This window comes from Phalacrocorax aristotelis, chromosome 4, assembly GCF_949628215.1.
Source record: "Phalacrocorax aristotelis chromosome 4, bGulAri2.1, whole genome shotgun sequence".
Taxonomy (NCBI): domain Eukaryota; kingdom Metazoa; phylum Chordata; class Aves; order Suliformes; family Phalacrocoracidae; genus Phalacrocorax; species Phalacrocorax aristotelis.
In genome coordinates, this window is record NC_134279.1 from 63,556,282 (window position 1) to 63,700,460 (window position 144,179).

Genomic DNA, 144,179 nt, shown 5'->3' on the forward strand with positions numbered 1-144,179 from the left:
CCCAGCCTGTGTTTTGCATCAGGTCAGACCATTAGAATAATTATAAATAATTATAATAGCTTCTTTTGATACAGAAAGGTCTCTCAAAGCTCAAAATCATTCCGTTAGAATGCTACTTTATGACAGAGAAAATGTTCTAAAACTTAAAGATTTTGTTGAAGTGAGTCGCATACGGATACGGAAAGCAGGATCAGCATCTCAAGGGTAAAGGACACCTTAGAAAGCCAGGCATAGGCTGCAAAATTTGGGCTGAGTTGTTTTGTTGCTGATTTTTCTTCTATAGAAAGTAATTTTCAAAGAAAAGAGAAGTTGTTTTTGAGAAGTTTTGGAAGCTTAGGCTACTCTGCATCTTTTAGTTGTCTATGAAGAAGAGCAAAAAAGCAACTTAAGGTCAGCAGTCCTTTCCAAAAAGCATCCATTATTTTTCTTGTGCATTACCACTACTAAATCCAGACTTGTCTTGGCTGCCATTTCAGCTGCTGGGGATATTATAATAAATTTAAATTGTGAGCAAATATGTTCAGGAAATACTGGAGCAATTATCAATAAATTCAGAACTAAAACAACAAAAAAAATCTATGTTTAATGAAATGGGCAATATTTGTCATTTAATAGAGGGGTTGATTAGTAACACCCATCAATTTAATCATAGAAAACATAAAAAATAAAGATGAATTAGGCAGATAAGAGAAAATTGGAGTTTCAGAGACATTGGTATCTAATGTTCAAACTTGGAAAAATGGAAACAAATTTTAACTTTTATTTCTTCAGTATGATTTTCTCCCGTGTTGAGATTCATGAGTGGAAGAATAAAACAGATTATTGGATTCATTTCCTACCAGTATGTTATACCTTTGAAACTGGAATTGAGTCCTCCTGGACTGGATGTTTTCTTCAGCTGAGACAGTTACACTGATTGCCAGCTTAAATCGTTTTAACTCAGATTAACTCAATTTAAATCAGATTAACTCAGATTTAACTAAAAAATCTGTAAAAGAAATATAATTACTCTGCCAAAGAAAGGATAATTCAGAAATCAGATCTTCAGGTGTATCTTTCCAATCTACTCTCCTACATACCCATCCGGTTTATGGCACTATAGAGCAAGGCTGTCTTGACTGGAAAAGAAATCTGGGCCTTCCAGTCTGTATATATCAGCTTTAAGGGATCTGAACCTGTTATTAGGAACCTGTTATTACTCTGCCTATTTAACTAGGAGAGATTTTAAATGTGAAATTTGTTTTCCATTGACTTATAGCAGGGATTAATTTATAATATTAATTTACATTTTTGGCCATAAACAAGCTGTATACTGGAAGTTAAAAGCCCATGACTTCATGGAAACACCAGAGAGGATGATGTTTATGTATTCAAAAAGCAGATCTCAGAAGAAAGAGTTTCTTTTAAACAACCAAGATTGTTGTGTTTTATACTAATGCGTAACTAATGTGCCACAGTTTATCAGTTCATCAAGTTTGTATTCAAGTCATATACAAGTCCTTGCACTGAGAAAATGCGTAGGCTTCTGCTTATACTAAGCAACAATTCTAATATCATACTTTCATAAGGTTTGATCCAAGAACGTTGAAATTAGTGAGTCTTTGTATTGACTTACTGGGTTTGGATTAGGCACGTACAGTGCTTTTGTATGAAGTTAGCACTTTACCAAATGAGATAATGTACCAGCTCTTGTTTTTCTGAGCATACCCAGACTTCAGTCTGCTCCAAAAAATGTCAAGATAAGAATAATTTTCATGTAAGGCATGGAAAATCTTCTCTATGTTTTTCTCTTCTCTGCCCTTTTATTCAGCTACTTTTACCATTTTATGTTTTTGGTTGGGAGACAGATTTATCACTCTCATCACTCACTGGTTGTGATTTACTGGCCATGGCAATACAGACTCCCTCCGAGAAATATTGCAGAGATGTGAGCAGAAGCAATCTTGCAAGGGGTTAATGCTGTAATCTTTTTCTAGCCTGTTTATAATCCCAACAGTAGGCCAGTAACAGAAGAGGGAGGATCTGAAAAAGTACCAGAGGGGATGCATGTGTGTGTGTGGATGTGCATGCATACGTGTGAGTGTGTATGTGCACACATACGTTGCTTTTCTGAACTGCCTTATGTGCCACTAGAATAAATCTTTTTCAGCCTGAACAGGACTCCGTGTGCCGGGTGTTCCTGACGGAGAGTTAGGAGAGCTTCCTTGCACAACTGCCTCTCTCGTATTTCTCCTGAAGATTTCATACAGAAATGTATTTTTTTACTGAAGGAATGGACAGATAGTTACAAACCCACCCTTTTCTTCATCGAAGCTAATCTGTGGATACTGAAGAATGGAAATAGTTGATGCCAGCTTCCTTGGGAACAGCACCAATATTACTGCTTTCCTGTGCGATATCATCTTGGAAAATGACACCTTTTTCTGCGTGGAAGATCCACCTTATCCTTCTAAAGGTATGTATAGGAAAATAGATTTTTTTTCAGGCAGTTTTAGTTCTAGCTGGAAGTAGAGACACTATGGAAAGAAACAGCTGCACAAGGCTTTTTCTGTGAGGGAGTGCAAAATCAACTGCTTGCTAATAGGTTAGGATGAGAAACAGGCAGGAAAGAATTTAGTATGTGCTGGTTTTCCAAGTTAAAATTTCAACTAGAACAACATTTGGATACAATGGAAAACTAAAACAGTAACACTATTGGGCACAAAATGTAAACAGCTCTGCTAAGGACTTGGAGAAACATGATTTTCACTCTTGGAGCAATTCAATAACAACGGTGTTACCTGATCTGATACTGTGCATGAAAGTGATTAAATATGAAATTACAGCACTCTGAGGCTGAAAAAAATCATCCATGTAGTAAAATATTTTTGATTGCTGTATCATTTCTTACTTCTGCATAAAGGAGGAACTCCCATGGTGAGTGAGTGATGCACACTAAGTAGTGTGAACAGAACTTTGTGCTTTTAAGAAGTCGCATTTGCCTCTTCAAATATTATATTTAATGTTACGTGATTCGTGTAGAGCAGAATAAGTTTAAGAATTTCAGAAGTTCCACTGATTTTGCATTGGTGTAAAGATATAAACCTTAGCAATACTGAATGCAGAAAGGCTTTTGGTTTTTATGAAAGGACGAAACATATAATACTAGTTTGTGAGCTGTATACTGCATAACTGCTTTTTCCTTGTGTCAATTTTCAGATTTGCATCAGATAATTCGGATTCTGCTGTATTGTTTGATATTTGTGCTCAGTGTTTTGGGGAACATTCTGGTAATTACAGTACTGATAAGAAACAAGCGGATGAGAACGGTCACCAACACGTTTCTGCTGTCACTAGCAGTCAGCGACCTGATGCTCTGCCTTTTCTGCATGCCATTCACCCTCATTCCCAACCTGCTGAAAGATTTTATTTTTGGTAGTGCTGTTTGCAAAACTGCCACTTATTTCATGGGTAAGTCTTGGAAGTTTATACTTATGTTGAAGACTGACTAATGAGATAGGTGAGAAGGTCATTAAAGACCAGTAAAAGGGTTATTGTTTCCATCTGCCCTTGAGCAGTTACCAAAATCACAAAGTAACAACTTTGTAGTGCAAGTCTCCGTGGTTGTGGTCTCCTCAGGCTGATCCAGCAAAACACAGAGGCATCCACTTAATTTTAACAACATACAGAAGTGTGTTGCTGGATCAGGTTAAGCGAGAAGCGTGGTGCATGATCAAGCTTTAATGAGGAACCCGGCACATGGGCTTGCTTGCCTGTAACTGGCAGAGTTGTTAGCAGCGTTCAGATCACCCGGCAGAAATGACAGGCTTGTACTGTCCTCACTAAGGGCAGCCTTTGCCCACAGATTTTTGGTAGCAGTGATACATGAAAAAAGAAAAAAGGCCAAAGTAGGTGTCATTTGTGGAGCTGGAAGTTAGAACAAGCACTTTCTGGGAACAGACCAGGTGTGGTCAGAGCTCACCAGAAGACCACAAAATACAGATGCAGGGTTTAGAGGCTGATGTTAAGAAGCATTACTTTTATATGCCTTGCCATATCCCCTTTGGTTGTGGAGCCAGGAGTTTCCAAATGCCTGTATTATGTTTGTGTAAGTGATTTTGTCTCACTTCCAACACTTCCTGTGCATTTGCTTGTTTCTTACTAAACAAAAAAAAAAAAAAAAAAAAAAGAAAAAAGAGAAAAGAAAAAAGGAGACCATTATGTAAAGTTTTTGCTACCTCGTTAATTACAGAAACCTTAGGTCCCCTTTCAACCTGTGCCCTTGAGGACTTTGTTGTAATGTGAAAGTACACACCTAAAGTGTGCGAATGGGAAATCAACACCTTTTTGTAGATAAAACCAATAAAACTAAAGGCCACGTTTAAACAATTCTAATGAATTGTTGCCATAAATATCATAAAACGTTACTGAAGCATTGTCATCTTTCTCTTATTTCAAGCTGTGTAAATTACTTTACAAAAAGAAATCCAGTGAAATATTTTGAACATGAAGTTTTTCATTACACAGTTGTTTTATTTTAAGAGTCAAAATATGGATATTTCTCACTAGTGGTTCAGGTTAACAGAGGCTTCAACTGACAAACAGGCACTGACATCCATTGCATCACCTATGCTCAAGTTTTAATTTGAGGATGAAGGGAGACTTATTTTAAATCACAGATCATTCGTGTAAATCAAACTGTAAAGGTATTGGCATTTTATATTTTGACCCACATTAGAACATTTACAAAGACTATTAAATGAAAGCTCACTCACTGAAAGAAAAATTAGTGACAAAATTAAGAAGAAATAATTACAATCTCTCAGTGATAAACTGGGGCACCTCAGTGACAGAAATGCACATTGCGTTATATTTTATAATATGTGAACAGAAGACATTAAGGGCACTTGAAGGACAAAGATTCTGCTTCATGACTTCATTTCTCTTGCTTTGTAACTCCATTAGTATCAGATTTAAAAAGTGATAATATTTAATATCTTGAATGAGAAAATCTCTTGAATGAGAAAATCAGAATAACAGTCAAGCAATGTAAGGGGGACTATGAACTGCTGTGTTAACAGAGTAATTAGCAGCATAATGCCACTGATTTCAAATGCTTGTTTGAATTTCAGTGCAATTAGTGGAGTGGATAAACCACAGTAGCAGTGAGAATAGTTAGGAGGAAAAGTGTCTTCTTCCCATTATCAGAATTTCATGGTTTGACAGAATGAATCTTTTGTCTTGGACTTCTGGAGTTAGAGAAGCGCAGAGCAGGAACATCAGCCTGGAGACCCAGACCCATTGCCCACGCATTCATCCCTGACTTAATCAGTATGATATTTGTAAATATTTTAGCTTACAAATAGTTTGCTATAGTTTTAATTTTCTATAAGCATACAGAAAGTTAGCAAGACTATTTGAAAGCAACATGAACCTTTGAAACAAGAGAATAACCTTTTCCTTTATTTTATATATCCAGGTGTCTCTGTAAGTGTATCTACATTCAACCTGGTTGCCATATCTTTGGAGAGATACAGTGCCATTTGCAAACCTCTGCAGTCCAGGGTCTGGCAGACAAAATCTCATGCCTTGAAAGTGATTGCTGCTACCTGGTGTGTTTCCTTTACTATCATGTCACCATACCCAATTTACAGCAAACTGGTACCTTTTACCAAGTATAACAACACCACAGCAAATATGTGTCGGCTCCTTTGGCCAAGTGATGTCATTCAGCAGTCTTGGTAAGACATAACTGACTGTTAGCAAATGCATAATTATCTGGTGGAAAACAGGATTTCATGGTAGCATTAAGCCTACTGAAAATCAAGTATTAACCTTCAGCAAACATTTACACTTCTATCATGCTTATTTAAGAAGTAAAAACAAACAGAAAATAATATTTTTGAGCTGCTTATGTTTTGACACTTGTATGACTTTTGCCTTGTCATAGGAATGATACCCAACACGGCAATGATTCCCACACTATGGTCTGCTAAGCCCCTACTGTTGCTGTAAAGAAAGCATTTGTCACTCTTCACACAGGAATACTGCTTTCTCTAATTTATATGTAAACTTAAATATTTTCAGAGAAGTCCTTGATTAATCTTTGAGAAATGCAGACATGTACAAGCGCCCCTCTGCGTGCTGTCTTGCCTGTTCACGTTTGTCTGAATGTCCTCTGGGTAGAATATGAGAATGTGGAGAGGTTGCAAATGCTCTTCTTGAGAACTGAAACCTTCTAGTCACTTATAGAGAACAGAGAGATGAGGGGAGAGACAGTGCTCCAAGTCCTACATGTCCTACACTTCCAGGCAGAGTAAGTAAATAGTAGCACTGTCAAGAAGCAATTAGACAATGTGTCCTTGCACGATGACTAAACACTGAGAAGATGTAAGATTTTTTTGGATACTGAAGGCCAGTTGGAACTGGGAACAAGATTATAGTATGCACCACTTCAGCATGGTGTATCCACAACCATGGTAAATTTGAATTAATGCTTTCAGTAGTCTCAGGTATTTGGCAATATGAGTACGTATGAGGAAGGGGGGTGCAGGGTGAAATTCTCTTCTCCATGGCATCATTGCAGATTCCCAGGTACTTTCGTGAGTTTGCACCAAAGTCCCAGGGAACAAAAGAGATGTAGGCTTATGAATGCATTTAGACAGAATTATTTCCCCAACTCGTAATCACATCAGAGAAGCTGCCTAGGAGAGTAACGGATGTGCAATCAAGTAAAAGCTGCTTCCTCTAGCAAAGGGGTTGCCGGCCCTGGGATCCATCCCCGGGGGCTCTGCATGGCCCCATGAAAGCCCAGGTGGTGGCTGCTCTGTCCCTGTCCACATGTGCCACGACCCTTAGCAAGTCAGATCTCACTGAAGTAGTGACTGCCAGTACCAGGGGCTCCTTTGAGAACCAGCAGCTGCTCATTTGGCTTCTGCAAGGCAATTTTTACATCAGTCAAAGCTACAGGGCGCCTGACGCTCATCTGGGTACAGCAAGGAGCCCCACACATGGACAGAGAGACCTTCTGCTCCCTTTAACCACTATGGGAGTGCCCATCTCCTCTGGGCCTGCGGAGGTTGGGTGACAGATGTTTTGCAGCCACGATGGCTTTGTTCCTGCTGTACTTTTCTGAGGGAAGAAGGAGGAGAAGATGTGGGAAGCTTCTAATTTCCAGGGCTGTCAAAATGATGCTTTGTATTAGCATGAAAAAATTACAGAAAAATCTTGAAATCTTGACACACACATGTTCTGTGTCAGTGTGTGTGTCCCCCCTCCCCGCATCCCCTTGCTTTCTCACCTGGAAAAAAGGAGGTTTTTTGGTTTTGTGCTGTTCCCTGATATCAGTTTGTCTTTTGATTATTTAGGTACACTCTCCTGCTACTCATACTCTTTCTTATACCTGGGATTATAATGATGGTTGCATATGGCCTAATTTCTTTGGAACTCTACAGAGGAATAAAATTTGATGCCAGCCAGAGAAAATCTTCACGAGGTAACAAAACATTTAGGTTTGGGGGTTTTCTTTAAGTTAGAGTTGAACATACAAGCAGTCATCTTAAGGCTACTAAAAGCAGAATTTTCTATTTGCAAAAATTATCATTATGATCTTTATGGTCAGTTATGGCCATGAACCTGCCAGATGCATTTGTTGATTGAAGCTATTCCCTTATTCACTAGTAAATAATTCCTCACCTATGGCTTGTTTGCAAAGACTCTTGGCAGGATACATTAAATTTCTAATTTGCTTATTATAGAAATATCAAGATTTTTTTTTTCTGGCCGTGGATGAGAACAATTTCTCTCAATAAGCACCACAATAAAAATTGTCAAATTAAGATAGAAGCATATAATTTTGAAAACTATCTTCAGTGAATACTTAAGCAAACAGTGTTCTTACATCTTTTGCATGAATCTGTATAGAGTTAAGATACGAGAATATTGGGACATAGGGGCTGCAGAGCAGCTGATACACAACTGACTCAGAAGTGGGCCAGTGCTTTCTTTGCAGCAGTTGTTCATCCATGAATTATATTATTTTTTTAGACTTAGACTCCATTCTTTACTCTTCATTCTTTTGAATCACTGTTCAGAGAGATTTTGCCGACTATTTAAGCACTAATTTATATGTACAGAAAGAAAAGTAAGTACCTGCAGTGCCAAATACGAGGATGGAGATGGATGCTACCTCAACAAAACCAAAAGAAAAAGGAAAATGCCATTGCAACAGCTCTCTGCTACTAGCCATAGCAAAATAGACAGGGTGAGAAGCAGCAGCTCTTCTGCCAACTTAATGGCCAAGAAACTCGTCATCCGCATGTTGATGGTGATAGTGATTTTGTTTTTCCTCTGCTGGACTCCCATCTTCAGTGTCAATGCCTGGCGTGCATTTGACACCACTTCGGCAGACCAGCGTCTCTCAGGAGCTCCTATCTCCTTTATCCACTTGTTGTCCTACACTTCTGCCTGCGTGAATCCTATCATATACTGTTTTATGAACAAGCGTTTCCGCATGGGTTTTCTAGCCACTTTCACCTGCTGTGCAAAGCAAAAGCCCCCTGCAATACGGGGAGAGGTTGGTGATGAAGAGGAGGGGAGGACAACAGGGGCTTCACTCTCCAAATGTTCTTACATGCACATGAATGCATCTGCACCCCCCTGAGCTGTGCCAGAAGCGGCAATGAGTGGCCTACAGAAATTGAAGTATCTACCATCTGGTCTCAGAAAGTGACTGTGGCATCAGCTGAACATGATTTAGTTCTGAGGTAATGAAACACTTCAGCTGACAGTAAATTCAGTGAGAATTTTATGGGAAATGGATGCTATCACTGTCTGAGCTTTATATCACTTTCCCTTCAAAAGTACAAAGGATGAAGCGGGCTCTTTGAAGATACGGGACTTTATAAAAAGCCTTAGAAGATGTTCTATTTGTCATAAATTCTCCTGTAAATGTTGGTGTCCTTTACATCAACGCTTCCGCTCAGTTTTCGGCTGCAGTTCTGAGTATCTCTTAAAATTTCCAAGACGCTAATAGATTCTCCTCAAACCTGAATACATGTATTGCAGTCTTCACTTCAATATCTATGCCTCATAACCAAGATCTTTCAGTTACATTTGTAGTATTTTTTCACATTATTTTAGCTGAGATCATTTTGGTGTCACAGTCAATTAAAAGAAGAATTTTGTGGTGGGAAGAATGGGCTTGTCCATGTGAAAATAATGCTTTTAAGTAAAATATATAATCTTTTTTTTTAAATAAAATGAAAATAAATATCGGTGACTTTGTGGATGGAATGTATTCTTCACTTAGGCAATAACCTAAATTAGCATAATTGAATGTATTTTTGGTTTAAATAAAGCCCATAGAACAAGCACAAAGAAGTGGCTTTCTTCTGTGCAGCTGCAAGCAACCACACGTGCAAGTGGCAGGGTCTTAGATGAGGCCCAAAGGCTCACATAGAAATTGTCACACTGGGAAGCACAGGGATAAACACTTAGGATAAAGGCAAAGAGGTGATTTTACAAAAGGCGCAGGACTGAAGACGTATGATGATGCCCATGGTAGTCATTCATTTCACAAATATATTCACAGTCACTCCTGACGTGGAACTGCCTACATGGAAATAGAAGCCATTGGATGTAGAAAGGCAGAAACAGCCGTCACAGCGAGCAAAGGCTGAAAGACTTTGTCAGAAAGCAGTTTTTCTAAACTTTGGAGCAACTGTTTTCTCCAGCTACACATATTTGTAAACAGACTTAACAGAGAAAAGTGATGTAATGTGCGTGAGTGATGTAATTATTGGTGTTTTACTGAGCAAGGGCTCCAGTCTCTTTCCTCTGCAGTGCAACGGTGAGTGTGGGTGCTCAGGTCATCCCCGTTGCTCTGTGGAGCTCAGCAGAAGTTGTTATATAATTTATTTTGCTTTGTGAAAATATCCTGTTGGAGATGCTTCTATCTTCTAGCTGAATCAATATAATTTAAAAAACTTGTTAGTAGACAGAGATTAAATTTAAACACAGTGTGGAATGTGGATGTGGATATTAAATATAACTCATCTCAAGGTTTTTAATCAGGAAATCTGATCTCTTTACAGAATGATTTTAAATTGGAAATACAGTTTCAGTTCCAGGCATCCAGATGCATGTTCTGCACTCAGTTATTGCCTGAAACAGTTTACCCATACAACTTAGCACACAACTTTGGCTATTATTTTTTTGCATCCAGCTTGTCCACAGACAGGAAATTAAAAAAAAATTCTAAACACATGCACAACCCATAGAAACAATGTTTTGCCTGCCACATTAATAAAGGAGCGCTGTTTCTAGAACGGTGCTGAGACTACCGACATCGATCTGACCTTTTGCAAATATCCACTGAATTAAATTATGGGCTTTAATTCATAACAATGAAGTGAAAATTTTACTTCACTTAAGGGTGCAGAATGAGACCCTCTACAAACCTGTCCTGTGTGTTGAAACTGGAGGAATGAATTCAGCTGGTTTTGGAATTATGTGGAACACTGGGAGCAGAAAAAATATTTGTGAAGGATTTTATACCATTTGTAAGTCTGGCTTTATTATAGGACATAGTTTAAAAATTGGTGTTTAAGTTAAAAAAAAACAACACATTTGAATAATATACTGGGTGGGAATATTGCTGACTATGCACTGTATAGCAAGACAGGCAACTTCACAGGTCTGTATGCACTTTAAAAGGCAAATTCCTTTTTGTAAGTGTAGATTCTTCTGTACCTTCAGAGCCCATGTAGCAGTACATGCACTGTTCGCCTGCTCCCGCTGATTTAGTCCAAGGACAGTGGTTTCAGATAAAAGGCAAAAGCTGTTTTCAACAATGCCTTAATCAGATCACAGCCCCCTGTGGCCTCCAGTACCTGTGGCTGAAAGGAACAGAGTCTCTGATTGATTCCCCACTTGTAACTATCAGGATTTGGAGGTGATGAAGTGAGGGAGGCAGGAGAAGAAGATCCTGATGTGGTGGCAGTTGGACAACAATCAGGGAAGGGTTAGAAATGTGCCAGAACGGACATACTTCCTTTTGTCCAAGGCTTGCCTGGCATGTGTCACTCTTCCCCTCCACTGTCCCCTACGCACCTGTTCTCTTTTTAAACCGATACACTAACTCTGTGACCAAGCTCCCAAAGTTATAAGCCTTAAGCCAAATGCCAGCAAGGAGTAGGAATTAAGTTTTTAAAATGCAGTATTACAATCCAGTCATTTTGCCACCTTCTGCCCTGGTCTCCTAGCACAGGAAATGTCAGCCTTTCTGCAACCTGCATGCATCTTAATGGCATTTTCCCTGATCTGTGAGTTGCAGAAGTCATTCCTGGCTCCAAATGTTGCCTTTCCATGGCTACAGAGTCATGAAATCCTCCCAGCACCTTTAATTCAGATACTGCTGTTAGTGGAAACATGGTGGAAAAAACATATCAAAATGAAAGAGCTCATGAAGCGTCCTTATTTTGATATTAGTTTATATGGTTTTGGGGGGAGAAATCCTGTCCTAAAAGTCTGCTTCTACAATGGGCAATACCTAAAGGCAAACTGTTTCCTAGATGTAGCTGACAAATGGCAAACCAATAAATTTCAAGTGTATAATGGCCATAAATCTCTGAAGTCTTTCTCTTCTTCCCCTTTCTCCCCTGACTCCCAGGGCTTTTTTCTCCCTTTGTCTTTCTCTTACATCTATCAGCTGCATGCCACCATCTTTTTTCCTTTTGCACCCTTCCAAGTCTCTAGCTTACTGTCCGCCCACCATTTGCTAGGTTTTTTTTCAAAAGGTTTATTTTCCTTCCCAGATTTACTTTTTCAGAAAGCACTCTCATCTTCATTTCCCTCTATCATCTCCAGTTGACAGACGCCTGAAGCACATTATTCTGAGCAACACATCCTGCCCACACCACAGCGGTTCTGCAGTCGCCTCTGACAACCCTACATCTGAGTTCTCACATTGTGTCGCTTGAACACCAGCTGCTGGCATGCTCAAACAAGCAGCACATACTAGTTCGTAAACCAAAACCATAGCACTAAATAACATCCAAGTGCTCCTTTGCTACTTCTGTCATTGTTACTTGCAACCTCTATTATTAGGGTGTGCTTTAAGACATGCCTAAAATACTGCTGAATGCAGCATCCGGTGGGGGATCAAATTAAGGATATATTTCACCATTGCCAAGGCAAAATACGGGTGCTTTGAATGCAAAGTGGCATGTGGATTTGGAACTGCAGCCACTACATGTTTACACCCATTACACGAGTCGTGACCTCTTTTCTGATGCCGCCAAGCCCTTCATGGCAAGGGGAGGTGGTGGTCCAGGGTCCCGCCTGCTCCTCCATCCCTGCCTCCAAGCCCAGGGATGGTGCAACACACGTTCATGCATTGTGGCTTGTCATGATGCTTTTCTGGCTTGGATTAGATTATTTCGGGATCGACCAATACTGAAATAATACAATACAGAAATACTGCAGCCAAAGCACAGCAAATAAATGCACACTCACACAGTTTCTAACAGCAGCTAGCAGGTTTTCCCTTAAAAACAGGTTCTTGCTTAGACCACACACACAACTGTACTAGGGCAGAAGTCTGATCTGAAGATAGCTGCCTTTCATGGGACCTCACAGATAGAGGCTGCCAGGAAAACCTGGATGAACAACAGTGTAGCACAGGGTATAATGCTGCCAGTGTTTCTGAATCAAAGCTGATCAGATATACTCACACTATGCAGAGACCAGAATGTGGTAGGCATTTACTGACTGCAGTCAAACCATCTTGTAATCTTACACTTGCAATGGTGAATGCAGTTTTTTCAACTTTTTTTCCTCATGAAGATTAATCTTCGAAATACCCATTTAGGTGCTGAGAGGATTTTAATAGCTATTCATCTCCTTTATTTTCTCAGATACCGTGCTAGTTCTGGCTGGGGTAGAGTTAACTTTCTTCACAGTAGCTAGTGTGTGGCTATGGTTTGGATTTGTGCTGGAAACAGCCTGGATAACCCAGGGATGCATTAGTTACTGCTGAGCAGGGCTTACACAGGGTCAAGGCCTTTTCTGCCTCTCACCCCACGCCACCAGCGAGTGGGCTGGGGGTGCACAAGGAGCTGGGAGGGGGCACAGCTGGGACAGCTGACCCCAACTGACCCAAGGGATATCCCACACCATATGACATCACACTCAGCATGTAAAGCTGGGGGAAGAAGAAGGAAGGGGGACATTCGGAGTGATGGCGTTTGTTCTTCCCAAGTAACTGTTATTGTGTGATGGAGCCCTGCTTTCCTGGCGATGGCTGAGCACCTGCCTGCCCGTGGGAAGCCATGAATTATTTCCTTGCTTTATTTTGCTTGTGTGAACAGCTTTTGCTTAATTTATTAAGCTGTCTTTACATCAACCCACAATTTTTCTCACTTTTACCCTTCCAATTCTCTCTCCCATCCCACCAGGAGGGAGTGAGTGAGTGGCTGTGTGGGGCTTCATTGCCAGCTGGGGTTAAACCACGACAGATACTCATTTTTCCATAGCTGATGCTTTTTTATCCAAATCAAGGTATACAAAGTAAGAGCATCTTCAGATTCAAGGACTGTACTTGCTTCCTTTTCCATTTCTCAGGACTTTTGTCTCTTTTTTTCTCAGTCTAAATTGAATGGGTATTGAACTAAACTTAGGGTTCCTAGTGGCAAAAGGTGCCTATTCTCAAAGGGGAAAGTGAAGAAAGATGAAACTTAATGTCTTTGAGTAAGGATTGTATGAAAGGAGAGGCTGTAATCTTTTTATGACAGTATCAGAGACAGGGTAGTAGAGAGTATAAAAAGTTGGGAATTTTGGGTTGGGTTTTTTTTTTTTTAACACAGTGTTTTGCTCTTCCATTTAAAATATGACACAGATCACACTTCACTCAGGCGTGCATGTAGGTCAGCAGTTTGTTCACCCTCTGAGCATAGTTTTCCTATGCATTTTTTCTATATGCATTATTCATTTCTGTTAAACAGCTCCAGCTTTTTATGCACAATCAATCCCTGGCTCTTCTCTCATCAGTTACATCCACATGATAGTACTGCCTTAAAGACGCCAGAATTTCTGTCTAAGTGCTTTATAAAAAGACCACTTTCTAGCATTACTTTTTTATTTTTTCCTCCTGCAACTCCTGTTAGGCTGCCTTGGGTACCTACCAAAGATAAAAAAATGCAAAGGAAATGTTTGTGAATTGTAAAGCTCCTGCTTTGCTTACCTAATGGCAAATCATCCCTGCTAGGAGTTATTTGTCTGCATCTCTACAGGTAGTTATGGTGTGAAGAGTTTTCTTCAGCTTCCGCTCCCAGTTGTGTCCAAAAAGCACTAATTTTGAGCCAGTGAGATATCAGTTGTCCACTGCAATGTATGATGAGAAGAAAACATTAGCATCAGCAGGTAGCAAACATCAAGTAGGAATAATCCCCTATGGGGTAAACACCATTTAATTGATTCCCTGCTATTTTGTCAGTTATTAAAAATTTTTTTAAAAATCTCTTGATAGGATGAAGAAATTTAACTTAAATACCAAGTTTGGTTTAAAACAGTGGACAAACCACTGCATAGCTCCTGTGAATGTCACACAAATACCAGTGTTACAAAACAAGCATGAAGAGTCGTCACATGTACAGAACCTAAATCCATTGGAAAGATGAGGGGCTGTTCACGTGCTTGGCTTGATGTCAGAGCCAATCTTCTTTTTTTGTTATTAAATGGACAGTGGCTCAGGGCCTTGTTCTGAGAATATTTAGCAACTGGTAAGAGGCCTCATTCACGACCAAGTGAAGAATGACACACAGAGGTGAAACCACAGGGGCAACCACAATAAACAGATAACACCACCCAAGAGAGAACTGGCCAGCCAGCTGGGAACGCTGCATTGACTCTTACACACTGCTATGGCCCTTCTAACACCCGAGAGCTTCAGGCTCTGAACTGGCTCAAAACTCAGTCCACATCCCTGTGGTGGCACCTGGCAGCGTTGCTGTGACCGGCTTGCTATTATTGTAATGGAATATAAGCATAGCAACGTCATCCAAGACACTGTCTGCTTTTTCTGGTGGCTTCCCAAAAGACGGTCCTGCCACAGTCCACATGAAAGTAGGTAAAATAACACTACAGTTATGGTACTGAAACAAATTCATTGTATCAGCTGCTGCTTCTGCTGAAAACCCAACCTCACTCCCTTCTAGCTTCCCAGGGTGCTATGACTAATTTAAGGCACCTCTGGTCATATGATGGGGAAGGACAGAGGTCATCGCAGGATGAGGCGGCTGCCGTGTCTTGAAGACAAAGAGCTTTTTATTTGCAGTCCAGATGTGGTCAGTGTTCAACTGAGTTACAAGAAAATCAGTAGTGACTAATGCAAATTTATAGCAGTAAGACAGGTTCTCCCAGTGAGTTTTTAACAAGAAAGTTCTGCTAATATCAAAGTCCTCGCTTCACTGGGATTGCAGGTCTAGAAAACATATCTCAGTACCCTTGTGTTTATTAAATAGGAAAGCTGTTTAAATAGCATCAACTGGCTGAAGCAAAACAATAGAGTCCAGGAGGACTGTCAGGCATAGCGGTGTGTTCCCGGGTATTTTTCAAGTATTTATTTCATTTTGTGTTTATTTCCTTCCTTTTTTCAAGCAGTGAAAAGTAAAAGCTGGTGGAAATTCAAAGAACGTTTATTGAAAGGCAGGGTCTTCCACACGACATTAAATGTTTAACAACACCTAATGTGACTCCTTTGCTGCACTAATTTGTCAAATATTTATTAAAACTGGGATAGACTTTCTTTGCTATACACTGAAGCCAAGACTGACAAGCCTCCAATTACTGAGCCTGCATAGAGAGGGAGAGGGAGAGAGAGAGCAAGCTGCAGGTGCACAGCTTTGCCTTATATTGCTTTTGTAAGATTTGTAAGAGATTCATGAGACTGGTAGAAGAGCAAATATTTAGGAAAACTGTGACTGAAGACAAAGCTGAATCCAATGCACTTGCAGCTGGAAACATGGTTCTGCAGAGCCAAACAGGAGGAGGAGTGGAGGGGAAAGTGAATGGGAAACATTTCGGCCTTGTAGAGTGGGGGAAAAATTATAATAAGGAAGAAAGGACAATGTGATCTGATCTGTAGAGAGGGAAAATCATTGCATACACTTTTTGGTTTGATTGTCAAGACCTTCTTGAGAGCAAGAGAAAAGGCAGATGTGCCCTGTATGTGAAGGAGGCATGTTAGAGGCAGAAAAATGTTTCCCTAGGCAGCAAGAAAAAAATCAAACTTCATTTTGGATATCAAAGCACTCATTTTAGGCAAGGCTGAAAGTAGAGATTTGAAAAGAAAACAACTATTCTGGAATTTATTTCTTTTCTACAGGCTTTGCAGAGGGTTTTGCTGCTGAAGGAATTCTGACAGCAGGACAGAGCAGGCAAGCGGAGCTGGGCATCTCTGCAGCGTGCCCCAAGCAGGGAAGCCAGACGGAGAAGTGCTCTCAGGGCCACAGAGAACTTGCTGCATACAAAGGACTGCTACCAAGCAGACCATGCTGTATTACGCCTGTACGAGTCAGGCATCTCTCACGTGAGGAGTTTAAACTACACTGTCACAATAGCGTTATGTTCTAGTCCAGCTGATGGGTTAAGAGAATACTAAGAGATTATTCCTCTGTTCCCAAAGCCTAATACCCCAGGACACTGCGCATCCATGGGACCTACTGAGACCTGCACCTCCATGTCTTGTCCACCCGCCAACACAGACCTCATCTCTGCTACCACTAGCATGGTAGGAGACAGCCTATAGGGACCCTAAATCCCACCAGTCAGAGCTAGAAGTGACAAAGGTTTCAGAAAAGATAAAAACAACTTGCAATCAGGTAAGTAGAAAAACAAGTACCTAAATAAGCAAGGGATTATTTTAAAAAGAAACCAAAAACCCCTCACAGCCAACCCCTTCTTTCCCCCCAAACTGTGGTGCTCGCATTTAATAGCTACCAGTAATTGAAACGGATGACTCTTCACCAGCATCCTGCATATGAAGAGTGGTACTCTCTGCGAGGATGAAACAGGCATGGCCTCTCCTGCCCTGCCTCCAGCTCACTTTTGCTAAAGCTCTTTTTCACTGCAGAGCTCGTGTGTCCTCATTCTGACGACTGACAGCAGCAGTCTGCTACGCATCTTGGTGCTACCAGTTGGCTTCGCTAGATAATCATTTCCAAATCTCCGTGTCTGCTTAGACTACAATGTCTTGTACATTCAATTATTCTAACTCTACCAAGAGCAACGTTTCTAAATTAATGTAAACTTACAAAACCGCAATTTTATAACTGATTCACTTTGCATCTGCGCTTCCTCCAAATTTAGTTTGAATAATGTTTTCTAATCTACTACTGCATAAAACAACATAAAACTGAAGAACTTTGATATTATTTCCATACGCCTGTGGGCTCAAATGTAGCCATCTGTGCAACTTCAGGCTCTGCTTCTGAGCCAAGAATTGTTATTTACTTACATTTGTCCTTGGTCCTCTCTGGAGGAACGTATTTGTGCAAGTGCTTTTGAGTACTTTGCTGTGTCTGTGAGACTCGCTCCACCTGTGTGATCAGTTATCACAGATAGCAGTCGGGAAGGCTTTTGAAGACGGGACACTTGGAAACACCTGCTTTTTAGTTACATGATCAACTAACATTTACATCCACTTTTTTTTTTTTAATGCTGCAAAATTTCATATCTGGCTCTAGTTCCCTTTACTTTGTTTCACAGCTTTATTATAAACCTCTTTCACCTCCTATGAGTGATCTCTAATTCTAGTAATTCCCTTTTTCCATGTGGAATATGTCAGATCTAATGCTCTCACACACAGGTCACCAACAAAACTGTTGTTTTGTATCCAGAAAATTAAAGCAACCTTTGATTGCTCCCCGGTGCACTTTGGTTGGCTTTATCAAACTCTAAGGTTAATTTTATTAATATTTCAGGATTTCACTGTCCTCTCTGACAAGTTACCTTTCAAAAATATTGGACCATCTTGCACATTTTAGTTTCTTGCATTTGGGCCCTTCAGCTCTAAGGCGTGAAATGAGATGCGATGACTGATTTACCTCTTATGGAGCGGCCTACCAATGGCACTGAAAACAAGGGGAGACAAAGATATATTTTCTAGATTTCACTCTATTGCAATACATTTTAAGGACTCACAGAACATATATACATATAGTTAAGGGAGGGGGGAGGTTTGGGCAGCAAGGTGAGAGTGGATTAAAACTTTTGGCAGCTGGTGAAGTAGGAGCAGCATTTTCAGGCCACTGAATGAGTATGTAGATTGTGTCTACATTGAAATAAGAGGAAATTAGTTTAAGAAGTGGACATTTAAATGTCTTTTGGCCTGGGTGAGTAGATGACATAATTTACACCTGCAACAGAAGTCTTCAGAACAGTATAAATATTGCAGGAAATGGTCTAAATAGAGGTGCAGAATAGCTGAGGTGCTGATGATGACTTGGAAACCCTGTATACTAGCTAGTATACTAGCTAGTTCTGCTTCAGACCCAGCCGGGGGTCAGTCCCATCTAATCCTGTTTGTTCCCAAGCAGCAGCTGCTGCAAACAACTTTGGGCTTACATTTACAGATTCTGTTGTTATCAGTGGGAGTTTGTGAGATAAGGATGTCAGAATAAAGCACAACTTCCCTTTTTTCTGGGTATCCCAGAGGAGACTCTGTACTTATTTTCAAGTGTTTGTTCCCACTGGTCTTAAATGCATCAGCTCAGAATCCTACTCAGGTGTGTTTAGTGGGACTTTTAATTCTGACCCCAAACACTCATTTATAGAGGGTGGTGTGCGGCTGGGGCTTGGGAGGCCACTGAAGCTGGGACTCCATCAGGCCAGTTGAAGTGCAGGCTTCTTTCACTATTTTTTTTTTTAAGGTTATTTAGAGCAGATAGAAGAGTTCTAGTGTTGTAGTAAGGTGCCAGAGGGCTTGTATCATTTACAAGAAAACCATTCTTATTTCACTTTCCTAACGAATTGAAATTTTAGCTCTGCCTCTAAGCTGAGATTCCTGCATCTCTCCACTCAAAAGCTCAGCTGATTACCAGGCTGACTTATTTAGATGGCTTAGCAAGTAGAAACCCAGCGCATTATTGGCATATTCCTCATCAAACAACAGCCAGCGGGGGTTTTCTGGGTAGCAGCTACAGTTCAATGTCCAGCAACCCCCAGTTTCCCTTATACACATATCCATTCTTATCCCTTGCATTTTTGTCTACGGTCTGCTGTGTCCAGATCCTTGTCAAGGATCTCAAAGCACTGAAGGCAAGGGCTCTCTAGCATGCTCAGTTAACATGTCTTTGCTTTTCACTTGTGTGAATCAAATCATTCGTATTTCTCCAGCTCAGGGATATAACTGAATCCCTGAAGAACTTTACAGTTCAACTTCAACTGGGAAGTTCGGTGAAGTGAGAGTTCGTCAGAAGCTTTCCTGTTAAAAGTATTAATTAAAAGTTTTTTGATGGAGATAAGCCAGCCAGAGTGAACCATTTTTGGCGGGGAGAAACCTTGTCTAGTCCAAGACAGAGTTTCTGATTTCAGATGAGAATCAGGTTTTAGTTCTTCCTGGTCCTGCTTCAGAAAAAGGATTTAAACCTCAGTTTGCTCCATTCCAGGTGAAATGGATCCGCTAAACAGTACCTGGAAAACAGACTTCATAGCCTCTCTGGTCTGTGGTTTTATCCATGCCTATAAACTATTCTTAATTGGAAGAACAGGGAAAACACATTATAAATCCCTACAGAAATGATTACTGTACTTCAGCGGGATGCAAGAGAGCTACTTTTGTCCCAATTTTGCATCCACAGCAAGTATCTTGACCAGACTTTTTTCTAAAACTTGCTCTGTGTGGCCCTGTAAAATACATCATATTGGTTAAGATTAGGTTAAATTCCAGAAGATTTCAACTTGGATGGCACACATGCCTGAGTTTTCCTAGTAGATATCTTGTATGTGACTTGATATTTTATACTTGAGCTCGACTGTTTACTGATGACAATTAATGAATTGCTAAAGAACCGACTGTAACTCAGTTCTGCTAGAGTGTAGCAGCTTATTGTTATTATCATTCATCCATTATTATTTTTTTTTTTTTTTCCCATTTTACATTGTTAGATTTTTAGAATAAAATGATTCATACATTCTGGTCATCAAGGCGACACCCTGGCTGATGCTCAACAGAGGGGTTTAATGTGTGATCATTTGTCCTCCTGAGCCAATGCCATCGTTGGCCAGTAGAAAAAAAAAAAAAACCAACAAACAGCATATCCTCTTGGCCTATATGGCAAGTAACACTCAGACTTTAATGGCTGCATCCATTATGTGATTCATAACTCCCATCATCCCTGAAATTTCCAGCAATCTCGCTTAAAAACCACCGTTCACCTTTGCCGTTACCTCTCTCCTTCCATCTTATGTAACAATTTGGCAGTACTTATATGTAACTAAAGATCTAAACCCATCTTTTTCCACCCCCACCTGGGACCTGGACAAACGCCCTTCTCATCAGGATACTACTGTATTCGGATTGTGAATTTCCTGCACCAGAATAATGAAAACAGTTCAATTTGCATTGAACATGCATTTAAACATTATTTTTAAAAGGAGCATTTTAATAGGCAGATACTGACTTAACTGAAAAATAAGACATCAGTATTGTCGGTGTTCACTCTAGTATGGCCAGCTGTGAAGAATTTACATATTAAAACAGGATGAAAGTACAGGTCAGAGAAGTTAGACTGTAATATAATGTAAAATGGGTTAATAAACTTTTCTCAGATCCTGGCAGAAGAATGGCAAAATTCTACCCATATTTCATAACCGTGTTCCTCCAGCTACCTTGAGGAATAAGCTGCAGAGATTCACATATAATTTTTACAATCTATGACTGCATGACATATTTAAATTTTCTCTGTGCTGTGAAAATAATCCCATGCAGGCAGTAAGCCTAGTTTATTGTTTCACCATCCTACTGTCCAGTGAGAGGAGATGGATTTTTTTTTTTCTAATTTAACACATTTTTATTGGTAGCTGAGATCTGTTTTTCTACAAGTTTACCTGTAAGCTGACACTAAGAAGTTGTGCAAAAGTAGAATTTTATCAAAATTTATCATTTCAAGCTCTGAATTTTGAAGAAGTCCAGGATATAAAGACATCCATATCATATGCTTTAGGACAAAACACGCTTGGCCCAGGACACCTCAAGAGCCAAGGTATCTGAAGGAAGGAATACAAAATAATAATTAAAAGATCACATTACATGTTTCTTTTAATGAATAGCATGAAATTGTTATTAACTTGAGAAATGTACCACTTGGTAGAAAGCGCAGATATATTTGAAAGCTTAAACACTGACTGACTGCATTTATCCTCCCAAAATAAGGAAAAGAATTTTCTTTATCAACATTACTTGTAAATTAAAGAAAGAATAAACCATTTTTCAGACCATTGTTTGATTTATATGTCTATTAAATCTCCAAGGTAAAACTGTTTACCGAAACTTGATTTAGAAGTCCAAAACTTTCTGAATGCGAAACTGAGAAGATGACATAAACATGAGTCTCACAACTGAGGTCATCACATCAAGCGGAGTCCAAAACCCAGATGGCTCCTTAAAGCCAGGCATGCTGTAAAAAGCAGTATAGAGCAGAAAAAGGACTGTCAAAACAGATACGCACACCCACACAAAGGTTAATCCACATCAGGCCCTTCAGAAATAATTTAATTGGCTTGGAACTCTATACTGAAATTTGTAATAAATAACCAGTAGTCTGCACAGCACTGCCACAAGACATTTTCATTTGGAAAAAAAATCAACCAAACTCCTCCTTCATCAAGAGTTTTGTGTTAGTCACCTACTTTGTCAATACAAGATTTAAGACTTTTTTTTTTTTTAATGGTTTCGTATGGCATTCTGCTTTGTATTACTGCAGATTGCCAGGCTGTGCCACCGTAGCAATGATACTTCATCACAACACTTGAAATGACCATTACGCAGACCAGGCTGTAACACCTATAAAATCTGAGCAGGATAAAGGAACAATAGGACTGCTTTCTTCCCTCAAAAGAAAAAAGTAGAGGCTGTATTAGAAATTGCATTGATATCAGGAGGCAAATCTGCAGCTGCCTTGTCTGTATGTTGAGGTGCTTATTTTCTCAGTCTTGCAAACAAAAATTCCACAGAATTGTGTTAAAGAGTGTGAGAAATGTAAAATTCTTGCTTTTGACGGCGAAGCACAGAAACACCTTTCATTAAGACAAGATATGATTTCTTTCACGTTAAAAATCCAATGTTGCTGAATCTCTCATTTTTTGTGAATTCCCAATTACGTTTTTTAAGGCAGTAAATTCAATCACCAGGAATCCTCTACCTGCCCTTTCCCAATTTCCACAAAGTAAAATTGTTGGCAGCGAGAACTGAAATGGAATTTGAAGCACACCTAATTGAGAACAAACACAAAAAAAGGACAAAAATAGGAAAAAGACAATGTACGGCATTATAGTAATCAATTACTGGGGACAAAAGGGAACAATGGAAGCTAACAAGATACAAACCAGCCATTTATGTCTTCAGGGGCTTCTGTGTGTATCTATATGGTGCTGCATGAGACATGTCTATGCAAGTAAAGAAATATTTAGAGTGCACACTGGACCAAAATCTGCAGCTATATGCCCATACAGAAGTATCATGCAAAGTTGTCTTGGATAGAGACCAAAAAAACCAAGTGCGAAGTCACTGCTGTCACCTTTGCCATGTGTATGTAACGAACACTGATGTGGATCTCAGGACCACATCCCATTTCACAGCAGATACCTTGGCTGGATTAACGCTAAACAGATTATGTACAATTCTATCAGAATTCTCACAATCAAGGAGAAACACTAGAACAAACTGTCTCACTCTAAAAAAAAAAAAAGGTCACTGGGCTCAAACCAGAATTAAAGTCACTTGGAGATTTTAAGAACGAATTATGTTTGTGACCAGCTGGCTACTAAAACAGACAATTTCAAGACAGAAAACATAGTATGTATAGATCTGTGCTTCTATCTTCCATACAATTGTTTTTCTTCAAGCAAAATTATGAAGTTCTTAAAAAGATTCTGATGATATGGTTCATGAAGCTGCTGTTTATGCAACAAAATCTTTCCTTCTCTAAAGGATGGCCAATGGAGAGTAATTTAAGTGTCTTAATGTACTGGTACAGCAATGAACAAATGAATGCAGTCACTATTATTTATTTGTATGTCAAAGGCCTCAAAGTCCAGTCACTCAGGAGAAGCTACAGTAGAAGTAAGAGCTGGAGGCAGAGCACAGAAGTAGCTCGAATGGCACAAGGTCCCACCTTGCCTGTGAAACACATCTGCAGGGATCGCCATCACAGAGGTTGAAATAGACAAATTTCCCAGTGAACAAATCGGCAAATAGAAAAAGGTATTTTAGGTAAAAGCAGAGTTACTTTAAGGTTTTAATCAACATAGGCGAGGGGGCAACATGACAACAAATATAATTAAAAGATGAGTAATAAGCAAAGAATTTCTAAATTCAGATAGTCACAGGCACCTTTATACAGTTCTGTATTACGTGTGTCATCTTCATATAAAGACCTGCAGATCATTAAGGCCAGGTCTGTAAAACCTCCATTCAATGTACCTACAAAACCCAACCAACTAACATTTCTTCCTCCCCCACCCCTCAGCACAACAGTAGAAACAGCAGAGAGAGATGACAGTACGTAGTCTCAAAAGTTATAGTTCACCTTACTTAACACTGACTCTTCTCTCTTAAATTATGCAGCAAAATTTACACGCTCTGAGAAAAACTCCAAACTAATTAAGGACCTGGAGAAGTACACACGAAAAGTAAGGGAACTGACACTAGAACACAAAGGCAATAGCACATGGAAAAGATGACAGCAAGCTTTTTACCATCCTTTTCCATAATCAAAGGAGATGCAGAACCTGAAAGATGTCAAATTCAGGCTTTATCAGATCTCTTTCAGACAGCAGTTAGCTTGCAAGTTTGCTTCTACAGAGAGTCAACACTTCCTCAACTTATTTCTCTTTAGCATACAAAATTAGTGTTGATATTCAATACAAAAGTATTTTAAAGTAAATTATATAGACTGTAGCACTTCATGCTTTTGGCCTCACACTAAGCATATGGTACTGGGTATCAGAAATAAACACCCTCCACAGACGCGCTATTCGAGCACGTACAGGTTCTACCCTTCTCAGAAACAGGCAACTCCAGCCTAACTAGGGCACTGTGAAAGGTAAACTACCTGTCCCAGTTCTGGAATTCTGAATGTTCTGAAATGGCTTGTATCGCATGCAACCCTCCAAATGAATCCCTCCCTTTAGCCAAATAATTTCACAACATTCTCCTTTTAATCTTCGACTCTGGATTTTAACAGGATTTATTACTGAGACTATCTGTGTAGCTAATTGCCAGGGTTTAGAGGAAGAGATTTTTTTATATCTGTAGTTTGTCATTTAAGACCAGCACCATCCCATGTGGTTTCTTCCAACTGTACCAACACTATAGTTTAGCAAGTGACCGTTCTCTTTGCCAAAATCTCAGATCTAATTTCTGTTCCAGAAGAATCAATTTATCATTCCGGAAACAGACTGCAAGAGTCTCTAAAATAATTTTGAAATGTAATCTGTGGGTGCTGTCCCTGTTTCAAACAGCAGAAGCTCTACCAGTGTGGAGTTTCTGGTTACTTCATGTGTCTTAACAGTGGCATTCACCTTGGCAGATGTTTCAATAAAAACTGTAATGCTTCCTTAAAGTCAAATGATCTATTTTTTCCAATGAACTCTCTCTCTTGCCACACCTTCTTAACAACCACTTCTGGCCCCTTCACCGTTGCATGAATAAACTAGTAGTTCTTGTATTAGTTTAATACAAAACTAGTACTGGTAGGTTTCTGCCATTCCAAATTCTCTCTGCTGTGTCTACTTCCCATCCCAGAAACCTTTTTCAAGTGACTGTGTCACTTGCAAACTAAAAGAGCACATAATTTCTAGTTTTTCCTTACGGCCCTGCTAGAGTATCCTGTCAAAGCAAGAAATAAGCTAGCTTGCTAAATTTCTAGTTCTAATTATTCACCAACTGAAAGAAATATCAGACAGCCTGCAACTAAGAAAAGGAGGAAAATAAGGCAGGTACACTAGTTGTAATAAAGTTGCTAAACAATTAAACACAGTTCATTTTTTTCTTATTTAATAAATAATATAAAAAAGTGAACCTTTTTTTACATTATTGGAAAAAACAGTTTCTTATCTAACTCCAGCAATAATACAAGCAGTAATGAAACCGATTTAGATTTTTGGGGGGACATTCCAGATCCCGTTTAAGTGGAGTCCAGTGTGCATAGCCTCACAGCTACTGAAGAATTTTCCACTCCTGGGGTTGGTCGTCTTTTCTGTTGTTCTGGTTCCACAGATGACCTCACTGTTCATTCGCAAAAAAAGAAAATCCTATTCCTTGGTTAACATTGAAAAAAATCCACGAAAACGTGGCAAGTTTCAACACCTGATCAAATCATAACTGCTTTTATGATATCACCATACAGATGTTTCAATTATGTTTGTCACATCAACAGTAACATAGCATTTTATCTTTAGCCTTGTAGAAAAAAAGAAACTCGATAGTATATGCACATATGGACACAGACTACACTCGACAAAAACACTTTCACGTGGTTTACATTTCACTTTTATTTAATCCTCAAAACTGCCCATATTGCAGGCTTTTTCTTGGTGAAATATGGAACTGAGCAATTAATTCTACAAAATTATGGTAAAAACTTGCTCATTTTTCTACCTTATTGCTAAGAAACTTTACAGGTGCACAGTTTGTAAAAATAACCCTTTTAAGACTGAATGTATACACATGCTACAGGATTTAAAAAAAATGACATTAGCATAGCACCTCCAGATGGGGCAAATGCAGTGCTGGACACAGACAGAAGGTTTACAAAGTTAGAACTGCTCATTTATTTTACAGCTCCTAAAGGGGAGAAATTGTTCAGTCCTAAAAGGGTTAAGTAGAAACCCTAACATACTTCTTTTTCTAACAAAGCTGCCACTCAATCCCACAGTACAGTGCTTGAAAACAAAGTCAAAAGTCTGGCACAGGAACGTATACACATTTGTTCAGTACTCATAAACACAGCTGCTTTTGAAAGAAAGTAAATAAGATGGTTAATAATTGAAGAGCATCTTACTTTCAAGATGGACACCTCTATGGAGTCATTTTACCTATTGGAAGTAAACTACCCACTTGTAGGTTATTTGTTTCACTTGGCATTAATATTTTGTATATGGGGAATTCACTGATTTACATCTTGAGTTCATGTCTTTTCAGGTTACCATTCTGATCTTATAAGTCTGTGCAATGACAAGAAATACAGAATACCATTATAAACACAGTTGTGGGATGCACTCAGGGCAAATCATTAGGAAAAACAGCAGCAGCAGATTATTAAAGACTATGCTAGTGTTGAATTCTGAAATACAGTTCCAAACAAAAGAGAACAAGAAAAGGCATAGCTAAACTTGAGCACTTGCTTTTTCTTCCTAGAGTTGGAACTATAACAACATTCCAAACACAGACTCAATTTCTATGTATATAGAATTAACAGCAGACTTAACAGCTAGACTTGAACAGTTAGGAGAGTTTCATACTGAAACATTCTAAGAGTAGTTTTATCAAAATCTTGAGATATTGGCAATACCATGAAAATTGATTAACAGCTCACAAGGCCAATAAATGTAACAGTATCACCCCACAGGAAAAAGTTCCAGAAGATGATAATCTAAACAACTGGACATCTTAACAACAGTAAGGACATGGAAGACCATTTCTGTACTACAGAATAATTACTGGCAACAATGGAGCCACAAGCTCAAGGGAAAAAAAATGGAGTTTAAAATGGTCTTGTAAGCAGAACTTAATAGTCTCTTTTTTTCACCCACTTGGCTGTAGTGTGTAGAACAGCAGAAATCAGGCTAAGTCATTAGGTTCTTTACAAGTCAAGGAGTATTATATCTATTGGGCAAAATTATTGCAAGTAAGAAACTGAATATAAAAAGTATTGCATTTATATGTAAAAATTTTAAAATAATGAGTATAAAAGCAGGTGTCAAGTTCTGAAAAGCTGTTTTAAATAGTCTGTGAAGGTTAAAAGGCTTGTTATGGTCTGACTACCGTGTGTATATCATGGTTTGTTCTTGAATACCCTCTAAATATGATATACATCTCACTTATTTTAATTCTCAGTCTAATTATTGATCAAAATCTGTGACTCTTGAATTAAGCCATACTGTAAGATACTTATGTGCTTCTAACAAAATCACTGTGAAATGATTCCTGCCACAACACAATTAAAACAAAATTTTATAGCATATACAAAGGTAAACAGATTGCAAGTAAATGCCAGTAAACAGTTTAAAACAGAGATAAGGCCACAATGAATTCTGCCCTTGGTCACTGAAACGGAGATGAGGTGAGGCAGTATTCACTAGTGCTAAGAACCAGCATTGCGACTATGTCACGGGAATACGTTCATAATACAGCAGAGCAAATATGAAGGCCTGTGGTAGAATACAAGCACATTTTAGAAGGACAGTGGCACTGATTTTACTATTAGCTAAGTATTCTTTATAACCGATTTCTTCCTTTAACCACACTGTTGTCACACACAGAATGGAGCACTAAAGCAAACAAGTAGAATGGAGCGTCAGAGTACACAAATACGGTGCCGAGACAATGATTTAAAATGGTGGTGGGTGTTGAAACTGGAATAAGTGGTCAGAAATAAAAACCCTATGAAAAGAGTCAACAGACAAGCTTGTAAGCAATGCACTGTACGAAGCCACAGGTTCACATTTACACAGCAGTTGTGGCTCTTGCTTCAGGGTACAGAAAAGGCTGAACACACCATAAAGTTTGTATTTTGGCTTTTAAAGAGGAAGATCACACTATCAGAACTTGTCCTACGAGTCTATGCCTAGTTCTGTGACTACAAATGAACTACTGGGGTATACTTTCAAATACAAATGAAGCAGGCAGGTCTACAATGAGGGACAAAACATGGAAAAGTCAAAATGAAAAACAATGCAACAACCAACAAAGTCAAAGTGCAAATGAGCCTTGAATTTATGATGGAGAGAAGACTTGAATGTTGCACAAGCTGTTGGCAGGGAAAGAGGAACCCACAGGAAACAAGGATGGGAGGAGTTGACATCTTCATAGTGCTTTTACGATTTTCTATTTGCCCATTTCTAAGTAATAAAATTTACTTCTAGTTATTATGGTATGATCACTTCACAATGAAAGCACGTTCTCAATACAAGTGTTACACCAAAGTCTGGCCTAATTTACTGAACAGTATGAAAAAAACCATGCTTCTTGTGATTCTCAGGTGATGAAGGGCACCACCTACCAATCCCATTTGTAGCACACACTTCTCAGGGTATTTTAGTTACATGCCAACAAGACAGAAGACATGCTGCCAAATGAAGTTATTGGGAACATTCCACTTTCAAAATAAAACATTTAACTTACACTTAATACAAATTATGTACAAGATTAGAAAAACCTGAACAGATCCTGAAACATTTTCAGATGCAATATGACTAAGCAAGAAAGAGGGGGGAGTAACCCAGTAACAACCCTTCAAAAACACCAACGTATGCCTGTGACATGAACAATCATTAATACGACTGCTTGAGATGTCACTTTAACAGAAAACTCACGTAATGTTAGAACCTCATGAATTATCACTATAAATACATATTTAAAAAAGGAAACAGAAATAACTATTAACAATGACTGAAAACAGAGCACTAAAGTTAACATACATTGCATGTATTGCAGGCAAGGCAGAGGCATTTTTTAAAGCTTTTGCACAGACTTCATATAATCTTAAAAAAAATACGCTGGCCTTTACAAGGTTCTACTTGCTGAAATAAAAACAATTTCAGTTCATAAAAAGTCACAAGACTTCAGTTTAAAAAAAGGAACAGTTCCAGCCACAGACCAAAAATATATATATTTTTTTAAAACTGGAAGAGTATGGTAATTAGATTATACAAGCATGGTCAGGCTTGGAACCTGAATATACTTCAGAGCAAAAGCTCAGAGGAAAAAAAAATATAAACTATTTGGTAACAAAAGTGTACTATATGTTGTGATACAAAAAAGGTATGGTGAAAATGTACCTTTTATACTAAAGCTTATACAAGTTCCTTGGTCCATAAAAACTATGCTGTGTTCATGTTTTCTAGTTTGCTCAACATGTATCCCAGCCACATTTTTTTTGTTTCTTGCCCATTAAAAAAACAGCTGAAAAATAGATTTTCAATAAAGTTCTTATGTTTCGGATGGTTTTTTTTTTTTATTGTGGCTTCTGTATATAGGATCAGCACTTGCAGGTAACAAGGTTCAAATAACAACACCTAAAATGGAAAGGTGTTTTCCCAAGAAACCACAAAAATTGTTCAGTTCTCTTGAATGTAGCACTTAAGAGTCAGTTAAAGTCCAGACAAACAACAGTAGTTAGGAAACTACAGTTGCCGTAGATGATGTGACATTGGTTGGATTTGTGCTGACATTTGTGTAACTTCCCTCGCTGTTTGTATTTGTTTCACTGGAAGCCATGAGGCTCGAGTTGGCTCTGAGGATTGCTCCAGCAGCACTGCAGTGTGGTCGTGGCCCTGGTTCCGGTGTGTATGTAAAGGTAAGGCTGGTGGAGTAAATTATGCCATCGTTACGGACCAAAGTTACTGGAACCTGGACTGGCTGACGGACCCATCTCCAACCCTCTCGAAATGCAGAAATGTCTGGAACAACACATAGCATGCTCTCTGCACACCTGAAAAAAAGAAAAGTTAACTGAGCATAATAAAACAGGCGATGGGGAGGGGACAGAGAGGGGGAAGGGGGGGCACAGTTCAATTGGAAGGGAGCTACAATGATCATCTAGTCCAACTGCCTGACTACTTCAGGCTGACCAAAAGTTAGAGCATATTATTAAGGGCATTGTCCAAATACCTCAAACACTGACAGGCACGGGGCATTGACCACTTCTCTAGGAAGCCTGTTTCAGTGTGTGACGACCCTCTCAGATAAATGTTTCCTAGTGTCCAGTCTGAATCTCCGCTAGAGCAGCTTTGCACCATTCCCATGCATCCTATCACTGCATACCAGAAAGAAGAGATCAGCACCTCCCTCTCTACTTCCCCTCCTCAGGAAGGTGTAAAGAGCTATGAGGTCACCCCTCAACCTCCTTTTATCCAAACTAGACAAATCCAAAGTCCTTAGCTGCTCCTCATAGGACATGCCTTCCAGCTCTTTCACCAGCTTTGTTGCCCTCCTCTGGACACATTCAAGGACCTTCACATATCCTGCTTAAACTATGGGGCCCAGAACTGCACACGGTACTCAAGACCATGCCAATGCTAAATACAGTGGGATAATGACCTCTTTTGACCAGCTAGATGCTGTTTGCCACCCCTGGCTGCCAGGGCACACTGCTAACTCATATTGAGCCTGCTGTCAAACAGCACCACCACATCCTTTTCTGCAGGGCAGAAAGTATATACTTGGGTGTATACACAAGTATACACTCTTCAAAGCATCCAATAAAATGTAATCATCATAAAAGCAGTATGAAATACTGTACCTGTACATGGTTTCAGCTTCCACATCCCCAAACCAGACACGTAAATTTGGAGTGAAGTTCTGTCCTGTAAGTTCCAACATTGCTACATCCCCACCACCATTCAACTGGAAGCGGCGTAAATACAAAAAAGAAAATCCACAAAAAACCCATGTATTAATAAAAACAAACACTCCGCCTCTCAGAAAAAAGAAACAGAGAAGAGCTCTTCACATGCTTACAAGAACTGTAAACAGTGCTGTTTCTATCAGCTGGAAAAAAACCAAACACACACACCTACACAACTGAACCGTAAAGAAGTAACACATTTAAAAGATACTGCCAATTAATTTGATGTCCTGAAAGAACTTCTAAGTTTTGATAGTGCTCACTTAGAATACAAGTCAAAAAGGCTTTGAAAACAAAGAATCTTTCAGAAAACACACTAGGAGAGCTTCAAGTTTTTCCACAGCAGATTGCTCATTTTCTTAATAAGGTTTCAGTCTGGCTCTCTTTGATCTATAATTGGCTGTTTTAAGAGCCAAAAGCAACATCTAAATAATCAAACAGAAGTACAAGTCCGAAGGATATCACCACCATAGTATTTTAATGTATAGAATAATATTAATATTTTTCCTATGATGGATAGGCTCACGTGTTCTGAAATGTAGGTAAGAAATTATTACAACATGAAAGTAATTTTCCTATTTATAAAGCCAGTAAGAATGTTTTCCTCAGTATTCCACGAAGGTACCATATACCTTAATTACATTAAATCAGTATGTATCGGTACTGATAAATTAGTATAGTAAATCAGTATTAAATACATTAAATCAGTGTGACAGAAATAACCTCACATGAGTTTATTAAAAAACAACAAACTTACTTGAAGACTTTCTACAACAGGCACAGGAGTCACTGGAGCATGGACCGGTCCCATCCCCTCATAAAATGTGTATTCTGCTTTATCTGTGCTAATGATTGTCCAAGAAGCTCCATCATTAATCATTTCTTTATTTGGTTCTTTTGGGCATGGAGTGGCCTTAAAAAAAAGGAAAGGTTTAAGTCTCACCTGCAGACTCATTTGCAAAGACACAGAGCAAAAAAACACCTCACTCAGCCAGTAACAGTGTATATTATTTCAAAAACATGTTTTGTTTTCTCTAGGTCATTTTGTTAGAGGGAAAGTCACATGCTTCAGCAAGAAACCAAGATATTTTTTTTTTTAATAAGTTCCTTACTACCCACAAAATTATAGAAAACACAAGTTTATATTTCAGTGTTTGTGCAAAGACATGGGAGAGAAGCTCAAGTGACAACCTTGCAAGTTAGTCAGAAACTTTCACTGTCTCCTTGTAAATATTATTAAGTTAGTATACATACATAGAAGATACATTGACAACTATTTCTTCCAGCAACAAAAGCCTCTCTGAACAATTTCATCATCTAGCAACCAATAAGGAAATGGTGTATAGGTTAACACAGGCACAGAAACAAAATATCTAATTTTAATACCTAAATTCTGTTTTTTTCATTAACCTTTAGGGACATCTAGGTATGTAACCATAACCTTCACTATTCAAAACTGTTAGATAAACTTCAATTAGCACAAGTTTACCAGCGCAGATGAAAGGAAGGTAAGATGAAAGCTGCATTCTCATGTGGACTCTTCGTTCTGATACGATCATGTAAAAAAAGCACTGAAAACAGCTTGCAAGGGAAATGTGCAAAAAGGATAGTAACTACAGATCTTTCCAAGCTCAAGACCCAACTGATATTTTTATTAGAAACATACAGGGTTTCTATATTACTAGCCCAATTTCAAAAGAGGAACTATTGTATACTATTTTGATGGATGATATTTTTCTTACAGGTTAACTACAATTCCTGTTGACATGGAGTAAGGTACTTCAAACTCATGACAAATAAAACCATGAATATCAAAAGCAAATAACCCTGTGCAAGACCCCTGACTAGCTTATTCAGATCTGCTAAACCCCTGCCGCAAAGTGGAAGGCAAATGCCACAGAATTTATTCTGGAAGTCCTATAGGTCAAGAATTATTTCAGGAACACATTATTGCTTCTGTCACAGAAGCAAAGATTCCTCTTCTAGAGAAGCATTCCTCCTTGTCCCTTCCAAATACAGCAGTTTACCTCCAGGCACTTCCCCCTCCTTTCCTTTCATAACTAAACTTTCTCAACAGGTGGCACTGGTAGATTGAAATGCCTTAACACCATGCTGAGTACCTCAGGTACTTACTGGCTTCACAAGGAGACAGGACGGGAAACAAATAATTGCATAACATTAGCAGATAAAGGACTTTTTTTTTTACTAACAGAGTTTCCCAAGAACTGGTAAACACAACAAGGACACAGATAAATCCAAATACATTATATTGCTTGGATTCCTTTTAAAAAACCCAAACTACTAAATACCACTAACCCCTCCCCTCCAAACCTCAAGGAAACTCTATATCAGAGGATATTAAAGAAATGAAATTATAAGTTATTAGGAAAAGTTGTGGGTTTTTCAATAGAAAGCCAATTAAAAGAAAGCAAAAGGTAGAATTTAACATTCTCTTTTCAAAATGCACAAAAGCCAATATGCAGTCCCGTCCCTGAGACTGGTGTTGTGATCAGTTTTATTCAACATCCTCACCAATATGCTGGTAAAGTCAAATCTTCAAACTTCTGCATGATCCTAAGTTTTTTAGGTAGTTAAATGCTTTTACAGTTGCAAGGGTTTTATATCCAGAAGGACATCAAAATGAACAGAGGGCAAAAAAGTGGTAATGAGCTTCAATATAGATAAAAGTGAGGTTTCTAAAGAAAGATTCTGTGAACAATGCCCATAAAATACTGAACTTGGAACTGGTAGATACAACTCAGGATCCTGGAGTCACCACCGACAGTTTTCTGAAATCACCAACTCAATGTGCACCAGCAGCCACAAGCGGCAACACAATGTTGGACAACATCAGAAAAAAATATTGAGAACAAGGTATTGGGTATTATTTTGCCAGTGTAAATCCTTTGTTCACCTAATTCTGGAATACTGTTTGCAGTTCTGGTCTCCCTGTCTAAGAAAGCCGTGGTGAAAAAAGAGAAGATACAGAAAGGAGCAACTAAAAATCACCAAGGAGCTAAGAGAAGAAACTGAAATGACTGAGTCTCCAGCTTGGAGAGAAGAAATCTGGAGATGATGTTGATGGGTAAGGTGAATGCAGAACTGTTGCTCACTAAATCCTGCAAAACGGGAACTAGGAATCACTCACAGAAACTACTAGATCATTCAGAACAAGTACAGCAAAAGTATACTACACAGAGGACAGGAAACCTCTTGAACTTTCTACCACAGAATACTGCAGAAAAAGAGAGCGTCAGCAGATTCAAAAGGAATCAAACTGATCAACTAGACATCTACAAAATGACACTAAAAGACAGAGTCAGGGACGCAGCCTTTAACCACCCTTAATACAAGAAGTGTGGATGCTGGCAGAGTACAACTGCACAGGACTGCACAGAGCCACCAGGTCTGTCTGCTTCCTGTAAGCACCATGTCCTATTGCCCCTGTTAGCCTTAGGTAGGGACTATGCTCCGACTGAGTAAGGCATTATTTATATTCTTACAGGGACATCTTTAAAGAGAGATCTGGCTGGTACTTCAGCAGCTGAATTTCAAGATTTTTGTAGGTTCATGCTGACCTGCTGACTTTTTATAGCCTTTCTGCTTTAAGCCTCTAAGGTCTCTGTATTGGGTTATTTCCATTCGCCCAAGAGAGACTTGTCACCCTAAAGTAAAGTTTGGGGGGGGTTGTATTTTTATTTTTTTTTCTTTTTTCACAGTAACCACAGTCTGTCTAGACTCCTGCTACAGGTACTGTATTCAACAGTAAATGCTTAACAGCAGGCAGGTGAAAGATGCTACACATGCCTGTTCCTCTGGTCTTGGTCTTCTGGTCCAAAGGAAAAACAGATAAAATAGGGTTTCTCTCCTGCCACTGGTAGAAAGAGTTTATCTTTCATAGTGATTTCACTTCCTAAAGGATGATATAACAACCCAATGTGCTCATTAACAGATTTTATCCAACAGACAGAAGCAGCAGGTACCTAATTCCACTAAAAGAATTCAGAAGTGGGCTGTGCTTTTATCTAAGCCCTACCCATGTTTCCTGAAGTATGAACAAAGCTTCTCATATTCTCTTTCCATTGTCCCAATTCAGGATAGAAGCCAACTGAGCCTTTACCAATCCTTCTTGTCCCTTCCCTTAAATTAAGGGAACTCTTAAAAAAGTTAGCTTCCCTCTTTCCTACCTCTACCTGTCTTACCCAGGAAGCTACAGCTCTTCTCCTAAGGAAGTCCCAAGTGTGGCTAGCCTCCTGGAGCACAGCATTATCTCTCAACACCCTTTGCTATTTGAGCTGCCCTGGATGTTTAAAGAAAACTGCGATACTCGGGCAGGACTGAACTTGGTCATTGTCTTGTTACTCCAATGGGAATTACCATGCTGAAAGTCTGCTAAAAGCATGCTAACACACACAGAGGACTAAAACCACAATTTGCTAGCATATTGTATAAGTTGTCAGAACAATTGCACACTGTGGTTTCTTTTACAGCTCTCCCTAGGGGTTCATTCCTGTAACCGTAACTTACTAGGGATACTTTTCTCCACCTGCTGGAGAAAAATATTTGAAGACTGAGACAGCTTTACAAATGACTGTGGGTCAACTGCCATAGCTGTCTGTTTATGCTCTTAGCCAAGAGCAAGACACTGCAACTCGGCTAAGTCCACTGTGAAACAAGACTATCATGAACTGTACCATTTCCTACTTGCTGTGATCTAGAAATGGATGCACTGGCATATGTCAGCATGTTAAGCCACAGTATCATGATAGCAGGCACAAGTTCCTAGTGTGTTTCCATTTCTTCCGCAGGAGAAAATAGAATTCATTGTCTAGACAGACATGGAAGAAGGTTATGAGGAAAGAAAAACAGATTTGGAAAGGAACAGAAAGTTTGTTGTTCCTCTGTCTTTTAGAAAAAAAATAGACTCGCATTCGAAACCAACTGCAAAACTGGCATTCATACATATTTTGGGAATATTTGGGAAAACTTCGCAACCATGCTTCTCATGTATTGAAATAGTTTTAAACAACTCACTTGAAATTGGATTATTCTCTCCTGGGAAAGGCACAAATACATTCTCTCAGTGTCTTTAAGGTAAAATGCACATTTATGGAGCTGCGATACTGGATCATCTGCATCCAATAACGCCGTTTGTTTATCTACTTTTCGAATTATCTGTGAATGAAAATTGTACATATATATTTAGGACAATTTCTGTACTTCATTACGTTGGAGATTACATATCTACTGTTAGTAAAGTAAAAGGTAGGCTGCTTTATTTCCATGCCTCCTGTTTTAATACCAACATTACAGTCAATTCTCAATGCTTCTGAAACAAGAACACAACACTGTAGTGACACTCAGTACTACAGCTTCAATGTACTGCATGCATATATATTTTATTTTTTTGCTATAAGAGTGTGTGTGTGGAACCTTAAAGCTTCAGCAAAATCTACTGTTGTTCCATTTTCTGGCACAAAAGAGCAGTAGAGTCAAGTATTAATAGACTTCTTCCACCATTGACAGTATCAACAACATTCTGTGGCAGACTGGTTGCTGAATGAGAACAGTCGAAAACAAGAATTTCCTTTAAAGGTATTGAGACATCCTTAAGTACTGTTTTGCAAACACAACAAACAGTGTACCTTAACAATAGTTGGTCACTAAATATTACTTTAAGACAATTGCAAAGAACAACTGTTCCTTACATCTGGTAGTTCAGTGGAAAAAATACCTGCTGACTTAATTTGCAGCTGTGATAATTTTTTTTTTAAAATTTAAAAAGTTATTCTCTTACAGTGGAAATCTGTAGCTTGGAATTTTAACTCAACTTCCAGAAAAAATTTAACACTTCATTTTATGCAACATCAGAAGAAGCAGCAGCCAAAGCACTTGAAGATTTCTAAGGCGACAATCAGAAAGCCAACCATGTCCTCTGGGATTTCTTATGATAATAAATGGCATTAGCAGCAGTAAAAGTTTCAAGATTGGCTTGTTTCTTCAAAGTTCTTTGCATTAACCTATAAAATGTCTGCAAGTTACCTTTTAATCGCATCACCCTCAATCAATCTTGTAAGGCAGCATGACAAATATTCCCAATAGTGAACAGGAACCTTTAGTCTTATTTGTTTTAATCTATTTCTACCTACAAATAATGTTTCTAGAATCATAAAAGATGGCATCTCCTTTTGACGGTAAGAAAGTATTAACATGAAGGCCACAAATAAAGGAAGCTCCTCTTACTGAATTTCATGTGGACTGAACCAGTTCAGTAGTAACCAGGTCTGGATTTTTCTGTCAAATAATGTGATTTAAAAAAAAAATCTGTTTAAATGATCATTTTATACCATTTACTCTGACCGGGCTATCATCATCTTTAGATAAGTTTCATATTGGGAGAGAATTTCTCATTTCAGTGCTAGTAAAATAAGTCTGGGAAGGGGAAGAGAAACCTTCCTGCAGGAAGGTTGGTTTTACACTGGCGCATTCTAAAAACTGTTTCTAGTTAAAAGTAGATTTAGCGAAGCCTTGTATGAAATTCATAACAGGCTGGCAAACCACAATTTCACAGAAGATGAAGCATTGTTTATTATCAGACACAAAGTTCCACTTAGGCTGGCACTAAGTGCATAAAACAGGACCAAAAAAAATCTACAATTATACTTAAATTTATTTCTAAAAAACATTACCGTGTATCCATCAATAAAATAATTATTGTTGGTTCACATACCTTCACTGGTTATAATAAAATTTCTACCTGTGACAAAGACAAGGGCTGAAATTGCCTGTTTCTAAGAAAAGTTATTCCAAAGGCATTTCCTATATTCTACATTTAAACCAGACAGTATTAATAAATGTCCAAAATGCTTCTGCAAGCTGATATTGGTATAATTATGTATCGTTAGAAGTACACATAAGTACTTTTAGATTCAAATCAGTAGAGAATTTTTAAAGCCGAACTCAGCAAACAGAACACTACTGGCTGCAGAGACTTTACTCATCTATTCAATATCAATATTTCAGTTATTTTGCTACGCTGCGACCTACATTACTGTTTTTAAAAATAAACGCTTCCTTAAGGACAGCTTGCAGATTAACCCACTTTGGTGGGTTTGAATTATGAAAAATTCCCTATGCTTATTTTCCAAGCTGTTGTTTGCTTACAGAATTAATCTGTATTAATATATCTATATAAAATATAGACCTAATGAATACTCTTATTAAAATGAATGTAATTTTCCATATAAAACATGTATTACCAAAAGGAAACATACAAAGCCAAATATTGTAAATGATGCAAACTTAATTATGTAATTACACTAAGTAGCCATCTACAAATTAATTACAGTATTGGAGAAATCAAACTGTACCAGTCTTGGGAGTGCCATGCCAGTAACTGAGCATACAAGTTTGACAGTCTGCCCATAATGAATGTAGCCGTCTCTCACTGTGAATTCTTCTCCTTCTGATTCGTCATCATCCACTGCATGAAACAGGAATTTTCACATTATTTGTTTTAATCACCGTTTTCCTTGATAGGAGGAACATTTAACATCACACTATTACATCAAATGTACATTCAGTAACAAAACGAATCTGCACATGGGCAATTAATATGGAGGAAAAAATGCAGGGGTCTTTGTGGGGATGGAGGGAGGGAGGTGAAAAAATACATTGCTTCATTTTTACTTACAGAGGTGAATGTAAAATGCTCCCCACTGTTGTGAACTGGCATGGAAATTACCACCTTCTACGTGCAAATATCTGGTGCTAACTGTTTGGGATCGAAGTCTATTAAATAGTGCCACTTTTGTCCCTGACGCAATACATACTGCAAGGAACACATACAGACTTGAGATTATAAAATTACTTCATCATTACATAGAAAAGTTAAAAAGTCACAAATACAGTAAAATAAGCTGATGAATTCTGAAAAATCAAGAAATCATTCTCAACTATTAGTCAGTTGAGAAAATATTTATATTTGTGACAGACCAAAACTAGTCACAAAACATACATAGTGGCTGTTCACCAAAGGCATGCTAGCTCACGGAATTTTGCCAGTTAGCCAAACAGGCCAGTGCTTGCTAGCTGAGAACTCTTTCTATTCATAGTTCAACAACTGATTATTCGAGCAGAAGCTTTAGCTTGCCCTTGTGAAGTACTTAGACAACTTTCGGTGATCATTTGAAGTATAAAGAAAAATCATTCTTACAAATCACAATCAATTGAAAGGAAGACAGACATAACTATGTAAAATTGTAACCACGCGACTTGAAATTTTCTCAGATCTGAACTTACTTATCATTCAAGAGAGAAATACTAAGTCTGCTCCCCTAAAAAAAAAATCAGCAACTAGCATTTTGCCATCAAAATGGGTATGTCTTCTACTTGTTTCATTTTTACTATAGAAGAATGCTTAGTTCATATTCACTGTCCATCAAAACTATCTGTCTGAATACAAAGTCAGCAGTGCATACTCTGAGCCCACGGGGGTGAACTGCACAGCAACAGATTGCCTTTAGTCATGTGGCAAGCTAGCGGCCCCGAGATCCACATTCCATAGGTGAATGGGTTCCAGCCCAACACAGATGGAAGAGCCTTTTAAAGCACTAGTGAAGAGAGAGAGAAAAAAAAACAAACAAAACAAGATATCTCTTGAGGTGCTCCAGTGGTATGCAGGCAAAAACTTTGGAGGAAAAGCAAAAATGCTCCCAATCATACAGTAGCACCAGAGATATCTTCAGTTGAAAAACGCGGTAAGCAAATAAATCTAGGTGAAATATCACCATACAGATTTCTTAATTACTTAAAAGGAACCATGCAAAAGATATTAAAAATAAAAACAACATGAAAATGGCATGAGACAGTAAGGTGGCTGTGATGTGAAGTGCAGTTTGGATAACATGATGATACTCATTTATCACAACGTGAAAGGTATTTCTGATACTGATCAAAACATCTAAGCATCAGCTCATGGCAGCTTAAGGGATCCAACAGCTTAGAAAGCTAAGGCAGAGCATTCTTGTACATTTGTCTATAAGGATCAGTCCTCAGAATAAAGGTTTTTCGGTGGACCTTTTATATTTACTAAATAATTAACTGTGACTGCATAAAACTCAGAGTAACCTATCTATATTGGAATACTTTAAAATCCACTGATGTGTACAGTTCTGAAATAAACTAGAAAAAACAAATTGAGAATTTAATTGTATTTACTTTGAAGTCAGACCTCAGAATACATAAGGACAAATTAGTAGGAGGCAAAAATTAATTGCTACGTAAAGAAAAGAACTGTAAAATACTTACAGTCTGCATTTTTCAGTGACTGTTTCTTTTTAGAAGGTTTGGAGATGACTTTGATCCGTTTACTGAGGAACACACCGATGTCGTCACTATTGCCATAAAACATTTTTACCGATAACATGAAGTGCTTTCTCTTGTCTGAATCTGATATGTATAATGTTTTGGCAGTGCAATAATTCTGTTGGTGAAAACATACTGTTGTTTCTTCTTTTAAGTCAACCCAGTTCAAGAAACTATGAATATTTAATTATGAACAAAATAGGAAAACTGATACAATAGTTTCTAAAACAGATCAGAAACTGCTTTTTCCATCTCTCCATATCGATACAATTTATGACTACCGTTTAGCTTTGTGAAGTTTAGCACCCAACTTCAGTACTTCAGGGTCTTTCTAAAGACCCTTAACAGGACTAGAAAACATGATTAGAGACTACAGCTGTGTCAAAGCCATCTCTGGGTGGTTAAGAAAACTACCAAAAATTACATTTCAGTAAAGCTATATAGGCACTACACTGGGCATGCACAAGAGGCTGCCTGTGCAGAAAATGTGTTGAGCTAAACTTTTCTTGAAAGGATGGGGAGATGATTAGGTTTTGAAACACTAGAAAGTTACTTTCAGCTAAGGTTTATGCTAGGTGATAACAGGAGCTTAAAAAAAACACCCCAAAAAGAACTTTTATTATTCTTTTCTTACTCAGCAACATATGAAGCATTTCTAAGCAGACTGTGCTGGAAATACTAGGTAGCTATAAAGTACTGCTTAATAAAACAACCAAGTAACATGAGCACTCACGTGCTGCCAGTTCTACTCCAACTGTTTAAGTCATCATGAATATCTTTGAAAAATCTTGTAGCAATTTATGCCACTGTAAAAAAAAAATCTACTAAATTTATTAAGATGCTATTTTAATTATATTTTTATGCAAAAGGACTAAAATACCACTTCTAGCAGCAGATGTTGTTCAAATACTTCCTTGATGAGATTATCCATTCATGCAAGCCAAGGTGAGGGACACGGGGTTTGGGCCAGAAACTTTACTTCAGTTAACCATTGATGCCTACCAAGTAACCTAACAGTTTACTGACTCTAAATCAACAACCTACTAACCAAAGGTTAGTACCCTGTGATGATCCCATGAACCAAATCCACCTATTCAATTGTCCTACATATTTACTGATTTTTGATACCACTTATGCAATATCTGCTACAATTATCAAAAATAAGCAAGGGTATATCTTGAATTATGCACCACGTAGCTATGATTTTTTGCAGTAATCTGAGTAGTTTATTACAATTCTACCTTTCCTTCCAAGTTCAGCTGCTGCATTTCTTGGTCGCTATTTCCTATTCCAATGAAGGCGCAAGGTTGTGACTCTTGCTCAGTGCAACCGTCCCGTTCCATTTGCTCTTTTTTTTTCTTCCATCCACTGCCCATAAGATACACACATGGAGGAGGACAAAAGAACCTGAAAATGAAAAATGCACTATGAGATTACACACAGCTTTCAAGAAAATTCTTGAGACAGAAACTGCCATGTACCTAAAGCTTTCTAAGCCCATTCACACTTTGCATTCGAGTTTATACATGCACGCCCTTCATTTGTCTTGACGATTTTCTAAAACGCAAATCAAAAAAAGAAAAAGCAAGGAAAATCAGCATTAGATGCACTGTCACTCTCCTTCCAGTTCAATATATGATAGGTAACAGTCTGCATATCTATAAAACTAAAATGCTTTCTAGGCTTACAAAGATGAGATTTTCAAAGAAAGTAACAAGGCCTTGAAAGCAATAAGAGTGTTTTGCTTTTGTAGGTGCTTAACATGATGCAGTGATTAATACACACAGAACAATTCCGCAAACTAATTTAATGGACAGCTGCTGACTACAATTCCTAAACCTTTAGTGTTTCATCATAAGCAAGGAGGGATTCTATTCATCCAAGCATAAATCTCTTTTCCATTTTTAAATGGAATAGATTATTTTACATCTTCATCAGTAACTGATGAAGCACTGACTGAAATATGTCTAGATGCTACTTACAGCAACACATTCAAAATTAAATGCAGCATTATAATACAATGTATTGGTCTTTAAGTTCCTGCAAATTGCTGAACTGCAACTCCTGATCACTTTTGGTTTTAGTTTAGCTAACAGCTGCAGTATTTTAATTATCATGTAGTTAAGATCAAAATTAAGAAAGCAGAATGAGTACGTCCAGTTGTGAGGTAGCTGAAGAGGCACGAAGGGACAGAATAAATAGAATAATCAAGAATTTTTCTGTTATTTCAAATTAGAGAGTAGTGCTTAACTTGGCACTTTTGAAATCCAGAGATGACTCCTACCTTATACAGGTAGGTACGCAGGTAGGGTTTTAGGGGGTTTTTTGTGTGTGTGTGTTTTTTTTTTTTTTTAATTTGGCTTAGGACAACTGAATTAATGGATTATTTCTATTAAACACCATATAAACCTTCATTAGTGGAAGTCAGCTTTAGTGTGAAAATCAAGCCTAATACACTTTTATCTCATCTATTCAGCAAAATTACATTTGAAACATAAAATGTTTTTCTAAGGAACAGAATGCTTAACAGATGAAACCAAAGTCCTGAGTTAATAATCACATCATAATTAAATGTAAATATTAAGAATCCATACAAATAAAGGCAAAGATTTGTAAATATTTCAGTTAATGCACACAATTCATGTATATTCTTTGACAGAGAAACAAACAACCGAAACTTAAGGTTTACTGCAATTCAAAATGTCTCAGAAGTTATGATAAGCAAAAATTACACCCAGGGCAGGGGGGTGGGGAGGGGGGAGAATCAACCCATCTTGCCCACATAAATCCACAGTGAATTTTTCACTTATTTTCACTCTTTTTAAAACACAACAAAAATGATGATATGCCAATATGCATTCAGCTTAAATATCTGAGTGTCTTCTTTCAAAAGTATTGTGCTCTGGTTTGAAAAAAGACTGCCTGCAAAAGAGAATTTGTTGAAAGCAGCTCACTACGTGGCATCAAAAGATTTTCATGTTTGAGAAGCCCATTAATTTGTGAAACTGCTCCTACAAATTGCTTTTTAAATGTAGTAATTCTAAACAAATAGAAACAAATGCTATAGTTCATTATGATAACCCATTTCAGCAAAGGCTTATCATAACAATAACACTATTGTGAGGCATAGAAATTTTGATATAGAATTATGAATTAACAGAAAGCCACTTGTAAAAGCAAACTATTCAAAGTTTAACAACTAACATTTTTGCATGTGCTTATTGCATCAGTTTTAACTATTTGTATTTTATTCTTTGGGGTAATTATGGGTCATATGAAGTCTCTGGAATTTTCTCCTTCCAACTGAAAATGCAGAACACAGAGAACCAAGGTAGAAACTTGCCAGTTTGCAAAGCAGATGTTTCCTGATGGAACTGTCAACTTTAGAAACTGCACAATAAACTACCTCAAAAATAAAATTTAACACTTTCATAGTAGCAGCACAAGACACTTTTTCCACTAGCCCAGCCATGACTCAAAGCTGAAATTTATAGTTATCTTACATTTGAACGGGTTAATGTAACTTTGTTGTAAGAATAGAAGTTACGAAATTTGAAAGTCACCAGGAATAGGAAGAGTAAGCAGTAATAAATGTTATCAAACACTACACACTGTGCACCCCCTTTTTGCTTGCTATTATGCCTTTTGCTTCTTACCTTCTGCTACCTGACCTCTGTTCCAGCTCCCTTCATGAAGATGCTGAATGATGCAGTAGGGGTATATTTAAGAACACCATGAGTTTCTGTTGCACGCCAGTTAAGTCTTCCCCCTCCTACTATAAAATTTTCATCTCAAAACCAGGAACGCACTTCCTACTTTTCAATAGTGCTTATTTCAAACATTAGATCAGCACAGATGACATAACCCAATTTCCTTCAAACGCTTCTCTACCCTAAAGGAAAAAATGATCTTAAGGGGACTTATGTTTGTGAGGAAGACAGTGCAATGACAACAGTCAAAATCATAAAATTAATATTGAAGTACAAGGTGTATATTTACTTTCTACATGACCAATCTCATGTGTATGTCCTATATCACCCTACATCTAGGTGTAAATACCATAACTGCTGTTAAAAATCTATTCTGAGGTTCATCTACTCATTGCGGCAACTTTTGGCATTGTTTAGGAAAACAGAAAACCAAAACAAAGCAAGAAATAACAGCTTCAGCATTACAGTGAGGCAATTTCTACTGTGGACAATTGTGGTCACATTTTGAAAAAATATACAGATACACACACATATATATATCTGTGTGGGTGAGAAGGAAGTAAGAGAATAAGAAAGAGTCACATTTTTATTAGACTGGCATGGGGGGCAAGCAGGGGCAATGATCATGCCCCACTACTGTTTAGGAGGCCTTGACTACTTTGCCATCCAAGATAGAGGACCACGTTATGTTTCCCCTATGAACAATACTTTTTAAATACAGGTTATGAACTAACTTCCAGGGTTAGGAAATGCAATTTTGGGGGGAAGAAACCTCAAGTAACCGATGCATTTATTGAAGAATTGATCTTTTGGAAACAAACTCAGATTGCCAGAAAAAGCACATCACATTGAGAGTTCAGAAGCTGACTATATAACTCAAATGACAATACAAGACCCTTTCAGTGTTAAGGGATGTATCCCACTAATTATCTTGGCAACAATTATAGGCTATTTTCAATAAAGAAATTATACACAGACTAAAAATTACTATCAATCTTTATTAAGGAAGCAATGCTTTGCAAAGACGACACCAAACCCCTTGTATTCCAAGAATGTATAACACCATAAAGCACACACCACACATTTACCTTTCTTCCTCGTGTACTCTTTTGCATTTATCTTGCTGGTTAGAACTAAAGAAAAAAAATCCCAAATTTTTTTCGTATCCTTTTTCATTGCAGCTTTATTCTAAACCAAGTCCTTTGAATAGCTATGGCCACTAGATGGCAATGAAGATCTACAAGAAACAAGTTTTAACCCATTGATAAAGAGAAAAGAAGGCACAATTAAATCACACTTTTTATATCAGAAAAAATTTGGAAGACACTGACTTACTGAACAAAGAACAAAACTTTTGAAGCTGAAACAATTTTATGTTTGGTTAAAACCACCAAACAAGAAGAAAGAGTCTGGTCATTCTCAATTTGAATGGGTTTTCTTCTGTGTCAGCCTCAGATATAGACTCACCCTTCAGATACAGTCTGGGGGCTTTTTACTTCATATTTACAATCCCAGGAACCCATGTATAGAAGAGATTACAAATTTTCTATCCAATATAGTGTGAGTAAACCATGAGTATCCTCATATTTCTAATTTTCACAGAGGATTAAAGAAAGTGTCTTTGATATGTATAAAATAACTGCTGGAAACAGGTTCTCTCATCAATAAAACATTTCCAGTGTAAATAGAAATGTAAATGGTTATGTGAGAAGCTGGCTTTCAGATAAGTATAAAAAAAAAGAGAGAAAGAAAATCACCTCCCCAAAATAAGTACTTTAGGTAAAGTAGTTCCAGTATTACTGTTGGGAAATAAGGTAGGACAATATTTGGTGGAACAAATGAAAATACTCTTCCTTCAACCTTTGATTTACAGGGCCTACCTCCCTTCTCTCTCTAACCACAAAACTAAAGTAAGGCTGAGTAGGAGGTAAAAATTCTTCTGAGTTATTAATCTGACCTAGAAAGAAAAAAAAATTATGTTGGAAGGAAAGGCAGCTGTGTCTGGTTCTTCTGAGCTTGTTCAGAATATTCAGTACAAGAAACAATGGTGGAAAATCACGTAGGATATAATTTCCTCACTGGAATTAAAGCATATTCTCTTAATACCTCTTCTCTATGTCATGAGCAGGCTGGCAATTCCTTGCTGAATGAGAAGTAAAACAACACAGGACACTCTTCCGTGAGGTAAACACCTAGCAACTTAATCTGAAAAACACATGAGATCTGGTAGGGATCAACTCTGTGAGCTCTTTCATTACTGAAAGTATAACAACCAGGAACAGCCTTCCTGGACAAAACCTATTCCACTCTTCTTAGAGCGGCATGACAAGATGCAGATTCAGTGCTTCCTAGTTGCCGATATAAAGCACAGTGCCTGAACCAGCGCAACATTTTGTTATGCCAGGTCTCTGCAAATCCTTCATGTATTTAACATATCTCTCAAACATTTTGTTGCAGTCTTCTAGTATCTCAGATGACGTGGTGCTCTTCCTATAAATCTTCCAAGAGCTGGTAATCTGTGTAATTAAAACGATGGGCAGTTTTAAATGGCAGCAAACAGTGGGACTGATATTAGCCAGGAAAGGTCAGAGGATCGATCTCTGAAAAGTAAACGGCATCCTCATAGTGCCTTCTTACACTATAATTTCATGGGCCGCTCAAGTGAGGCAAGACCATAGTATTACCAACGTCACTTAGACTCCAGGCTCAGTAACTCAGTACAGCAAACAGAAGCAAGCTGTTACGCATCTGTTCTGACAGATCTGTTCCAGCAGACCAACTGGAAAGCAAACCTTTTACCATAGCAAGAAAATCAAGCTGAGATTTGTCTAAGGATGCTCCCCTTTATTCAAATGACTTGAAGGGAAGAACAAGATAATTTCTAGTGGTTTTTGAGTTGACAGCAACAACAGAAAATGGAATAGGTTGAGTTTTTGGCACCACTTGGAATATTGTTTCAAATCAGACAATCACTGAAGGAGAGAACAATATTCATTCAGTCAAGTCAGGCCAATAAATACAGAAAAAATATAGTACTTCAAGTAGAGAAGCTACCCTAACTGAACTTGCCAGGAAGCAAGGGGTAGAAAGTAAAATTAAGTGATCTCATGTCATTGTTACCTAGTTCTGATGCACTCAAGGCTCTTTTCACATCCCAGGCTTCTGTCCACAAAGGTTTGCTTTTTCAAATCATCCAAGTCATCCCTATATTCATCTTACAGAATTCTTTGCCTTCAGGAGGATTTAGAGGTCTCTACCAGCTGTTTTTCTTTATGTTTGGGCAACATTAGCAGGGAAGTTTTTCCTTTGTACCTGTTGGCCAGTTCCCCATCAGTCAAGGCAGGAGGTCTATTTGTCAATTACCCACGTTGTTCTGAGCATGAAACTATTCAGCAGTCTTTCTTTCTGTCTTAGGAGCTGAAAGAGCTAACAACATCCACTAAAGAATTCAATACAACAAACAAGTGAAAAATCGTTAGGTGCTAGAGTGCTAAGGATGAAGTAGTGGAGCTATGGAGTAAGCCCTGGAAAAGGCTATGCTCTCAATAACAAAAGTATTAACCAGGGGGCAGGCACACTAAGCTCCATGAAGCGAAGTATTTGAGCAGAAATTACAGGAGCTCCTTCACTAACAGCCGTAAAACAAGAAACAGCTAGACCGTTCTCAGGCTAATCAGTAGTGATAACGTTTAAACTCAGAACAGCATGTAATCCACAAACACCAATCTGGCTCAGAGTCTTTGATGAACTGTCTCTCAGAATCCAAAACGCTCCAGTCCTGTAAACTGTTGAATGTTCACACTGTTCGGACTCTGAAGAGAGCAGTCTCAGTGAGTGGTAAATATAGAAAAACATACAAGAAGCATAAGCCAAACACCCATACCCGTCAGGACCAAACACCACCTCAACCGAATGCCTTTGAGAGATGACAGCCATCCAACAGGAAACATAAGGCAAAAAGTCTTAAATTAAACTCAAGTCCATCTCTGAGCTTCTTACCTCCTGGCTTCTTTGTCAAACTAAACATTAACTTTGGGAAGAGCAAGGCCAATAAGAGGAGTCCACTCAAAAAAGAAAGAAGCCTCCTTTCACTGCTGTTATTTAGGTTCAGGTACCTAGAACACTCTCAAATTAACCCTGAAAGTCTGCATCCACGTGGCAACACCTGGAATTGTTTCCATGAGGCCCAGTTAAACCAGAACACACTACGTGAGGTCTGCACCGTCTACAGTGAGTTTTCAACACAGTATTTCACCATCTACTAAGCCTCATCAAAACACTGAAAGGTAGTTATTGTGTTAACCTTTTAATTATGCCATGCAGTTTATTTATGATAAATATTCTCCATGACATCAAAGCAAACAAGGTTTGAAGACTGGAACAAAAGGTGGAATTCTGTTTGGGGTTTGTTTAGGTTCTACATTTACTTGGAAGACATGTCAAGTTTAAGAAGTAATTCCTTCTGTAACTTGACTTTTTAGTTACAAAGATAGTGCAATTTAACTTATTTTTTATGGATCAAAAATTAACCAGATTATATCCATGTCATAATGTAGTCTTGTGGAAAACATGAAATTTTTCCATAAAAACAGGTATGAAATAGGTTTTTGCCTATAAAGCAGATGTTTGCAAAACAACTCACTTCAGAAATGGTATTTAATGTAAAAATGATGAGAACTTGATTGACCAGTTATATAAAGCAGTCTTAAACCTTTACAAATTTTGCTCAGTCCAGCAACATGAAGAACCAAGGGGCATGTTCTGCTATGAATAAAATAGAAGCAATTAAAAAAACTCAAAAAAAAGGCAGCTAATTCATCACTCAGTTTCACTTGACTAAGTACCTTAGGGCACACATGGATCCAAGGATCTAATAACTGGCATTTTTCTGTACCCTGATAACAACAGGACATCATTACTGATGCTAACAGCCTGGGAAACAGCAGAACAGTACCAGAGACAGTTTAAATGGTATGTTACACCATAAGAAAAACTAAAATATTTAAACTGAAAAGTGAAATCTTAGTATGTATTCCCAGCTTTCACTTCACACCCATACCAGAATGGCAATCATTTCACCAACACATTAAAACAAACATCCAACCATTTTCATTCCTAGCCATCTTTTGAAAAGCTCTGCAATTTTCTACACGTATCTGACATGCTTCCATTTTTGAAGAGGTGAGTCTGAGATATCTTTCATTAACAAATGCAGTTGTGCTGAGGCAGGCAACTGAACTGCACCTGACAAAATCTAAAGTGGTAAAAGAATGCTTAATTCTATATAGCAATTTTTTCAAGCAGTGAGAAACCAATGACTAGTTTACCGAACATAAACATTACTTTAGTACTGCATTTGTCACAGTGACTTCAACAACATTAAGTGAATCATACATGTATATTCAAGGCAACAGGAATTTATGGCAATGCTATGAAATGCACATAGGAGCTTTCAGAAACTTAGCAAATCAAAATTTGAAGCTTCTCCTTGTATGCTTCAGAACACTAAGTTTTCAACCAGTAAGGAAACTTTTACTAATATAAATTATATACTTTCTTTTAATTTTCAATTTGTTCTCCAAAATAATGATACACAGGACAGCTTTGTAAAATGTTCCTGCCCTCACAAACTGCTCTGGCCCCAGGAGAACAAACTGACTGAAGTTACAGACACACTGTTTAGGAAGTCACTTTCTTATCTGCAGGCACACCCCTCATTTATTGGGAGTAATATGCTTAACTCATCTGCAGTGATGAGTTAACTATGCAAGTCTTGCATGACAATACAATCTGAGAAGATAACAATCAGAGGTCCCTATATTGTCATGATAGATTCTATTGGCTGTTGAATTTGCTGTGAAGGATTAAAGTTATCATTTGCTGCTAGTAAGGCCTTGCATTGAAATGCTTTTGCATTTCAGCATGGCATCAAGCAAGAGGGCTGTATAGTTATATAGGAGAGACAGAGCATGCCCGTATGCTTCCATGCCCTTCCTCCTTCCTCTTTCACTGACTTCCCATTTGATTCTCATCAACAATTTCAGAAAGATCTAAAGAACACTTCGGGTAAACAGTTCCACGGAGCTGCAGAACCTGGACACTGCCCAAAAGAAAGGACTTGAGACACTGGCTAACAGAAAAGATAACACACATTGAAAGGCAAGTACTCAGGCACAGAATACTGAAGAACAGTTGAAAATTTAGTCTGTTATCTGTGATTCACAGACACAGGAAGTGTGATTTAGATGGGTAGCAATGAACCGAGAACTTCGTGGGCTTAATTCTAACATTCATGTTTTCTAACACTTTCATACATAAATATATTAAAATCTCAAACCTCAGAAAACTGTAAAAAACAATGATGTAACAGGACTTACACAACAGTGGCGAAAGGTTAAAAGTTCAAAACCATTAATGTGCTGAATATGTGGTCTTTTGTGGTGAACAAATATTAATAATGCAAAGTATCTGAAAACTAATCAAATACCATGCTATTTATTTCAGTGAAATTTAAGGTAGGGAAGTATTCATACTTAAAGAAAATTCTATTTCATCATGAGAGGACTAGAAATCTGCATATGAAGGACCATCCTATTTGCTTCTGCTAGTCATGCAATAAAAACATCACAGAGAAGACTGCAGAAAATTCAACCTTTGCCTAAAAAGCATTCATCCTCATGTCTTCCTGCTGATTCTGTCCCTTAGGAAATTGCCCATTATTGTTACTTGCACTGTATTGTTGAGAGAATGTTTATCATAAATATGGTTAGGATTGGCCTGTCATTCTTTTTGAAGCTATCACATATCTGATTCAGAAAAGTAACTTTCTGAGGCTAGCAATTTCCCTTTCACATTAATTTGAAATCACTCAAGAAAAAACTCATCTACAATAGTCACTATTAATCACCTTGTTTGCTCCAGACTTAAAATGGTATGTTTAAAATTAGAGCCAGTTTAGTTCAATGGAAGAAAAAGTTCACCCACAGATCAAGAACCTGCTGGTAGAGACAGGCACCCCTACACTGAATGCCACAGACTTGCAGCATTTGTTACATAAGTGAACTACGAGAACACATTTTATTTTATATTTCTTCAGACTATAGTACAACCTCAGGAATTCTGCAATGTACTACACACCAGACTGCACACCACAGTGCTAGCTGGGAGCTGTAGGGGAAGCCAGGAAAGAACAGACACTTACCTTTTTTCGTTTCCATACGATTTCTGCGCAACTTTTGCGTGGAGTATTAGCACTGTTTGATCACCTCGCTCCTTCAGGTAATTTCGCATTGCTTCCCTAAAAATTAAAAGACACAATAAGCTGTGAAAGTTCTTTTGGTTTTGTTTATAACTATAATAATCCAAAGATAGCTTTTTTTTTTTTGGGGGGGGGGGGGGGGGGGGGGAACCAAACACAAAAACCCCATGCACCCCAACCAACAAAAACGAACCCTCAAACCCCAAACACCTGAAATTCAAGAGGCAACCATTAATAGGGTCAAGATGAGTTTGTTTTGGTTTTTTTTAAGACAATTGCACAGCAAAAAGAAGCAACTACCTTGCAGGAGGCTAGCAGTCATTTACAATCACTACATTTGCCAGAAAAGATGATGCTTGTGATGTAAAAATGTACCAGTGCCAATCACTACACCACATTCAATGCCCTATTATAAAAACTACTAATCAAATATTTGTGGCATAGAACATACTATTAATTTAATATTGTCTCCTTAACCAATTTAGTCTCTCATGATAATGTCAAATTGTTCTGAAATTTTGTTTCAGCTATGAACTAAAAATCAATGGAATGTTTATATAAAAGCTTTCTTTTGGTTGTGAAGATACTAAGAAAAAGTTAAATTCTTCAGCGTATTGTTTCATCATTTTCTAGAGAAAGCCTCTACTTCCTGCTTTCAATCAGGTTTAAAGAAAATTAGATTTTCTATCGTTCATCACTGTAATGACAGACGCCATATAAAAGCACCAACAGCATTCCCTGATAGAAGTAAGAGAACAATACACCCTATCATTCTTCTGTATAATAATCTAACTGTTCATTAAGCAGCATGCCAAATTCAACACCCTTGGGTTTAGCTGCACTGGAGCGCTGACAGGAGCACTTTTAAGTCCCTGGAGGAGCTTTTCCAGGTTGAATGTCCACCAATGCACTCATCTTCAAAGTCATCAACCAGAGAAATAAATTATGAATTTAACAGGAAGTTATATGAAGAGATGAAACCCTACAGAAGGATTTTTTTGTTTAGTTCGGGTGGAGTTTGTTGGCTTTGTTTGGGTTTTTGGTGAACTGCACCTGACTGTTGAATCCCCTTTTGACACACCTGAAAACCAAACATTTCCAGTGAAAAAAGCTGGAAGATCACTTTGTTAATGACATGTAAATTCTTGCATTTGCCATGCCTGTGTAAGACAATGATTAGTGTGCTAGATTTTCTGTGTAAATAGCAGGATATAAGAGCAGAGACTTGAATTACTGTTTTAAATTTGGACTGACTTGATTGATTTGCATTTGACATTGGTAAAACTGATGTTTATCCATGAAAGCACAGATGGAAGAACTGTCTCAAAGCACAGAGTTACTTTACTTACAACCACTGTTTAAGAATATATTTTAAACCACGAAACATAATTCATTGTGAAATCATTATACATTTCAATATGATATATATCAGCTGCATTTAAGTGGTTTAAAACCTTTTTATCTGACATTGAAATACTCTATTAAGAGTACTATCATACTAAATTAAGAACATCTGTCATACTAAAAAGTTGACTTTACTACCATTAAAAAAACCACTCAAAACCAGCAACCCACACACAAAAACGCTAGGTGCTGTCTCATGTTTATTTAGCATTGTAAGAGGAAGAAATTCTGTCTTCTCTACTGGTCTGTTGCTACACTGATTTGCACAATCCAAGCTCCTAGGAGACCTAGGAATGTTCCCCTCCAACCCCTCCCACTGATAAACACGTAACGATTGCAATTCTTACAGGACATTTTTCATTATTCTTAAAACTCTCCACGAAGGTAGTGCTATTATATCTAAAAACAACTAGCACAGTATGAACAAAGTACTGTTGTTCTGCTGGAGCTTGCATGATGATGGATAGATTATTAGACAAACAGGACTGCCTTTACACAAAAAAGCAGAATAATTTTCCAGCAATTGAACTAAATGCCTTTAAGTGTTTACAGATACATTTTTTAGCATTACATAAACAAACTACACTCTTGAAAATTTGTGTTATGGTTTTTCCGTTTCAGTATTCTTCTCTTCAGAGGAAAAAAGTTAGGTTGCTTGTTTCCAGCCTCTATCAGTATCAAAAAGGTTTACAAGCTACTGATTTGAAAGATGGCAGTTCCCAGATGTCCACCCTGTACTCACAGGAAAGAGTACCTGGTGCATCTAGTAGCTAAAACTCTGCACGTGACATTTAGAGTCACTACAGTTAATAGATAACTTATTTGAAAGACCTTACACTGAACAACCATTATTTTTGTTGTTCTTTTTAAATCAAGAAGATAAATTCTATCTGTAACTTCAGCATGACACTAACGGGTGTTACTGCTCAAGGTGGACAACAACTCATTACTTAAGTCAGTATCTTAAAATCCCTGAAAATTGGTAGGTCAACAGGAAACAGCAATGTTTGTTCAATTACTTATAAGTCTGTATAAATCAATTTTGCATTGAAATGAAGTCTAACAACACCACAAGCTAACCTGAAGCTTATCCAGAAATGGAATGAGACAGTATCTCCAACACAAAATGTAAATGCTCTCCCCTACCCCGTGCTTTACATGAGGCACCATAATTTCATTCAAAACAGAAGTAGGCCAGAGTGACAATGGGTTTCCATGTCTTTATACGGCACTATTACCACACAAAACTTTAAAAAACTGCACATCTTTTGTACTTCAAGCAAACAGTGGTTTTTAAACTCAGTAGCTACTTACAGTCAGCACAGTTTGTGGCACAGAAGAATAAATATTTGCATAGACTGTGTTACAACAGTTTGAAAAAAATGGTGACTACTTAACAGCTTCTAGTATAAGTATTTCCCAGGCAGACCAGGAGCAAATCAGGCACAGTAGTCCAGTCACTCTGAACACTTTTTAGTATGAATTTACTTGATTTTACTATTTAAGGCTACCTCTGACTGTTAGGTTTCACCAAAAGTTGGTTGAGATCATTCCTTGACAGCAGCGTTCATTTTGCTCTTACCCACTGCAAGACAGCAGTAATGTAATAGCTGAATTTTGGCAGTGAAAAGTATTACTTTACATGACCTCACAAGACATTTTTACCCAAGGAAAGAAATCCAGCTCTCTCCTGGTGATTTAAAAGTAAGCAGATTCACATCCTACTGAATAATCGATAACTGATACGTGAAGTCAATACCATTTCTAAAAAAGCATTTTGATTATCGTATTAGAAGAAGGCCACTCACTGTTCAAAATTTTACTCTGGCTCCTGATTGCATACAATAATTGAAAAGCTTTGATATTTAGAATGCTAGGATTAGCAAGCCACATTTTTTTAACTTTGAAATCCTTCTGAGACTGAAAAGGATAGCTTCAGAAAATTGTTAAAAACAGAATTTCTTTAATGCTTACCTAGTGAGCCGTTTCGGTTGAGGTCGCTCTCCAAATTTCCTGAAAAAACAGAAGTTGCTGATTTAAAACAAAAGTGTTTAGTCATAATTTTACAGTGAAATACTATCCCAATTTTACAGTTTTTGAAAATGTATTGGAATTTGGTGTCTTTTCTTTGTAATCTCCTAGATAGATTACTATTAGAATATCAACCACCTCCTTGCAACAGCTTTTCCCACCATAGCAGAAGCTTTTTTTTATTTGGAACACTAGATAACTTTGCTAAAGTCACATTTACTTTCTCCCGGAATCACTTTTGAATCAAAAGTTCAGATACCACAAGTATGTAAATAACCAGATCTTCGTCACAGCATTGATATGAAATGGCAACAAAAAAGCAGTTATTAACATACAGAAATTAACAATTATCTGACTTATCACAATGAATGCTCCCATCAAGACAATTTATCAGAAATTTTCTGTAATTTTCCTTAATTCCTTAATGACTTCTTACAAAAAGGAAAATTTCATACATGTCAGTACAGAATTAAGAAAAATTTTTCTCGTGGAATGTAGCCAAGCATGATCCAGAAATACCCTGCTATACACTTAATGTTTTCTAGCCATAAAGCATTTTGAGACAGCTGTATTTCTTTCAGTGCTTTAACACTGTTCTTGAGAGAAAGTACACTCTCTACACCAGGTTATGACTTTCCATAAAAGTCTTTATGGATTTTGACTGAATTTAACTGAATTCTCACAGGACAAACATTTTCATTGTCAAAAATATCCTCATATTAAACCAAAATGGTCAGGTAAAAGATCTGAAATAAGGGAGGCCGTGCCCAGCACTGTGCATCTGCTCTACCTGGTAAGGAAGTATAACCACAAGCTAAAATGAGGACAGAGACGGAAAGGGAGGGGGCGAAGCAGGCTTAGCTTAACACCTTTCTATCTAAAAATAAACTGGGTGCAGGAGACTGCTTCTGCTGCCAGTGCTCATAAATATCTCCGACTTACCAATCTCTTTGGTAAATATGCATATCTTTCCCTTAATGCATCCTGGACAGTGAAAAAAAACTCTCCCCTAATATAGCCCTACAACCAGGGTCGGAGGCTCCCTAGGACAAGAACATCTCCTGTTCATGCAGTGGTTCTGTCCTGAACTCTACGGCAACTGGTGGTGGAATGTTTTGATACATTCCAATTTCATTTGAGTCATTCTAGAAATGTACAAAGTAAAAATACATAGCTATTGCCATTTCTAGAGTTGGACAGAATAGCACTCTCCTGAGAGGACAGTGACAGGAACATTCAGCAAATTTTGAAGTTGTTTTCCAAGACTTAAGAAAGTAGACTTCTAAAGTACCGTTAGTCCACTCTACTTAGAATTGAATAAATAAGATGAAGCCAAGTTATTTTTTTCAGTTTAAACAATGAAATTAAAATTTATTTCCCAACCAGACATAAGTTCCTTCATGTTTTACTTTGTTATTGTTAGTATACAGTTCACTTGTCTGGCTTTATTTTAATTTTAAATTAAACAATGAAAGTAGAATTCTTGCTGCAAGACTTATTTTTGAAGTCTATTGGACATGTACTTAATTTATATTTTCCTTTGTGGCATGTATCACTGCAGTGTCATATTTGTAATGCAGAAAGGTAACTAGAAGAGCTTTGCAGTTTGGCAGCAGGAAAGCTACCTCCCAAAGCCTTTCTGCTTCTACCACGTATTTTTTTTCAGGATCTGCCTACCTTCATCTCCCGAGCACACCCTGTACCTCTGATTCTCCCTGGATAACAGCGTGCGCAGATGTGCATATCCCACCCCTCGATACCATCTACATAGTTACTGTACTCCCCATAAGACTTAGGATCATTGTATCTGGCAGAGGGTTCACCTGTGACTCACTGACTAGACAACAGATTACTTTTAAGTAATACTCTACAGACAAACAACATCCCTATAGATCAGCTCCCTGATTTTGAGTAGAACTACAGTCTTTGTTTCAATCCCTCTGCACATTTTAACTCACCAGGAAAAAAAATTAAGAGATGCCTGTTTTGGAGCAAAGGAGGCATTACACACAATATGCTTGCTTGTACTGTGGCCAACAGATCCAATCCAAGATGAGGGCACTAGTACATCACAAATTGCGTTTACACAAAAAACGTCCCAGACAAGATCTTACACTCCCCTAAGGCAACATCTACCCATGCACAACTCTTGAGTACACCAGATACATTCCATTCCCCTTGCACGTACGCTTATTGCTGCCTAAAAATAGCTTTATTAACAAGGCATCTAACACAAAACAGTTGCAATTACTTAAAGAAATAAACCCCATATTTCTCTTTAGTCAAATCCTGCATATACAGCACAGGAGAAAGTACTAAAATCCCCATTCTTCAGTGGCAGAGCTAAAGCACCGAGTCATTCTGGAGATGCACAGGGTAAACTGATCATGTGATGCTCAGTGCCGTACCTTTATACATCACATACCAGATTTCCCCAGCCTCCTCCAACCAAACTGAAATTAAAGATGTCACTGTAATCAACTTGTGAACACCTGTAAATGCTACCTTTAGCAACATGAAACTTCCAAAGAGATGATGCAAACTAAATTTGGTAGATCTTTTATTATTCTTTCAAAATACATTATAGGGAGAGGTAGAATAGGAAGAAATTACATATTCGTATTTTCTTTAGGGTCATCTTTTTACTGTCTAAATTAAATTCAACTACTTTTCCCTCAATAATGTCACCTGGACGGATGACTGATGGTTGTGCACCCTAGACTTGGTGTCAATGAACAGCACATTCCTGTACCACCTCAAAATAATTTCAAAGATTCCATAAATGTTCTTCAGAACTACGAACTTTAAGACTTGACCTACAAACCACTTAGATTAGTAGATCTGTCAAATTTTCATGCCATTTGTCAAATGGACACTCATGACTAGCAGGGACAGTCCAGTATGTATACTCCTATGAAGCTGGTATGTTCCACAGCAGCAACTGCATCCAGCATGCCCAATTTGCAGTCACACTGCAATACTCAAGATATACAAACAAGACATGAAAATAAAAAAAAAAAGCACATCACATGCATTTCATTTATTGGTTCATCTGTTTTATTCTTTCCATATGCTTGCAACTTGATGTAGATACCTGTATTGACAATGCAACCTGAAGCACAAAAACTATCAGTAACTACCACGTAGAAGACTGAGGCTTTTTAATTTTTCTGATCTTAAGACAGCCCATTTGAAAGTGCAAGAAATATTATCTGTGGCTTTGTACCAAGTAACAGACACTGTATAAGCTATTATTGCTATTATTTCAAACTTTCATATTTGGCATGATGAAAAATGAGCCAGTTCAGACATTTCAAGGTTACCTGTCAGAGATGATGGGCTGCAACATTTTTCTTGTGTAGGTTTTCCCTGAATTTCAATGTTCTGGAGGTTCTTTTTATATTTAGTATTTCTATTCCTCCTCTTTGTTTACGTCTTGAAAATATGCAGATTGATGGATAACAAAAATATACAGGAGAGGAAACTAAAAATCTATCGTAGTTCTATTCCTATAGTGGTTATTAAGCAAGGTAAATATATATAATATGAAATCCTAATTATAAGTTTTATATCATTGTATCTGAATGCTCGCCAAGATCCTTTCCTTTCCTGTTTTTGTTATTTTACTATCCAAGACTAAGCGCTGTTTCAAGTGTACTGTATTGGAATTCTGGATATACAGTCAAGTTGCCATTTCAATTCACAAAATTAATTCAGAGCAAACTCTGTTTTATTAGTATTTCCCTAACACACTGCACTGCAATCATGAGTGTGAGCATTAGTCACCCATAATCACTTGCTGTTGTAGCAAGTGACATTTGTTCTAATAATTCTTTTCCTGGTCCTGTATCTTCTCCAACCACTAGTTTGTATTTGTATGCATTTTATTTGTATTCTGATGCTTTGCATAAATTAATTTCACTTCCACATACTGCACAGTAGGAATAACTCTTCTCCCACATCATGTCCCAAATCCTCCTTCTTTTCAAGACCATCCTTTTCATTTAGCAAGTCCCACTTTGCCATTCAAACTTCTATTCAGACTGCTTCTCCCCATTCACAGAATGCAAAGTGAACTTACTCTTTTTCTTTTTACCTCTTCTTTACTGCCCCTCAAGTAACTCAAGTAATGAAATGAATAATTGCACCAGTATTAATCTTACAAGTACACTAACCAGTTTTCCTCAAACTTTTAATATTCTCAGGTTAGGTAAAAACATAACAGAACTTACAGGGTAAGGTTCAAATGTTTTCAGAAAAGAGCATAATGTCAAATCTCATCTGAAGTTCCTACCTCAGATACAATACGCACTGTACTATAGTTTTCGATGGCTGCAGGAATATGAATTTCCACTATTCCCAGCATCAACAAAGTAGCACAAAGACAAAAATCTATCAGTTATATGCCTCTACTAGAAGTATCAAACTTCTTTTTGTTATACAGTCTTACTTTCTGGAGATAAAATTAACTGTTTTGGCTGAATTTTTATTTCAATGGTTCTATATGTCAAGTCAACTTTGGAAGGAAAAAAATTAATCAAGACAGTTTTGTCATTTTCAAAAACAAAATTATGAAAAAAAAAAATCACATGCTGTCCCATCCTCAACTTTGACTGAAAATCTGTAGTCACTGAACTTCTCTAGCAACCTCCTGCCTGGAATATGAACTTCAAATTTTTCCGGTATTGGCCTTCAGCCAAGAACATCCTTTTAACAGTCCCTGAGAAAGTCCATTCACCTTTATATGCCGAGCACAGAAGCCTTAAAAGAGTATTTCCACAACATTCAAATAGAGGCAAACGTTAGCAATTTGCTTTAAGAATTCTATCTTCACTTGGATTAGACTGATACAATTTTTGGCATCTAGCAGGAGCAGTGTGGATCTTTCTGTAAATAATGCTCTCCAGAGAGGCAAAAGCAGAAGGGAGTTGTCAAATTTGACTACAGTAGAAATAACAGCTGAGCTGAAACCAACCATGTTGGAGAGGCCAACATGGGGGGAATAGCAGGAAGAGTGAAGACTGAGAATAGGAAGAAATGAATGGCAAACCAAGACTTGCTAGGTGAGAAGAATGGGCCTGAGAACATTACGGCAGATGAGGCACCAGAAAAGCCTGTAGCAATGCAAAACATTATATATTCTGGAGTTAAATCTGAAAGACTAGTAAAGATACACTCATTTACTGTTTTCTCTATTGACTTTTTTTTGTGACAGAAGTTTTCACGGTGTCTTAAAAATTTCAACATTGAAAATAGAAACAAAAATACTTGCCTTACCCTGAAGAATCCAAAAACATATTATAGCAGATATCTATGTGTTGATATCTCTATTTTCTTTCCACTTTACACAAGCATGAAGAGATCATCATGGGTGCTGAGGGCTAAGTGTGGTAGGCAGCTAAACACCACATAGCCACTCACCCCTGCCCCCATCACACCTGCCATCAGATGGGTAAAGAGAAAAGCATGAGTACAAAGCAAGAAAACCTGTAGGTCAAGATAAAAATTGTTTAACAAGCAAAGGAGAAGTGGAAGGAGAGAACCAAACCAAACCAACCACTCACCACCTCTCACGGCTAGACCAATGCTTAGCCTGTTTCCAAGCAAAAGCAGGGTAACCTCTCCAAACCCCGCTCCTCTCCATTTTATTGCTGCACATGACATTATATGGCACAGAGTATCTCTTTGGTTAGTTCAGTCATCTGCCTGCTTGTGTGCTCCCCGCCACCATTTGTGTACCCCCAATCACTGCAGGAGAGACAGAGTGAGAAACAGAGGTGGCCTTGACACTATGCAAACACTGTTCAGCAAGAGCTGAAACATTAGTGTGTTATCAATACTGTTTTGGTCACAAAGAACACAGCACCCCAGCTGCTATGAAAAAAAATTAACTCCATCCCAGCCAGACCCAATACAATGAGAAAACTACAGAAAAACGGATGCTTTCTATATGGGAAACAAGTGTGGGATTTTGAAAAGGCAGAGAGTCCCTGTTCATTGGAGAAGCTGCACTCCCAAATGTCCGACTGTCAGATCATTTCCAACTGGACCTACACTCTTGTTGGTGCTTCTGACTTATCTAGCAAGGGCCTAACATTTTTCCTGAATAGTGAAATCAATTCTTTATTAGTCCACTTATATGATAGCACATATCTGAGGACTTGCTACAGAATACGTTAGAGGAACTCTTTAATAAACTACGAAAGATTACTGCAATACCTCAGTATGGATTCTGGAAACAACCCCCAGGCAAGTGCTCAGAGAGAAACTTCCCTGGAAGGAAGTTATCCCATAACTGCTCAGTGCAATCGTTCCAGCTCCTTCTGAAGCACAAACGTCTCAAAGTTATCAGAAAAGATATGGCAATCACTAATCCAGAGCAGTATAAAACCCAGAGACTGATTGAGAGGCAAGTCCCGCTTGCCTTAAACAAAGCTGTCAAATAAATGGGTTTTGAGACAAATACAGAGTGCTTCGCATAGGCTTACTAGGGGATAGAGATGATTAAGAATACTAAATTAAATACAGAATAGAGTGAATAAAGAAAGTTTTTACTTCCTCAGAGGAGGCCTGAGGGAAACAATGCTTGAGTCTAATGAAAAGAATTTCAGATTTTTATATAATCACTTGAGAAGCTTATGAATTGCATAGTGTATTCTAAAAGAAAGAACATAAGACATTCCAACCTCTGCTCTCCAAAAATATGAAGTGACAATGACATCTAGCAAGAGGTTGAATTTAAGTTCCAATGTTTCTAGTATCTACCAAATAGCTGGTATCCCAAAAGCCATTGAGTGCAACAGGATTGGGGAGGAAGAAATACTGGCATTTCAACTACTACAGGTATATTGTAGTTAGGAGCACAGCAAAAGAAACCTGTGTGTGTCTCGCTTAATCGCAGTTCTAAAAACAGTCAACTGTCAGACGCAACCTCCTCCTAGACCTCTTATATAGCCATGAAACTTGGAAAGAATGTGAAGAGTTTGCAGTTGGACAGTAAGTAAAAGCCTTTCAAAGGAAGAAATTAAAGACAGACAAGTAATTTACAGGTATTTTTCAATCATTCTCCCTCAACTTCGAAACAACTGCTACATATCTGGAAAGCTAAGAAGTCTTTCAAATGTACATTCAGCCTTTAGCACAAGGTGACCCTTATCACAACACAGCCTACTGATTCTACTATAAGAAACAAAGACACTTTGAAAATGCTCTGTGCTAAGTTACCACAAACCTATTAAACGTGGTGTACTACAAACTCACTAGGTTTTCCTACTGAGGTTATCTAAGATCTAGGAAAGTGAAATAGCCAGTTTTCTAGTTTTACATTTAAAGTTTGAGGATTAATATTGAAGTATTCCTTTTCAGCTCTTAACAGAGACATCCTCTGAGAAAACTGAAAGAGACAGATTCAAGTAGCATGCTGGGACTCTGTTTTCTTTTTCTTTCAATCCTCCGTTCTCTGCTCATTTCCAGCTTCAATTTGCTTACCACAGACAAATTAGGAACTGAAGAGACACTGAGGAAAGGTCACACTCATGGACTTTAAACATACTTAAAATTATCAAGCCAGCATATGTACAACAGTGCCCATGTACAGGACACACTGAATAGTTCTCAGGAGCTATCCGTTAATCTTCCATTTGTTAAAAATGTTTCATACAGGTTAAGCAGTATACTGCAACCTACACGGTAAGGCTCAGCTCCTCCACAGCAGCCTTGTTTTGCTTCTGCAGATTTCTACATTTAAAAATGACATTACATCAACAGTAAATGCGAAGTGGCAGATGTACATTTTAAAACACAGGAATTTTCTGTTAACCTAAGTATATTTTCCTGTGCATAGATTTCTGTGAAGACAAGATGCAAATACGGAAAATATTTCTGTGTATTCACCTACACAACCATACTCTCTTACAAACATTTTAGAACACAACTCCCAAAGGAAAAGATCATCTACCACTAGGAAACATTATCCATCTGATGGTTTCACAGACACAGATAATTCCTACATATTAAAAAAACCTGCCATTTATGAATAAGCATGAGCTGGTAAATAAAAAAGATCACAAAATTTCATACAGTGGTTTCTGCTATGATTGGTCTATCAAATACACATTAAATATAACTGGTGATTCACATCACTTAATATTTGTTTGCTGTTGGAGGTAGCTGATGCATTTGATCTCTGTAAGTACATGTTTTTTCCACACTGATATTCTTTATTTTTTAAATCAAGCTGAAAATAGACCACTGTTACTATTTGCCAATGGTAAAAACGCACAGCTCAGGAGTGATGTTCTACAGGTTTAACACATGATTAAAAAAACAAAAACACCTAAAGGATAAAATTTCTAGGAGATTAATGCAAAATACATATAATAGGATATATAAATTCAGTTACGATGGAAGTGAACACAAGCAATTTATATCACTTATGCTCAAACAGAGCATTTCACATTTATCTTTTCCATGGATGAGGATATTGAACAAATGAACCACACAAATGGCTAAAAAAAGCCCTTCAGAAGGAAAATTTTGTCTTCTCCAAAACATAAAACAGGTTCAATATGCACAGGTCTGATCATTAAGGGAAACAGACAGTTGTACTACCAGTAACATCCAGCACTAAACAAACACCACACTGGAAACACAATCTAAACAGAAAGAACTAAAATAAACAAACTTACATTGTCAAAAGAAAGGACAGGTAATGAAGTCATTCTTCTCTCAGCCACTCTGTACTCCACAGCCTACAATTCCACAAAACTAATTTTTCCACACAGTTCTGAGCAGATTTACTTTTCTCAGGCTACCAACCTCCACGTCTCACACATTTTTTTTCTCTGCCCTCCACTGATCTTTGGAGTTATAACTTAATGCCATACAGCCTAATATGACCCAACCTACACTGTGAGCTGAGTGTCCCCAACTACCATGGTTTTATCTGCGTAGCATCTTAGAGAAGGGAGTTCTTAAATCCTTAGACTACCCATACCCTAAACATTTTATGGTCTTCTACTATCTCCTTTCACTTAGCAGAATCAGAGAAATTGTTGCTGTGCTACTTCCTCAATAAAAAATACAGCTGTGGCCATTACTCAGTTCTATGAAAGGTGCAAAAGACATTGAAGATTATGTAGATCCATTACTTTGCAGTGATACATATATCTTAGAGACGGTTTGGGGTTTTTTGCTATGAATATACTTAGGTTTATGTAACATGGCATACGCAACTAAATACACAGACAAATGATTAATTTCAGAGGCTCTTTTTCTTTCTGTAATATCACACACCTGAAGTACGGAAACTGCTGAAGAAATGACACCTATCTCCCCTGTTGCTCCCTCCAGGTGCAACTGGGTTTGTAAGCCTGATCCTCTGGAGCTGATAAAATCAGCAAAATGCCAGTTTCCAGATCACCCATCACGCCGCAGGCTGGTTCATCATTCAGGATGAACACATGCACTAACAGTCACATGCAGTCATCAACTCACTCTCACTTTCGCCTGCCAGAAGCACTTAGGCCCTAATTCTCATTAGGGTGTCTACTGTAATAAATATTGCTATGAAGACTCTGTCCTGAAGATTAGGAGCTGAACTAAAAGCTAACCAATTTTAAAAATACAGGTTTCATATCCACACAAAATGTAGAAAGAGACAAACTCAGCCAATCTGCTTTGAAATACTACTGACCCAATATACCCTCTTTCTTATTCACCCTACAAAAGGAGATAAAATTAATTAAAACCTCACCAATTGACATGAACAATGCTAGCGTTTCTCTTACTCCTAATGTCCTTTTCTCCCCTGTAAAGAGCAAATGATGGGTGGTCCAATTGCACTGTGGCTTTTTGGAAGCAGAGGGCATGAAAGCCCCTGAAATCACAAAACCAGAAAAGTGTTTGATCAATACACAGAACATTCCCTCTCTTCAGGAAAAACAAAAAAAAAAAAAGAGACCCACCTGCTCCAGGGTGAATGCCACCAACCACGCACTATCACATCTTTGTACTGCATGATCCTGTACTGCTCTGGCCTGTATTTAAAGAATTTAAGTCCTCCAGCACAGGGAATATGTTACATGTCTGAAACAAGTCTTCTACTGTACAGCACTATATACACTTTTGGCACTATATCAAATAATACTGACATAAATACAATAGAAAAAGCTCTGCTTCATTTAGTCACGCCCTCTCACTGGAAGTCACTGGTTCAATTAGAAACTCCCTCTCCCTTTTCTGACCTGCTTTCATCCTCCCACGTCGCTTTCATTATTGTCCTCTCTCTTTTCCAATCCCCATAAAAAGAAAGTCACAGAACCACAACTGCAATTTAAATACAGCTTGCATCATATTAGTAAATAGGCTCACTTTTAAACAACTTATAGAAGTAAACAAATTCACTTCTTTATACTAGTCTACCTACAACTGGAAAAAACTTCATGCAGTAAATCACTATACTTGTATGTGATTCTAAAAATCAAAGGTCTAGTCCAAAATGGACATAATTTTAATCCAGACAGAACTCACACAACTCTACCACAATAAGTAAGGCAACAAAGTCAATAACGATAGCTTATTTAAGAACACGACAGTGCCTAACCATACATCTGGAGATGTGTTTTCCTTGCTTTTGCTTTGGGTACCTGCTGAAAGAAGCTACAGTAGCCCAAAGATCAAGTATACTAAAGAACATAGATAGGATCAACTTAAAGCATGCCATTAAAATGTTAGAATGTTGTAGAATGTGAGAAACATAATAAAAAATTACTCCATTAAGATTGCTCTATATTCACATACCATTATTTCTTTTGATTGACTCCCTAATAAAGTTGGCTCAAGTGTTCAGTGGAAACTGCAGATTTGCACACACTTACCTTAGCAACTGAAAGGGATATCAGCTTGAAAAAAATCAGCATGCCAACAGAATCTCAGTCCCTAAAACACAATATAATTTGGCTCAGCTATTGTAACTGCATAGGGAATGTGCAGTAAGACTCATTAGTTTTATCTTCATCCATGCAAACCAAGAAAGAGTGACTGCTAGGAACAAGGATACAAAAACAGCAGTACAAAAACTTAAGGTTCATGGTTTTCTTTGAATTGCCACTGTTCACTGTAATGCCAAAAATACATAGTAGAAGCAGAAATTGTGAATGATTTTGCAAGGAAGTGGTAAAGAACCATACTGAACTTGCAAAGGAGAAAGATTCTCAAACAGCCAGCCTAACCTCACTAACCATAAAGGGAAATACGCATTTCTTTTGAACACCTCTTTAAGAGGTAACAGGTTCCTGACAGGGACAGTCATTGGCCAGCTCAAAATATCTAACCACTGGTCAATTAAAGTAATAGCTTAATCACTCTTCCATGTGCTTCTCCTTACTCTATACCCACATAAAGAAAGGAGCTTCCTATGAGCAGAAAAACAAGGAGACCATACTAATTAATCTGCCTCTAAGGGGCTTACTGTCCTGCTCCAAGCTCCTCAACCAGCTCCCCCTGCACCACCTGCTGAGCTCAGACCTTCAGAGGGAGCCAACTCAGCCCATCAATCTGTCACATCACTAACATGCTGGGAAGCAGAAGACAGAGGAAACCAGTGGTTTTGGTTGCAGAGATCTGTTTGGTCACCTCAGCAAATCCAACTTTAACAGAAGCCAAAAAAGATGACACAGAAGGAACAGCTAAGCTTGTTTTCTCTTACATTCTAGCAAGCCCATTAACTCCCATGGAAAAGAATTATATGTAAGAAAATAAAACACACAAGGATCCTGTAACCTAGAAAGTTAAAAAGTGTACACACTATACTATTTTAATTTTTAATGACTTGAGTCAGTTGTTTCCTTTTGTTTAAGGAAGATGACTTGCAAAAAACAAGTCTTAAGCATAATTAAGAGATCTTACCAGCAGACTAACATCCTTAGTCAAAGTTTAGCTTAGGATAGTTAGAAGACTGTCACCCCAAATGCAGTCAGAACTTAATGCAAAATGGCAGCTAAGTATATCAACATCTCTAAGGTTTAAGCAGACCAACTCTGACAAGTCTTGCTGTGACAGTTTAAGACACCACTGTCTCAAATGCCTCTCCCACCTCTCTGCAAGGTCAGGGTAAGCAAACATGTCTGTGTCCCAGCTGCTCCAGTTCGCAGTTGGACTGTGGCCTCACAGGCAGCTGAGCTGATTTGTCACCACCTAACACAGGTTTTGCCTGTCAGCTTCACCCTGGCTACACTGACCTACCCTTACACACCAAACTCCAGCACCTGTCAGACCTTTCCACTGACTGATTCAAATCAGTAGCCCAGAACAAAAAGTACCTTTCTGGGGAGGAGGGGGATGAAAGGAAGGAAGGGAAGTGAATTTTACTGATTCAGTAACGAACCCAGTGAGTGCCCAGTGGCACCACAATGCAATCAACAAGAACACTCAGAGGAGAATGTGACCTCCCACTTCGGTGGCAGCATGCTATTAGAAAGCCGGTACATCCACAGCTTCAGTTTAGACTCTCTTCATTGCATTTTAAATAATATAATAATGATAAAACCCCCAATTCACACATTCCCTTTACTGATCTTTTTTAAGATCTGTAAGCTCTGACAGCAATAGCATATACAGTGCTTAGCCCACCAAAGGAAATGTTTGAAGCACCGTTTTTAAAAATCTTGACTATATTTTAATACTTCTAAACAACACTTCAGGAAATGGGGATGCTTCCCTATTATCTCCTTCCTCCAGCAACTCTGTCAGTTGAATCAACTTCTTATATTTTAGAATTTTTCTGTTTGTTTTTTTTTTTTTTTGCTTGTTGTGTTTTTTTTTTCTTTTTGAAACACAGTCTGTACCATCTCCTTTCATTCCCTTTCTTCCTCCAGCTTCCATACTGCTGCAGTCCTTCAAAATGCAAAATGGAAGCAGCTCCTTATATTCATGAAAAGGAAACTGCTAGAGTTATGTAAGCTTACTCCTATGCAACTATGTCTCATCCACTGACTCTAGACTTGTAAAACAATTCACAAACGATAACAATATGTAAGCAGAGCATAGGTTATCAGCTCATAAGCAGGTTTCCATGCACACGGTAATTTCCAAATTGGTAAATAAAATTAATCTCTTCAGTAGATTAAAATGATGACAGAAAACCTGTGAATACATATGCTTTTTTAAAAAAGCCGTATTTGGCACCAACCTGTTTTACAAAATTACAGGTTTTTACTAGATTTCAGATGTTTTCTTAATGCATCACTCAGGAATTATGTGGTTAACACTAACATTAACTGGGCACAGTTGCCAAATGAGCCGTCAGTATCCTAGAATTAATCAATCTCAAGTATATTGTTCTGTAATTAAGCTTATGAATACATCATCCCATGAATATAAGAACAGCAGCAATCAACACACACCCCAGAAAAGAGAATTAGAAGGCTGTTCAACTTTCTAGGACAACTAAATAATTTTGAGGCCATTCTTCATTGTCAGTCTTTTTCACTGTGGTTGTACTAATGGCCTCCAACTGGGGAGCATTTTATATAAGCAAATTATTCTTAAACCTTTAAAATCACATAACTACACAAAAAATTAGGTGCTATTCCCACTGCAGTTTACAAATCTGTGTTTTAATAAAAACAAATATTTTAGAAGATTTAAAAGGTTCAGACTTTTTGCTGCTGTTGTTGAATTGATTCATAGGTATATTACTTCTGTGTTTCCAAGAGATTAAGTTATACTTCAGCTACAGCCCGTGCAATAATCAACAGAGCATACCCACACAGGAAAGACACAGGAATTCAGATTCGCATTTAACAAATACTTGACTAATGAAAGAGAAAGGGGAAAATAGGGTATGTATAACAACAAGTATATTTCTGTTTAAATGATACAACCTTTCAATTACTGCTATTTTTAATTGCAAAACTCAAATATTTGTATTTCTCTAGCAATTTGTTTCTAATTTCCACAATGCCTATCAAACACAATACTACTTTTAATAACTGTTGTGGTAAATGAGTCAATGATCCCTGAAGAAGATAATTAAACAGACTCCAAAAAATACACTTTTACTCCTCCTATCACAGTACATTTACAACAACCATATGAAAAGATTAGATTATGTGTCTGGGATGTTAGCAGGCTAACACCTTATCATCCTTTCTTCTGGTATTATAATATTACTGTTCTCTTATGTAGTTACACATGCTCCCATTGTGCCCAAATAGCTTTTACGGGGCATTTTTCATATAAAAAAACCTGCAGAGTACAAATGCAAAGCAGTTATTGTCCATTTTTTTAAATGGAAATTGTGTGAATCATACTTAATTTGAGTAGGCTTGCTTTTCAGGTTTGTCAAGTTTAAACTCCACACAGATGCAAATTACTGGTAAAACTTCTCCCTGCATCTTAATGAGGTACACTGTAAACTATGAAGCCAACTTGAAAACAAGAATGTTTCCGAGACAGATTTTACTTGACCTAGGTATTCTAAGTGTTTAAGGAACTACTACTTTTTAAAAGAACGCTTTACCCAACACCACTTAACTTCTGCATGATCTTGAACCTGTGACTCCTACAACACTAGTTTCCCAGAATGCCTCTGCTGGCACAAATTTTTATGTAAGGATTTTCTTGCATGATAAGCGTGCCTAAGCAGTGTTGCAAAGGCTCCCAACTGCTGAGCTCTGAACCCAACCTCTTTTCAAAACATTGTCTCATCCTTTCAAGTACATTCAGTCCAGAAGGGAAAGTAAATTGTCAAAACTGTTTTGAAGTACTCAACAACCAAATTTAAGCAGTTGTTTCAGTTAGCTACTGCCGCCTCACTCATCTTGACCAGTTTAAAAACAATTGCACTGTAACACAGGACTGTCGAGTGTGTAGTACGCTAATCAATAGGGAGATTTCCTTCCTGCAATTCCTGCCTACTGCTTCTTCAAACAGGGCAGACTGAGCTTTCCAAGAAAAATGGGAAAATCACAGACAAATATGATCATTAAGGTTTAGCAATCAGACAGATAAGCTGAACTCCTGAATTAAAACACAGACGTCTGTGCAGCCAAGATAAATGAACAAAAAACACCTCATCCTAAAGAAAATCAGGGGATGACCTACATTAAAAGTTACAGCTTAGAATCCAGCATTTCAGAGAGATGGTTTCTTTTCTTCCAAGGCATTAATGCGTTCTGGAAAATACGGACACACAAATGTGTCCACAGAGCAGGCTTAGTATTCTACTAACAGCTAATACTCCTTCAGTGCTTTAGTTTCTCCGTTTACTAAAAAATGAACCTTATGCTATAAAAATGGTTAGCCATCCTTGCGATAACTTTGGAACCTATAGGTCAGTTCTAATTCAGTTTAGAAAGAAGAAAAGAGCTTTTAAAGACAATTAAGTTGCTATGAGTGTTATGAAAACTGGAGGCTGGATAGACATTTTCAAAATACTGATGATGTTGAGAAAGACAAGCAGAACTTGGAACTTACATACCGTTTGTTTCACAGCTGGTTACTTTGCATATGCCATTTGGATAGATAGTAAGCATATACCTTAGCTACACTACAGCTACACTTGGCCCGTTAGGGATGAAGGAGCTCGTGGTATTGTCCTGTAAGCTTTCCTCATCATACAGGGCACAAATGTACAGGCAACAAGTTCTTTAGTCCTGCTGTTTATAGAACTTGACAATAGCATATCCAAAATGCAGTCTAAACAAATGAAGAAAATTCAGAATGCCGATTTTAAAGTTCTTAAATCATCTTATATGGTTATGGGGAAGGTTTAAATACTGTCAAACAGCATTCACGCATATAGAATACAATACCAGCATTTCATCTTACAAGTCTTTTCAATTTGTTATCTGTTCACCCAGGCATAAGATACACAGAAGCCAACTGTTTGCTCGACAGTCAAGACTGTAAGCAGACGGTCTCCCCAATTTCTAATGACAATAATAAATTATGAAATGCAACTTAACTGTTGGGTTACACACAGTTTTAGGGCCCCTGCCTCAAGTGGAGTTTTAAACAAAAAACCCCATGAGTTGCATACTAGATTTACTTATGACTATAAACCTCTTGGAATAGGTATCAAATTCTGTTATGTTTACTAGCCTGAAGAAAGCCTAATAAAACATTCTGGCAATTTAAAGATAAACACCAGAAAAGAATTTCATTATTTAACTTTTTTTTTTAATTTCCCCAGTCATTCACAGACTGTTGCAATAATTTTGTGTGCCAAGTTACCTACCGTATTAGCTATGATAGTGTCTAGCTCTTTAAATAGATGGTATTGCTAGGGGGACAGAGGAAGAACTGCTGGACTTTTTCTATGTCAAGAAGGGTAGTGGGAGAAGTGAAATGTGAGCGGCAGGTTTGGAAGCCTGAGGTATTTTTCACTTCTGTTTTGTATTTTTTCCATATACACAGGAAACTCCCTTGGGGGCAGAAAGACCAACTTCCCTACAGCTAAATAGAAGAACATGTGTAAAACAGAAAAGCCATAAAGTCTTCAATGTTTCCACACCTTAACAAAAAGAAATTTGAAGAATCAGACAAAAACTTCAACACTGAGATAGCGAAATCTATATTTCCTACCGCCAGAATTTCTTCAAAGTCTTTGCAGCAGTAGAAAATTCAAGTTAATCAAGAGACAAAAGAAGATTAGGATGCCTCCACACACACATCATCTACCTTTGTCTTTAGAATTCATTCTCGTCCCCAACCCCAGACTACAAGTGAGGCAATGATGAGGAAGGGCAGAGCTAAGACAGTCCACCCAGAGGTACAGCGCCTTCCACTCCCACTGCTAGTGGATGCGGGGGTTATTCTTATTCAGGCCAGGGTTCCAGCATTTGTCCATCTCCAACAGCAGGATTAACGGACAGCTGAAGGAGAGTAAGAATCAGACAAGCCTAAATGGTACTTCTCCTGAACATTCTCCTGCCTATGACTATTTTCAGTTCAGGGGATCCCTGAGCCCAATGCTGACGCCAGGAATGAGCATAGCTTTTATTAATAACTGGACCTCACATGGTCCAAGCATACTGTAGGTAGTACAGAACACATACTATGTGCTTTGGAGACCAGTAGGGCAGAGAAGAGACCAAGGGAGAGTTCTGCTATAGAATAGCGCTACACTAGGTGTGCAACTTGGCATCACCAGTATGATCAGCCTTGAAGGGTCACTCCACCCCAGAACTAAAATTCAGGTTTAACACATCACGAAAGCCATTTTCATATTGGAGTGGCATATCAAAAGCCTGCAAACCACATGGCTCAGAAGCCACAGACGCTCACCACTGACCTGAACACTGCAACACAATGCCACAGCTGTCTGAAGGTACACACAGAAGGCTAGCTGTCAAGTGCCATAAAATAATATAAATGTTTATTAATAAAATTCACTACAAACAGTAAGGGAAAGCATAATGAGTCTCTACCAGTCATTTATTTGCTTTTAAAGCTAATTTAAATAAACAAGAAAACAGAGCTTCTACATTTGAAGGTCCCAAGCAGTTTTGCTTTGGTACCATGCAATACAGCCCTGCTACCAGATGCTTCTAACTTTTGAGAATAAAATAAGACCTTTTTTTAACAAAAAAGCTGCAGATCCAGCTGAGGTGTGTTTTTGGTTTTTTGGTTGTTTTTTTTGCTTGTTTTGAGGGTTTTTTTTTTCGTTGGTTTGTTTATTTAAGGGTTTTTCCCCAAAGAAAGGATTTTCCAGCTTTCCCCAAAGATTGGCAACTACAAAGCACAATGTCCTTTAGGAAATCCATCTTCACTAACTATACAAACAGTGCCATGACAGGCACCCAAGAGCTGCTCAGCTATGCTACTTTTAATAGTTACAAGATCTGGTTGACCATGCCACCACACCTTGGGACAAACCTGAAGCACACTTGCCATCAGGGCACCACTCTTCACAATACACAAGGAGTACAGAGAAGTCCCAGGAGCCCCAGTTATCCTGACTGGTTTTGTAATGGAAACCAACACAGTCCATCCGTTCAGGTATGTTAGAGCCCCTGTTTAAAGGGCTCTCTGAACCTGGTGGCATGCCACCCAACAAGTGAGATTTGCAAGCAGTATGAGTTATAGGTGATTACAGGCTACTTACAGGAATGATATTGTGCCAAGGCCTAGGGCACTTTGAACTCAGAGTCCTCAAGAAGTTTCTAACAGCTACAATTAAATGTAGACACAGAATAAGGAATCGAGAGGACCAAGACAGAAAGGCAAAAGCAAGTGGGCAATGCAATAAACAGTCTGAAGCAGAAGAAAATGTAGTGGATTCCATTACAGATTATTTGGCAAAGGAGAAGCTGATAAATGACTCAACTCTTAGGAGAACAGCATGAAGTTACTTTTGGCTTCCAAGGCAGAAATTAAGAAAGCAGCTGAAAAAAGGAAGAGGCCACAGACAGAAGGAGCAATGAAGATCTGGGACAAAGCTTAAGTGTTCACTTCCTGTTTCTCCAGCTACAATCCAGTGTTGCAAGACTGAATGTTCGAAGGTTCCTTTTACCCAAGGAGAAAGGTTGCACACATCAAGCCTTATTGGTTGGAATTATTATTAAACTTTGATATCCAAAGGACATGCCTATGTGACTTTTTAAATTTTGTTGCAAAATGAAGGGGGAGAAGTGCTTTAGCCAAAGGGCTACACAAGCTGCTTAATCACTGCGAGTAAACTGAGGCTCAGCTGTTGGAAGAAAAAGCACACCAGCGTTACACATCATCTTCAGGAACATCTTGATGTTGACCTTTCAAACACTTATTCTTTTGTGATGCAACAATAGCAGATAAGTTCATGACAAGTGTATCACAAAATCTACAAACAACTAAAGATGCCTTCTCTCATGAGAACAAAAAATGAGAGAACTATTTCAATCAGACTGATAGTTTTTAACCTATATTAAACACCCCAGTATGAATAATATTTCTCTAAGGTTTTGAAAAGATATTAAGAAAAGCAAATCCAATGTTTGTATTCAACCACCGAACTAGGCACAAAGAAAAATTACCATTTTATGCAGAAAGTTACACATGGTCTGTTAACCCATTTTATGTTAGGAGAAACTTTCTGTATCGTAAATATTAATTTAAGTTATATAACAAAGCTGTATAACAAACGACCTGAAGTTTAAGTGTATACACACCCACCCACCCCTTTCTGGGCCATGCTTATTTACAGAATTTAGCTTTCAAAACCTAGTCTCAGCTTTCCTTTGTTTGCTTTCATCACTTCAAAAACAATCCTTTCTCCCAGTTCTGGTGCTTTAGAAGTGAACCATGTTAGTAAGAACAAAGTGTCCTGTTTCTTCACAGCTTTCAATATACTCCCTACAAAGACACTAGCAACAGAATGTAGTCTCTGAATTCATTCAAAGTTCTATTTTTTCCATCGCTCTTGGAGTAGCAAAAGGATAACAAAATAGTAATAGCTTCCCATACACTTCTAAGATGATGAAGAGGACTGAAACATGTCACAAGAAAGAAGGGCAGTCAAAGGAAATAACAGAACTCCTCCAAAATAAAGTGATCCTCTACCATGTCTTCTTCCCACCCCTCCCAAAATATATTTCCTGCCTTCACAGTATTAACACTTCAAAACTTTCTCTGGCTTTCCCCATATAACTTAATTTTCTTCTTCTCTCTGTATCAATATTTTGTCGTCTTTTTTTTTTTTTCTTTTTACAGAAGGTATCTGGGGCTCTTGAATTCCTCAGATCCTATTTTCTCTCCAATCTTCACCAGTTCTTCAGCTGGGAGACATGCAGCATACATGCTCATTAGACATCTCCTCTCGCAACCAAAGACAGTGAAATGGCCAAGCTCCAAGTTCCAAAAAGCAAAGAATAGGGTTTGGACTTGACTTAAAACATAGAGTTGTTAGATTATCACATTGGTTGAGTAATAACAGTGACTTCCCCATTCTGCAGACAATGGTGGTGATGCTCTAAGCACACTACAAGCCTTACAGGGCTAGTAACAGCAAAAACTGGGAGGTGCGGGGAAGGAACATGACAGATCCAGAGCAAGAAACAACACTGTTGGGAAGTAGTCTGGAAGTACTGCTCTGGACAAAAGTAAGTGAACACAGACTGCCCAAGAACAAAGAGAATAGGGTTTACACAGAAACTGCACAGAAAAAAAAAGGAGAGAAAGTATTCTGGTGTTCTACTCCATAAAAAGCAGAGATGTAGAAGCAAAACTGAGGCCTGGTCACAAAATTCAGGAGAGAACAAGACTGAAAGCAACTAAGTTAAATAGGAAAATCCAACATTATTTCAATATGCTGTATATATAACAAGAGGAAGCAGAATTGACTGGATCTAAATTGGAATCAGAGGAAAGGAATGTCAAGTAGTGGCTATACACATTTTTCAACTAACGTCAAAACAAAAAGGAGAAAATGTTAGGAAAGCAAGTTGGACACTGGTAGAAGAGTATCTTCCATCTTAAAAAAACCCATAATATCATTACTGAAAGAAATTGCCTAAAATCAGTACAGTAAGTAGGAGAATACTGAATACAACAGAGAAAGTATCAAAAGTGCCACCAGTAAAATCTATGTTAGGAAAGTACCTTAAACAACAATATCCAGAATTTGGATCCCATTCACCAGAAGCACAGAGGAAAACTTCCAGTAAGTAAAGAAGTCTCTTATCTCTACAGATGTTAATACTCATCACTGCCTAATAACTTCTGTTGCTTTCTGGGTTGCTGTTTTTTAAGAACCGTTTTAACTGAAAAAGATAAACTTTCAAATTTGAACTGATGCAATATAACTTCCACGACTATGCAAACTGACAAGTCTAACCAGCCTACTGCTAACTTTTAAGTGCCATACAGCAATAAGGTGAAACAGACAAAAGTCAGTTCAGTTTTTCCAATTGCTTGCTAAGTATTGAAAAATATTTAAAAAAAGCCCCAAACCTACAGTTTTGTCCAGAAAAACTATCTGGATGAAACACTGAAAAACCACTGGGTACATCCAGAGATTTCTTTCTTATATATTTTATCTCCACATGAAAATTCAGCCTAGATTCAGGGAATACTCACACAAGGACTGCCTTCAAACTCTGCCTTGACAGGTACCTTCAGTGAATCTCCTGAGGTCGCCTTTTGTTTACTGCAGTCTCAAAAGCTAGGTGTAGATGCAGCAGCCAGTTGAAAACAAGAACAATTACCCTGACAGCTCAAAGGATCCAATAAAAAGAGTTGTCCTACACTTTCCAGTAGCCTTTAACACTTGGCAAATGACTGTAAGAGCCTGGTCCACTTGCTACCACTTTAAGTATGATTTATCACTTCAACAAGCTAATTGTGAGTAACACTATTCAGTAAGACTTTTTTTAAACACTGTTTCATAACAGCTCCTCTGTTTTGCCTGTTAACTGTTGTGAAATGCAGGTATTTTGCCCACTGCAAATAAAAATGCAAAAAGTTCTGACATTTGTTCTCACGTTAAACAGTTCTTAGTATTTTGAGAGCGCTGCTATCTAACCCTAAGCACCGCAAACACAAATCTCATACTGTATTATCAAAACTGAACACAAACCTCGCCAACATCTATATTAATTACAATAGATATTAGAATAAGTTTTTATGCCTGAACTTTCCTGTTTCTGATGACCCTTCTGGCAAAAAATTACTGCAGATCTAGAGAACTCCCTATTTTCTATCTTTACATAATATATTCTTTTATCACTCTTGCAGCCAAAATAAGAGGTACATTCACCTCCATAATCAGCAGCAAAACAATTAACACTGGAAGCCACCCATGTAAATTTAGTACTTCTACGAAGATCTCTCAGTGTCTTACATCATGATCAGGATTCAAAGTTGTATCATCTCTGCTGACTGAAAGTTTGTCACAATGCATCAACTGTACCATAAGCTTATTCCAAAGAGGAAGCCCGATCCCAAATACTTATTTTGATTAACTGCTCTGCGTCGCTTATTAATGAGACATTTGTAATGCACATGTAAACAAAACAAAAACACCACCAACCATGCAATACTAAAAAAAAAATTGGAATGCAAAAGGAGAACAAAAAACCAAACCAAAAACAACACCCCAGGACTCAGTGCTGGCACAGAAGTGCTGAACAGCAGAAAAAAAAAATTGGCCAGAAAAATACTTGGACAGAAAAGACATGTCCAAAATAGTTTTGCTATATCCCCCTCACTTCTGGAAGATATTACATTATTAAGGATTTTACTAGTCATCACTGTATATCTACTACAAAACTAAGAGAGCATGAAAAGAAACATACACACGCAGAATAACACCAGTCTTTCAGTAAAGCTTTTCCTTTTCTGAATTCTTACGTTCACTACTGAAGCCAGAGTTGGCTGGCTGATTTGGAAAGTGGTAAAATATTTTGAATTTTAAAAATAAATACCTACAGCATACAGAATAATTTCTTCAGTAGTATAAAAACATGGCTACAGCACACAGCACCATTTTGTTTTTCTTCAAGCAAATTTATCCACCCGTCATGCCCTATCCATTGCTTCTGTGTCTCAATTATGCAAAAGCAGCATCCTTCTAGTGTCTATTCTAATATCCCTTGCTTCTACCAAAACACAGTAATTATGAATACAGTCACTCTTAGTCTTCCTTACCATACCTTTCTGTTACGCATATTAAAAACCTAAGGAAGCCTGATATCTTCTGACCATTTCTCACAGTTGCAGCCGGGAAAGAAGACATGATGCCACCCATCAAAACCCAGCAAACTCCGAACAGTGAATGGCTCAAAACCACACAGAGCAATGAGAACCAAATCAGGAGACAGTAATTCTGTTTCTACCACTCCACAGGCTCTGCCTTTGACCTTGGCAAGTTACTGGGGCTTTGTGCTTGTTTTTTCATGTTCAGGACATGAAGGGCCGTTATGCTGGAACAACAACAACAAAATAACTAAGTTTAATTATTATTTATTCTATTATGCCAGGCCTTAGAACTCTTCTGCAATGCCACAAATTCAGAGTGAGCGCAAGCACCTCTGGTTCTCTAGACCTTAGTTTTGAAGTTCCCTTCAAAAAGCACAGGTGAAAGCTCGTTATCAGAGACAGCCCCCTCCCCTTATCAAAAACTTATAAAAGCTTGGCTTCACAAATTCTTCTGCTGAACAAACAAGATGAACCTTACTTTCTACACTGGCAGTTCCTAATCCACAGCTTGCAAAAGAAACACTGCCTGCAAGATCCTCTGCCACTGCTCCCAGACAAAATTTAATTATAGAATTAAAATAAAAACTGCCAGTAAAAGGAAAGTAGAATATTGCCTAGACGGTATTTTTTACTCTGTGCCATTTCTATGGTCCAGCAAAAACTAGGGACCAGTATTTTACACAATTCAATGCCTTCTCTCAAGCTTAGAAAATTCTGAATTTCATGGCTGCCTGATCAAGTTTCATTCTGACACCAAGTTTCCTGGTAATCTCCCAAAGCACCACACACTAGAAATATGCCACATGTATAGCTCTGAAAAAAACAAAGTGCAGATGAAATGTTCTATGGACCAAGCAATGTTACCAAGAATACCAGTAGAAAGACTTTGTTCTGGCACATACACAAAAATGTCTACATTTGTCTGTACTCAAAGGGAAAATTATCATGTTCATTCTGGTACTCAAGTAACTATACATAATTAGATTACCAACCAAAAGACTGACTACGACCCACTGCAATATATATCCTTGTATCTCACCTACCAGAAGTAAAAAAATTAAATGAAGTAGCAGGTGTAATCTCATGCAGAGCAGTCAAAAATGACCACTTGCTAATACAGCTTGCCTATTACAACAAGTGTTCCGGATCTTGAATGTACTGATTAAATAGCACTTCATACAAATTAGTCATGCAGTTACAATGAAAAGGAGATAATTCTTGCTCCTGAATAAGAAACAAATGAGGAAAAGTTATACCTTAACACAACCACCTTAATGTCTTCATGTTTTCCAAGTGAAGCAATGAAAAGAACTTTATTTAAATAATTACAGAAATACATACTTAAGTTCAACAAGACTTATTTACATAAAAAGGTATGCTCAGAAAAGAACTCCACAAACTTACTGGAGAAACATGCTGTTGACTGAAATGTTCAGATTGCTTTAGAAGTAATAAATCATGTCCTAGCAGCATGTCAATCATCAAGCAATCTGATTAATCAAAACAGTAGAACATTATAATGACTGTATCTTATAGTAAAATTTTATACACCAGTCAAGCTTTTCAAAAACTACAAAAAATATTAAATGGAACACAAAAATAGTGTTTATCGTTGTAAAGTTATAGCCTCTGTCTCCTGTAACGATGTAAAACTGCAACTTTAATCAAGAGATTTCTCGCACTGTACATACTGAAACTCCTACCTCCTTTTCTTTCTTGGTAAAAAAGTTTACCATTGCAAATATGTAGTTTATGCATTTACAAGCAAAACAGCACGAAGATACATGGCCATATACCACTATCTGGCTAACTATTCTCCAACTGAAGAGTACGAAGTGTTTTTCAGAAAACGAAATTTTTTAAAATAGTCTACGTAGGCTCTGAGAAGTGGCCAATGTAATCACATAGAAACAAGCAATGAAAGAGTTTCTTTAGGCTGTAAAGGATACTTAATGTTTTTTTTAAAAAAAGGTAGCAACCACAAAATACACACACACACGCGAATTATGAGTAAAGAGCACCACAACATAAGTAGAACCCCAGGAAATGAGATAATGTCAAACTCTAAGTTTAGCACTTTTCCAAGACTCAGTGTGAATATAACAATATGGAAATCGCTACTTTCTATTAATAATTTTCTCTTCAAAGAAATTTATCGGCTGTTTCCTTTTCCGAGTTTTTACATTGGAAAGAGATGACCATAATTCCATATTATTTCCTTGCCTCATATAATCTTAATTATCACAATTATGTTCAAGACAAGTATGAAAAGTTTATAATATAACATAAGCATTTCCACATAGAAGTGATGAAAGTTCAGTAAGATCAAGAATATAATTTCACACCTATAATTATTAACTTGCCTTGAAATACTACAGACTTAAATGGCATATCCACTTTGTCAACAGAATTAAGATTTCATCTGGCAAGACAGCTAGTGACATTTACCTTTTTCCCTTCTTCACCTAAATACACAGGGGAGAAAAAAAGCAACTCTAAAAGCAGGCAGACACTACAATTCTTCAATTTTTAAAAATACTGCAGTAACATAAATTTTTAAAAATCCACTTAAATGTACACCTCCCCTGTGAAATTCTCTTGGGAGGCAGTGATTCAGCACATTAGAGTGCCATGTAGGTCAGTTAATAACGTGCTTGCAATTAACTTATAAAGAATTTAGGGTGGCAAGTATTACAAACATAGAAAAGATACCCTGGAACTTTAAAATTTCTGCTGACATGATTTGTTCTCCAAATGTGAAACTAATATTTTGCATAAACTACATTCATTATTCTCAATAGAGATCCAAATGTCTTGCATAAGATAGAATAATTGTTTGTATTAAGCATGTATTTTACAATTCTAAAATTAGAATGTCTCTTTAATTTTATCAAAAACCAAACAAAGCGTTGAATAGGTATGTATGTATTGCACCTTAACTGTACTCTTTACCAAAACTGATTCTCTAACTATAAAACCTGGTTTCAAAATATTTTCCCATGAAGGCACCACAGGTATTTTAGGAAGGCTTTGTAAGTAGCTACAGGCTACTTTATCTTCTTTTCACATTCTTTTTAAATATAGAAATTGCTTAAGTTGGAAATAATTAAAAGCAGCCCTACAATGAATTCTTACTGCAAAGGAGAAATTAGCAAGTCAGAGGAAAGAAACTCTCTCATTCATAAACCCATGATCACTTATGCAATTTGTAGTACGGAAGAGCATTCTTAAAAGAGATCTCTGGAAAGAGCTATTGGTCAAGGATATTTCCTTTTAACTAGCAGCAAAAAAGGTACACATATTATGCCTAGTAAAACAGTCTACAGATTATTTCTGGAGAAATCAAGCTATAAAAAGATTGTTTTCAAAGTTTCTTTGTGCTCTATATCAACCAGAAAAAGTCAGAAATGACAAAGAGCTACTTAATAAAATGAAGGCAAATAAAATCCAAATCAAGAGCTTAACTTCCTAAAACTGCTCCTACTGAAACTACAAAAGGTTAAAAGAATATTTGCAAGCATCTCAGAAGACTCCTTCAAGAATATAGTGCTCACAAAGATTTCCCAATAGCCAGACTTAAGACGCTGACACGCTCCTTGATAACGACTTAAATGTTAGTCACACAAAGACATCTACACATTTGATTGTAAATGAGTTTATCCCAACCTTCGACACTCATCATGTGCATATACACAATACAATAGCCTTAGTTATGCTACTACTCAAATCTTAATAAGCACCATGTTTAAACCTCCAGTGACAGTAAAAACTGTAGCCTGAAGATCCCATCCTTGAATTCTACTCCTGTAGTCTATATAATCCTGTTCCTACTCCTTGAGCTTCACCGAAACCACTAACATTTCTTGCAGCCTAACCCTACAATGAGGCTCAGAATCAATGTGTAATTCTTATCTTCATGGACCTGTCAATCACCCAAGACTACCAGCAATGAGTCTTTTCCAGAAATATTCTCCCTGGTTTCCTTGGAATTGTTGCTCTCATGATTCATCCCTTACCATTCTAATTGTTCTTTCAGTGTATCCTCCCCTGAAGGAGCCTCCTCATTCACCTATACTATTTTATGAATCATTTAATAGGTTTCTGCCTTGCATCCCTTTCCCTTCTTCACTTTGTCCAGAGCCAGGATTCAAATTCAACTATTAATTCCCTGCCATTTATGAGATCATACTTTTTACTTCATATATCCTGTATTTGTCCAAGCTAACACATCAGCTTGCATCTCTCCTTCTCTGTACAGATGCCTCACTATCAGCTCAGCCTCAGCATAGACAAAACACAGGTCTTACTCTATCATTGCTTTGGTCTTCTTTCCACCACTGCAAGCCATTAACTTTCAGGACTCAGCTAAGCATCAGCCCTCAAACCCACAAACCTGTTTTTGGGATCCTGGCAATGCCCACCACATCACTAAGATATGCCTTTAGTAGCTTAAATTTTATCCTGTGAGCACAGCAGTTCACATCTGAACTAGTGAAGCATTCTTTATCTTCCAAAATCCAGAGTTGGCCCTGCTTTATTTATTCTGAACATTCTGTCTAGATAGCTATTTTAGCCTAAGGTCAGATCACACAAGGCTTCCTCTTCCACCTCTTGAGCAGCATCCGCTTCACACTTTACTTCAAGACCCATCCAAGTCAATGTCCTCATCCTAAAATTACTAACCAGGATGTAGATGAGGTTAAAATTTCGATAAACTGTTGTATTTTCATCTCTGAACTTCTCTTCTGCTGCCCTCGTGGTGGGGAGAGCTCCACAAAGCAGTACCTTCTTTCAAAAACCTCCTACAAGTTTTTCCATAGTTCTCATTAAAAACAAACAAACCTACCAGATGGCTGGCACACCTAGACCACTACACTAAAATTCGCTGCACTGATGCCAGACATTCTCCTATGTCATCACAGATCTGAGCCCTTAAATCGTTTGGTATTCTGGGTCAGGAAACACCTCTTAACCACAGAACTTTGGGATGACTAATTCAGACACATAATTTAAATAGTCCGATACTTAGAAAAGTGTTACTAAAACAATGTTCTACTTCACAGCGCCTGTGGAAAACACCATACTAGTGATAAGCCCACTCAGTTTTGTCTTTTTCAAGGCTTCTCAACCTGCCTGAAAAATAATCCAAATGCTATCTTGTGTACTGCTATTACAGAGGTTTTCACTGGTAATCAAGCACTCAAAGCTATGTCTAGCATTTATCATTTTCATCTACCCTCTCTAAATTTTGTTCACTTGTTTGCTGGGATAGGAATCTTTGCAAGGGTATTTTTGGCAATGGCTTCTTACGTTATTCTCTTGTATTTTAAAGATCAGGTTGTCGCAGGCTACAGAGAAGACACCATTCCATATTTCACATAATTTTAAAAATGACACAAAATTAAGTCCTTAGGATTAGAAATGCTGTCATACGGTTGGATTAGGCCTAGCATAGCAATTTTTGAACTAATTCGGCCTACAGGTATTTTTGCAGTATCAGTAATTATTTAAAACAGCATTTTGCACTCAAAGTATTCTTCTCCAATTAAATAACATTTTCATTAACTTCATAATCTTAAAAATATGAGTTTCCTTCAACCATTCAAAAGCAAAACCAAAAATATGCCACAAAACCCCAAAACACTATTCTATTATCCCAGCCATAAATTAGTCACTTCGTTTTAAGTAATCGTTCAAATAGTTAATACTTCATTTTCAGTTACTTTTTTAATGTTTCTGTGTACTTTCTCATTATATCTACTTTTGCGATTCAGGTTCAGTCATACTGTACATACAAGCAATTTTGATCAAAACGTTCCTTGTGATGCAAGTAGCAGGAGTGGGCCACTTGCCGCAAACAAGAGACCACCACACCCCCCCCTCAACTGCTGCAGTAATTTCCTACTATTCCATTCCAACACAGCACAAACATATCCACCATAATTTAGGCTTAGGCATACAGTTTTCACAGGAAAAAACTGTTTTTACATTCAGCTTACATTGACCACAGAAATGCTGCTTTATCTCAAAGTTTGAGCACCCATACAAACTGCAAGCTTCCTATTAAAATACAATGCGGCATTTGGGTATTCTTCAGTTACAGCTTTTTAATTTCAAGCACTTTTTCCCTATGCAAGTCAGTTTTTACAGAACAGACTAGAAAGAAAACGACCGCTACTTACTATTTTGAAAAAAAAAATTTCAGCTACTGGAGTATCATCAGTTTTTAATCCTAACACACACTGACAACTCAGCAGCAGAGTTGTACTCCAAAAACAGGTCATGTAATAAAAGACATCAGGCTTTTTAACATAATCTAACTATAACACTAACCAAAGTTAATAGACTTCATTTTACCAATGCTAAAATATTCAGCAGAGAGAAAACAAGACTACTTGTTCAGAGTTACTTGTTCGACCTACAAGTTTTGATCAATAAGTTTAGAATTAAAAGCCTACGCTCGCTTTTCACTAGCGTTAAAATGCTATTTTTTTCTAATATTCAAATTATTTGATCATTTATTTTAAAAAAATAATCTACAGTTGTTACTGGCAACATTTTAACAGGTCTCCGGGAAGGATAGAAGTATTGTCACAAACATAAGAACACTTCTGACAAACCTGTAATAATCAATAAACAAAAGGAAATTAAGCTCAAATATTCGGATGAGTAAACTGACCGAAGCGTGGAAAAACCTTAATCACTAACTAGAGCACAAACTAACACTTACAGCAAACTTTAAAAGCATTTGTTCCCTTCTTTCAACTCTAACCTCTAAAACAGTATGCTCCAGGAACCATAACAAACAAGACAAGCTTCCCTAAAGAACATTTAATTGGGAAAACTTGTAAGAGGCATGAGATGCATTTATCAAGAGAGAAATCAAGCAAAAGCTTCGATTTAGTTTTCAACAAACAAGAGTGAGGAATTGGAAACACTGCTGCAGCCAAACAAAACAACAAAATACCATAATGCTACCTTCTCCATGAGAACAAAAGCATCAACCACCAACTCCACCCCACCCCCAAGCAGGCTGTTGCTCTCTAACCACAGAGCCAATGCTGCAGACAATGTAATCCCACAGGGAAGACAGAAGGTCACAGACACACTGTGAAATCATAAAATAAGGTGCACATTTTAGAAGGACACAGCAGTACTTCCACCAGTCAAGACTTCATTTGGAACAAATGGTGGAGTATAGAAACGCCTGTTCTCTTGACTGTCCCTTCCCTCAGCACATAGAGGGAGGTCGCACGTGCTTAGTGTTGTCCAAAATTAAGGACGTGGTAGTTAGAATAAGCAGCAGAATTCAAGATGTAGTGAGGACAGCAATATGCAATGTAATACTTGCAGGTGAGATTGCGTCCTGTGTACCAGTAGTGAAGCTGTTATTATTCATCAGCTGTAGGTGGCTAAGAGGGTGTCACTTATTACAGTGACACATGCTGTAGCTGGTTACCTGTGATTAAGTATTACCCAGCGTGGCTGAAAGGCATGGCAACTACCATTCATTACAATCCAGCGTGGCTTAGTGGGGTGGGGAGGCTGCTACCCTTCACTGCAGAGCAGTATTAGGAAAAAGGCAGCTAAAACTCAATAAAGCCCTGGGAACGGTGCAGAGGGAAGAGAAAAAGGGAGCCCCAGTCCCGCAGCCCGAGGGAGCGGGTGTCCCGCTAGCAGGGGCGGAAAGCCCGCCCGCGCTCTGTCAGAGCCGCTCGGCTCGGCGGCTCGGCCCGGGGGCCTCCCGCCGGCCCCCGCCCTGCGAGGGGAGCGGCAGCGGGGCTGGAGCCCCGAGCTCCACTTCTCCCACCCGCGGGAGAGAGAGCCTTTGTCCGAGCGCTGCCGGTCCGCGGCCGAGGCAGCCCCGGGGGTCCCCCTCCTGCGGCAGGAGGAGCCGGGGCGGCGGAGACGGGGGGCGGCCGGTGCCAGCCCGGGGTCGCCTCCCCACTGGGCTCCGCGGCTCGCAGGGCAGCCTCCAGGGAGGGATCCCCTCCCGAGCCGCCAGGACGGGCGCCGACCCCACACGGAGTCCCGGCCGGTGCGCCCGTGCCGGGAAGAGGGAGAGCAAAGGAAGCGCCCGGCCCTGCCGGGAGCCCCGCGCCGGAGCGGGTGGCCGGAGAGCCCGGCTGCCAGCGGCCCGTCAGCCGGGGCGCGGGGGGCCTCCTCCCGTACGCCCACCCGGGGGGACCCCAGCCCCCCGGGGCTCTGCCTCTCGGGGCCTGCCCCCGCGCCGTCCGCGGGGCGGCCCTCACTCCCCCGGGGCGGCGACAGAGGCGGCGGCGTGCGGGAGCCGAGCGGCCAGCAGCCCGGCACCCCCGGGGAGGGACGGCTCCCGGCGCGGCGCTGCCAACCTCCCGCACTTACCCTGTCACAACAGGCGCCATCTTCCACAAACTCTCGCCAAAACTCCTACTCTCGCGAGAGCGCCCCCCCTCCCCGGGCCCGGAGCGCGCCTGCGCGGCCCCGTGAGACCGGGGAGGGGGGGACGGTGCGCGCCGCCCACTCAGCGCCTGGGCTCTCCCCTCAGACACAACAGCCGAGGCGTGGGAACCGCGCCGCTCTCGCGAGAGCGGGGCGCCTCCGGCCGGCGGGCAGGGCAAAGCCGAGCCGAGCCCAGCCAAGCCGAGCGCGGGGCGGTTCTCGCGAGAACCGCGGGATTCCCTCTGCACGCTCGCGCGGCTCTCTCCCGCGCCTTTCTTCGGCAGCGGGGAAGGAGGGAGAGAGGGAGGGGCGGGCGGACGGGACCGGCGGCGGGGGAGAAACCATTCGGGGCGAGGAGGGAGGGGAGAGGCGGTTGCCAGCGCGCGGGACGGGGCGCGGGCGGGGGGAACTGGCGGCCGCTGCTTCTCCCCCAGCCTCCCCCTGCGGGAAGCGCGCGTGGGGCTGCCCGCCTCGTGCTGCCGGCGGGCCCGGCACGTGCGCTCCTGGGCGGGCGGCAGAGGGGGCCCCGCCGCCATGAGGGTCCTGCTGCAGGGCCGGGCGGGGGGCAGGGACACGGGGCCTCCAGTCGGCGGCGCGGGGAGCGGGGCAGGCGCGCGGAAGTCAGGGGATTCTTCCCCTCCCCCGCATAAGATGAACATTCTCTCAGGAGTTCAAACCGGAGCTTCTGTGGAAGGCTTGTCAATGAGCGACGTGCCTGCTCTGTCCGAATCACTTAAATCATGCAAAACCAGGCCCCAGTTGATAACCTGAGCAGCGTGGGTTTCCTACTGGAGCTGTAAGGAAAGTCAAACCCCACCAACAAGGTAACTGGTATCGTTGCTTTTGTTAGCTCTGTCAGGCAGTTGCAGAGCAAACGCTTCTTCATTCCTATTTATTGAGTTTAAAAATTAATTCGTACAGGACTCAGAAAACGCTGGAAAATGGAAAATGAATTATTTTCCAAATAGCGAATAAAAACTAACAGTGGGAGGGTGGGATCTAGAGGTGCAGCTATTAGAAAGAACTGCTAGGTTTCTTACATAGAAACGTCCCTTTTTTGAAAAATCAGTTTTAAATTAAAAGCTTGTTTTCATAATTTCAGTGTCACCTGCAACCAAACTGTGTAAGATACATTTGTTGAGCAAACAAAAATTGTTGAGCCTGCTAAGACTCCAGGCAATAAAGCAAACCTCGTGGTGACCTCTCAGATAGACTGCTGAACAGAGGCAGGGGAACAGAAGGTATCTGCGAAAGAAAATTACCTGGACGTGCTCCAGTGTTGTGACATAACAAGAAAAGAAGACCCCGGTTTTGGATGCATTTTTCAACACATTACCATTTCAGAGTGAGGATCGGATTGTCCATTAGAAGACCGTATTTGAAAATTAATGCTTTTACATCAAGGATTCTGTCCTGTCCGTTCAACTTCCTCTATGTCTTCAGTGTAACATGTCAATCTAACTTCAAGCACAAATGCAACATTGATTTAAAGATCCACTGAGATTCCAAACCCCACATAATTTTTATTACTTCACCACCGTACCTCTGCTGTCTCCCTAATTAGGGAAAAAGATAACATTTCAGTAATCCTGTGAATATGATTTTGGGTTTCTCTCCCACATATGCACTCTGCCACCAATACTAATTCAATGAATAATGTCTCAGATGACTAAAGTCATATTTTAAGAGATTGCTAGGCAACAAAGTTTGCTGTAATTCTACTCGCTGTACAAACAGCTATTGTTTGCTATCATTAGGGGACTTTCCCCAACGTGATTTCCCCCTCCTCATTAGGTATGAAAGGACTTTGGCTCCCTCATAGGCGCAGTTCTCGGCAAAAGCACAATGCATACTGGAAATCCTCTGTATTGTTTGCAAAGAGCAACTCATAATCCCTTTGGAAATCTCTTCCTAAAAACATCTTCTCTCTTTTTTTTTTTTTTCTCCCAAGGCTAAAGAATGATCTCAGCTCGTGCTAGCGCCATTGCATTAAGAATGGTTTCTGGATATTTGCCATGGACTGTCTCTAGATGGTCATTTTCTGGGGCCCCTCTTTTAGTGTGTTTTGAATCAAACTGAAAAATCTAAAAATATAGCACACAATAATCTGTGGTGTCTAGACTCTTAATATTTTGCAAAGAAGGCATTTTGATTACTAACCAGATTAATTGGATACAGGAGGAGGTATATTATTTCGAAGAATTAATAATTACAGAAACTATTGTAGTCCTTTCTGTCACTGACAGAGGTACATTATAAAACAACCATTGAATGTTTTTTTTTTCTTTTTGATTATAAACAATCCGTAGTTCAAAAGGCCAGGAATACTATTCAAATCAAAAACAATAGCCTGAAATTATGTGAGTAGCCGGTGGAAGGAAAGATAATAAAACCACACAGGGTTTTTTTAATATTGTTCATGCATTGATTTTTTTCCTTGCTGCTAAATGTTTGTATTTCACATAGTAGAGTGTAAGCAATCCCTGTTGACTTTGATGGAAACTGAAAGCAACCTAGTATCTCAGGGAACTAGACCCTGCTTTCTGGTCTGTAATGAATGTAAACGCTTCCACGACTGAGGTAGAAAACCAGATTAAATACAAGGTTTATGCCATTTAAAATTTTGTGTTTGCTATGCAAATCAGTAGTTTGACTTTTTTATTTAAGCCCTGCTGAGGTCGGTGGAAGGGTTCTGAACCAGGCCCAGAGGCGATTTGGAGAAGCACGGTTTGGCAGTGCCTTGAAGGATGTGATTTCAACAAGTGTTGGGCTTCACTCTTCTTCCAAGCAGATGCTTTGCTGGATGACTCCAGCTGGGTGCTCAGAATCATTAGCCACCTTCGAAAATGGAAGGCTGTTAAAGAAGGAAATCCATTTTACTCTCACTTGTAAACTGCGGGACAGGACTACCATGTACTTCTTTGGATTCACCGACGTACGGGTGTGGACAGAGCCAGGTCCATGCATCTGTGCTAAGTGGATACCAGCAGCTTCATCTGGGAATTCATGCAGTTCCACCATCCTCTTAGGATCTTACTTCGGGTGGAAAGAGGAGAAAAGACAGGGAGCCTTGCAAGAGCCCATGGAGTAGTTAGGGATCAGGCCCTCTATGTGGATGAGGAGGAGGTCTTTTGGCCTGGAGTTTTGTCTCACCGGTGGTACTGAAGGGCCTGCCAGCCAGCGGAGCACGAGCAGTCCGGCTCTGGAGCAGAAGGGCAGATGGGAACAGGGAGTGCTGGATGCAAGATGTGATAACTGGGCTGAAGATTTCAACAGCTTGTTCAACCAGTCTGGACCGAACTTTCTCCAGCCCAGCCTTGTCTGTGGGCTGCCCCTAAGCTCATTCCTTTGGGCACAGCACTAGCTAACATGATGTCTGGCTTCTCGTTTGGCAACTGCCTCCTGCCTCACAGGCTTGGAGAAAGACTGTAAAACAGACCTGCACCCATTTGTGTAAGAAACACCCCATGTCTGCTATGTACTTAGCGCAAGCATGTAAGAAAGAGGCACATAAGGGGGAAAAAGTCCTCTTCCCAGCTGAATGTCTTTTTATAAAAATAATTCATAGTGTGTCTTGTAAAATCCTAGCTATTTATAAAACCCAGTGACCTTAAAAAGCCTGCTAGGTAGTAGAGCCACACAATTATCTGAATCTCATTATAAGCAGCAGGTTTATCTCAAGATGTTGCAGTTTGTATCTGATGGTGTTAATCACACATTCTAGTAGTAGGTACTGTGATACAACCCTGCTGGAATTTTATAAGCACAGGATGTACAATGTGGTTTAACCGCGTGTCTAGGAAGGAAAATAAACAGGCAGTTGCACACAGAACATATCTTACATCTGAACTTTGGTGTATATGCCAACAAAAGTTATCACTTCAGCTGCTGGCTGGACAACTCAATGTCAGAAGTGCCTTTGCTGTTTGAAATGGAAGCTATTGTTCAATATAGCTCAGAGGATTTGCAGCATTGTCTTGATGATGGGGCTAAATGATAGGCTAGTTAGCGATCTGCAGCAGGAGTGTTGTTAAATAGTTTTCACTTATGTGTCATAACCTCAGAGAGGATGGTAGCACAAAGAAAAGTCTAAACCTGCATCTTTATGCCAGTTAAGGCCAAGTGTATGCCTTAGTGTGGTAGTTCCCAAAAGCTACAGTCAGGCTTGGGCCTCACTCTAGTGTGCCTTGCAAACAAGTACAGTCCCTCCACAGAGAGCTTTTGTAATGTAAAGGCAAGATGCAAGAAGTGAGTAGAGCAAACAATAGGAAGGAAGAGGGGGAGGGAAGATGAGGTTAACAGTAATAACATCATGTGGTTATGTAGGTTAACAGTGTGAACAGCTTGATGACTGACTTCTGTAACCTCTTATTTTTAAATACTTTTTCTGGAACACAGTTAAGACATGTTGCATTGTCTTCCTCACCCTACCCTAGGAAAGCACCTTCAGCTATTTTCCATTAGGTGAAGTTTTCTTTCTGTTTGCCTGTGAACAGTCCTGCATCTCTCTTCTTAGTTTTACTGAGCTCTTCAAAGAAACAGCTGTCCATCTCTGGACCTCTCTTACACAGCACTCCTCTCCACTTGTTCACACGGTGGCTGTCTACCAGTTATGTGTGGCACCAGGTTACTGCCTTAGCCCTGCTCTCCACACACAGCCCTCTTCTGCAGCAGTGATCTCTGCAACGGTGGCTGGCGTCAACAGCCCCCCCATCCTCAGGGTGCCCCTGCAAGTACCACCAGACTTCAGTGAACCTGTGAATCAGCTGAAGAGTAAGATGTCCTGGAGGCTGGCAGAGCCTGACCATCACCCACCAGGTACCTCCAGCCCCTGCACCCGGCGTTCACAACCACAGGCACCAGTGGAGCGGAGGTTCCCCAGGACCCACCCTGGTGCTGCCGGGAGCACAGCTCCCGCACCGCCCTGACCTTGTGCCATGGTTAGTGTGTGTACCCACCAAACCAGTTCTAAGATTAAACCACAGTATGCAGGATTACAAAGTCATTACTGACAAGGAGTACAGCAGGATAAACTATGTCAAAATCTCTTCCACACTTCCAAAACATGATAGAGACGATAGACCTCCTTTTCCATCTCTGCTCCTTGTAGGACTGACTTTGAGCATAGTACGCCAAAGGAAATTAGTTGCATCCCACTCAGATCAAGAGGACAGGAAAGACCGAACTAGTCAGCTAGACTGTGAATTATCACAAGTAATTAACAAAGCAAAAGGACGATTTAGAGATCATGATGTGACTCCACATGTGTTATGGATTTTATTCAAATATAAATACAAATTGAATTTGCAATGCTACAGTTTTGAACCAATGTGGAAACAGATGTCTTTGTGCAGAAAAACTATTTAACCAGAGCTGCTGTCACAGTTCTGTTGTTTTCATGATGTATATTAGTTTACCATCTACAGTGCCAGAGACATGCTCACACCCAAGCCTGTAATTTGATGACTGAGTTACAGCTGATTTTTTCAGCTAGTCTGCTCTCCCATTCATGAGGCTCTTTGAGAAAATGCATGCTGACATGCTTCACCTTTACCTGCAAGTAAAATGTGTTTTTGAAAAAGCCTCCAAAGAGTGAAAACTCATTTGGTTCAACAAAACACGGGAGAAACCCACACTCTTGATGATATACATTTTTCTGCTGGATATAGTGCTTAAGGGAATTTCAGACTAAGTATAACAAGGTACAAAAAAAGAGCTCAGCATCCTCCTCTAAAAGAAAACCACAAACTGCACATAACCCCTTGATAAAACTACCACTAAAAACCTATTTGACATTATAAACCAGCCTGTTTTTCTGTGTACTAGGAAAGTCTAGGTCCCAGTCATAACCACATGCTATGTTGAATGGGAGGAAATACAGAAATCCTTAACCTGTAATTCTACATAGAAATGCGTGCACACAGGAATTTTCCTGCTTATGGGTAGAGAGAGGAGTTAGGAAATTAATTGCTTCACAAAAAGTATAAAGCTAGGTACAGTGTAAACACTTTTTGAAGGGTTTAGCGTCGGTTAAGCCTTGTGCTGGTCCTGTATGAAGAAGTTAAACTAATTTTGTGTGTTTAGTGGCTTACAGAGGCTGTCAACTGCCTCAGGCTATGAAGTTAATACTTGGTTTTGAGCTGTTTATTTAAAACATTGAGGAAGTTATACATGCCTGAAACAGAAGTTTTTTTAAAGTAATGTAAAGGCATAGTCAAAGAACATGTAATCCTAAAAAATAATTATCTTGTAATACTGCCATGTTGATATCTATTTGAACTATTTCTTTTGTTAAGAACAATTGCACAAATTCTAGTTGTTGAGGACTTAGTCTAACTTTCATACCACTCTCATTTTGGACCGCCGGTGTTCTGTAGCCCATTTTCCGTAATCATCCTGGAAAAAGAAAGGCTATTTCTGGCAGTAATTAATGAAAATAAATTCCATACACATTGCCTGAGAGTATTTCATTGCTCAGATCCAGCATGGCTGACAGTTGTGAATAAAATAACCTTTTGAATTTTTTCCTTTTAGGGGATTACATGTGACCTTTTAATGCTAAAGTTCATTAGTGCTTGGATATCATATTGATGAGCTTTATATAAATGAATGGATGAACAGATAAGTCATAACTAAGGTAATGAGCTTATAGCTGTTCTGGAGGTAACTGACGACATGTCAGGGATGTTAATTAATTGAAGAATTTCTGTATAATTTTATTTATTGTCAGTCTCAGTTCAGAATTAACTCTCTCTCCTTTAACCTTAACAAGCAGTGTTTCATTTTTAATGTCCCAGACAGCAATACCTTTTTTCTAGAAATCCAGATATCCAGCCAGTCTTATTACTCATGGCTTCATTATCAGTTTGTTTTTCTGCTCATTACTGGCACTGACCTTGCCAAGAGCTAAGCACATGCATAATTTTACTCATGCGATTAGACTCATTAAAGCTAATAGGATTAGTCAAGAAAGTAAAGCTACTTCTGTTTAAGTGTTTGTCACTTGAGATAGTGCAACTAGAAACAAGATCAGGAAAGTCTGGAAGGAATTCAGACTGAACAATAATTTTCATTAAAAGTCATATAAAGAGAAATCCAAACATTTTTCCCTTGAGCCAACCCCAATGGGTGATGAACACAAGGTGGTTTCACACCAGAGGTGAACAAGGGTTTTATAACATTGTTTTTTCTTCAGAGGATGGGGGTTTGTCAGAACTGGAGCTGGTCTCAGCAAACTTTACCAGGTCATTTCTCAAGCCTAGGATGAAATTTCCAAATTAAAGATAATGAGAAATACACATCCCAGCCAATGGCCCAGCAGCAGAGGCTGACTGTAACCTGGTAGCAGTGTGGCAATGCTGCAACCTGGGAGACTTCAGTTGCCCCCAGGAATATTTCATTACTGGGGGGAGTTTGAGAGAGGCAAACCCAGGACAGGTTTCCCCAGCACAGAAGGAGGGAGATTACTCTGAATTAAACAACGTAAAGGTGTCCACTTTCTCAGAGGAATGGTCTGACAGTTTGGACATGGGCTTATAGGTTGAGGGGCCTGTGAACAAAATCTTCAAGGGGTGTTTATGCTGGTATAGAGTGGGGAAAAGACTGAAGAGGTTCTGTGGAGAAAGAAATGCATTCCCTTGCCATTACTCCTGCCCTACCTTTGTTCCTCATTTTGAGTGCTGCAAGTCTGCCTTTCTTTGACCTGCCGGCTGAAAGCCCCACAGAAGCGTTATAGCAGCCAGAAATACAATGTTTAGAGCGCAGCTGGTTTTCAGCCCCTTTCTTTGATAGCCATCTCTGCTGGGGCTGGGAGAGGAGGGGCAGGGAGCAGTTATTCCATCCATCCCAAGGAAGTTCCCTTCTGGACTGTCGGGACAATTTAATGGCAATTGGTAACACAGGCTAAACATACAGCAGATTATTATTAATCCCAACACACTGTAATCTGTCATTTTTGACCTCTGATGAGATGTCCTATATAAAATGAATTGTAAAAAATCTGGCCTGTCACTTACAAAAACAAATACCAACTGCTCTGCTATCATTCTGAAGCAATAAATCTCCCATGGCCTTGGAAAAAGCATCACTTGTGGACTTTCACTCATTTTATACTTTCCTTTCAAAACAAACACTTATTTTGGTCCCTGATAAAAACAAATACAAATAACAATGAAAACATATTAAAGCTACAGTAGAAGCTATTTGTAGCCTAAAAGTTAAAATTCTTAGTTAATACTGACTCCTGTACTCTGGCGTTTTCTGGGTAGAGGTTAAATAACAGCAAATCCACCACTACCAAGTCTAATACTGGGGGGGTGGATATTTTCAACTATTACTCACTTTTTTCTAGGAAAGCAACTGATCTATGCCCCAGTGCACACAATTTTATTAATATTGGAAAGAGCCATGTGGTGTTCATATAGTGTTTAATCTCGATGAAGTCTCAGCACCCAAGGTTTTCTGATTAATGGCAAAGGAGGAAGACTGGAGTGACAGTTAGGGTTTCGCCAGTTTGTACTGTATATACAGCTGTTGCTGCTCAGGGGAGGGAAACGCAGGGTCTGGCTGTCTGTTCCAAACAAAAAGAAATGGCACATGCTATTACTTCCAGATCATTGCAGTCCCTGCACCACCATCTGCTGGGGGTCAGAGCAGTTGTCCGGGTCGGCGTCAGTCATGCACGAACTCAATGCCTTCCACCGAGCTGCGCCCAGCAGTACATATTTACAAGAACAATAAAGCGAACCTGCTCCCTGGACACAGGCACCACAATGCTCTGTCACATTGGGAACAAAGGCGCACAACGAAAGTTGATATGCATTACAAAGAAGGTTCTCGGGGATCACAGCTTTGTGATTTCAGGCCGTAACACAAATTGAGGGGAAGAAAAACTGTCACCAATAAGCCCAAACCTAGCAATCATTGTATTAGTAATTGACGTAGCATTGCTAAAAGGGTGCCTGGGTCTCTGTGTCCCCTTTTCCTATTTACAAAGTCCTCTGCAGAAGACAGTTAAATGGGAGAAGCTTTGATAATAAATGGTAAACACTTGGATATATTATTCTGTAACAGCAGCAAGATGATCTCTGCCACTTACCCCAGCTTGTCTGTGCATCTCTCTTTTTACAGGGCTTATGCCATGTGCTGGAGCGAGGTGCAGAGAGCCGTGGCTGACGTAAACTGAACAATTCCTGGAAACAGGACGAGTACAACTGTGTCACTGTGATGTTGAAACCAAACAAGCCGTTTTAGCATCCCTTCGGTCTGAACAACAGCTAGTGAGTAATGCAATTCTTCTGCTAAAAACGGCTTTTCCAACACCAGTGTGACACATCTGGTGTTACTGTAGGGTATTGCAAACCTTTCACTTAGTGCTGTTCTGCACCCTTCGCTGAACATATGCACACAGACATGACTTCTTTGGTGCCTAGAACTGGAGATGGGTCTCCTTGCTGTACATTGGGGCACAGAGGTAAAGCACAACTTTTCGATCTGAGCTAGCTTGCTTCAGGGCTAAGTTCAGTGTTTCTGCACTGCATCAAAATGGAAGCAGGGAAGCAATGGAGCCCAGTGCAAAGACATCTGCATTGCTTGGGACAAACTCAGCAATACTGAACTGAGTTTGTTAGTTTGTTTTCAGCATCAGCACCATTAATACAGGCAGCAGTGCCAGCACGGGGTGAGAGAAATGGGCAGCAGCCCTGGAAAGCTATGAAAAGGGCAGGTGGAGCTGGACCCAGAATATTTTTTAAGTGAGGCTCATTGCCAAATAACTAGAAACTGTGCTGTACTAGCAAAAAAACACGAAGGGCTGCTGTACTCCCTGCCTCACATAGCTGCAGTGTCTGTCACAGCACTCTTACATATATAATCTTCAACATTTCATCTGATAATTAGTCATTTTGGCACATGCAAACCCAGTCTTGTTAGGTCCTACCCTCAGCTGCTTTTTGCTAAGCTCCACTCTGGGCATTTTTGCATAAAGCCTCTCCGGTCCATGTAACGTTTGACAGCCTTCTCAGATGCTTTGCCTGTACCATAATATGGGAGAGGAGACCTCCAGGTAGCTGCACGCACATGCCTTCCAGACTCCACCTCCCTGGCCTTGCTGGCACCAGGACAGGCCAGCTGCCAGAGTGGCAGAGCTGGTTCTGGAGCCTGTGGGGACATGTGGAGCAGCCTTTGCCATGCTCCCTTGGAAAACCTCACAAGGCACAGTTACATATTTGTACTTGGAGTGCAGTTGTCCTAAGCCATTCGGCACGGAGCTGAACTGCACAGGTTCTTACTACAATTAGGCAGCCTTTCAGTGTTGGATCAGAACTAAAAGAAGGATTTTTTTTTTTAACAACCTAGTGGTTTGGAACTGAGTTTGAAGCAAAATGTTGCAGAATAATAGTCAGCATATAGTTTAGATACAAACTTAAAAGTATGCAAAGTGTAAATATCTTGATGTTTCTAATTTTGGAGAGGGAAGGCAGGGGATGGGAAGCTGGCAGAGTGGCTATCTCAGAACAGTAGTAATAAAAAGAAAGGATAAAGAGCATTTAACCTGTAGGCAATTGATATCAATCTGCCCCAAGTGCATGGGGACGGAAAGTCATTCCCATCCACAGTCCAAGAGAAGTGATGTGTTGTCCTATGTGGCTAGTCTACAATAGACAAGTCCTACATCGTGGAAATCATTCCTTTTGGCACTTGCTTGCACCTGTGTTGGCAGCTTTATTCTAGCAGCCGGTGACTAGATTAGCAGGGGGAATACACTGGATTTCTCAGTTGTCCTTCTGGACACAGTTCAGACATATTCTTCAAATAACGCTGGGGAAATTTAGGGCTAGTTTCATGTTTTCTGCAGATAGCTAAGGGACTTTGGTATTAATGAGATATTTTACAAGTCCTGTGTTTACTAACAAATGCAAGGCATAAGAATAGATATGTTCTGCCTAATAAAATAACTTTTCTGATAAAAATAAAGCTTTTACTAAATGAGCTATTGAACTGTGTTGGTACTCTCGTTCTATGGCGCATTCCTGCTGAACCATGATCTTTTATGGAACACTTCCTCCTCCTAAACCATATTGTGGCATACCTAAAAGAACAGTGCCCTGGATGTACTGTATTCTTAACTTCTATTTTGTAAATCTGTCATTGTGTGAACAAAGGAGTTCAGGGTTTTTTGGTTTTTTTTTGCCTAGATGAAGTGAATTTATATAGTGCCTGGCCCAATGGGTATCCAGTTAGGCATACAGCTTAGGAGTCCTGAATGCTGAAACCACACAGTATCCAGGGGCTGCGCTGGAAACTTTTCATTTGGGTACTTAAGTGGAAGGTGAGGTGTTGGGAAAATCTAAGCCAGGATAACAATTTTATTTTTTATATTGGCTCTTTACTTCATCAGAATCACCCTTTATCTCTGAGGCTGTAGGTATGTTTTTATAATGAACAGTTCTGTGAGTTTCCAGATCTCTGGGCGATACAAATTCAGTCTGATCAGGCACAATGAAACATATATTCAGTCAGCCAGAGCACATAATACACATAACGGCTGTTTATGCCAGCTTTATTCTTTGTGCTGCCTCAGTGACAGCTATGGGAGACAAGGTGATATTTGATCAAAACCAAACTGCACAGAGGCAAAGTTTTGCCTTTTTGAACAAATATAATCTATTACCTTAAACTTTACCAGTCGAGTACATTGCATCAAGAGGCAGTGACGTTTTTGATGCAGGATTAACTGCTGTAACTTTGGATTTACTGCCTGGTGGAGCCTTGGCCTGATTTTTACCCCCAAACCATTTGTATGCTGTTTCTTAATGTATCTGCCTTGAACTAATTTACAAATCTACTAACCTATCTTCTTCCAAATCTTTTCTCTGAATTGCTTCTGCAGGAACATCTGCCAAAAGTTACTAATGCTTAATGGGCAGATAAATGACCATTAGAAAAATAATGGATTCATAAAATACAATTATGTAGCTTTATGAAAGCAATATTTTAGTGATTTGCAGCTGGCCTAGGGCACACATATGGTTATTGTGGACTTCTGTTTCTTTTGTACTCCATCCCTTCTCACTGCTTGCTCTACCCACTTACAGCATTGTATTTTAGTTCCCTGAATTTGCCTGATTGAATAAATATTTGCAGTGGTATTTCCTAAGCATATAGCAGGAGGTTCCCCAGGCATACTGGAGATGCTTAAAACTTCAGGAGGGAGAGAAATATATTCAAAGCTTTTAATATTTAAATATATTTCTTCCCATTGTTTATGGCATTACTTTTCATAGTTATAGAAATCTTTTGAAAGGATTATTGAAAGGGTTGTCTTGCTTTAATCAACTTAGTAAACTTTTGTTTTGTCCTTTATGTCGACTACAAAAGCGGCTGACATTACTCCGTTTTACTTGCACCTTTCAAGCCATTGCAGTGTGTTAAAGGCTGAGTAGCACCTCACTGAGCGACAGAACTCTGCTCGCTCAGTTTAAGAACTGCAAAAGTAGCACAAAAGGAAAAACGGTGTCTTTAAGGTCCTACAGAAACTCTGCCTAAGCTGGAGTAGACTGGAAAGAGATGTGGCAGAGAGAGAAATCACAGAAGTGAAGGAAAAAGGGGTAGAAAGGCAAAGGGAGAGACTGTTGCTTCGATAAATAGAGAGAGGGATGGCTGAGCAGACAGCATCAAATTGCTCCCCATCTCTCTTCTGGCACTCGCGGGTCTATTGAAAACCAGCCAGAAGGACATGCTGAATTTGTTGCTCCCGTGTGCCAGCCTTTTCTGCAGCAGCGAGAGAAACCAATCAGTGCTGCTTCAAAAGCAGCTGGAGACTAAGAAAACCCTGGTCCCCTGCTGCCTGGCAAGCAGCAGTACAGGGTCTTCTCGGTTTCCAGCCACTACAGAGGCTCCATTGACAAAATGCGTGCAGCATTTGAAGGAGCACAATGTGACAATGAAAGAACCTGAAGGAGACAAAACAAGAAAGGGGGAGAAAAGAGGGCAGGGGGAGAGCTAAATGGGAATGTGGGAGCAAGCCAAAGGCAGGAGGAAATAATCAAAAGAAAAATATGCTAATTACTGCAAAAGGGGTGATAAAAATAAATCATCATTGTCATGTTTGACACCTCTGCACTGCTTTATCAAAGAATAAAGTTGTGATAGCAAGACTGAAAGAAACAAAGTAAGACTTTACTAACGTTTGCTCTCACTGCCTCTCTGAGATAGACATGCTTGCTTTAGTCCCCCACTTTCATAAATGCTATTACAAAGTACAGAGCGACTGCAAGATGCCAGGTCCCACACCAGGGACCATGTGGTGCTGTAAACAGGACAGTTCACATCCTCATCCTCCATTTCAGAAAGAAGCAAAAAGAGTTAAAGAGCCCTGGAAGCCAGGAGGATGGTATGTCTTACTGTTGCTCAGAACGACCGGGAGAGAAAACAAATGCTGCCTGAAACAAAGCCGTGAAGCTGGCTCATTTTCTCCTTTCCCTTGTACTTGACTGCCATCGGCTAAGAGAGTCGAAACCCAGGTATCACCAATAGCTCAGACTGAAGCAGCGTGGCTAGGTTTTATTTCTTTTACAACTGCCTGCCTGGCAGTGTGGCGGGGCATCTAAGCAGGGCGTCCAAGGGCTCACGGGATGTACCTGTGGTAGCATTTTTGTTATCTCCCATCTGCCCCCGCTTGCGGTGCTTGTTCAGGTGAAGGGTGGTCTGGGGGTGCAAAGGCTGAATTTTGTTACAAAGTAAATTAGAGGGAACCTGTCAGCCCCACGAATTACAACGGCCACTGGTAAGAAAAAAAGAAGGGTAATTGTCATAGGCGACTCCCTTCTGAGGGGAACAGAGGGCCTGAAATGCCGACCGAACCCATCCCATAGGGAAGTCTGCTGCCTCCCTGGGGCAAGGATAAGAGACATTACGAGGAAGCTCCCTAGGCTGGTAAAAGCGTCCGGTTATTATCTGCTAGTGGTTGTTCAGGTTGGCAGTGATGAGGTAGCTGAGAGAAGTGCAAAGACAATCAAAAGGGACTTTAGAGAACTGGCGTGATTACCTGAAGGATCAGGAGTGCAGGTAGTGTTTTCCTCCATCCTGTCGGTAGCTGGGAGGCATATGGAAAGGAACAGGAAGTCACATCTCATTAACACGTGGCTCAGAGGCTGGTGCCAGCATTGGAATTTTGTTTTTTTTGATCATGGGGCAGTTTACATGGCACCAGGCCTGCTGGAGACAGATGGGGTTCACCTGTCGCAAAGGGGGAAAAGGATTCTGGCTCAGGAGTTAGCAGGCCTCGTGGAGAGGGCTTTAAACTAGATGTGAAAGGGGAAGGGGATAAAACCAGGCTTGCTAGGGATGAGCCTGGGGGTGGCATACCTGTGTTGGAGAAGAGATCAATAGCTCAACTGAAGTGCATTTACACCAATGGACGCAGCATGGGCAATAAACAGAAGGAGCTGGAAGCCATTATGCGCCAGGGAAACTATGACGTGGTTGCCATCACGGAAACATGGTGGGATGACTCACACAACTGGGGCACTGCAATGGATGGCTACAAGCTCTTTAGAAGGGACAGGCAAGGAAGGAGAGGTGGAGGGGTAGCCTTGTATGTTAGAGAGTGTTTTGACTGTCTAGAACTCAACAACGGTCATGATAAGGTTGAGTGCTTATGGGTAAGGATCAGGGGGAAGGCTAATAAGGCAGATATTCTGATGGGAGTCTGTTATAGACCACCCAACCAGGATGAGGAGACAGATGACGTACTCTACAAGCGGTTGGCTGAAGTCTCACAATCTCTAGCCCTTGTTCTCGTGGGAGACTTCAACTTACCAGATATCTGCTGGAAATACAACACAGCAGAGAGAAAGCAGTCTCGGACGTTCCTGGAGTGTGTGGGAGAGAACTTCCTGACGCAGCTGGTGAGCGAGCCAACCAGGGGAAGTGCCCCGCTGGACCTGCTTTTTATGAACAGAGAAGGCCTGGTGGGTGATGTGGTGGTTGGAGCCTGTCTTGGGCTCAGCAACCATGACAGGATAGAGTTCTCAATTCTTGGAGAAGTAAGGAAGAGGGTCAGCAAAACCGCTACCCTGAACTTCAGAAGGGCAGACTTTGGATTGTTAAGGAGTCTGGTTAACAGAGTCCCTTGGGAGGCAGTCCTGAAGGGCAAAGGAGTCCAGGAAGGCTGGATGTTATTAAAGAAGGAAGTCTCAAAGGCGCAGGAGCAGGCTGTCCCCATGTGCCATAAGTCGAGCAAGCAGGGGAGAAGACCGGCTTGGCTGAATAGGAAGCTTTGGCTGGTACTCAAGAAAAAAAGGAGAGCTTAACGCCTTTGGAAGAAGGGGCAGGTGACTCAGGAGGACTACGAGGATGTTGTGAGGTTATGAAGGGAAAAGTTTAGAAAGGCAAAGGTCCAGCTGGAACTTAAACTGGGTGCCGCTGTTAAAGATAACAAAAAATGTTTTTATAAATACATCAGTGGCAAAAGGAGGGCAGGGAGTTCTCCCTCCTTTGTGGGAAGTGGAAGGTAACCTTGCCAGGAAAGATGAGGAGAAGGCTGAGGTACTCTAATGCTTTCTTTGCCTCAGCCTTTAATAGTCAGACTGGTCATCCTCAGGGTTGTCAGGCCCCTGTGTTGGGAGATGGAGATAGTATGCAGAATGAAGTCCCAGTTGAAGAGGTGGCAGTCACCAACCTGCTCCTTCACCTGGATGTTCACAAATCCATGGGATCAGATGGGATCCACGAGGGGATACTGAGGGAGCTGGCAGAGGAGCTTGCCAAGCCACTCTCCATCATTTATCAGTAGTCCTGGTCATCCAGGGAGGTCCCAGATGACTGGAAACCAGCGAATGTGACGCCCCTCCACAAGAAGGGTCGGAAGGAGGATCTGGGGAACTACAGGCCTGTCAGCCTGACCTCGGTGCCGGGAAAGGTCATGGAGCAGATCATCTTGAATGCCATTACACAGCACATGTGGGACAACCAGGGGATCGGGCTCAGCCAGCATGGATTTATGAAAGGGAGGTTCTGCCTCACTAACCTGGTCTCCTTCTGTGAAAAGATGACCCGCTTAGTGGATGAGGGGAAGGCTATGGGCATTGTCTACTTGGACTTTAGTAAGGGCTTTGACACTGTCTCCCGCAGCATTCTCCTGGAGAAGCTGGCTGCTCACAGCTTGGACAAGTGCACTCTGTGCTGGGTTAAAAACTGGCTGGACGGCCGAGTCCAGAGAGTGGTGGTGAGTGGAGGCAAATCCAGTTGGCGGCCAGTCACGAGTGGTGTTCCCCAGGGCTCAGTGTTGGGGCCGGTCCTGTTCAATATCTTCACTGATGATCTGGATGAGGGGATTGAGTGCACCCTCAGTAAGTTTGCAGATGACACCAAGCTGGGTGGAAGTGTCGATCTGGTGGAGGGCAGGAAGGCCCTACAGAGGGACCCGGACAGGCTGCGTTGATGAGCCAAGGTCAATTGTATGAGGTTTAACAAGGCCAAATGCCAGGTCCTGCACTTGGGTCACAACAACACCATGCAACGCTACAGGCTTGGGAAAGAGTGGCTGGAGAGCTGCCTGGAGGAAAAGGACCTGGGGGTGTTCGTTGGCAGCCAGATGAACATGAGCAGGCAGTGTGCTCAGGCAACCAAGAAGGCCAATGGCATCCTGGCTTGTATCAGGAATAGTGTGGCCAGCAGGAGCAGGGTGGCGATTGTGCCCCTGTACTCGGCACTGGTGAGGCCACACCTCGAGTACTGTGTTCAGGTTTGGACCCCTCACTACAAGGACATTGAGGCGCTGGAGCATGTCCAGAGAAGGGCAACGAAGTTGGTGAAGGGTCTGGAGAGCAGGTCTTATGAGGAGCGGCTGAGGGAATTGGGGTGGTTTAGTCTGGAGAAGAGGAGCCTGAGGGGAGACCTTATCGCTCTCTACAACTATCTGAAAGGAAGTTGTAGGGAGGTGGGGGTCGGTCTCTTCTCCCTAGTAACAAGCGATAGGACAAGAGGAAATGGCCTCAAGCTGTGCCAGGGGAAGTTTAGGTTGGATATTAGGAAAAACTTCTTCACCGAAAGGGTTGTCAAACATTGGAACAGGCTGCCCAGGGAGGTGGTTGAGTCTCCATCCCTGGAGGTATTTAAAAGAAGGGTAGATGTGGTGCTTGAGGATATGGTTCAGTGGTGGACTTGGCAGTGATAGGTTAGCGGTTGGACTTGCTGATCTTAAGGGTCTTTTCCAACCTTAACGATTCTGTGATTCTATGATATGTCCTCACACGGCTCATGGTTTTTCAGTCCACAGGTACAGCTTGAGCTACTTCAAAGTAAAATCTGCTGAAATATATATGGGGTGAATGCAGGGTCTTCACCACCGGCTGTTTCACTCCGTATAGCTGCCCTTACTGGGAATAGCTTTGCAATGTAGACATGCAAGAGAGAACATTGCTGGGGAGAGAGCACTAAAGTCTACAGGATTTCTGGGAATTCTTGGTACTTTCTGAAAGGTCACAGAAGTGCAGTATAAAAATTGAGATAGAAGAATAGAAATGCTGCTGTTAGTCTCAAGAGGCATATCAGACAGGAACCGAGGAGAGAGTAAATTCTGTATTGTAAGCTGGAAGTGGGTAAGCTCAATTTACCTGCATTTGCCTTTGAGCACCCTGCTGTCATCTTAAATGAGTTTTCCTTTTTAACCAAAGGAAGGCTTCTGTCCTGATGACAGGAGTTTTGAAGTTAATAAAGCCTTCTTAAAAAATTCTCAGTTATCATTTAGGTTTAAAATAAAACGCTTCTATTTGCTCTTTTAAGCTGGCAGTTACTTTCAGTTTTGAGAAATTACTCTGGTAAAGTAGGTTACTGCTTAGGTCAAAAAAATAGACTGTTTTTCCAAAGCAAACTTAATTTGAGCATGACATATAGCATCTACACAATCCCCAATTTTTAGATCAGTGATCCATTTGTCTTTCTCTGTAGGAATGTTAGGCAGTGTAGAATGGAACTGATTTTCTTGTGATATTTTTACTAGTGAGTTATTGCATGTTATAATTTTGAAAGGACCTACAGATCTTTAGTAGTTATAAAATTAGACCACCATCACATCAATCTCATGAGAAATCCCCTGTTGTATAGTAGCTTAAAAGGATGGGATAGTGTTTATTATTTCATCTGTTCGGTTTGCATATAGTAGACCAAAACTAATACCATATTTTCAAATTTACCATTTCAGGATTTTTCCATCTGAACTCTAAGTTAATTTAAAGTAAATGTATCTTGCTTCATCTGTAAAATTTTAGCTGTAGCTTTTACATCATAGGAGGAAGTGATAGCAAGGGCTGTAGGGGAATGACTAGCATGATCAACTAACATAGATACCTCTCAAAATATTGTGCAAAAACCTATTTGATATTTTTAGGGATTTTTTTTTCCTTTTTTGGGGTATGTCTCACAGGCTGGCCATGTCAACATTAACGAGTAATTCATCATAACAGAAATAGATCACCATATTGAAGTAGTTAATGCTGAGAATCAGGATGTTATGAGCACTTCAAGGATTTGAACTTCAGGCTACCTTTCATGTGATCCCTCGGATTGGCTCTTCTCACCATGCGAGTGGTTTAAAGTTGCCCAAAGGCCCTCTGGCTGGTTTGGAATCTTAGATCCCCATTGGAGGCAAGAGTGCATTTCATGTATGCTGGACAGAGCTGCTGGTTTAGTTCCCTACAAAGGGAATTCAGTGCTTCTCTGCACCAAAACTGCCCTGTAAACCAAACCAATGTGCAGTAAATGGGCATGGTCAAGGGATGGGATTTGTTTCAAAACTGTGCTACTGCTCTGAACCAGAATGCTAATGTATAGGCAACCATGTATATTTTTGTGGTTTTGGGAAGGCACTGCATATTTTTCTGTTGTATGCAAACCCAGCAATTTTGGATGGTAATGCTCATATATCTGCTTGTATACTGTTCTGGCCAGCAGCCTCTGGTAAGTTCTCTGTGTTTAATGATGCAAAGGCCAAAGCCAGCTACACTCAATCATTATGTAAGCAGAGAAATCCTTACATATGTACTTCATGTGCAACTCAGAAGAGCAGATTTTATCAATTGATAACAATTGTGGTCCTCACATAAACAATACGAAAAACTGGTTTCCAACCTGCATGATGAAATAACTGTGATGTATATTGAGGAAGTTTTACTCTAATTCTCCAAAAAAGAGAAAGTGATGGGTTTGCCAAATCAGGAAAAGAGAGTAACTGTCTGTGATCAAAGACGGTCCTGCTCTACATAGGATTTCATGAGAACACATAAAGGGTAAAGGAAAGAAAAAGTCTGGAATTGTGTAGGCTTCATTTAAAGCAATGTGCTTGAAAATTCATTCACTGGATATTAAAATAAATGAAGTAAGTCTCTTCTGTCTTCTCAGTTGGGAAAAACCCCACAATATTAATTGATTCCCCTAGCTGACAAACTTCGAGCAGTCTGCAGGAAAAAGGACACAGATGTAGTAACTCAAAATTATAACACTTGGGATCTTTAAGCAGCTGATATTTAAAACTTGACCCACATTAAAAGTTTGGTTTTGCTGCTAGGATCAACCTTTCTCCTTCATATCTTAGCTCATATCATAGGCTTCTCTTTTCATATATGTTTTAAGCAATGAGTACAGCACATAAATATATTTCAGCATCTGAACAAAGATAATATTTTCTTTCAACTCACTTATTTTGATACTTAAAGTAGAAAAGCAAGTTGATACATTCTAAAGCTCCATGAAAAGCAACCTCTGTCTTCTGCTTCTATATTTCTCAAGCAAAAAGTTAACCAAAAGCATCAGTCAAAACCTGGAAAGAATCAGATCTGAAGTCTGAAAAAAATAGTTAGCTCACCAGAGGCAATTACAAGTAACATTAGATATGCAGTTGCAATATAGTACATCAATGTATTGATCATGAGATCAGAAGTCAGAACTCCTGATTGCTAATTCTGACTTTGTCAATTATTTTCAACTTTTGTCAAGTTGTTACTATTCAAAGTTTCCCACCCAAGCAAAACAATATTAAAGCTTCAAAGAACAGAAGTAAGAGTTCAACACTTAATAATTTACCTTTTTTATTTCTGTTTATTTATTTGAGAGAATCATTACTTTGCTCTTATAAGGCTGCTCTGAATTTCGTTTACTACTGCTGGCCTACTTTCTGCACTGAATGTTTTAATTTTGATTAGTCACATTCATTTGTGTAATTTCAGTTCCCTGGCTGGATTGCCAGAGCTCAGGAAAGTTTCTAGGGCAGCTGCTGGTATGAGTACAAAAGCTAGTTTCAGTTGATTCTAGTGTATATGATTTTTGCATTTGCTCTTAACAAATGATCAGGCGCATTTTGAGTGAATGCAGGTTTCCATAAAGCCAATAGAAAAGAATGTAAAGTGAGTAGTGAAAAAGCATCTGACTGCTAAAAAAGATAATTCCTACAGTAGTATACTCTGTTGGCTTTGCTCTAATACTGTTGAATTTCTTCCACTGGGGTCTGATCCATAAAGGGATTTGGTCACTTAAAATAGCAATTAAGTCCTAAAGTTCAGAGTATGTGCTGTTAGAACTTCAGCTCAGCTTCTGTTTAAGTTTAATAGAGAGCACCCATGTTTACACCATGGATTATACTCCCAACCAGCCTTCCAGGTTGCTTTGCTAGCTGCCAAAAGGAATGGTGGCACCTAAATCCATGGGCACTGCAGGAAATTCAGGCAGATGTGCTCTGCTGCCATGGAGCTCCCTGAGAAGCTCCTTATTTTGACCTGGAGGCTCCTTTGGCACCTGCGGTTTTGCATTTACACATATTCAGAGCTGCATCTGTCAATTTGCAGCTTACTGCCACTGAGACCTGACCAATACCCGAGCTTTGGTACAGTGGCACTGGGGCTCTCATAAGGGCTGAGTTTGATATGAACAGCAGGAGCAGGACAGATTACTCTTTGTAAAAGGCAGAAGTAGGAATTGCTGCTATCCACTTTTGTGCAATACCCAATTTGGTTCAGATTCCTGCCAATAATATTTTGAGGATAGTGTCCCAAGCTGTAATTTTCCTATCCCTAGATTAGAGGCTAAATTTGCCTGGGCAGCTGGGAGATGCTGCTTCCTGGGGAGCTAAGATGTTGTCAGTCAGCTGTGGCTCCAAATTTGTGGCACGTCACACGCTAATTAAAACCTGCTTCTAGAATGTCTTTTGCACTTACGCATTTAAATGTCATTATGTTTAGGAAACTTTCAGAGGCAGCCGTGCTCAGCTCCTTTCTGAGTCGGAGAGGACTCAAATCTACATTTTACACCTCGTGGGCCTCCTTTGCCTCAGCACACCTTATCTCCCTTTCTAGTTCTGGCCCTAGAAGAACACAGTGTATTTATTTACTGATCAGAAGATATTTTTGTAAAGTTTTCCACCTCATTTTCACAAAACTAGAAGTTTCCTCATAGCCAGACACTACAGATAGCCTCACATTTAATTTTTAGTCTGGACTGGAGGTGGTCCACAGCAGTGTTCAGAGATAAGGTCTCAGTTCAGTCTGATAGAAGACCAGGAGCTATTTCTAAAACTGGCATCCAGATTTTGAAGATCTCCTAGGTGCTTCTGATTTTCTTCTCCCAGTTTAACACAAAAATGTAAAGTATCTTCCCTTCTACTCCAGGCTTACAACAACTTTAGAGTTGCAGGAGTTACAACAACTGCATCTCTCAAACAGATTTTTTTTTTAATTTGATCAGGCTTTTTTAATTTAAATTTGGTCGGCCTTTTAAATTTGATCTCTAAAGAAAGCTTGCAGAACTCCTGAGCAATTGTTAATGGGTCACCTGATAAGTCATGGAGATCAGTTCTTCTCCTCAATCATTACATCCCTATTACAAGTGAGTACACAGAGACACGGTGCAGGCTTTTGCTTTAGCTTAGTCCATACAGATTAATTAAAAAACAGGCCCAGTGCAGATGATGCCAAAAGAGAAAGTCCGAAGCATGAAAAAAAGAAAAACAAAAACCCAGCAAAAAAAGAATTACATCATTTCCTTGTATCTTCCCTAAGGACAAGGGATTGGAGAGTATGAGTCAGTCTGAAGAAATGAAATAAAAACAGGCCAGCTTTTAGTGACTTCTCCTTGTTCTTACCTTATGGAGCAGAGGAGGCCATTGAGAACAAGTAGCAGAAATCTGACTGCTTGCTAAGTTTTAAAATAGGAGTGAAGGTGTGCGTGTGGATAGCTTGGCTTTACAATTTGTGACAAAGATATAGTGACCAGGAGAATTGGACTTGAATATGGGGCAGCATGGCCTCATGGACATCACATTTACGGCTGCCTACAGTCAACTACAAACTAGGTGTGCTCTGCAGCTAGTGGGTGAAATATTTTCAAAGCTCCTTAAAGAGAAGAACACATGCACGTCCTTTTGGGTACTCAAGCCTCTTCTTTATACCCCTGCTTTCGAGTCTACAATACAGAGGTGCTGGGAGGATGAAGTGGTGGATGGCTTATACACTACTTTCTTGGTATAGGGACAGTATATTTTCTCGGTGACTTATGACTTGCCATGTACTCTCTTTGCTTTTCATCCAACATCACAGTGTTAAATATTCTGGCAAATTTAATAATGCAACCTATTTTTCTGCGTAAAAATTCAGTGAGTGAGAATTATCTGGATACTAATGAACTCTCTACTGTGTCAAAATGGTATTGTTCCTTTCTGTTTAAATAATGCTTAAGATAATGAAGGATTGGCTGTTTGAGCCAGGTGTTCATTTGATAGCATCCTTCACAATTCCTTTAATATCAAGGATATTCACCAGGTCAGTGTGTCTGAGGAGGTAGTTGCAAATATGACTATAGGATGTCTGTTGTACACTCACAAAAAAAAGGGGTTGTCTACGGCTAACAGCCTCTCTGTTCACGTGGTAATATGTATTTTCTATTTAGAAGACTAAGCGTTCTCCTCCAGCTCTGTGCATTATCATAGGGAAGTGGTAGTCATGAGGCCAGTTTTAACCACCACAGTGCCTTCAGCAAAAAAAAAAAAATCATGTTTCTCTATTAAATGTCACCATTAGTTAAAAGAAATTGGATTTATAAAGTATATAGGATAAATATTTATGTGAAAAGGCTAAGCTTCTGTTTTGTCCCTTGTAAGTTCCAGGTGTATCTTGTTTACAAGCTGCTTGTTAGCCTGTTATTGTGCTATGATATGTATTCCACTGCTGGCAGATGTTACAGTGCCTGGGAGTCCTTGCAGCACAGGAGTTAAGAAACAGACATTCCAGTGTTGCTTTGTGCGAGGTACCACTTTCAGTGACGGAACAGACAGTTCAAGAAATTACTCTGACAGACATAATTCCGTGTGATAGACATTGGTGGAGAAAACAAAAAGCAGTACAATTTATTTTCATTCACACTCTCCAATGTCAGTGAAGTCTTTCAGTGATCAAACCCGGTGAGTTCCAGGACTACTGTGGAGCCCCCCAGGTCAGAGCTTACAGGCCAGAGGGCTTAAAACTACCCAAGTCAAGTTTCATTGTCCCCTGATTCCTGAGATTTCATTTCAGAAGGAAAGGATTTGGGGTCTCCTTTTGCCTGTATTTTTGCAATTTTTTATTCTTTTCTGGTTTTCACCTCTAAGTTCCACAGTCTTTTCTGTCTTTTTATATCATATTCCTTCCCTGCTCCAAATAGGTAGTCCGGCAAGCACAAAGACATCTAAAGGACTTCAACCAAGTTAAGAGTGTGCGTAGAACTGATGGAGGATTTAAGATGATAAGATGGGAAGGACCTACCTGGCAGTATATAGATAATTTCTTTTAATAGAGCCAAAACCCCCCAAGATTCATTTTATTCTATCACAGTCTCAGTTTTCATTTAAAAAATAAGTCCCTGTGAAGAAATATTTATGCCCATACTGATGCCTCAGTGTGCAGTCTGAAACAATAGCTGTGATCTGCATCTTGAAGTTAATACTTCAAGGAGAGGTGTTCAGTAGCTTCAGGGCTCCCTGACAACTTTATCAAATGACTCCATGTGCCAGGAGGAGAAAAATGTGAAGACCTATTAAACCCTCCAGAACCTTGGCTTTTGCAGTAATGAGCTCTTTGCCTACATCAGCCTATGAGTGGCAAATGAGAACGAACCGTGGGATGGGCGTGAGAAGCCAGGACCATTCAGTCTTCATGTCTGCTGTGCCTTGGGCAGAGGCTTGCAATGATCTGACCCTGTCCTCAGCACCTGTTTCCCTGAATTGCAAATAGTTCCATTACCATCATGCTGTTTTACCATCCTTGAAATGCAAATTTGCCCTGTGACAGAACGAGTCCTACCTCTGATGGAATAGATTTCGCCATTCTGTATCGTGTGTGTGCTTTATGCTGCAGGTCCTACGTAAGCCTAAGAAAAACCTTCTGATGTGTACTACTGATTGTTTACATATGTTATCAGAATGAACAAAACAGGAAAGGAAAGCTGGCAGCTCACGCTTCCAAGAGACCTGGCAGTGGCTAGAATCACATTCAGATCATTTCCAGTCAATAGGCTTTGTATTTGTTTAAAAAAACCCTCTTCCTAGAAAGTTGCTGCACTGTTCTTTTTTCTCAGTTACAATCAGTCCAGAGGAGTACTTGCAATCGCTCCTGTCCTTATGATCAAAGCAGGCAATGTTGGGAGATGCTTCCAGACAGAAAGTGGGAGGTGTGGTAAGATACTGTGCTTTATACAAGTTCAAAATATGCAATACTGCTTGGATCTGTGATCATGGTTCTGAGTGACAGAGGCCTTTTAATGATAATTAAATAAGGGACTTGTGATGCAAATAGAAAGGGATGCCAAAAGAAGAAGGAACAATGCGATAAAGTTTAGGACCTGGGAGTGTTTCTCATCTTCAGGTCAAGCTCTGCAATGGGACTAAAAAGGATGAGTGCTGGAGGACTGGGACTCCAGCTGCCTGCATCTAAGAATCGCCTGTAGCAGCAGGAATGTTTCCTTGGCCAGCTAAGCCAGAAGAGCTCACAGCTTTTCTGAAAACAAAATATTAGAGGGAATAGATACCAAAGCAAGCTTAATTAGAATCTAACTTGAATTCTCTCAAATGTGTTTAAATCTGTGTTGTATCAGCTGTGCCTATTCACATGTACAGACAATACTGGAAACTTTATTAGGATGAAATAAAAGTTGCAAACATATCCGTATCTCAAGTACTACAATCCCAGCTATTCCAGGCCCAAGCTTTGGGAGTTCTTGGGTTTCAATATAAAACTATTCCTATAAGGTTAAGCATCTGGGGACTCAAGACTGCAGTTTTTGAAAGTGCTGACTCATTTTCCAATAACAGCCTTAATATTAACTCTGCCAGAAGAGTTACAACATAAAACATAAGCAAAAATAAAATTTAAACTTTAGTTTCAGCATAAGTATTAGACGTTCATACCAACATCGTCCAGCAAGAGAAAAAAAAGGAAGTTCAAGTGCAAGCAATTACAGTGTTAAAGACCTCTAGCACGAATTATGTGTGGAAAGGTACAACGTTATTAGCATCAGCATTTCTTTTGACATCTTAGTCATCAGGAGCACAAGGATGGCAGCTGTCATGCTGCAGTGGCAGTAGGGCAGTGATAAATTCACTTCACATCCAGTGTCAGACTCCAGATGCAAAACCAAAACACAAGGATTATCTTCTGTTGTGGTAGGCATGTAGAAAAGTGGCAAAAGCTGTCTGCTTCTGACATCTAAATGAGATACACAGAGTAGGCTACAGTTAGTTTTACTGCATCATCCCTAGTTAAGGGATGCTGAAGTTCCCTACAGGTTACAGCATGTGCTACTAGAGATACAGTCACATCAGAGATTCTGGCTGTTAGATCACATGTCCCAGTACACCAGTGCAAGACATAAAAAGTTGTCAGTGACACAAGAAAACCAAAGTAATGCTATGCTGTAGGCTGAGATGCCAGAGAGATGACAAAAACCATAGCTGAAAAGGAAACCATGTTATTCAGTCACAATTTAGTGGGAAACTACCAGCTTCTGCTGTATTTTTCTAGCAAGAGGGACAAAGATGTTTTCTCCTAAAGACTGACAATGGTAGGACATTGGTGTGCAGAAGTTTCATATCTGGAGCCATTCCAGACCAACAGAAGTGGAAAAGAAAACAACCTTGAAATAAATGGACTTTGGTGCCCAAATTGTCGTCCAGAAGACCTAATCCTGATCTGAGCTACTTCAGATGGCAACAATCATTTGTGCCAGACTCCCAAACTTACCCCCATCTATGAACTTTTTACACATTCAGGAGTAGGGGGAAAGCTTGGATGAGCTAATTCTGGCTGAGGATAACCTGGTTCCCTGTTGCAGGCCAACCGGGAATATTTTTGAGTTTAGCTCTTCCGCAAGGACTGTCTGACTTCTTTCCATGAGAAGAGTGAAAGAGGACCAACACAGTTAATCATTTTACAGAAAAGCCATTGTCCACTTTCATTTCACACGCATGATTCCTGCAAATGTTAGACATGCTCTGGCTCAGAACCAGCACATGGTAGTGGTAGCAAGAACTCCTTTCTATTAGTTTCTTTAATTCACTGTTTCCCTAACAGACCTGAAAAGAGATGAATGAAAAATAATTGCTTGCTTAAAAAGGAATACTGATTTGTTCATTAAACCTTCCTGGGGCACTGGGTGCAGGCACTTCTGGAAAATATGAAAAGAACTTGGCTGGGGAACAAAACCAGAACTGATACGTGATAATGGCGAAAACAGAATTAGAAGCTATATAATACAGTCAAATTCCTATTGAATGCCTCTTTGTCTTGCTTTAAAGAAATACAGAGAAGCACTCAAGATGTACAGATAACTAGCCAGTGTTCCTCACTGCAGAGTTCAAGGAAAGAAGGAAATGCTTGAAGTGTTAGTTCCTGGCTATATGGAATATTGCTGGGCTGAAAGCAGTCAGCTAGAGTTCAGCCTGATAGTCCCGCAAAACATTTTATCACAAAAATGTACAGTAATCAGTAAGAAACAGCCACAGTTTTTTCCCACCACTTTGTGCCTTACAGGCATATGGGGAAGAGGGGAGAGACTACAGTGTGGGATTCACACTGCATGTGAATAGTGAGCTTGGTCCGTGTTTAAAAAAGTGTGACTTATGGAAAGGGAAAAAAAGGAACAATGAATGCATGTGAACTTCAGCTCTTCATCTTGCCTACTAATTATTTATTCTGTTTGTAAGGGCAATGTTTCTTGCATATTTTTCCATATACTGTACAGAAGGAATAAAGATGAGTCACTAAACTGATATATGTTACATTCTGTAATGTCTTTGCATCTGTCTCCACTGCTACAGTACCAGCTGGGGAGAGACTCTAGAAGCATCAGTCCTGCTTCACAGGCCAATCACTAGCTTGGTGACGACAAAAGGTCTCCTACTTACAGAACTATGAAATTAGAAGCAGCAGAGTATTATACCTTCAGAAAAAATGATGTTGGTTATTTTCAGAGATAAGAGCATTAACTCAGCCTTCTCTACAAGAGCACAGTTTTAACATCTTTTTATTTATGCCAATCTAGGTCTTAAATTGAATCACTCTATTTCAGTGTGATGTTTCGTAATGTTTTTGATAGAAAGCTTTCATTGTCACAGTGTAAGGGTACAACTCTACCATCTTAGAAACCAAGATGTGTTGTACACCAACATACTTTGCAGTTTAGATTCAGGAGTACAGTTGTTCTCCAGGTTGTACTCAATTCCCAGGTCAAAGTGAAGACCTGCTTTAATTGGATACTTTGAACACAAACACTGAAAAAAAATAATTATAGTGGTAGTAAAGTCAAGGCAAAATGACCCAGTGAGGTTTCTGGTTCAGGCAAGTTCTTACACTGTTGTCCTTCTACTAGTTCACTTGCAGCTGACACATGATGTATGGATAGTTTTTAATGTGCTATAAGCCAGCTGTTAGAAAGAAAATCCCAGTCTTGGCCTCAGTGAGATAATTAAGGTGAGTAGGAAGAGGTTTTATCCTCTTTTGTAGGGTTAAAGGCCATAGGATTGATGGCATGTCAGCAAAAGCCTCTTCTGGCATTTTAGAAACACATTTACTAACTCTGTGAAATCATAATACAGTCTTTGTTCAGTTTGAGGCATTTGTATTTTCCTCTTACACATCACATCCCTGTGGCCAGGATGGAAGCATTGGTTCAGAGGTCAGCTCATCAGTTCCAAAAAAAAAAACAACAAAACTTTCAAAAATTTTCAACAAATCTATCAAACCTGACGTGCTCCCTTCTGGTCCTGATGGGCTGCAGTGGCATGGCTGTGCAGTTTCTGCCTAGGAGCCCACGCTCCTAGAGCTCACAGCTCCAGAATAGCCCTGTGCACAAGCGGTCCTGGGGCCAGGGGCTGGGCGGGTGGTTTGGGATCCTACCTGAGCCAAGAACAAGGGAGCCTTGGAAGCTCTGGATTTAACTATGTTGGCCTCCATCTGTGTAGCAGTCAGCTTGCAACCCCAGCTCAAGCCAAAATTTGCCCGCCTGCCAGGCATCCTGCCACAGAGGAGGCTGCAGAGGTTTATTGCTAATTCAGACTGACCGGGGCCGAGGGTACCAGTGTTTCCAGGCTCTCAGTCCAGCTGGCTTTCTAGGCTCCCCAAGCCTGTCTGGAGTCTCAGAGCCTTGGCAGATGCTGACATGATTCCTGTTGATTTCACTACTGCTTACCCTGACTAGCAGTCACTTGCTCAAAACTGCTGCTGTGATCCCTGGAGAGCACCTTTCCTTTTGGAAATCATGTGTGTTGGTATTTCCAGAATTATTTTTTCACTTTGCCTGCTCAATGGGAAATTTTGCAAGCTTTTTTTCCCCTCTATTCTGCACATAAACAAGTTTCAAAATGCCAAAATTTCATCCCTTCATATATTCTGGGGTTTGGCCAGCTCCAGTGTAAATGTTGGTATTTAAATCCCAAGAAAGATTGAATAGGTTCAAAGGGAGAGACACTCAAAATGTAGCAGATTGCACAGGTTTACCATTGACAGAAGGAAAGGTAGAACTCTGCTGACAAGGTCCAGCTTCTTCATGTTGAAAATTTGAGAAAGTTCACTCCATGAAGGGATTGTAGCCAAGTTGTTTCACTTTCCATATTCTTTACGCTGAACAAGAACTGGAAATTCAGAAAAGTAGCTTTTGCTCCCTCTGCAACTCTGGTAAGGTTGCCCACTCGTAGAACCATCACTAACCTTTGTGAAGACAGCAGCTGTAATTTTTAATGCTCTCCTTTGTGAGTTGTTTTGTAAAATGTCTCCTTTTAGCACTGACAAAGCAGCACCTAATCATTCATGAAAAAAAAAGGTTAATGTTGATGCATAAGGAAAAGTCTATAGCTTCCTCATTCTTAAACTTCCTGTGCTTCTGCGGCTAAACAATATAGAATTGTGTTGAGAAGGAAAGCACATTCCCAGTGGTACCTGTCTGAGCTTGGGATTACACCGTCATTTAAGGACACACCTAAATGCAGTTTTAGAAGGCTCCAAAGCTGGCATTTGTCTGATCATCCAGTGTTGCCTTAGTTTTAGTACTGGTTTTATCTGCCTTCTGCAGTTCACAATGTATATTTCTAGATTATTCTGGGGTGCTGTGGTTTCCAAACCAGGAAGTCTCTGCAGCCATTGTGCTGGGTCAGATGAGTAGGAAAAAGAGAGCAACGCATCACTGCTTTGTAAGTACCATATCTCTCTGCAGGGCTTCTGAAAAAGAATTCAGAATAGCTTCCTGCTTTAGCAGGAAACTTCCTGTTATTTATATAGTCCTCTCTGTCACCTAATGCAAGGTGTCAAGTTTTTAACTGAAATTTAATGTGTCAAGTATTATACCTTCATGAAGCTGAACCAATTCTCATTTCCGTTGCTTCATTGTCATGGTCACTACTAGGAGTGGCATGAACAGAAAAGCAAAATGAGGAAGTTTTTGACTGACTCTTTTCTGCTAGAAATTCTCGTTATTTTTATATTAGAAGGAATTTCGGGGGGGGGGAAATTCTCTTACATAATGCACCTTCAACATGCTGTATGTGCTTTCAGCTCTCTATTTTGCCTCCAACCAAGCCTTCAGGAATAGGGCCTTTAACCTCACAGATATTTAAAGCTTCAGGGCTGTTAACAAGACACAGTAGAATATTACTTCTTTTGTGTGTTAAGGTAGAAGAGAACAGTGTGCTTTGGCAGAATGGTATTTCACACTATGAGACAATGGGGCTAAAAATTAGGAGGGTGCTTTATTTTTTTCTGCCTCTTTAATATTGTAATTTTCTTGGCAAGTATGTCTTCAATACATATTACACCTCCAATACCTACTGTATCATCACTAAAGTCTATTACAGAATGTTTGGAGTAGCAGGACAGAAAGTATAGTGTGGGTCCTCTTACTGCAAAGCAATTCCATTGCCACAGACTGCATCTGAATTTACAAAGGTGCAAGCATGGAAATGGGCAATCTGGCTCCACAGGCAAAGTACTGTTTTACTGGTGTGGATCCAAGGAATCCAGAACCCCAAGAAACAGCAACCAGCAGGTGTCTGTGCTGTGGCTTTTCTTTAGGGAACAAAGGTACAAACCCAAACCAAGCTATTTTTCTTAGTCTGTACTACCACCATAAGAGGTTTGCTTGTCAGGAACAGCTGCATACAGGTGCCTATCATATTAAGCGATAAATGAGAAAAAGAGTACCAAAAAGCCCGGCAAAAGCATGTGTTTCCTGCAAAACTCTGTGCCCTCTCTTCCCTCTCCCTTGGCAGCAATAGATGGAACAAATCTTTCCAACTTACAAAGGTGCAGTAGGCTTTTCTGCAGACCATTTTTATTGCCTCTTCCCAACTGTTTTGGTTTTTGAGGTAAGACTGGTTTTATTTTTCAGATCTGCTAGGATTTGGCCTCATGTTTTGTTTTCCTTTTCCTGTGTTATTGCAGACTTGTGCACTTCTTGCTTACTTATTGATTGGCAACCAGATAATGACACCCAAGAACTGATTTTCTGTGATGGTTTTTTTAAGGAATATTTTTTTTTCCATGGTAGAAAAACCAAAGGCAGTTAAATTGAGTTTAAAAGTTTAGTATTCACAAGCATTGGTTTTATTCAGAATAACTTTCAATTTTCTCACTTTGAAATACAAACAACGAGAACTGTTATAACAACAATGGTGTCATAACGAGTCCCAGATTTGTTCATTGCTGTCCAGCCTGCTTTTAATTGTCTGTGTGTTATAAAAGTAAATGCAAAAGTTTTGAATTAGCAGCATTTAAAAATCTGTGCAAATCTGGAACTAATAAGGCTTATACTGAATATTAGTTCTAGAAAGGAAGGCTCTTTCAAAATATATTCATTTGTGGCTATTGCAACCTTAAGTTTTGGCCTGAGTTAACTTTGTACAGAACTGAGGGACCTTATGTATGGTATTAAGAGAGAAGCCAAGCCCAAAACTCAAGACAATGGACAACGCTAGATGTGATCAGGGAAACAGAGACACCTGATAATGTAAGAGTGGTGAAAAAATTGCAACCATATTGCTTTAAAACAACACATAAACAAAGGCACCAAACAGATGGGGTAGATGTACTTTCGAGAATTGTGTGTGAAGGAAAGTATCGCTAATTCGGATTGCAGAAGAGATAGAAAAAAACCCCATGTGAATTTGTGCAGCCACCTGCCATTAACTGACCTAAAGTCAAGTGAAAGTTATTGTGCGGCTAGACAGACAGAAAGGAAGATTACTAAAAGTATTAAAATGCAACAGCTGAGCTCTCCTACTACAGCTACAGATACAAGGCATAAAGTGAAAGAATAATCAGGGAGAATTGGAACCTAGTAATCATTAGATCAATAAAAAAGAATTCGTTTAGGACAACTGGGAACTTAAGAATGTAAAAGCAAGCACAAAAGTGATATTTTGGCCAGGAACGTCTGGACAGGGAAAATAATTTTTTCTTTCTAATGTCAGCAGAAAACTTTGTCTAAATGTCAGCAGCAAGAAGAAAATGTGAAATCGTCAGCAAAAAGAAACATTTATCATTCCTGAACTTCCATGTCACCTATGGCAACTTCTGGGAACAAGCTTTTCTGCAGGGAATATTATGAATATTTATTGGCAATGGATTTCAAATATTTTTAAACATCTCCCTGAAAACAAAATATGTCATTGGATGTCCACTACAGCATGGCTTTCTGTATCTGAGAGGAGAAAAAAGTGAACAGTACACCTACTTTTAAGCAAGATCCAGGAAGATTTTCAAAAAAGCAGAGGCTGAGGAGGGTAGGGTTTTCTGGTTTTGTTGTACAGACACAGTTGATCCTAAAATGCTGAACAAATGAACCCAGTGTAGCCTTACATCATTGCTCATCACAGTGAAGCAGTTATGTCAGAGTCCTTTAAAAAACCCTGAATCAAATAAGAACAGGTAGAAAAAATTCATAATAGGTTATTAGCAGATAAATATGGGAAGTGTAGCCACGCTCTGGTATGTACCCAGTCCACCACTGCTTCCCAGGTCCCACAGGACCAAGTGGCTCATAGCACCTTACAACTGTAAGGGCTGAGGAATGACAGCAGCGTCTCCTCATCAGTTTTAAGCATGTGAGAATTTCAGGGTTTCAGGCTACTGCAGTGCAAACCACTCAATCTGGAAGGCAGCATATGTAACTGCCGCAGAAGACTGGATTGCCCCCTATCAACCAGGCTGACCATCAGAGCCCTCTCCTGCTGTGAAATACCCTTTCTGACCAGTTCAGAGTAGGAGCTTGTCCTCCTGTCTGTCCCTTCCCCATTGAATACTTGGTGGTGGTGTAGCCGAGGTGCTGCTCGGAGCTTTTCATGGTACTACACACTAATCCTCATTTTGTGAGATGGGTTGGATTTCTGGGCTGAGGTCGATAGAAAGTGCCTATGTTGTTGGACAGAGGGAGGACTTGGCTCTGCTGGTGGGGTAGAGGAAGAGGTCCCTATCTTTGCTTGCCATAAAACCAGAACAAGTTACACCTAGTAAAGAAAAGATGATTGACCTACAGGTAAAGACTAGGGGTAAGCAGGTATTTCTGCGCCTACTGACATCAGAGTGGGATACTCATTTTGAAGCTACGCTTAAAAGTTAGTTTGATGGAGTTTAATAACCCAGCACCTAGGGAAAAGGGGGTTTCTTTGAGAAAACGGTTTGGGGCTTGGGTTTGGTTTTTTTTGTAACTTATGACACTAGCTGCATGAAATGTATGTCCTGCCGCAGAGTCTATGCCAGGACTGTGAAACCCAAAAGTTAAAGCATGGCATAGCTTAAGACCACAATAATGCACAATTTCTGGAAGAACTAGATCTATCCTCTATGACTGTTCATCAGTAAACAGCACAGATTCTTATTTTTTCTGCGTAGAAGAAGACTCAAAGGACTCTCAGAATACCTAAAAGGACAATACCCTTTTTGTATTTTTGTACCCATTTCCCACTCTGTATTATGCTAAGTTATTCATTTTACAGCCTGATTACCAGATACTGGACTATATAATCCACTACTTTATTTTTTTAGGGAGAATAAGTTAAAAAAGCTAAGTGAAACTAATGCTATTTGCATTCATTTTGTCATAATCAGAGGCATTCCTGTTTACAAAAACATACCTGTGAGTTTTAAGAAGACAGTAAGAAAATGGCACAGTCCCCTGTCACATCCAGGATTACCGTGTGACACACTCAGTAAGGGGAAATTTAAGCCACTGCTGTCTGTTGTGTCACAAGATAGAAATTTTAAGTCTCATGCATGCAAAGACACAAAGAGGAATAGCTACGTACAGTCCTTTAGACTGTCTTGGGCCACTGAAATGGTAAAAATGAGGAAAAGGCAGCACTATCTCCACTCGGCACAATGAATAACCAGAATTTTTAGCAAATAGGCATGTAGGTTTTTTTTTTTTAGGAGTGAGTTAACACTGCAAATTATAATTGGTTCAAACCACTTCACCCTCAAGATAGGAAAGCAAAAATCCTGAATCTAAGGAAAAAAGCAAAGCAGGAGCATCAGAGTACCATATAAGACTGTTAAAATCAGATGTCTACACTATGGTTCCAGGACTTTAAAGGCTATGAAAATAAACCCAATTTTACCATTCAATACCTAAGCAAGAGTCTTCATCGTTACTTAAATGGCCCGCCAAAGCTAGATAGCAGTATGCGTTAATATTTCAAAACACCCTGATAGCGCTATTCAGAACACAGATTATTACTTACAAGTTTAAAAAGTGCAGCTCCCACTTATTGAGGTTTCTGAATATTAGTTGAAAAGTTGGCTTTTTGCCACGTGGCCTACCTGTCTGCATGTTATCTAAAGCTCATATAGCGTGTCTCACAAAATGAAGCCCAGATTCTGGAATGTAATCCTTGACTGGAATCACGCAAATCTCTTGCTAAAGGGGATAAACATTTGCATTGCCTCTTCTGGGTTTGTGTAGTTCTGGACATATTAATACCATGTAAAATTCAGGAATATTTGGTTCTTTTAAAGAAACACCTTAAGGAAAAGGTTAAATAAATCTCATGCCTATGCAATGATTCAATGGATTTACGATTATAAAACCTAAGCTCATGGAATTTTGAACCCAACACAATTTTTATTTTGCTGGATTAGAAGAGCAGACATTTTATCAACCCACAGGAGATCCTGCAAATTTCATTTAATCATAGTGTGTAATTCTCTTTTCTTAGTCTCAAACCAGATTTCAGTGATCCAGAAAAATCTGAAGTGCCATTTTTTCATATAAGATTTGTAGGTACATATTTGTGTACATGTATCACACGCACATGCATATGTGCATGCACCCACGTCCACTTTGCTGTCATTTCACCATTAGGTTTAATATAAAACCTGTGGAGGTTTTCTGGATAATTTCTGATGGCTCAGAATACCCACTGAGGCTGAGAGCAAGCCAGAGTTTCTGGAAATCTAAATCCTCTCATTTAAATCGTTTTGAAAATCCTTGGCGTTTAGCTTTGAACTTTAACCAAGAAAGTTATATCTTATAAACAATGGCATTTGTTGATTGGCTGAAGGACTAGATCAATATTGATTTTGGCAACTTCTTTTGGCTGGGTTTGCCTGAAGAAATATGCTGGTTGTGGTGTTAAAAAGTTATGTCAGTTCCTCAACATGTGCCTCTTTTTCTTGGAGCATTGCCTGAAAATTAGTTTCCAAAGTTACTTCCAGAAGTTAACCTAGAGGCTGGCCTCCTCAGCAAAGGAAGCTACACAAAAAATACTGGAATATAATCTATTATTGCGAGCTAACAACAGCCTTCTGCTGAGCTGTAACCATGTATGAAATAAAACCATTCAAGAAAGATTCAAGACACAGAAAACAATGGATTTTTGTTTCACAGAAGTGCTAAAGCATAGAATCCAATTCTTATTTCCATTGAGTCTGATTTACACTGATCTTGTAATTTCAAAGGAGCTATAAATTAAACAAGTAGAATGATAGCAACAAGATTTTAGGCACTGTGGGAACTGCCTTGTTGACACACAGCAAAATAGGAGCCATATGATTTCCATGAATCAGTTCCTGATTCAAGACAACTGTTATGAATGAACAAAAATTATCTTGTAAAGAAAATGTGCCATTTTCATTTCAGTTTCCACTGAGACAGAATCTACTGCAAACTGCTAAACTGCTACAATTAACATCACAATCAAAATTTTCATCTCACTTTGATTTGAATTTTTCTCATTTCAGCTTCCAACTGTTTGAGCTTCTGATGCAACTGCTACAGGAAAGAGACACTTTGAATGTGACTATCTATCTACCTGTACATCTATCTATCTACTTACCTATCTCCCATTTCCTGTATATGCTGTTAGTTCACATATCTTTCTCCTCTCGTGGTGCTCAGCCCTCTGATGTATTTCCAAAAAAGCAATCATATTGCATCCCAGCCTTTCTTTTGCTATGGTAAACAAGACAAGCTCCTTCATGCCTGCTCTACAAGAGCAATTTTCCCCATTTTGTCCAGATGCCTGCTCTACCCATGTGCAAGTTTGAATTTTCAAACATGAGTGAACAGAGTTTCCAGATAACATCTTAACAATAGCCTTGGCAAATAACAATAATATTTTCACATTTTTAAAAAGATCTTCCCTCACCTGATTCATCCTGAGATTACTTGTCCCTTTTTGCATTCAGGTCACTTTGTTCCCCTGACTGCAGCCTGCTGCTGACTAGACCATTCAAGTTTTTTTTTATTGTGCCCTGATGAGGAACGCCACTTTACATCATAAATTCGCATTCTCTGACCCACAGGATGGAATACAGCTCCTCTGTCTTTAAGCACTTCCAGAATGTGATTTAGTGAAAGAAGAGCCCAAGACAGGTGGGGTAGATGAGCAGCAAAAAGCTCCCATTTCTGTACATTGAATAGAGATGCTTTTGAAAACTGCTGTAGTGGAAAGTATTTCAACTACAGATTATGTGAATACAGTATTGTACTCCCCATACCCTAGAAAAGAACAAAACCACTTACTGAACTTTTTTTGATTTTCTGCATTATTTCTAATTTTCCTCAAATAATGGCGAAATACACTGTTTGTGGTCCTCTCTGGTCATTACTTTTGGCCCTTGATTTTATACACAGATATATAAAAGTTGTAATTAAATATTTATGATGTATGGGAATCATCCCTTCTCCCATCCTGTTCAGAATGAAGGATATTTTCTTAATTTTTTAACAACCAAAATAATTATTTCTTAAGGCCACACACGAGAGACAACCCAGCCCCTACTAGCAAGGATATACAAAGCAACATATACTTTTTGATGATATATATAGAAAACTTTTCCAGTGGACTGTCCTTTATTAAATGGCTTCACTTTCACATCAAGTTTATTTTTTAGGAAAAAATGTGCTGTTCCAAATTTTTTACTGTTGTAAATTATTGCAAGGAAAATGGGTTATGAATCACATTATAAAAATTAGGTTTATGTTAAAGACGTTAATCCATCATAATCTAAGGGTTTTGCTGTTATAGTAAACTGCTGCACTTATAATGATCTATGAAGTGACATATTCATTCCACAGATTTTATCTTTTGCTCCACTGTCCAAAAAACAATGGAGAAAATTTAATGGCGATAAATATTCTGCACTTGGTTTTGCTTAGTTTTCCCTTGATATGGAGAATATAATTTTGGAAGCCTGCTTTACCCTACATTAGGACAACCAGAGTGAGGTGATGCATTAGTAGACCTGCTGTTATAGAGTTCCTTTAATGATTTTGTGATGACTCTTTCCACTCTCTAGAACTTCATTCTTTCATTATTCCAGAAAACACTCAGTTAAATGTAAGTTTTTCATCACCAAATCTAATAATTTCAAGAAAAGGAGAGAAAATTTTCTAAAAGTAAGTGGCCCTCTTTCCTTACAAGAAAATTTTCAGCCAGTTCTGTAAGCCCAGCACTTTCTGCAGCTGTTGGGAGTCTGCTGCCTGAGTTTTGATCGATGCCAGTTTTGATGGCAGGACCGGTCATCAGTTTGAAGTGGTATGTGATAGAAGATTCTTTAACATTTTACTCTAAGTTTGGTTAGATATCTGAAACACTGTTTTACCTGAAATGCTGATTCTGAATTATCATTAGAGCAGAAATAATTTCCCTATTGCTCCAGAATTTGTCAGACATCTGCGGGAGCAAGCTGTACCACGGGATTTCCATGTCTCTGCCTCTGACCCAAAAATGAGGAAACAAAAAAAATTTCTTTCTCCAAGGGCTAGAAAGAGATTTATTTCCCTTTTGTCCCTGTTTGCTCAATCCTAATACACATTAAAAAGACTCCTTTACCAGGCCCAGTCAGTGGTACTAAAAGCAATCCAGATTTCTTGAGAATCCTTCAGCAATTCAGAGGTGACCTGTCAGCTATATAGACATTAGCTTGCCTGGCTTCTTCTCTGATGTACAGTGCAGTTGATGTAATAGTGTGTCCTTGCTGCTGAGGCCAAACCAGGGCCATGGCCACAGCTTGTCTTGCTGGAGGCATTGCCTACACTGGATTCAGCAGAAGAAACTGTTCCCTCCACGACCATTTCAGCTGGACCAAAGTGGAGCTGTCGGGGAGGACATTCTTTTCTGTGGGTCTTTTAGGGAAGGCCTCAGATCACATCTACTAGGTCTTGTACTTTTGTTTATTGGATCGGAAAGCCCTTTATAATCAAATTGTTTCTTCCTCAATGAGCATGACTTGCAGACTCTCCCCTAACTTTATCACCTACCTAATAAACAGCTTGAGCTCCTATGAGTCTTTGTGTGTGCTCCAGTTCTTTAGCCATTGCTGTGGATCCTCTTTGAGTTCTCTCCAATTTTTTGAGATCATTCTTGAATGGTAAAAATAAGAACTGCACTACTGTAGAAGCTGTTGAAGCAATGCCAAGTACAGTAGCCCACTCACTTGTCTTCTCAAGTTGATATTTTACATACTGAATTCCACCATTGACCTCCACCCTCCTGCTGAGGCAGAGAGTACTCAATGAGGTTATCAGTCATCTCTGAGATCCTCATCAAAGGCCCACAAATATGAGACATGGGTTCCCCAGCCATGCAAAAGGCATGTTGACCCACACACCCGCATGCCAAGTTGCAGTTCAGTGAGATTCGGATGCTCGCTGTCTCCCCACCAGTTCATGGGAGGGACTTGTGGCCAGGCAGGACCCAGCACACAGTTCAGCCATATGCTTGAAGTGGACAGCTAGAATACAGCCACTTTGAGGTGCTTCACAGCACGTACCTGCTGTATGATTTAAACATATTCAGAGAGACATTCAGACTCTGTTTAGAGGCCCAGAACTGTAGCCATATGGCTCACAGAGAGAAAACAGCTAGAAATACAGACTAAAACCGCAGTCTCTTCACCTTCCAATATGAGATCTCTTAAAACTAGGCATGAAGGGCAGGCAAAATGTAACTGACTTCAATAAGAATGACATAGTTATGCTTATTTATAGCACCAGGCACAGATCATTTAATTAACAATTCTTACACCAAGTCCCCTTTTCTGGAAAATGTATTGCTGAAAGAGCCAATACAAAGTGGGACAGAGGCAGAGTAACACTGCGGAATGGTTTAAGAGTCTTTAAGCAGTATAATAAGCGCTTGCAAGACTTTCATTGGGCCTGGTTTACAGTATCAGCACGTGACGTTCTTGCAGCGCTTCAGCATCCTGAGCCACAGGATTGACAGTCTCCTGCTTTATCCCCATCCCCCTGTATCCCTATGTCTTCTGGGCTGGGCTATATTATTTTTAGCTTGAAGTGGAAAAAGGAAGTTATTCAGATCTTTCATCTGAAATTCACTGTCTACATGAAAGAGTAGACTTCCTGGTTCATATATGGAGCAGGTTGTATTCCTCTTTCACTATGACTGTCAGATCTGTGATATAATCTTCACAAACCCACTGCAGAGAAATTCAGAGAGATTTTAGAGAAGTCATTTAATTTGCTAAATATAAAAGGGCAGGGACTTGCTTTTAAAGACTGAAATTTTGCTTTAAAAGTGTTCTTAGTAAGAGAAAGAAAATGAGTCAGTAACATGTGGAGCATGTATTAATGTGTGAGACATCTTACCCACTCACAGGGAGAGGGGATACAGAGAGAGTTTTGCCTGCGCTTCTAACAACCTCGGAAAGCTGCTTTCTCCTTACCTTGCGGGACAGCGTATTTCTTTGTTCATATACAAAACCAGTCAATATGTGTGTCCAGTCTTCTAACTGAACAGGGTGCTCAACAACATCTTTCTGTCTAGTATGACTACTTTGAGTGGCATTGCCAGTGTAATCTACCAATAGAAATATCTCAAGCAGTCAAAGGAGAATCATCTGAGTTTCAGGATAGGTCTTAACATAGGGTGCCTCCCATCTCACATCCTGCTGTGGTAGCTGCAGAAGAAGGAAGTGGCTGGAAAGTTTCTGACCCAGCCAGCTTTCTGCTACATTTGAGGCCTTCTGTAACTCACAGAACCCCAGCATCAGCACCCCTCTGGACTGTTGCACTCTCCAAACGCAGATGTGACAAATAGGAAGGAAACAGGATAAAAGCAGGACTGTGGATAAAATTATGAAATCGCATGGCCAGTTGGCATTGACTGGGTTCAAAATTCACAAAGTTGTCAGAAAGAGAGATCTGAGATACTAGACAGGTCTAGGACCCTTTACAAGAAACACCCACATGATTTTCTGGCTTCTAACATTTTCCCCCTTACATGTGTGCAAGGCAGGAGGAGGGTATTACTTTCATTTTACGCCCAAAGAACTGAGACCCAGTGGTTATAACTAAGCAGCCCAGTGCAGGGACACATAAATCTGCCCAGCTTAATCACGTAGCAGCAAAGCAGGCACTGGGAAAACAACAGCCATGCTTGCTTGGTTAGCCAGCCCTGCTGGAAAGCAACCTGAGTCTTGCTAAGGAGATTATCCTGCTTCCAGAAACCTGGTTAGCTCATTCAGGGACTGTCTTTTAGTATGTGAAACTTGGCTTTAGAAATTATCTTGGTATGAAAAGGTTCAGAGTTGGCTTTGTCATCCCTGCATGGAAAGGTACCCAAAGGAACTGAATGGATTAACCTAAAAGTACTGAAGACTTTCAGAGGAAGTCGGGGCAGAGCAAGCAGTTGTACCCACCTCTGTTTGCCAAACTACCCCCAAACTGATTAATCGTGTGCTGTTCTGTCAATGGCTGTGGAGGTTCTCACTCACATGAAAAAGCTTTGACTTGGGCTCCTGGGTATGTCAATGGTTCCACTGAAATTATACTGCTGTTTTCATAAGCTATTTATTTCCTGTGAATACCTTGGAAAAATTCTTAGAAGAGACTTAAACGAAGACAGTATTGTAACTTGGCAAGTTGACTTCAAAATTCATTAGTGCTCATTTTCTGCTTTCCTTTGTGGAGCTCTGGTGCCTGTCATCAATAGTCATGGGGAGAGATGGGGGCTGTTTTGTTTTATTCTGATTCTACAGAGGAAAATCCTATTGGCTTCAGTGTTTGGCCCTAAAAAAATTATTGAATTTCCCCTAGGAAGCAGCAACTTTAAAACATTCTGTGCTGATGCATTTTTAAGTCTGCCCAGATGTAAAATGTTTACATGAATTAACTTCACTTTTTGAGTACCTGAGACAGAAAGATTTCCTAATTAAATAAGATATATTCTGTATTAGTCTTTCCTATCTATTGTGATTCAATCCATATGATCAACCTATATTCCTTATGTCATGGATTGCAGAGATCATTCAACCGTGGTGGTTTAACATAGTGCCATGCTGTGTTTGTACAGAAACACCACACAAGGGAGATTCCAAAGGGATTTTAGCAACCCCCGTCTAACACAGGAATTTTGAATAACATTACTTGGCCATAGGCGAAAGAATTTCCTTCTGGCGGTTTTTCTCTCCAAAGAAAACACAAAAAGTGGAAGTTAGATAGTCCTGTTATGAGATCTTTGATGCAATGAGAGCAAAAGTGGTGTTCACAACAGCATGGATACAGCAGCAGCTGGGAGACAGCTCCTCAGCTGGATCTTTGCTCAGCCTATTTCCTGGATTCAGGTCTTCACGGAGCTGATCCCTTTCTTGGACCATGCCTGCACATCCCGCTTCCTTTTCTTAGAATCCTCTATATCATTGGAAGTTTTGGAGGGCAGAGAGCAAGCAATGAGGTCAATGTTAAGATTTTTCTATTTAAGTGTTAGTTACTAAGGAGATGCTTAGAAATATTAAGGTTTACTCTGTGTGAAGTTCAAATAGAAATAAAAAGATGAAGACTGAACAATCCTGTCAAGAAACACACAAGCAAAAAAAGCCACTCATACTTCCCCTTGGCTGCAACTTGAATGGTGTAGGAAGCACCAGAACATAGCAGGTCTGTTTCATGCACACACTAGAGCCAGGGAAAAAATGTTAATATTTTCATAGAAAACATTTCAAAAAAATCTCCCTTCTGCAACAGCTTTTGGGTTCTCAGTTTTTTTCTGGTTTGTGTTTTTTTCCCTTGCTTTCCTTTACTGGTGAAAGAAAAGAAAGCAGAAAGGTAGTAAGTGATCTAGCTAGTTAGATACATAGGTAGGTATCTTGCAGCGACAGGGCAGCAAATATGCCTTGAGGTAATCAGGCCTGTTGAACTGAAATTTTGTTTTCAAAGTTTCCTCCCATATGCTCAGCATGCATCAGACTCGCGCTTCAGTTCCAGTGAGTGGCGAACCATGCTGACGGCATTTATGCAGTTGTGCGCGAGGTAGCTAATGACACAGTGTGACACTGTTTGCTGTCCAGCAGAGAGAATGTGTATTCCAGCTCCATTGCGAACACAAGGCAGAATTGACTCTAAACAGTCCATTTATTCTTTTGACTGCCATTTATCACCTGCATATGTTGAATTGCAACTTAGTCTTTTCCATTTATTTCTCCTTTATGCTGTGCATGGACAAAGCAGCAGTACATCCTTGAATGGTTCCCAATTTTCATTAACAGTTCTCGTGTTAACTCTGTGTTCCTAATCAACTATGCCTAGAACTGCTTTAGGCTTTAGAGAACTGGATGGCTCTTTTCCTTTAATTGTTTCATGCCATATTCTGATTGCATAAGGTAACAAAATCATAGGGCACTCCTCTTCCTCTGTTAGACTGAGCTCCTATTTTAAGTCATCTACCCATGGGTGCAAGGCTTTCTGTATTTAAAAGTTGGTTCTTATTTTCAGAGTTTGGCATTAGATACCTAGCAAATCCAAACTGAAGTCACACAAGATTTTTTTTCTTCTTAATATTAGCAAATAGATGTCCCAGGCAGTTGCATAAAATGACCAGGCTGTCTGTAAAAGGTAGTTGCTGGTTCCTCTTTCAGAAATTCACAGATGTGACCCATGTGCATAGGTAAGGCTTGGTGCTTGCCAGACCTCTTCAACACTAGCAGACCAGGCTGTTCCCACCGCGACGTGCAGCACCTCCTCACCCCATTCCGCCTGGCCAGACCAAGCTGCTGCCACAGATGCTCACATTCAGTGATGAGACCCACCTCATGGCACTGCAGCATGCTGGTACACATGGTAGCACTCAGTAGAGGAAGAAAGTGGGTTTTTGAAATGTGATTTAATATGAGTAACTGAACTGGAGAATAATGCAGAAAACCAGAGCTGGAAGGGAAGCCAGCATATCTCGGAGAACACAGGCATGACTCAGAGTCACAGGACCCTGAACACTCAAAGTCGTAGCACATAAAATTAAATATGAAAGGACTACTGGCTTTTCCTTCCATCTCCTTATTTTGTCTTTCTTTGGGCCCTTTTTGTGGTAGCTTCCCCATCAGCTACACGGAACACCAGATGAACTAAAAAATACTAGGTTTTTTGTCCCCCAGGATAAAATGTTATTTGTAACAGGGTAGTCCTTTGCACCATAAAGAGGTAATATGCACTAGAGGGTGACTGTTTTCATATCAGAGTTGATTGTGTTACTGAGGCAAAGAGTGAAATAAAACCCAGCTTTGAAGAACTTGAGGCAACTTTGAAAAACATAATTTCTTAACAGAAGACTTTCTAGTCTATATTTGGACTACCATTTAAATTGCTAATAAGAATTCAGCCATAAGCCCGCTTGCCTCCTTCTCCCTTCCCCCCTTCTCCTAGTGCTGCAATTTTCAGAAGCAAAAAGAGGAAATCTGATGATGACATTTTTCCAGCTGTAGAACAGTTTTTCCTTAGTGTTCCCTGCAGTGTTCTTTGCGTAATGTTCTCATTTCTTACTCCCTTTGTGCATGACAGTAGGAAGAAACGGTTGCTGCAAGACTTGGTGTGCCCATGCTAGCTTTCCTTCAGAGAGCAAGGCCAACATGAAGGCTGAGGTCCCAACAGCATGGCTTTTAGCCAAGGTCTCCAGGAGTTCCCGGTGCCCAGGCTGAACCCTGTGCTGCTTGCTGCACAACCACTTCTGTGAATAATGGCTACACTGCCTAGGGCATAGCTCGCATCTTATAGCTGATTCTGTTGAGGCTACTGTCTGAATATATCCTTAAGTTATTTCTGTTTATTATGAATCTTTAAGGAGACAGGCACAGAGTGCAATGACGCTTCCACAGTGATTTCCGTCAGATGGTCTCAAGATATTTTGCAAGGCATATTTGTGAGAGGAATAAACCTTTAGAAACTGGCAGTCCACTATCCCAGAAGCCCTAGGACTGCTGGCGTATCACTGTTCAGTGGCCCTTTCTGATAGCAGACAATATCAGACATTTTAGAAGACAATGAAAAAATCCTGGTAAAATAATAGTTTATTCAATTTTAAAGGAAACTAATAGTGGCTAAGTCACTGTACCAAAACCACTAATCCAAAACTAACAAGATATGTTGTATGGACACCTCAATGTCCAAATAACAAAAGTCTCCCTCTGCCTGTTATATAGAAGAGTTTATAAAGTCAGGAAAGAATAGACAAAAAGGCTTAAGAAGTTTAGAGAAAAATGCTTGCTGAATGAAATGCTGGGTGAGATTACATCTGAGAAATGAGAGGAGTGGCCCAAAACTGATGAGCAGGAAATTTGGCTTACTTGGTGAACAACAAAAGAAAGGATAATCCTTTTTTGCTTATTGCCCTTTTGTGTCCATAATTTGATGCCAGGAGGGCTGAAAGGAGTAAGATTTAAATTTGTGGCACAAAATGCCCACTGTTTGCTGGGACTTGAGGGTTCTTTATGGCACTGTTGGACCGTAATTCTCCTGATGCTAAGAGATGACGTGGGCAGGCAGAGTCAATCGGAAGGATCCAAAAGATAACCCCATTTCTAATAGCTTCTGTTAACTTCTGAACGATATCCAGCATGTGAGGCTCAGGTTCCTGTTCCCAGCCTCTCCCTCCTATCTCCTTTTCCTTCTCCAGTTCAGTTAATCTTTCTCTGTTCTTGCCATCTGTTTAGTTAGTCTGTCCTAAACTTGTTTCTTTTGCAACACTGCTGCAAGCCTGCAACCAGCAAGATAACCAAGAGCACTGCCTTTGACAGCCTAACGCTAGTGTAAATTTACCAGGTCTCAGAGTGGCTGATAAGGCTTTCTGCTACTTTTTTAATTTCTCTAGCAGCAAACTTAGAAGAAATAGAATGAGAAAAGGACTCTGCTGCTGTTTTGCTGTCCTGTTCTCCTCCTCCTCCTCAGCTTTTTTCCTCTTGTGTTGTCCTCAAGAAACTAGGAGTCAGTTTTAAGTAAGAAAATAATCTTTTTGTGTGTGTGTGTTATACCAAATGGGCAGTTAATACCATAAAAGATTCAGAACAAGAGAGTGCAGGAATCTTCACAAGAACTTGCTATAGCTAAATGGAAATGGAAAAAGAAGGAGGGTTAACTCCCTTTCCTTCTTTGCCCAGGTCTCCCAAAATGTTCAAGTGATTATCAACGGTGACTGTTCGTCAGCGTGCCATAAAAGAGATCATCTTAACACCTGTGAATCTCTATGCCCAACAGTTTCACTGAAAAGAACTCAGAGCAAATGTGCCTCCTCTGTTTCTGCCTTCTTCATTGACTGCCTGTTTGTGCCATTGCTGCAATCAGTGCACATGGCATGATGCATGCTTCAGCCTTAATATGATATTTAGAAAGGCAGTTAAATGCTCTGGCACCTTTATATGAAAACTTCCCACCTTCAGATTGTCTATGATGAAGGGGACTGAACTTCTTGGCCACTAAGTTCTTCTCCTTAATCATTTTATGGCAATGGAAATTTGGCATTTATACCTGTTTCAAGTATGTTCCCTTGAGTCTATTTCTTTTTAGAGAATGCTACTTTTTACTTCCTTTTTCACTGAGTTCAGCTGATGACAAAGCATAGCAAGGAAGGCTGACTGGAAAATTGGAATTCCATTTCATTAAACTGCATCTAGTTCCAAAACTTGTTTCTCTATGCATGCGAATGCAATCTACGACCTTTCCACTGAAAACAAAGCACAACTCTGAGACAAAGCACCCTCCCCGAAGGTTCATAGTGGCTGCACTCCCCAGGAAAGGGTGAGAGCCCTCTGGAGAGCTTTCACTAACCAGGCAGGGATTGGAAAGTTGGTTTTCCACACCCGGGGGAAAGCCATGGCCTTTCTCTTAGCTTAATCTCTCCTTCCTTCCATATATCATCTGGAAAAGCTATTTCACCAAATTTTGGTGAGCTGACATTTCAATGTTTGAATGCTGCAACAAAATGGCATTTTCTGACAGAAAAAGATTTGTCAAAAGACTCCTAATGTTTTATAGTTGAGTGCTCAAATACCATTCTCTGTACAATTCATTATTGTATAATCTTGTTTTAAAAGAAGCAGCTCTCTAATTTTTTCTTTCATCAGTTGCACTGAAAAAAGCACTCCAGTCTCTGCTTAAGAGTCAGGTCTTTTATCCCACAACTTTGACAACACCACCACTGTAGAAAGATAAATGGACAGCACAACATTTAAGAAAACTGAACTGTACAACAAACCCAACTTGTAAACAAAAATTAGACTCACTTTTTTTCTGAACCCTTGTATTTTTCTGTAGTATTACTTGTAGGGTTTCATATACATTACTTAGCATGAAAAAAAAAAATATTGCAAACAACTGAGCTATAGTTGAAGCCTGAGCCAGAGACAATAAAATGAGTTCATATTGTAGCTGAACGTCAAAGTAGCCCATTCACCTCTAAGAGCTGAAAACATACCCTCAAGTGTACTGTGACATACTTGAACCAGCATAAAATGGAACTGCCACTAAAAATATGGATCTCACCCTTGATGTAGTTTACACTTCTCTTTCACACCTTCATCTCTTGTCTGTTAGGTCCCTGCCCACACAAACAACAGGATAACTTTAGCTGAGCTTCTCCCTTGATCTTGTTCACCATGAGGTCTCCCAAGCATGTGCAACAGGAGAAATGGATGGAGCAAAAATGGGAATGAATGAGCCACTGGAGGTGGACAGAACAGGGGTTTTTATTCCAAGCAGGATAATGGCATTTGCTGCTAGCTGGTAGTTTCTCCAGATAAGGTCACCAGAAGCTGCAAATTTCCCTGTGAAAGTTGGACTAAGGGGAGACCTGTTTTTTATGTCAATTGCCCCTCTGCATTTTCAGTACAACAGAAAGGAAGCATATTTGGACCGTCCTTAGAAAACCCATTTTCCTGAACCATAGCAGATGGCCATGAACTCTTTAATAGGTGCCTGGCATCCCCCAGGCCCGGGCTGTATTATATCAGAGGTAACCTGTCTGGCACAGACAACAGCAGCGTGTGATGTGCAGCACAGCACTGGATTTCACTCTCCCATCAGAATTTGAAAGATTCACATACCTATTATTTCTTCAGCTATTGGGAGTGGGAGTTACATGCTTAAATTCCTCAGTTGAAAAAAACAGACTATTTTATTGACTAAACAGTATTGTCCCTCTAAAAAAACACACACAAGACATAAATGCAGATGAACTGTTAAGTAATTTCCAATAGTTTGAAATACTTTTATTCGTACCATACTTGTACACTTTTTTTCATCAGAATACATTTTGCACTCATTAACAAAGATGCTATTCCGTTTAAGTCAATTGGGGCTTCTCTGGTGTATCTTAGAACTGAACTGGAGCCAAGATATGTATCTTACTCAGTTCATTAGGCTCTCAAATGCTGTAGATTAAATAAGCAAGTATGTCACTAAATCTGTTCAGCATTAAAATGATACAAAATGTATTTTTCTTCTTCCAACTAAACAGTTTTCTTCAAATCTGAACCAGATGGAAACACAGTGAGTTATCTGAGATGAGCTCATCTGGACTTCTGAGTGGAATGTCCGACATTTGGTCACACATCTTGAGATGTGAGTTAGGGTCTGAATGGGGAAATTTTTATCATCTTATGTTTACTTTTGTGGATAGGCTCATTAGCTTCAATGGACAACAAGTAAAATAAATGACACGCACACACAGAGCAAAAGCATGCAGGATATGTTCCTGTATAAAATCTCTCAAATGTAGTTTGCATTCCCAAAGACAATTGTCCCCCAAAAATCCAGCAAACACAATAAGTGGAAACCCAGCATCAAAATGAGTTAAGAAATCTGGAGCAGCTCTTTTTTTCTGTGTCTTCCATTAAACCTGCTTTTGTTATGTTTGTCTAGGAGCTTGATATTTCTGGGGGCACACTGACTTGTAAGTCTTTTATGGAACCAAGCATACTGTTGTCATTTGACTAATTAAAAAAAGCAGACATCTAAATTATTCCTTTTTATAGTTATGGAAAAATTATGAGGGGAGTTTACAAATGTAAAGTGGCAGATATTAAATCCCCTTATTTACAGGACTAAAACCAAATTATTCCAACAAGAACTCGCTCCCACATGGCAATGCTACCAGGGACTACATATATTTCAGCTATAGAGTCATCTTCTGTTGTCAGGTACACTGAATGCTGCAGTGAAACTGCTCTTGTGTGGAAGAAGTACCTGTCTTTTATTAGCCCAATAAGGCTAATCTTGCCTCTCTGAATTCAGGGGAGCTTTGCCATTGCCTTCACTGACACTAGAATTTTCCCTTTAGTCAAGAGCCTGAATATGAAATGCATGGAGCTCCCACATTTTCAGCAGAGTGAGACCTGAAAGTACATAGTACCTTCTCTACATCATGCACATCTGATTTTTAGACAGTCTGATGATGGCTACTTCAGGCTAATATACCAGGCTTCCTGATAAGATAAATTAACATAGGTGGAATGCCTCGTCATGAGAATTAAGCTGCTACTAATAGACTGAACAGGTTTGGTTCTTTACACTGCATTGAACTGGGGCCAGCGTACTTTTAATGTGCAACTCTCCAGACTCAAATGAGCAAGTTGGAAGAGTCTATTCCAGGGCAATGAAGAACAGAAAATCTGTATATCTGAGAGAAATTTAGCACCTATCTGCCTGAAAGTTTCTCCAAACTCTACAATAGGTTTTTGTTGTTGTGTTTTTTCCATTGGTTTGTTTTGGTAGGGTTTTTTTTTAAACACTTCCTATCACAGTCCTAGAATAAAGGACTCACTCAGCACATCACAGAACATCAAACATCACAGAAATGCAAATAAAAACATTTCTAATCAAAATGACTTTATTCCTCTTACGACTCCACTGCTGTTCAATAAGGTTTTTTATATTTATTCTTTCCCTCTTTTGGAAAGAAGACAGTGAAAATAGCTGCATTTAAACAAACTTCAGGCTCATAAGACAGCTTTCCATTCTGAAGAATTCAGTTTTTGTGGTTCATTTTTTCAATCAGAATCAGAGACACGAGATCTGATTTGTATTGGTTAAATAGCAATTTTTTCCTCTTGCCTAATGTTTCCTCCTGGCTGGCCCTGCATCTTCAGCCATGTGTAGCCAAGAGGAATCACCAGGCATGGGGACGTTAATGGAATTTAAACTGACTAAATCTGGGCCTTGGTGCCTTCATTTTGTGACTTTCTTTTCTGATATCCTTGAAATACTTGACAGAGGCTTAAGAGTTAGTGGACCGAGATCTAGAGTATTACTTGGAACAGCAAAAGATGAAACAGAATATTCTGAAACATAAATGAATTTGCACATGAACCCAAAGCTGAATTTATCCAGCAGAATTTTTTCTGTAGGACTTAATGGACACTAGAAAGAATGAAAAATAGTGGGATTAAAAAAAAAAAGGAGAAAAAAAAAAAGAAACATACTTACTGGAGCTGTGGACATTCTCAGGATAATTAGTTACATATGTTTTGGTTGTGCCCTAGGGTAAAATAAGTTCTGGGATGAGGTAATAAATAAATTAAATGTGGTTTTGGAAATAGTTATCCCTAACTACCCAAAATGTCCACTGCTACAAGAATTTGGATGCAGCCGACTTTGGAAGTCTGAAAGGACCACAGAAACAACTTTTATAAGAGCAACAATACTGCAAAGAAGACACCGCAAAAACTGAAGTCAGCACAATCTTGAATGTGGCTGATTGATGCACTGAGCTAATCTGATACATTTTGAAAATATTTGTTTGAATAAGCTAGGTAATTTGGAGATGAGGTATATAATAATGTACCCTCACATAAAGTCATCAATTATTATAGCACCAACTGAAATACTAGCTGTATCTTTTGTTCACATGGACGAATTCTGTAAGTACTGAATGGCTTTCCACTGCCAACAACCTTTTTTTTTTCTTTTTCACTTTTTAGAGTGGAAAACGTAAATCCAGCTTAGCTTCACTTATCATGTCATATGTTCATTTATTGCTGTTATTCAGTCTTGCTCGCAGTACCTCTAGAACAAACTTCTTTTAACTGTGATGGGTCAGATCCAGGTTAGATCTCATCCTGCTCCTGTGATGAAATAGAGAACCTGCTTGGCCCAGACACTCTGAGAAGAGAGATTTTAAGTCCCTGACTAATCACTAGGCTTGTACTTAGGGCTAAGTTCCATTTTTAGTGCAAAATACAGATCTCAAAGGTTTGACAACGTGCTGGGACTTTACTTGGTCCTGTAGGGGCAAGGAGCTATCAGTAAATTTACCCAAGTCTCCTGAGGTGAATTGCATAACTCCCTTCTCACAACATGGCTGACTAGCCTCACTACTTGTTCATAAAATTTTCTGGAGGACTTCGTAGAGATCTCACCATTTTAATCATATTCTTGGGTTGGAAAACAAAATATTAATACTTAGTCTACAGGATCTAGCTCATTTCTACATGTCTTTGCTGTAAAGTCAGCTATTCAGTTGTTTGACTCCATTTTAGCTTTCCTCATTCCTCTTCCATTAGATGCAGGACTATTCTGGGCAGGCAGCTCCATAAGAAGAGCCTCCAAAGTAAGAAGGACTCTCCCAGTGGGAAATCAGCAACTCCTGAATCTGATGTATGTTCCCAGTGCCTCTTTAGCATTTTATCAAACAAAGGGACAAATTAAGGCCAGGCCACCTTACCACTCCTGTCCCTTTGTGCCAGTTTAAGCCTCAGCCCAATCAGAGATAATGGAAAATTCAAATTACTCCAACATCCAAAGGATTGTACTCAAGGATTAGACTTCGGTCTCATCTTAGTCAGGAGTTCCCTAGTCTTTGGATTCTTCCATCAGTAAATTTTAAGAACTTAGCAAAAAGAGAACAAAAAAAATTAACTTCCAATTCTGTCTTGCTGTTCTCCCACTTCTTCCATTTAGAATAAAAGTGTAGACATTTTTCATTTCTCTTTTTAACTTTGAACAAAATAAAAGGGATGCCAGCATTTCACACCTTTAAACCCTTCTCAAGTGCTAAGGAGTAAAGGGAGAACCCAGAAATCTGTTTAAAAAAAAATAATCTGGAATGTTATAAACTGCTTTTTCTCATCCTGGAAAATTCAAAACAACTAAAAGACTGTAAAAAAAATTAAACCATTTTCTTAAAGGAAATGTTTCCAGAAAGGTATTGGAATCTTCCAGCTAGCCCCGTCAAGGACATAAGTCTTCAGATTGCCACTGCCTTATCTCCTACAAGTAAATGTTCCTTTTTCCCCCATTATGCTAGTCTAAATAATCTGCTCAGTCCCTGCTCTCTAAGACACAGCTGTGTGTTTTGTTCGTAGAAATCCACATGTGAAATTATGTACAACCACCAATTGCTCATCACAAGAAGCCATAGGACAATATCAGTTCCATTTCTGCTATCTGGCATAAATTTATTTTTTAAAAATAAAATTCAGAAAGTGCTAAATTTACCAAAATTTCCATACCTGATAAATAGCTAAAAATAATACAGTTTCATCACTGGCCAGCAATGGATCTGGTCTTCTAACCTATCTTATGCCTTAGGTCACTATCAGCAGAAGAATTTTTCAGGTGGCCAATGGCCAGGTCTTCAGTCCCCTGCCATTAATATAGTCACTTGCATTAGAGAAGCAGCTCTGAACACCTACCACATGAAGTTAGCAGAAATTTACTCTCATTTCAGCATCAGTATATACCTATACAAGGTCAACAGAATCTAGCTGAAGTATTTACTCCACAGTCAGGTTCTCACTCATCTGGGTAACTAAAGCTGGAACCTCTCTTCTCTAAGTAAACAGAGATGTCTAAGAAATGAAGGGAGTACCTGAGCAACATAAGAAATTAGGTATTTAACTGAAATGTTGAAGGCAAGAAGCAACTCTACAGGCAAAATCTGTCATGGAAATGCTCAGAAAAAAAAATCCGGGCCATCAAAATAACAGAAGAAGAAATTATTATTGCTGTACAAGACTAGCAGAGGTAGACTGATCAGAGATGAAAGACCTGTGTTTCAAATAACAAGCTTAATCAATCTATGTTTGGATTCTTACCTCATCTGAAAACTGTTTCAGCTGTGGTAGGATTTTGCTTCAGACTGACTAACCACAGCTTCTCCTGTCTTCTTTTCATGAAACCAAACACTACAATTTTACCTTGCATTATTTATCAAGGTTAGTCAAACCTCACAAACACACACCCAAAAGAGGAGAAGGAGAAGATGGGATTTCTGGCTAGCTGATAAGAACATATTTCTGATGCTAATTATCAACAACTGATAGGAACACCCTCACAGATTAGGAATCCATTGTTGATTCATTTCTTACTGACATGTTTTTCTCAAACCTCCTTAAAAATACAGGTTACAGCTGGGAAATATTGTTCATTTTATTCAAATTATTATTATTACAAAACCTTCAAATGCAAATCTGATAGTTTGCAAGTTCTAGTTTCATTTCCCTTGTGCCTGTGTGGCAAACACTTTATTAGTCAGCTGTCTAGCAGAGCTTGGAAGGAACAGGGACTCCCCCAGCACTGCCTCTGAGCAACAACATAGCATGAAAAAGTTGCTCCAGGACCCAAATTATTTCCCCAACAGTGCTTACATACACTGGACACCCATGCCATCATGCTTTTAACCCTTTAAGAACTCACTATTATTTCCTTATTTGGTATTTGTTCCAGTACCTCCTGACTACTTCTCTTGCAATGTCTCTTTGCTGAAAGCCTCACTTTTCAAGTCTCCCAGGCCTCTGATCGTTTTTCCCTTTTTCACTGGCCCCTACTTCTATATATTAAAGCACCCACTGTAACACTTCTGCAAGCAGGTAACTAATGAATCATAGAGGAATAAATTGTCCACGTAACATCACTTAGATTGGATGCCTCACTGCTGGGTTCCTTGGCTTTTTTCCTAGATGTGAGATTATTTGGGGTGGCTAATGGATTTTAAAAATCTGTTTGAATATTCACTTTGGGCATGAAAGCTAATACAGGATGCTTGTGCAGGCACCTTAAATCCAATTTACGTGGGCCATCATCTTACTGTAGATAATACCAGGTGAGTGTTTATTAACACATCCAGAACTTCTGAAGAAAAAAGTTGAGTTAATTTTCTATTAGGAAAGTTCCCTTCAGAAGATCTTCTGATGCTTTTGTCCAGAATCAGGCTTACAGTAATACCCATACCTAAATCCACATCCCACTAAATACCTTCAGAATGACCTCTACCTGAAAGCAGTATTAAGAAAATTCATCATATTAAAAGGAGAACAAGGTCTGCACCTACCTCAGAAGGCTACAGATCAGTGAGTGTGCATAAAAGTAATCTGTGAAATACTGCTGTTGCCTGTCCTGTTCCTGTACTCTTCCCAGAATGCCTGAAGTTGACCACTCTTCCTACTGGACTTTCCTCCAAAAGTAATTGGCCTTAGCCAGTCCCTAACAAAGCTGAACACCCTCTCCCCACAGCTTCCCAGCAAAGTATGTGAGCAAAAGAAAAATGAGAGAAACAAACAATGATGGGGGGCAACAAATGAAAGAAAGGGAGAGACTTCATGGTCATAGGTTAGAAATGAAAAAACAGTATCTGGAGATGGAAGGAGACAACAAACAGAGTATGCTTCCAAGGATCGCTGAAATCAACCAAGGAGCTGGTGGATGCTGTGCAGCAGTCTCTGCCCAGAGACATGACAGATGAGAGAATGAAGATAGGCTCAAGTCTCTGGGATCCCCATCAGGCATCCTGAGGCTGTGACAGAGCAGCTGAAGCACAGCAGAGGAAACTGATAGGGAGGTGTCCTACAACCTGGTGGGTCTTGGGTTGAGGCATGTAAATAAAAAGGCAAGGGGAAAACTTAAAGCAAAACCTGATTAAGAGGTTTTGGAGGAGCCTCAAGAGACTGCCACATGGTGAACTCAGTATGCTTGTACATCATGGTCTTCCGATTGCCACAGAAAGGACATGTCAAGGGACCCACACAAGTTGCAAAGCAGCTCATGCCCTTATTATATGAGCACTTCCACATAATATCAAAGATACAGGCTAAATCTAAAAAAGTTCTATAGGCAACTGTATTTTCTCAACTGAATTTAGCAACACATTCCATCCAAAGCCATTGAAAGTCATCTTTTCATATCAGTCATCATCTATGTTCTATCAGCCTATTTCTGAAACATATTCAAGGATGTTACAGAAATATGAGATATTGTGGGTAATTGTGGGTAAGGTAATCTGGACTGTGTATAAGTCAGTAGTCACAAAACACACATTAACCATAGTCGGTGACTAGAGTTAGGTTACAGTTAAGCAGTTTTCTACAGGATTGCACTTACAATGGCAGGAGGGAAATAATCACAGAAGTAGAACAAGTACCATTCGTTCACTTCTGGACATAATGGTATGTCAACACTTGTAGTCCTTATTCCAAAATCCTGTGTTCTAGGCAGCAGCAATCTGCAGTAACATGACTGGTAGGACTTAGGTAAATTAGGATTCATAACTACTAGATATAGGTCTATGCGTTGCATCACTTTTAATATATTAAAAGCTAATAATTTTCTTTTTTACAATATCAAATGTAGGGCTTTAGCACAACTCTCACTTTTTTTTTTTTTCTTTTTTTTTGGCAAGCAGAGAGCTGCTGCTGTAGTTGCACCACCAGACTGGCATTCAGGAGATGCAGGGTTAGCCACACGTTTCCTGTGTGACTTCGTATAAATTGCTTAATCTCTATTTCTCAACTTCTCATCCATGAAACAGAATTATTTCCTTGTGCCACAGGAACGTGTATTAAAACACATGTATTAATGAGCAGGTACAACGGTGGCAGAAACTACATAAAACAGCACTTAGGAAAATGTCATTATTAATTGAAACTAACAGTGAAAGCTGTCTGTATTCATACTTGTAATTTATTCCTAACTTAAGCCCACTCTACTATTTCTTCAGACCTATGCCAATACCCCACTGGTAATTTTTTAAAATTTTCTGCTTAATTCCCTAGAGAACATTGCAAAAATGCAGTGTTTACCTAGATAGTATTCTGTCAGAATAATGTTTTTACTATTTCTTTCAACACGTGGCTAAAATACATTTAAAAAATTCGAAGTCGAAGATCATAAAAAACTATTTACATGAGAAATGAAGTACCATATGAGGAAATAATCTTACAAAGCTTTGTGTCCTTCAAGAATTTTTGCCAGTGATAAAAATATTGTTGAAAATTTTCCAATGTGAAATTCACATATGTTAGAGATGAAACTGCAGGTAATTTAACAGGTAGAAAAAATGTAAATAGATCATAGCAATGCCTACTTTAGGACCTGTGATTAAAAAGCACTCTGGTTACATCCTGAATATATTGGAGCAACTGTTTTTGTGGCAGGTAAGGGAAATGGGGAGGCGAAGAGTGATGGATGATGTAAGATTGCACAATTGCTCTACGTGGAGTGAATCTGCTCTAGCACTGAGGAACCATTTGAAGAAGCTGGGAAAAGGAGAAGGGTGTGGCTGGTGAAACCGTGTCTCTCTAAGCCATAACCACATGTTTAAAATAGCATTGAAAAAATACACTCTGGACCATCTTTGTTGGTTTTTAGTGCAGAAAACTTTCTACACAACTCCTTTAAAACAAGCATACATACAGAAGGAAAAATAGGAGCAGTCAGCAGCATAAAGCACGTCCTTAATTTCCACGCTCCTCTCAGTTTTGGCAAGAAGGAGCTCCCAAAGCCAAGACTCTATGTAGTTATTGTCTAACTGAAGCATCCTCTCTAGTGATGCACAGTGACAGAAAGTGTTTATTACTGATTGCACAGAAAATGAAAGAACAGAAGAACACAGAAAATCCTAATTCTTTTTCATAATTAAAAAAAGTGTGAGCTTATGCATCATGAGCATAGATAGGTCACAGGAGGAACACAGTATTCTGGTAAAATGAGTTTCCACTTTTTTGTTTTTTTTAAAGAAAAATATTTCATTTAGGCAGGGCAAGAGATTTTTCAATGCTAAAGAAGTAACAAAGCAAGCCATGCAACTAAAAGCAGTAACTTCGCTGAAAGTCTCTTTCTAACCAGTTATTTAAAGGGAGGGGAAGTAGACATGGGACTACCACAATCACAGCTACCGTTTGAGTTTGAGAAAATGCTTCAGGGAACAGTAAGATGACAGAATGAAAACAAAAGAGATCCTTATAGTGATCCATCTCAAAATAGGTCAAAAGGCCCTCATTTCACTTCATGCTAGCTCCTATTTCAAAATGGTTCAGAAGGCCCTTTCCAGAAAGCAGCAGTCCCACACCTGGCAGGCTGACTCAGTTCTGAGTAGTGACACAAGAAGCTTCTTTTCTCTGCTTCTTTTTTTGTTTTGATTTAAACTGAGGGGTGATACCAAGGCGTGTACCCTGACATGACACCGGGATTTGAGGTTTTCATTGTCTGGAGTCAGTGCAGTTGTTTGATCAGTTACTAAGATAAAAGGAGTCCTGAATAAGCATGTACAAGACAGCACATCAAAAAACTGAAAAAACATTGTCATGCTGTGTCTCAATGTTGTAGATCTTTCTGTGTTGGATATGGTATTCACATCCTTAAAATTCCTAGGAGAGGGTCTCAGTCCTCTCACTGAAGGCTCACAGACTATCAATAATATAAATTCTCGACTGGACTGATCAGCCTTATTGCAGATATTTGCTCTCTCCTGAATGTTGGCTTAGGGTGATGAGCAGGCCATTCCCTGAAAAGCTGTTCTTTTGTCAAGGTCTGTAAAGCAAAATTTATAGAAACACAGAATCAATCACAGAATGGTTGAGGTTAGAAGGGACCTCCAGAGGTCATCTGGTCCAACATCCCTGCTCAAGCAGGGCCATGTAGGGCCAGTTGCCCAGGACCATGTCTAGACAGCTTTTGAATGTCTTCAAGGATGGAGACTCCACACCCTTTCTGGGCAACCTGTGCCAGTGCTTGGTCACCCTCACAGTGAGGTGAGGTCACCCACATGTGGTCACCCACATTCAGAGGGTTTGTGATTGATTGTGCCTGTTGCCTGTAGTCCTGTCAGTGGGCACTACTAAAAAGAGTCTGCCTCCATCCTCTTTGCACCCTCCTTTCAGATATTTGTATCCATTGATGGGCCTTCTCTTCAAGCTGAACAGTCCCAGCTCTCTCAGACTTACCTTGTAGGAGAGATGCTCCAGTCCCTTCATCAAATTCATGGTCCTTCACTGAACTGTCTTCAGTAGAGGTTTTACAATAAACCTCCTCGTAATTGGCCAAGCTGAGGAAGGACTGTATTTATTTCTTGCTTACCAAGAAAGAAGCATTTGTCTCAGAAAGCATCATAACTTTGTTCTTATAACATATGGCGCTCTCTCAATCTCCTGCCTTCCAGCTTTGCGCACTCTGGGATCTTTTGTAGAGGAAAAATGAGCTAATTTCAGAGATGAATGGACTTCATTGTGATCAAATAAGCTTTTCTGAACTTTCTAATATTTTGGCAAACTTGACTTGGCTAATTGACCTTGCTTTCATCTGAGGCACTGGCATCCTGCGCAGGAGCAGGGCTAGGTCCCATATTTTTCCCTCCTGTGCAGGGGTGGCTCACGATATGTGCCTGCTGTGCCGTGCCAGGGCACATGCACTGAAATGCTCCTTCTCATCCTGCTCTTCTCACTCGTGGCACAAACACCTGCAGCTCTGCAACTCACTACCCAGCATTTGAAGGCACCATAAAGTGTGCAGCTGTTTCAGATCTGCTCTGTTGTCAGATATCCACTCCCTTTCACCCCTGAGGAAAAGGTAGCAGGTCAGGTCCAGCCTCTTCCTCTGGCAGGCCTGGGACACAACACCATGGGGGACAGTGCAGCACACTCCAGGTGAGCGAGTGGGCAGGACCAGGTCTGGGCAGTTACTACTTCAGAGCCCCAGAGCAGTTCTGCTGCATTTGTACACTGTTGGGTCAAAGCTATTAAGCACAGGTTTCAGATGGTGATGTGAAAGACTGCAATAAGCTCCTGGAAAAAATGTGAAAACTTCTGCATGTGAGGTTTATAATGACAAGTTAAAAATGACCTGTCAGGAGGGTGTATGGATACCTGATCCTGCATCAGTGCTGGGCAGTTCCAGGTCCAAGTTTTTTCAACCCTACAATACCTAGCTAAGAGCTTTCTTTCAACACTGGGAATCAGTTCTTGGGTTGAAATTCTCCATCCACAGCTCCCTTAT

At 39.6% G+C, this 144,179-nt stretch overlaps 2 protein-coding genes across 3 annotated transcripts; one reads left to right on the forward strand and one right to left on the reverse strand.

The window, feature by feature from the left end:
- Positions 1-1,997: 1,997 nt before the first annotated feature.
- CCKAR (cholecystokinin A receptor) lies at positions 1,998-9,354 on the forward strand. Its single transcript, XM_075092458.1, has 5 exons — positions 1,998-2,455; positions 3,199-3,450; positions 5,459-5,720; positions 7,347-7,474; positions 8,115-9,354. Exons 1-5 carry the CDS (start codon positions 2,335-2,337, stop codon positions 8,639-8,641), a joined length of 1,290 nt encoding a protein of 429 aa, XP_074948559.1. The 5' UTR covers positions 1,998-2,334; the 3' UTR covers positions 8,642-9,354.
- A 20,061-nt stretch (positions 9,355-29,415) lies between these two features.
- Positions 29,416-85,757, reverse strand: RBPJ (recombination signal binding protein for immunoglobulin kappa J region). Of its 2 annotated transcripts, XM_075091725.1 has the most exons (11): positions 85,638-85,757; positions 54,540-54,578; positions 51,105-51,200; positions 41,435-41,600; positions 40,137-40,311; positions 38,521-38,658; positions 38,198-38,310; positions 35,862-36,002; positions 31,585-31,740; positions 30,723-30,826; positions 29,416-29,912 (listed from the first exon to the last, which is right to left on the reverse strand). In XM_075091725.1, the coding sequence occupies exons 1-11, from the start codon at positions 85,655-85,657 to the stop codon at positions 29,597-29,599; spliced, it is 1,464 nt and encodes a 487-aa protein (XP_074947826.1). In that variant the 5' UTR covers positions 85,658-85,757; the 3' UTR covers positions 29,416-29,596. The 2 variants fall into 2 exon arrangements, with proteins under 2 accessions (XP_074947826.1, XP_074947825.1); XM_075091724.1 differs by lacking the exon at positions 38,521-38,658 and having other exon boundaries at positions 85,638-85,709.
- Positions 85,758-144,179: the final 58,422 nt, after the last annotated feature.

Bases quoted from the DNA above. Each gene is read 5' to 3' on its own strand.
- CCKAR (XM_075092458.1), top strand. From the start codon at position 2,335: ATGGAAATAGTTGATGCCAGCTTCCTTGGGAACAGCACCAATATTACT. The intron at 2,456-3,198 runs GTATGTATAGGA...GTCAATTTTCAG, and splicing joins TCCACCTTATCCTTCTAAAG to ATTTGCATCAGATAATTCGG. The intron at 3,451-5,458 runs GTAAGTCTTGGA...TTATATATCCAG, and splicing joins AACTGCCACTTATTTCATGG to GTGTCTCTGTAAGTGTATCT.
- RBPJ (XM_075091725.1), bottom strand. From the start codon at position 85,657: ATGGCGCCTGTTGTGACAGG. The intron at 41,601-51,104 runs GTAAGTGTCTGT...TTTCATTTTCAG, and splicing joins TCGTATGGAAACGAAAAAAG to GTTCTTTTGTCCTCCTCCAT. The intron at 30,827-31,584 runs GTAAGTTTGTTG...CGCCGCTTCCAG, and splicing joins CTGTTGTAGAAAGTCTTCAA to TTGAATGGTGGTGGGGATGT.